The following is a 130,934-nucleotide window of genomic DNA, read 5'->3' on the forward strand; positions in this document are numbered from 1 at the left end:
GGCTGTGAGAGGGCTGTGGACCAAACGACACAAAATTATCCACAAAGAAAACAGAGCGATGCACTCCATTGAAGTGAGTGAGTGAGTGAAGTGACATTCAGCCAAGTATGGTGACCCATACTCAGAATTTGTGCTCTGCATTTAACCCATCCGAAGTGCACACACACAGAGCAGTGAACACACACACACACACTGTGAACATACACCCGGAGCAGTGGGCAGCCATTTATGCTGCGGCGCCCGGGGAGCAGTTGGGGGTTCGATGCCTTGCTCAAGGGCACCTAAGTCATGGTATTGAAGGTGGAGAGAGAACTGTACATGCACTCCCCCCAACCACAATTCCGTCTGGCCCGAGACTAGAACCCACAACCCTTCGATTGGGAGTCCAACCCTCTAACCATTAGGCCACGACTTCCCCAGATTATGTTCAGAGAGCGCCGCTCTTCCTGTTTATCCCGAAACCGTTGCACCATAATGACGTAAGCGTGCTCCGGCACGAATGCTGAAACCCTATATGTGAGTGCAGGCCAGAGGGGGAGTGGAGAGGGGGGACAATCGTACTCGGGCCCGGTTCATGGCAACCGTGCCTAGTGTGAGTACACCCTTAGTTGAGGACACGACTTCTGGTAACATTGTTGACTTGACTGCACAGACACTATTGTAAGATAGATGAACTGAGCTGGACGATGTAACTTCAACTGATAAGCTGACTGATTCCAACTTTATAATAACTTTAATTAGTAAATCAGTAACCAAAGTCATATGATGCTTAATGGATCATTAGTTTATAAATATTCAAAGAGTTAGAAATGTGAGATAATGTGCTTGTTAATGTTTGCTAATAAACTTATTAAACATTAGATAATGTTCCAACAAAACTTTAAGTTAAAATGCTTACAAATGTCATTAAATCTTCAATTCCATTTGATCAAACACTTAGTGAAAATCTACAAAGATTTTAAGAGATTTTATAAAATGATTAAAAGTTTGTGTTAATGCACAACACTTCTGCTGTTATTGAGATGTAAGGTTAGAGACAGTTTTGTGGGTATGGGTAGGTTTAAGGGTTGGTTAAAGGGTCAACTGTGTACAGGGGTAAATTTGATTATAAGGATACATGGTTCAATCTGTTTATTATGTTTTGATCGATTAACAAGTATTTTCTTATCTTTTTTTTAAGATTTGCTTTCTCTTGTTTATTTATGATTCAAGGAATATGCTGTTTCATGATACTGAAGAGTAGAATACTAATAAACTTTTTTTTGCACCTGAATTACAATCTGTCAATTCTTTAGCAAGCATTTACCTAAATATTGTAATATAGTAAAAAAAATTAACATTTTATTTGAATATATTTCAAAATGTAATTTATTCCTGTGATGTCAAAGCTGAAGTTTCAAAATAATTACTTCAGTGTCACATGACCCTTCAGAAATATGAAAACAGTTTGCTGCCTAATATTTGGGAAACTACGATACATTTTTCATTATTCTTTTTATACATTTATTTAAAAACAAAATATTTTGTAACATTACACGTTTTAATGTCACCTTTGATAAATTCCTTACTGAAGTTGAGTGATCAACAAGGTATATCTTCAATTACCAGTCGAAGACGGAGCAACTTTCTGCTCTTATGTTTACACCGTGCACTGTCGAGGTCTTCATCATATTTGTCATGGGACCGGTCTTTGAAACAATTATTTTACCGCAAATACTGCATCTTGCACTGTTGGCATCAAGCCTGGAGAAATGTACCCACACCTTTGATCGACTTTTCCACATCTTTAAGGTATTATGTGTGTGTGCTCGCGTCTCATTTGAACATGCGCGTGGAGAGTTTGTGCGTGCGCGTCAACAGAACTAGATATTTCTTCACAGCACAGTTGAAAAGATTTTATGAATGATATAAATTAACAAATTGGGACAGTCAGAAATAATTCTGGAAAAATGCAACCAGGAGAAGAAAAGACTGCAGTATCACAAACTGAGAGTGGAAAGAAGTAATGGTGACCTTAGGTCAGTGGTGGACGAAGTACACAAATCAAGTACTTGAGTAAAAGTACAGATACATATGGTAAAATATTACTCCAGTAAAAGTAAAAGTACTCCTTTTTCAATTTTACTCAAGTGAAAGTACAAAAGTACTCGAGTTTTTATGTACTTAAGTAAAAAAGTACTGCAAGATAGATGTTTGCAATTTTATATAGGCTACTTAATTTAATTTTATATTAGCACATATTCTTTTTATAATCCTACTGCTCAAAATACCTTGGATTTTTTCAAAATAACCACTATATGGAGTCAAGATATATTTTTGTTGTTGATATGGACTACGCTGATGAGAGTAATGTTCACTGTGAAGCTTACACTGTGATGTACCTGAGAGAAAAGAGATGACCATCTGATTTTCACCAGTAAGAACAAAGTATTTTAAAGTTTGTTGTTTTACAGAATATCAAAATTACAGTAAAGACCAAAAGTTTGGACACACCTTCTCATACAAAGAGTTTTCTTTATTTTCATGACTATGAAAATTGTAGAGTCTCACTCAAGGCATCAAGGGCTATTTGACCAAGAAGGAGAGTGATGATGACCTGGCCTCCACAGTCACCGGACCTGAACCCAATCGAGATGGTTTAGGGGTGAGTTGGACCGCAGACTGAAGGCAAAAGAACCAACAAGTGCTAAGCATCTCTCGGGGAACTCCTTCAAGACTGTTGGAAGACCATTTCAGGTGACTACCTCTTGAAGCTCATCAAGAGAAGGCCAAGAGTGTGCAAAGCAGTAATCAAAGCAAAAGGTGGCTACTTTGAAGAACCTGCAATATGACATATTTTCAGTTGTTTCACACTTTTTTGAAATGTATATAATTCCATATATAATTCCACATGTGTTAATTCATAGTTTTGATGCCTTCAGCATGAATCTACTATTTTCATAGTCATGAAAATAAAGAAAACTCTTTAAATGAGAAGGTGTGTCCAAACTTTTGGTCTGTACTGTATATATGACATGATAATAAGGCCTGAAGTTAGGAAGAACATTTTACGAAAAAAAAAAAAAAAAAAAAAAAAAATGTAAATAAAGATAATTATTTTTTCCTTCTCAAATCTTGTCTGTGGCTTAAAAACACCCAAAAACACCTATATATATATATATATATATATATATATATATATATATATATATATATATATATATATATATATATATAGGTGGCTGAATAAAAATATTTGGACATTATTTATAAAAATTACATCAACTTAGCACCAACAAGCTTGTTAGCTAGACAGTTAGCATCAGCTAACAATATTTACTTATTTTCAGTACGATGAACATTCATGTCTGTCTACTCGTCTAGTTAATCCAAACAATATACATATGTATAACGTTACTGTCGATAAACAATATAAAAACAGACGTAAGGACATTTTAATAAAACTGTTAACATTACGGCAGCGGTGAATTTGAACGTGCACGAGTTATTGTATTTAATCTGTGTTATTTTATGGGTTTTTTGTTGTTGTTGTTTTTTTACCTAGAATTGATGTGTCTGCATCTTCTGCACTCGAGCATTTCAGTGGGCTTAAATAGATCACTCTTTACAACGGATTTAGTTTCCAAACAACTGACAGTTTTGACCTAAATATGATTTTCAGTTACAATAATTAATCCAAAATTTCGACATTAATAACTTACTTTTAGCAACGTCAGACGCACGCACGCTCACAAGATCTCCCGGTTCTTACTTCTGGTGACTCGCACTAAACGGTTCATTTGAATCAGTGAGTGGTCGACTCCAGAACAGCTGCAATCGAATCATTCTAATTCGTAAACGAATCGTTTGGTGTGATTCGCGATCCGATTTAAAAGTTTATTTTGAAAAGATTCAGTTCGTTCATGATGAATCAGACACCGCTTCTGCGTGTCGGAGCACGTGATATTATAGGGAGTAACGATATGTTTTATGAAATGTAGTGAAGTAAAAAGTACGATTTTATGCTTTGGAATGTAGTGAAGTAAAAGTAAAAGTTGCTCAAAATAAAACTACTCCAGTAAAGTACAGATACTTGAAAAATGTACTTAAGTACAGTAACGAAGTAAAGCTACTCCGTTACTGTCCACCACTGCCTTAGGTACAATCTATTCTAGGGCACAACAAGACCTTAACTATACTGGGAGCAAAATCCACACCAATAAGACATGCAAATCTCCAGTCGGCTTTAGGGATGTTAAAACATCAACAAAACCACCTTAAGAGTCAAAATTCGATCAGAATTAGACTCTAAAGTCTCAAAGTCTTTTAAGCTTAAAGCCACAGGTCATGCTAAACCTTCTAAGACTATAATTCCCCAGAAGGAACATGAGCAGGATGTTATCTCTACCATCTCGTCCAACATGTGAAACGAGACACAAGTGCATGTCTGTCTAATGTGTTCAGCAACAATAGCTGCTACATACACTTTAAATGTGACTGCACCTTAATAATCTGAGACGAGAGATCAGATTGTATCAGAGAGTCCTGTTTAAAAGCCACCCCCAAAGTTTCCACATCTTTGGCTGGGGATGCCACACACTGCCCCGAGCCTCAGTTGGCAGATTGGTTCTGACCTGAATTTCCCAAGGAATCTCCCGAAGGAGAGATATAAGATCCAAGAGCCATATGGCCAGAATGGTGCCACCAGCAGAAGAGTAACTCTGTCTTTCCACACTCTTGTAAAATCCTCAAGAAGCAGTCTTATTAGCAAGAAGGGTTGCTATTGTGTCCTCAGTCACGTATTTGACAGAGTGTACGAACTTAGAGGCAGTGGTGGTGACAGGGATGACCAAAGGGAACACTTGGTTTTTTTCTCTTTTCCCTTTGCAACCAAACATTCCCTGGAGGTTATTCTTAGACCTTGTCAATTAGGTGATTGAGAAAAATGTCTCAGTACTGAGACACCAATACCTCAGACTGTGCTAGAACCAGCTGGTCATAAAATTAATTGAAGGCACATATGCTCTGGAGTCACGACAGAAACAGAGCACTGTATACGCAGTTCATGAAATAACGATGTGTCAAGGCCAGGCCAAAGGAGAACCTGAAATTAGCAGGCTTCCCTCAAAACAAAACTGAGGAACTTTCTGTGAATTTAGCAAACTTTGAGAAAGAGGCATATCCTCTTAGCCATCTATTCAACAAAGAATGAACATACTGCCATAAAATCAGAGTCTCCCAAAAGTTGAATATTGTGGCGATCGACGAATGAGATGGACAACATATATATATATATATATATATATATATATATATATATATATATATATATATATATATATATATATATATATATATATATATTTATTTAAAAGCAACTTTGGCTATGCAACTTTATTTTTAAAAAAGCCAAGTACAATTAAATATGCAGGGCACACTTACTTTTTAGTACTTTTCATATATGTACATAAATGCAAAACATGGCTTTGTTTGAACCATTTTCATTGGCAAAATACATTAAAAAAAATACAATATTGTTTCTACAGTGTAAGTCATTTTATATACAGGTGCATCTCAATAAATTAGAATGTTGTGGAAAAGTTCATTTATTTCAGTAATTCAACTCAAATTGTGAAACTTGTGTATTAAATAAATTAAATGCACACAGACTGAAGTAGTTTAAGTCTTTGGTTTCTTTTAATTGTGGTGATTTTGGCTCACATTTAACAAAAACCCACCAATTCACTTTCTCAAAAAATTAGAATTCTTTTATAAGATAAATAAATAAAAAATAATAGTTTTTAGTGATTTGTTGGCCTTCTGGAAAGTATGTTCATTTACTGTACGTATACTCAATACTTGTTAGGGGCTCCTTTTGGTTTAATTACTGCCTCAGTTCAGCGTGTCATGGAGGTGATCAGTTTGTGGCACTGCTGAGGTGGTCTGGAAGCCCAGGTTTCTTGGACAGTGGTCTTCAGCTCATCTGTATTGTTTCCACAGATTCTCTCTGGGGTTCAGGTTTTGCTGAGTTTGCTGGCCAGTAAATCACACCAACACCATGGTCATTTAACCAACTTTTGGTGTTTTTGGCAGTGTGGAACAGGTGCCAAATCCTGCTGGAAAATGAAATCATCATCTTGTAAGACCTTGACTCTAAATCCGTGAAACAAACTGAACCGTGGAAAAGTTGAACCGTGCCACCCCTATTACAAAGTAACCTAATTTGACAAATGCCAAGATCGATATTAAATCTTGAGAGTATTAGGGTTAGGGTCAGGGTTAAGGTTAGGGTTGATCAGAGGTGGGTCTGTCAAGCTGGAAGCCAGTGACTAATGCCTAGGGACAGCCCTGGCAGCCTCAGGTACTTAACGGCCCGTAACACTGGAGTGGCATCCATGACGGATGAAGCATATGGACTGGTGTCCATGATGAGAAGAGACTCAGGACACGTCGGCTGCTGTGGGAGTGCCATGTTGCTCCTCTGTGGCTCACACAACAAATAGAGACGCTCAGCTGTAATACAAGGTTGATGTAAAATTTCAACTTCCAACAGGGATCATGCAATGGAATCAGTGAGCTGAGCAGCTCAGATAGCCCAAATAGTCTTCGATGTGGTGACCTATTTTTCTGAGATATATTATTTTTTTACTGTTGCTGGTTAGTCGTTCTGTAACTGTGGTTTGAATGACTAAGTCAAGTCAAGTCAAGTCACCTTTATTTATATAGCACTTTAAACAAAATACATTGCGTCAAAGCAACTGAATAACATTCATTAGGAAAACAGTGTGTCAATAATGCTAAATGATAGTTAAAGGCAGTTCATCATTGAATTCAGTGATGTCATCTCTGTTCAGTTTAATTAGTGTTTGTGCCTTTTTTTGCAATCAAGTCAACGATATCGCTGTAGATGAAGTGACCCCAACTAAGCAAGCCAGAGGCGACAGCGGCAAGGAACCGAAACTCCATCGGTGACAGAATGGAGAAAAAAACCTTGGGAGAAACCAGGCTCAGTTGGGGTCAGTTCTCCTCTGACCAGACGAAACCAGTAGTTCAATTCCAGGCTGCAGCAAAGTCAGATTGTGCAGAAGAATCATCTGTTTCCTGTGGTCTTGTCCTGGTGCTCCTCTGAGACAAGGTCTTTACAGGGGATCTGTATCTGGGGCTCTAGTTGTCCTGGTCTCCGCTGTCTTTCAGGGCAGTAGAGGTCCTTTCTAGGTGCTGATCCACCATCTGGTCTGGATACGTACTGGATCCGGGCGACTGCAGTGACCCTCTGATCTGGACACAGACTGGATCTGGTGGCTACGGTGACCTCGGAACAAGAGAGAAACAGACAAATATTAGCGTAGATGCCATTCTTCTAATGATGTAGCAAGTACATCGGGTGTTATGGGAAGTGTTCCCGGTTCCGGTTTACCTAATTAATGCAGCCTAAAAATTTTACGGATTTGGATATTAAAAGCATATTGTTGTGTTATGTGTAAGCCAGGTTAAAGAGATGGGTCTTTAATCTAGATTTAAACTGCAAGAGTGTGTCTGTGTCAGCTTTATAAGTAATAAGCAATATTTTAAAATCTATACGATGTTTGATAGGGAGCCAGTGCAGTGTGGACAGGACCGGGCTAATATGGTCATACTTCCTGGTTCTAGTAAGAACTCTTGCTGCTGCATTTTGGACTAGCTGTAGTTTGTTTACTAAGCGTGCAGAACAACCACCCAATAAAGCATTACAATAGTCTAACCTTGAGGTCATAAATGCATGGATTAACATTTCTGCATTTGACATTGAGGCCGTAATTTAGATATATTTTTGAGATGGAAAAATGCTGTTTAACAAATGCTAGAAACGTGGCTTTCTAAGGAAAGATTGTGATCAAGTAGCACACCTAGGTTCCTAACTGATGACGAAGAATTGACAGAGCAACCATCAAGTCTTAGACAGTGTTCTAGGTTATTACAAGCAGAGTTTTTAGGTCCTATAATTAACACCTCTGTTTTTTCTGAATTTAGCAGTAAGAAATTACTCGTCATCCAGTTTTTTATATCGACTATGCATTCCATTAGTTTTTCAAATTGGTGTGTTTCACCAGGCTGCGAGGAAATATAGAGCTGCGTATCATCAGCATAACAGTGAAAGCTAACACCATGTTTCCTGATGAGATCTCCCAAGGGTAACATATAAAGCATGAAGAGTAGCGGCCCTTGTACTGAGCCTTGAGGTACTCCATACTGCACTTGTGATCGATATGATACATATCTAAGAGAGCATACATGACTAAGGCCAGATGAGGTGGATCTAAGTGCAAGTGTAGGTTTATTATGGTACTGGAGTCAGACTATCTCTGCTTCCATTCAACATGACACACATTCCCAGGGTGACACAAACAATTAAATGTTCCAGTACTTTTATACTCTATATCAGCACTCTTGGAACACTGCTCAACCAATCCAGTTTAAGGACAAACATCACTTTTCTGAGTCATTTTTTCAATTGCAATTTGTAAACTAATGCAGTAACATTTCTGCAGTTTTAAATGTGACTTAAATGTCTAAATACTTGTTGAAACCACTCAAACAAAACAAAATATGTTAGTTTAAAAAACAATTAAAAATCCAAATCTTTATCTCTGTCGTCTCAAATGTTTATCCTAGATACTGTACAAATAAGTTCATGTGAACATGAAATAGAGACTTCTTGTTAAGAAAAATACTCTAACATTCTCAATACATTAAACACTCTAACACTCACACACCTCAATTCTGGGTCGGTTAGCCCAGCTGCAGACACACAAGTCCCATTTTCTTACTTTAATATGAACTAATGATGACTTAAAGCATGTAGTAATCAAGAACTAACAGAGGTGTCAAGTAACGAAGTACAAATACTTCGTTACTGTACTTAAGTAGAAATTTGGGGTATCTATACTTTACTTGAGTAATTATTTTTCAGCCGACTTTTTACTTATACCCCTTACATTTTCACGCAAGTATCTGTACTTTCTACTCCTTACATTAAAAAAATAGCTTCGTTACTGCTATTTCATACCGGATTGTTATCGTTCAGAGAGAGAGAAAGAAAAAAACCCTATCCAGATAAATCGCGCCATCAGGATGGAGTGAATTTGATTGTGGTTGGATGAGAAGTATACACATATACCATTCCGACACCCTATTGGTCCATACGCGATCCATCACACCTGCACATGACACAAGTCACATCACACTGCATAGACAGTTTTGGGTTCGTTTATCAAAAAATATATTTCTCAAAAGTAGGTTGGAACCAGTAGTATCCGATCGCCTCAGAGTCAGTCCGCTTAAATTTCAAATGAAACCGGCGTCAGTCCGGTCTCCTCCCGTCTTTCAGCGCGCTCTTCAATCCGCCGACCACGGTGGAGCAGCGCGAGCTCAAACAGAGACAGAGGACACAAGGTGTGTGTTTACCGATAGATTGTTAGAATATCTGTATCTGTGAAGTTCTTTGTCATAAATACAGTTTACAAAAGGTCACGATCAGTCGGTTTCTCATCTAGTGTAAAGTTTTCGCTTGTCACCGCTAATCACGAAACAGCTGTTTCCTTACACTTATTTAAATATACTTCATTTAATCATTCGTACATACACTGCTGTGCAAAAGTCTTAGGCAGTATTTTCACTTAAAAGAATGGTGTTCGGCCAGTTATTTATATATTTTGCTGTAGAGTGTCACTGTCAGTATAAAATATCAGTTTACAATTCCAAACATTCATTTTGCCATCGTCAAACTGCTTGTGCATTCAAAATCGCACTAGATTATTATTAAAATTAATGGCAAACTACTGTCCTACTGACACATTGCAGCAAAAGATATAAATAACTGGCTTAAAATCCTTTTTTGGGGTGAAAACACTATTCTTTCTTTTCCATAAGACTTTTGCACAGTACTGTTTTTTAAAAACGAGATTGTTGCTACTTTATAAAGAATGAGCATACAGTCATTCACAGAACTGATTTAAGACAGTGACAGACAGCACTCATCTTAACTAAATATCAGAGTGAGTGACAGAGATACAGTAGAAACATTATGTGTACTTTTGTATTAAATAATGACCCAGATTGTGAAATACATTTATTAGCCTTAGATTAAGGGAAGCACAACTTGGGAAATGAGAGCATCCAAGGTGAAAGCTATGGATTTATTTTAAATATTTGTAATGTTCTTTAATGTTATCCATAGTTTTTTTTGTAGTTCTTTTTTTTTTTTTAAGTATCGGTTCAGGCACGTTGAGGCGCCAGTACCATTTTAAAAGTATCGAAAAGGCACTGGACCCTACTTAAAAGTTATTATTTATTTCTCACTACTGGCTCATTTGCCAAATGGGTGCTTTCTCTTCGTCCTCCACAAATTAAGCTACTGTAGGTAGTTGGGTAGTGAGACGTTTTAATAAATTATCGTTTGCGATTAATGACGCAAATGACAATGTTGTGATATCTAGGCTATAGAGCATCACAGTCCCACCCACAGCTGGTGCCGGAACTAAAAATTCAATGCAATTTCTGCATTGACATTTGGGGTATAAGCCATTAAAACGTAACCATACATGGTAGACTTAAAACCAGCTACGGCTGTACTAAGCAACAGTATATGCTCATATAAATGTAAAAAGATCATGGGGGCACTAACCTTGTTTTGATCTAAATGCCTTTTATTCGCTATGTCTTGGCTAAGTACTTCATTACCCACAATCCTGAACAATCCCACAATCCCACAGTGATGCATCTGATTGGTGGAGCTCGTATAACCGTCTGGTTAAACCCCTCGAAGGTCCGTGAAGACTGAAGAGCATTAATAAAAAAATAAAATAAAATAAAAACCTGTATTGCGTTTTTGCACGGTAGACTTATCAGTTCAATCATGATCTCCTTGGCTGCCATTGAGAGTTTTGCAGGGAGGTTGGTAACTTTAGTTAGCATTATCATCCACTTTAGCTAGGCTACTGTAGCCTCCATATGAAATGAGTCATATCAAGCATTTTATAATGCCACTGTCAAAACAATATTTAGCCTAGACATACCTTTTTGTGCATTTACTGAACATTTGTGTAATGGCAACGACATGTGTTGACAACTGAGCAGTGATTGCAGTCAGATACAAAGCACTGCACCATTGCTGACGTTATCGTTAACCACTTTCACACACGCACACAATATAAAATACACGATGATAAAATAAAAATCAATACACAATACATATATAAAACACTATTTATTTATACTGCTATTACTGCACATTCTCTATATAAAATAAAATTCACTGGAGGAAAAAGTTTGCGCGAGCGGCCGTCATCAGATTTGGATGTCGCTCAAAAGGCTCGTTGCCTCGTTCGCAGTTGTGGCTTCAGTCGAATTCAGGGGGCGCGGTGAATACGGATTTTTCCGAAAGTGAATGGGAGAAATGAATGGGAAATTTACTTCCGGCACCAGAGCTCTCTCGGGCTGTGGGTGGGACTGTGAAGCTCTATATCAACTTTGTAACTCGTTACCCTCCGAACACTGGACATAGCAGACGTATGTACCGAATACAAGAAGCTATCAATCAAGAAGGTATCAGGATTATGAGTTATTTTTCATTTTTAGTTTTTGAATAATCACTTAGATTAATCATTCATTTTGACAGCACTATAATGTTTATTGTAAATAGTCAACCACACAAGAGTAATTGTTTCTTAGCCTGCACCAATGTTCTTGTCCATTGCCCTCACAGAGTCCTGCAGCTAAGCTTGGATGTACATTTACATTCCATTCAAGGTTATTGATGACATGCCTCTGAAGTTTGACTTTTTGCACCATAACAATACTTATTGGCAACTAGTCATCATATCTCTAGCTCTTTAATGTATTTGCATTGTACTAAAATGAGTTCATTTTCAATGGGCATATATGTGGCTGAAACAGGAAGCCTAGTGCCTCCCAAATTTTTCAAAATGAACATTTTAATATAACATTATAGTCATTATGGCCTTTAGAAAAAAAATTTTTTGGGGAGGTGGGGTAGTGCACAATAGGCCCTTGTGGCACGGCCCAAGCTTTTGTTCTTGATGGCATTTTTTCCCCTTACATTACTTTTACTTTTATACTTTAAGTAGTTTTTTAAACCAGTACTTTTGCACTTTTACTTGAGTAAAAAGCTTGAGTTGATACTTCAACTTCTACAAAAGTCTTTTTAAACCCTAGTATCTATACTTCTACTTGAGTAATGAATGCCAATACTTTTGACACCACTGAGAACTAACCTTGACTATGACATGCGTCATATGAAGTAACCTGTGAATAACCACCAAAAGTTCTACTACTGCAAATTTCTGTCCAGGTTTGGTCAAAATGAAGGCCATGAATGAATGGAGAAGTAGGCACTTTCACCTGAGACCACCACTGACTTTCTGTTCTTTCATTGTGAACACACAGTTAGGACACGCAGGATGCTAATTAAAGAACAGTGTAGGTGTTTACAATATTTGAAGAGAAACATCTCCCATGTTTCCACACCACATTCTCAAGTTTACAGTCCATTTGATGTGTCTAAGGACATTCAGGAGAAAAATCTAAGACACTGTTAATACAAAAATGAAAGGTATATGAGTATCATCACTAGTCTCCTGAGCTTAAGAAAAGCAGTGTGAGTGTGAGTGTGTTTAAAACATGGTCAGTGATCTTCTTTGTTGATAATTTAATACCTGAAAATGGAAATCTTCTGAGTATCAAATAATATAATGCTGTGGTTGGAAGCAAAACATCAATTAGGGAATATTCTGTATCTGACTGAACAAAAAAGCAGCACTGATGCTGAGAAAAAAAATCTTGCTGCACATACTTTACTGGCTAAAAACGAGCAGAATGAGGCTCTGTCTCCAAAGCATGAATTAGTTTTGCATTTAAAACTGGTGCCCTGGTGTGTTACTCACGAAGATGAGATTTAATCCAGGGTTAGACCAGGAATCCAGCCCACACTCATAAAATTATGCCGTTATCATTTTCAGATGAATTTGTCACGGCTGTGAAATACACACTCTGACTAAGCAGGTGATTGTGTCGTTTCACTCTGGTTTCTGCTGACGCAGGAGAAGAGCTGCACTTTAATCAAACAGCTCTTTTTACCCAGCTCCCATTTATTAATGTCCAACTGTCTCTCTGCTTAACTTTTTTGTTGTTGTTGTGCAGTCTGTTCCTAGAGACTGCCTTTCAAAGAGAGCCCAGGTGAATCCTTTTGACATTTAAAGGCATGATTGATCACGATTTCACTTTTTTAACTTTAGTTAGTTTGTAACGTTGCTGTTAGATCATAAACAATGTCTGCAAAGTTACGAAACTCAAAATTCAATGCAGAGAGAGAGATTTTCTTTCAAAGAAATCGCAGTAAAACTGTCTACGGAGCCTATTTTTTTCAATACATTATAAGAGTATACTTAAGGCATTTTAATGAATGAATATATAATATATATATTATAAAATACATTATGCATTCATTATAATGCCTTAAGTATACTCTTATAATGTATTATAAATGCAGGCTTTATAGAAAGTGTTTCTCAAGGGGTTTTCTTTTTTTTTTTTTGTATCCTGCTGACTCAATCAATAATGAAACAAAGGTATGATAAAATCCCTGCTGTGTTTGGCTTTTATTGCATCTCATTTGCATAAAACTGAGAATGTCTCTGATTTTTCTCACAGCTTGTTCTGCTCCCACAATCCCCTGCACATCGTTTGTTTTCATACAGACTGAAATGGAAATGCTCACTCACTGCTACTGGACACATAAGATTTGATCTTGATCTCTCCTCAGTGTCTAATGTAAGTCCGGACCGGAAACAGATGTATATCAGATGTATAGCTGCATCTTTCAGCTCTGACGATGTACATTTTAAGTAATGATAATGTGGCTGGATTTATCTGTAGCTCAAGCGTTTCTCAGTGAACTCGGGATTATGAATCCCATGAGCTGGAAATAGAGAGGACAACATTAGGAAAGACTCCAATAGCATAAACAGTAAGTACACATACTTATAAACACACTAAATACACATACGTAGACCCGTCAAGTGAACATGCATGCCAAAATCAGTTTTGCAGAGAGAAGGCCTGAGAGAGAAGTAAAACCCATCTATGAAAGTGTGCCAGTGAAGCAGTGTGTGTCAGTGAGTGGAGAGATCCACAGCATTAACATTTCCATTTTCATCATTAAAACCCGAGAACTAATCCAGTCCTGCTCCTAATTCTCCTCGTTCTCACTCTCTGTCACTCAATCACTGTCTCTGCTGTGAGCATCTTTCAGGTCTTTTTCCTCCCGATTCCTCTCACTCAGTATCAGTCACACACTCTCAAGACAATGTTACTGTTGCTCTTGGATCTGAACAATCCTGTAACCCTTATTGTGTAACCCATCCTCACTGTTTGTACTACAGACATGAATGACACCTCAGATCATCACGGAGCTACAGAAATGCAGCGCTTACCCCAGAAACACCGGGAAAGCAGCTGCTACTCTCTGCTTCTGAACAGGATTCATATCGCAGCACAATACTTAAATACTTACGACTTAATAGACTATTTACATCCAAACTTTATATTTTAATCTGGACTGAAACATATAACTGTATTATTTAGTGGACCCAAGCAAACATGAACTTACAGTTGTAATTATTTTTTAACCGAGTATAATAACTTGTGTAACAAATGTAGCTATTGATCACTGTTAATGTTAATGCATTAACTGAGGATAACTAATGAGTCCTTGTTGTAAACTGTTAGCTTTTGTTCTTTATAATTATTTTGCATTTGAATTGGTTTGAAACATTTGTTTGCTCTATACATTTTTTATTGTATTTTAATGTCCAGTTCTTTTTGTTATATAAAAAAGATATAAAAACTGTTGACAACTCAATTATTTTTTGATACAGCCATATGCCTAATTACCTTTATTCAGAGATCCTTCATTTGATATTCTGTTATTTCTGTGTTTTAGTAGCTACTGTATTTCTTTCATCGCCTTGGTTTCTGAATGAATCCTGATTTGTTTCTATAGTAACTGATTATGTTCACCTGTTCCTTGTTTAGTCTGTGTAGTTTCAGATCTTATTTGTCGGTTCTTCTCTGTACATTAATTGGTCTTCCTATGTTTCTAAAGACCTTGTTTTGGATTATTACAGGTTCATTTACTTATTTATTTTTTTACAAGCAAGCTGTACATTTTAATTAAATAATTACAATCTTATTACATTTCAGCTTGTTTCTTAATTGCATTAGTACAAAACACAGAATACTTTTTACAAGGCAAAATATGTTTTTTATTTATATAGACATTTCATTCACAGCATCTGCCTTCCATAATATATGTTTAATATGTTTGTCTATTTTTTTCTGCAATTATTTAATCCAAAAGAGAGAGATTTGAAATTTGTGAACAGAGAGCAAGATACAAGAAAGAGTACTAGAGAGATGAAACAATCAATAAATCCATCAAACTGATCAGACACGCATCTGAAGAAGGGAACATTTGACAGACTTTCATGATCTAAATATAAACAGATGCTCCATAAAAGAATGCATTAAGAGTCATGCAAGTATTGCTTATCACTTGTATCAGTTGATCACTAGATCTTTGTAAAGAAATAAATAGTCATCTCATCTGTAATTTACTGTTGGTAACACAATTGCTTTTGCAAGTAATGTAGCTTGCTGTCAGCCATAGGATGAGAAACAGAGTACTCTAGCAACTTGATGGATTAGTATAAAATGAAAAGCAAATGAAGACATATTACCCAAATAAATGTCTGTAAACATAATTGTGCTTGAAGCGTTAAGATCTTTGCTCAGTAGTGCACATATGGGAATAGATTAGCTGGTAAAGACAGCTCTTTGACTCCTGAAATACTGTCAGTGTGCTGTGCTGGAGAGGCAGACGCAGCAGGAGTAGACACTACCGTCTGATGGAGCCTTTTAGACCGCAATTAGACCATTAATCCTTGCACTAATGGATGTTTAAACCCAGCCAATTCACACCCGTTTGTCCTCCGCTACCTGCTGACAGCATCAATAATGAATCAAAGGGACTTCCACACACCCAGATCCACTCCAGATCGGGTTAAACTGCTAATCAGACTGAATCAAATCCTGATCAAATGTGAATCATCAAACACTGCTATCTAGTATTCACAAAACTCTGTAAGGTTGGGATGATGAAAGCTTTTGTGAAAACTACACATCACACTTCTGCAGTTCTGTCGACTCAAACTCAGGCGTTACGAGTGCTGAGGTTTTCCTTATCTTTTTTCACCCCTGCATTTTTTTCTCTAGTCATTGTTTTAATAAATCCCCTGCATAGAAAGCCAACCTTTATTAAAACCCCAACCGGCCAGCGTTTGAATTAATTTCCAGGAGTATGTCTAGCACTCATGTGACTAACTGAGAAACGGCTTATTCAGTGAACGAAATCACTCAATTCATTAAAACGAAGAACTAAATGTTTAATTCACAAATGACTGGCATTGCAGGTTTAGTCTCTAGAAATACAGGACAAACATAATAACTGCTAAAATATCTGTACAGTTTTATTTGCCCAGATCACACTCAGCTCTGGATTCAGAGAGCATCTCATCTGCTGTCGGGTGGAGGAAGCTTTGTGCCACGTCAGAGTGTTTTTAGGGACTCTGTGCATTGCTCGTACATCATTTTCAGCTCATGAACAACACTTGAGTCTGCAGGGACACTCCTGGACACCAGACGCACTGCAGCGATGGATACACACATCCCTTACTGTTACTACTCACCAACATGTTTACATGACATTATAATATTCAAGTCTTCTGAAATTAATTATAGATGAAAATTAATATTTCTGTTTCCATATTCTGCAGTCATAGAACCAATAGTGTCTGAAATTATGCACCTAAGCAGATTTGTTCTGACTGGTGTGGAAATGTGATCAGGCAAAAGCCACAAGCTCAATGAAGAAAACATTACGACAACACTCATGCAATACATGCATGTTGGTGTTTCTGCAAAAAAATGTTTTGGTCCTTTGGACTTTTAGAACATAAGCTCTATAAAAAGTAATCGTTCACTCTCTCTTTCTGACGGCACCCATTCACTGCTAAGCAAGCGATGCAATGCTACATTTCTCCAAACCTGATGAAGAATCAAACTCACCTACATCTTCAGCGGCTCGAGGGTGGGCACATTCTCTGCATTTATGTGTCATTTTAATTTTTATTTTTGGTTGAACTATTCCAACTAAAATAAACATGAAATCAGTTACCTGCAAAAACAAATCAATACCTGGGAAATAACAATGCCTGTGGTTGAAGAAACACACTGCTATACTGTACCAGTTTCATTTGATTAAATCCCATCGACAGTCCTTAACTAGACAAAATACATTACATTTTTATTTTTATATTTTTGGTTTACTGGAAAATTTGCCTCGGCAAGCTCCACAGATTAAAGTACGCCACACTTAATGTATGTGCCATCAATAATTCAGACAAACCTATCTTTCCCTGGCATGCGTAGCGTCTATCAATAGAGTTTCTGGAGAGCTGAGTATTGTGCAGACACTGGTCAACTCCTATAACTCGCTTAATTATAATCGCACACAGATTCATGTGACCAGGTTCAGTCAGTCAGGACTGCACCAGATTAAAAATGAATCCTCATGTTGTTCACGCCTTATCTGCATTCATGTTGTTGAACAGTGCAGCATTAGCATGCAGCGATAGAGAGAGAGAGAGAGAGAGAGACTGCACAGCAGCATATTCTGTTGAAACTGAAGGGACAAAGAGTCTGGAAAACAAAAGGCTGACACCTCGGACTTGTTCATTTTATTCTAGCTAGATATAAAAGTGTGGTAACACTTCAGTATAGAGACCAACTCCCACTGTTAACTAGTTAATTACCATAACAACTTTTTTGGCTTTTTGGCCTTATTGGCTGTTTATTAGTACGTATAAAGCACATATTCTGCATGACCATACTCTACATCCCTAATTCATCCCAATGCCTAAACTTAACATCCACTTTACTAACTATTAATTAGCAGCAAATTAGGAGATTACTGATGCAAAAGTCATAGTTAATTATTTGTTAATAGCAAGAATTTGATTTTAAAATAAAGTGTGATCAAAAGTGCTTCTTCAGCGATGTGTTAAGTGATCAGAGACACAGCTAAAGGGAAGTTATTCCATAACCATGGTCTGGCTAAAGACACAATGTTACTGTAGTCCAGTCTAGATGATATAACAACAGATGATCATCTCCAGATCTCTCATTGGTGTTATCTTAGCTATTAATCCCATATAGTTTTCACCACAGTATTAACTTGTTTTGCCAGATTCAGCTCTTGAAGTACTTAAAATGTACATCAGTGCACTTTGTTCTTGGGTGTAAGTTCTGGCTATTCCTCAACCAGTAACAAAAGAGAACAAGCTATTATTATAGACAGAGACAGATTCAGTGCACCCTTTTATTCCTCCTAAAACTCCTACACAAACAGAAAATGTGATTACTGAACCCGTGTCTCTTTTCTCTTGTACCTTGTGTTGTATTCTAACCTGATTTGTGACTACACACATTATCAATTTTCCATCTTGACTTATCAAATCTGGAGCTTTTTCTGGCCGAGAATCAATCACACGACAGAAACCGTCTGTCAGAACAAGCAATACACGGCTTTATGGTCAGGAAATACCCTGAATACAGTAAAGAAGAACACACTTCACAGCTGTCAGTGTGACCGTCCTCTTCCTCGTCCTTCATCTTCAGGATTGATCTGAGGAAGCAGCGGCTGGTGAACTTATTGTTTCAGCACAGTGTGTCAGTCGCTAAAGTCCAGTGATCACGACGCTGCAGTGTGTGTGAGATCTGATGAATACCATCAGAATTAAATATATTTATTTATTATTCAGAATGCACATTTTTGAAGGGAAGTATATTTATAGGCACATTTCAGCTGGTTGAAGATAATTCATGCTAATGCTAATGCTAATGAAGAGAATATTATTGTTTAAAAAAAAAATAGTATAAGATTATTATGAGATCTCTCCCTTTAAGGATGTTTAGACGTTTGCTACACATCAACACACACATTGTTTCTGCAGGAAAACTGTCGCTGAGCTCTGTTTTTAGGATCATAAACACAGATCAGAGTCACATCTCTGCTGTGGGCACCTCAGAACACCAATAACACATAACACATGACTGTGATTGAGAGCTGAGCTGATGCTTTTATCTGTCTGAAAGCATCTCTGTCGGTCAGGGATTATTCAGGCCAGTCCCAAAGCAAAGCTGAACGGAGTGGGTCATGCTGTGGACGCTGTTTCTGCTCAGCCTAACTCTGCCTCTTACAAACCATGTTCAAAATAACAAACTACTGCACTGCTTTTACCATCTCAAGCCTCAGCACAGTTTCCACCAGTAATGGGCACTTCATGGATGCACGTCATTGCTTATGTTGCACAAGTTCCCACTATGTTGCATTTTGTGAGTCATCAGAGATGCTGGATTATCTTTGCGATCTTGTAGTGACTGCCCCCTCTTAAACACACACACACACACACTGACACACACACACACACACACACACACACACAGACACTGTAGGAATATAATAGGAGGCAGACAGCACACAGGACAAGCAGCAGCTGGGAAATGAGTGAATATAGCTAAAATATTTGTGTCTCAGAAATCCAGTGGAAGCAGGACTGAATCTAGTGCTCTCCACACCTGAGAGGACTGCGACAGGAATGGAATCTGCTTTGGAAATAAATGTTTCTCTGAAACCTTTGAGTCTGGTTCAGTCTCTCGTCCAGTGCTAACAGATGACAACACAAACAGACATTGTGCAGTGGTTCAGTGGTTAAAGCAGTATTGCTCAGTCATCACTCTCACTTGACAAAAGTATGTATTCTCTTTTAGTATCTAATCTCTGTGCCACATTATTGGCCACAGCTGTCAGTAGAGACTACAATGAGAAGAAAATTGATTGATTATTTCATTTGGAAACCAAGCTCCTAGAGTCTGGAGGAAGGCTGGGGAAGCTCATAGCCCAAGTCGCTTGAAGTCCAGTGTTAAGTTTCCTCAGTCTGTGATGATTTGGGGTCAATATCATCTGCTGGCGTCGGTCCATTGTGTTCTTTGAAAACCAAAGTCACTCCACCCGTTTACCAAGAAATTTTGGAGCACTTCATGCTTCCTTCTGCTGAGCAGCTTTTTGTAGATGCTGATTTCATTTTCCAGCAGGATTTGGCTCCTGCCCACACTGCCAAAAACACCAAAAGTTGGTTAAATGAGCATGGTGTTGGTCACCAGACCTGAACCCCAGAGACAATCTATGAGCTATTGTCAAGAGGAAGAAGAGAAACAAGAGACCAGACAATGCAGATGAGCTGAAGACCACTGTCAAAGAATCCAGACCACCTCAACAGTGCCACAAACTGATCACCTCCATGACACGCCGAACTGAGGCAGTAATTAAACCAAAAGGAGCCCCTAACAAGTATTGAGTATACATACAGTAGATGAACATACTTTCCAGAAGACCAACAAATCAGCAAAAAAAAAAAAAAAATTCTAGTGGTTTTATTTAACAAGTTCACATCTACGTATATTAATTCAGTAAGGTTATGTGTATTTGGCGTGCTGTCCGGGTGGAGGTCTCTGAGATCGGGATGAGGCCGAACCCAGAGTACTCCCCCCGGCTGTGGTAAGAGTAGATGGATCTATAGTGAGGAGAAATGGGGTGGAGGAGGGATGCTGGAAGCTGTCAATGAACAGAGATAGGTTCTGCTGTTATTTACACCTTGTCATGAGTTGATTACTGATTGGTCTCCACTTGTGTTAATCAGGTTAATGAACTGCGACTGCTCCTCCCGAACTTTGTTATAAAACAACATGAAGTATTCTAATTTGTTGAGATTGAATTGATTGGATTGGAGGGTTTTTGGTCGGGTTTTGTTAAATGTGAGCCAAAATCATCAAACAATTAAAAGAACCAAAGACTTAAACTACTTCAGTCTGTGTGCAACTAGGATGTTCTAATTTACTGAGAAGCACATGTACTATATATAAATATATAACAATAAAAGCAGAAAATAAACAACAAACTAAACAACTATTGAAAGCATTTAAGCTTTTATCACTTTCTTTCTGGTGATAGTTGTTCAGTAACAAGCTATGGTTTTAGGCCAAATACAGTACGTGTGACTTGTTGCTACTCAGATATGTTTTTTGCAGCCGAGGTGTTCCTCAGGAGTCCTGCTCCTGTGAGCTGATTGTCCTTGAGTTTGTGTGTGTGTGTGTGTGTGTGTGCTGAGAGACAGCGTCTGAAGAACACTTTGTCCACCCACTCGTCAGCCTTATATCTGTTTCTCGCTAGACAGATAAATGTGTCTGGGGGAAAAATGAGTTTGTGCATCAGAAAACAATTTCTTCCACTTTTCGAAGAGAGTTCTGGCTTTGCTTTGGTGTTTTAAGCTTGTGGTTTCCATCCTAGTTGTCCCCAACCGTTCCTACAGTCGCTCTGGAGGGGAAGGAGCTGGATGTGGCTTTGAACAGAAGGTCAAGCTCTGGAGGGGGTACTAATTAAATCCCCCTCAAACACAGTTCATTAACCCTCTGAGCACAGTACCTCCACAAACAAACACCTTCCCTACTCGCTCGCAGATATATGATCACTTCATGTTTGGAAAAATCTCTTATCCTCTTCCAGATTTGATCAAAAATGCAGCAAAATGGTAATATTGTAAAAATATTATTACACTTTAAAATAACTGTTTTCTATGTTAGTTTAGTTTAGTCAGAAATGTTTCTCGAGCAGTAAATCATCATATTATCATGATTTCTGGTTATTAAATGGTTATTTTAAATTGTAATAATATTTCACAAAATTATAATTTTTACTGTATTTTTGAACAAATAAATGCAGTCTTGGTGACCAAAAGAGACTTAGTTATCTCAAACCTTTCAGTATCATTAGTGTAATTATAATTATGGATATAGATATGGAAATATACCACTGTACCCAGAACCGCTGCACTTATTGTCATCTTCTTTATGCTCTCCTGCCGTGTTGTGTTTAATGTAGATTATGGTTTTCTATTAGTCTCTGCTGTGTCATATTTAGCTCCTAGTTTTCTTTTGTATTTAAAGCCCAGTGTTTCTTCGTTTCCTGGTCCTGTCTTGTTTCATTAGTTTGCTTCTATGTTTTGTTTGCTTTTCCCTAGTTTCTAGTTTTCATCATGTTTTTTTTTCTTTCTTTTTCTTTGTTTCTGTATGTTCTTAATAAAATAAACCTCTGCTTGCATAAAGCTCCTCGTTCCCCGTCTCCAGAAAAACATCATACTTTCTAACACTCTTTCCTAATGCAGGGGTAACAGTAAGATGACAAGAAAGTGCGTCTGAAACCTTGCTGAAGAAGACAGTAAGATCGGTTCAGATCCTTCAGATGAATTTACATATGTCTGAACAGTGAATTTCTTTGAATGATCGCATGCACCTCACTGCAGATTTTAGGATAGGACAAAGGCAAAGCAGTCCTGCCTCTCTGGATCATGTAACATTATATATCCATAAAACAGAGATTTCTGAAATGAAAATGAACGCTGTAATCACATTTACCATGAAAACCATCGCCGCAGGCAGGTAGCTATGGAGTATTAATTGCTTTCTGCGTGGCCACTTTTGCTCAGGCGTCTATTCCTGTGTCTGCGTGGGCAGATCACTTACACAATCTATTTCAGCGGCAGAGCCTTCTGTATAATTACTGACACCTCGCCGAGAGACGGAGAGCTGGATTCATAAAACACAGTAATACTTCCAGAGCAACACTTATCGAGAAATTAATCTAATTCAGTCACCGCATCAAGAGATTAAAACAAAGCAGATAACTTCCAGTGCATGCTGTAAAAAGACCTTTCCTACTGATCACTGCCTCATTTTTCAATTGGCCAAACTGAATAAGTGTGAATTTAATTTTATAAATTCAATTAGACCAATCGAAAAATTAAGATGAAACCAGCCACTAGAAATGTTTGAGTTGGAGAGTTTTTTTTTATTTTTTTTATTTACAGTGCGTGTCTTAATACACTGTATAAAAAAGGAGAGTTCATTTCAAAGCTGAGGAACTGCTAAAGAGACACTAGAGAAATGCATTCTCAAAAAATGTGAGAAGAGAAATAATATCTCAGAGCTTTTGCATGCAAAGACAAAGTTTCTTGGGGAAATGCAATAGTTTCGCAAGAAAATGCTAATGTTTTGCAAGCAAACAAAGTTTATCAGGGGAACACAGTAATTAAATGCAAATGTTTTATGAGCAAATACCAAGTTTCTTGAGGGAAGGCAAAACTTTTGCAATAGAACACAAATATTTATTCATGGGAAATGAGTGAGAGCATAAGTGAATAAAGGAGAGAAAACGGCTTAGACTAAACTAGGATTAGGCCATAGTTCAATTAAGAGTCTTTTATAAACGTTCCTTAGAAATCTTGAGACAAAACAATGGCACTGATGTATTTTAAGATGCGTAAATGCAAGTTTCTTCTAGTTAAAACAGCTCATGCGTTTTAGTCATGCACTTAAGCCCTGTCTGTGAAATGTCATAAATGAAGAATACGTTAGGATCAGTGTCTGGGAAGGTTTACAGACCAGATACACACAGACCATTAAAAGCATCCGGTCAGACACAACACTGCACAAGACAGTGATACGGTCAGCATTTCCCACAAAGCAGGACACGAATAAACAATCATCACGGAGCTCAGCGTTTTCTTCTCACTGCTGTGGACTGAAAACATAGAGAAGTTCATGAGTGATTATCCCCAAACACTTAGATCTAGACACACTGAGCACAGATCAAGTCCAACAACAAAATGTATGACAAATATCTGCATTAAGTCTAAAAACCTTTGAATTAATGGAGGAATTAACTGTAGGCTCTGTAGGAGTACTGTACTGTAATCTGTTTTGCCACTTGGATTATTATTGAGTGCAATGGTTGGAGTGAATGCAAATCAAATTTAAAGGGACAGTTCACTCAAACATGAGCATTATGTCATCATGTTCTTCCAAACCTTTCATTCTTCGGCAGAACACAGTGAGATATTTTGAAGCATGTCAGTAACAGAAGCTTGCAATGACTGCACTCTCAACATGATGAGGAGTTTAGTGATGCTCAGGATATCTGTACTGAGATCCGGAGGACGGAGATGTGACAGACGGCTCAGGATCATCTTATTGTTTTAACAGCTTCATATTGCTAATAATCTCACAATTTTTTTAAAAATAAAGACAGAAAGAGCTGTCAGAAGATGGCCGAAAGATGGTCACACTTAAGTCATGGGACTGTGATCACGCAAAAGAAAACTTAAGATTTTAGTTTTAACAAATCTGAAATAAGATTGCCTTTACATGACAGAAATTGTACTAAAAACAGAGAAGTTTTTCCTTTGCATTCTTGAAAGGTTTTGTGTACATATGACAGTGTTGTCCAAATGATCTCTATTCGAACAGTTCTACGAAAACTATTGAAAACGCTGCATTATGCACAGATGGAAAGAAACACACATGCTTGTAAACGAAACACACACAGCATCAACATTTTCAGAGTTTTTGCAGTTTACACGGAGATGATAACGGTCTCCGAAACACCAGAATTTTTGTTTAAAACCATGTCGTGTAAACTCCTCCTAAATGTAAATGCTTTATGTCTAACTGGGTGATCCTCGAAGCCCAATAAATACACATCAGAAAAATAAAGTTACAGAGCTGTCACTGGGACATTATGGTACATACAGTATGTGTATCTTATTTACACTTACAGGTACATATTAGTAGTTTATAAGTACATATTGGTGCCTGAAGTGTACATATCTGTGCCTTTTGATAGGGTAACAATTTTTTCTGAGCGTGTTCAGTAACTCTTACAGATTCCCTTGAACTTGTTGAAATGAAAAGGCTCTAAGATTCAGAATCATCTGAATAAACCTGAGGACTGAGAGGTCGACTGCTGTCTGTAGCGGCGTCACACACAGGAGACGTACACTTGTGCAGACCTGATGATTACTCTGAGCTCAGCTATAATGAAGAACAGCTGCTCTCCGTCAGAACGACAGCTGTGCAATGATACAGACACACAATCAGATGCTGATGTGCAGACTTCCTGATTATATAGTAAGTGAAAACAGTATATGAAAAAACTATGATGTTGAAGACACAGCATTAAAAAGTGCAAGCAAATGATAAAATATGTTTATTTTTGTATCATTATTGTATTGATCACCCTTCTCCCGACCCAAACTCACAACATGTGCCGGTCACAATGATGTTTAGATTAAACAGAGCAGATAAAACACAAATATATAATAAATAAAAACAGTCAAATAAAAGATTTCAAAATATATGACATAAATTATTAATCAGCAGCAAAACACCATGTAAATCCACACATTACAACATAATAACAATAATGAATGAATTTTATGATCACTGACGTATTTTGAAAAATATAAAATTTTATATATTCTGCTTTCATGTAAATTTTAGATAACCCATTTTTATATATATATATATATATATTGTCTATACAGCGTGAGTGTTTTTTTCTTCAATAGTATTTCAGTTTTAGTCATTTAATACATCAAGTTAAACCAAATGAGAAATGTTGCCTTGGAAAGAATTTGAAATAAATATATTTTTTTAATCATCTGTTCTTTTTGTTTGTTTGTTTTTTGCATAAATCTCATTAATGTAGTCGGAAATATTTGACTTGCTAAAAGCTTCCGATTCTGTCTCTCTGTCTCTTCTCATTCTTTTGGATCTTAGTTCAGCCTGTAATACTTCTGATCATTCGTTGTTACTTGAATCTGTATTTGGTTTGTCAGAGACAGTTTTTGGCTGCTTCAGGTCCTATATCTTACTGACTGCAGTCGAGCTGTTTTTATGGGTGGCTATGGATCCAAGGTTGTTCCTGTTCATACAGGTATCCCACAGGGGTCAGTACTAGGTCCCTTACTTTTTTGTATGTATATTTACCCACTTGGTCAACATGTGGATGTTGTGCATCTCTGATCACGGAGATCAAGAATTGGATGTCTAGTTCTCTGTCTTTAGATCAGAAGTCGTACTCCTCGGCTCTCCTCATCAACTGCTTCTCTTACTTTGTTGTTTATGGTGTTCCCTTGGAGTTATCTTTGATGCAGACAAGCTTCAGCAGATATCCCACAGAAATGAACGAGCTGGAGGTTTTGGAGACACCAGATGTGGACTAGAATCAGTTTGTGATATTGTTAAGCATCTTTTATCTGCCATTTAAAATTAAATAAATTGTGAAATGGTGCAATAGCATGATTAAAAAGTAGAGACTGTGAATTATAATCGAGGCAAATGCTTCACCAGGTCAAATGAAAAGAGAAAATCCTGAGATTTAGAGTAAGTATATCTACTCCACACTACATTTCAAATGACAACAGACTTAATTGATTAGATTTTGTAAGGCACACGAGCTGTTTCTGCTGTGGAAGAGGCGATGTCTCCATCTGCAGGAGACTGGAGCTACTGGATCTTGTGTGGTTTTCCTTTAAAAGCACTCGGACTGGTCAACAAGTCCACTGCGTGTGCATTAGCAGCTAGCCGCCAAATCACTGGTGCTTCATATCAGATGAGGACATGGCTTAAATAAAAAAACATTCTGAAATAAATATACATAAATACATGACTTAAGTCTTATTTGCAGAAAAGCTTCAAATTCTCTGATCAACTGAAGAAATATCCAGTGGGGTAAGAAAAAAAAATCTTGTTTTCATTTAAAGATGCCCCCTATTTTAATTATTTATTAATTTTTCTTGGTCTTGATTTTTACATATATTTCCCTTAGTATTTGAGGGCTAGTGCATCTTTGAGCCTGCGTTCAATACAAGCTAAATTTACAATGAGATGAAACTTCAAGTTTTTACTCAAGGTGTATTGAAATAGGTGACTTTACTCTGTTCAGTTTGGACTCTGAAAATGGGATGGAGCTCTTGATTTTGCTCCGGATTGATGCAGTGGAGGACTGTAGGATTTTCTCCCTTGAGAGGGTTGGAGCTCCACAGTCTCCTGAGGGAAACCCTGACCTGCAAACATCTTTTGTAGTCAAGATAAAGGCACGTCTCACGCAGCAAGCAACACAATCACAATCAAACATTTATTAATCACTGAATCCACTCTAAGCATTCCAGTTTGTTTTTAACAACTCATGGTAACTGGAACATTGGAGCATTAATTATGACTGGAATGTTATAGTTTGCTGTGCTGCACTTTGACAGCTTTATTGGCTGTAGCAGGACTGTATCCGTTTCGACTTAGTGCTACAGATTGGGAGAGCTTGAGTTTATTGAGTCAGATTTGGCAGGGCAACTGCGTGTGTTTCTCTCTCTCTCTCTGTGTGTGTGTGTGTGTGTGTGTGTGTGTGTCATATCAGGACACAACTCTGTATAATGACATGGGTATGACACAGGTATTACAAGGAGAGGGTGACTTATCAGGACATAACCCATGTCCCCATTTTTCAAAACACTTATAAATCATACAGAATGAGTTTTTTTGAGAAAGTAAAAATGCACAAAGTTTCCTGTGAGGGTTAGGGTTAGGTGTAGGGTTGGTGAAGGGACATAGAATATACAGTTTGTACAGAATAAAAACCATTACACCTATGGGATGAACACACTTTACACAAAAACAAACATGTTTGTGTGTGTGTGTGTGTGTGTGTGTGTGTGTGTGTGTGTGCGTGTGTGTGTGTGTGTGTGTGTGTGTGTGTGTGTGTGCGTGTGAGTGAGTGTGTGTGTGTGTGTGTGTGTGTGTGTGTGTGTGTGTGTGTGTGTGTGTGTGTGTGTGTGTGTGTGTGTGTGAGTGAGTGAGTGTGCACGAGTCAAAGCCTAAATTAATTGACTGGTGAGACTCAAGCCTTCCGTGTGGATCATTATGGGAAATAATAACTGACAACAAACTGCAAAATCTTATTGAGGAAAATTATTTACATTGTTAGGGGAAATATTGTGGAATCACTCCCAGCTTTCACACATGAAATGGTGTGGATGGACGACAACTCGCCTTTGTTTTTATAGAGATATAGAGATTGTTTCTTGCAGCTTCACAGGATTAAACAGGAAAGTACCTGAATCAATAGATATGTTTTACAACCACCTAATCTTAGCAAATTTTAGAATATTGTATAAAAATGCTGAATGGAAATGCAAAGATGTGCATCAAAGACATCATGTGACTTCACCTCAACAGACCATGTGATTGGATAACTGGACTAACCAGAGCACCGTTCTCATCACACACCGACTCAAATGTTATTTTATTGATTTTGAAATGTCTGAGCCAAATTCTGTCATCAAAATAATTTGAGAACAGTCTCAAACGATTGCCTTCCCAAACATCAGGCATGTGAACACAAGATGTGGAGACTGCATTTGCTATTGCATTTCCTCTGCTACAAGTCATTCGTACAAGTCAAAGAGCCATGGGATGAAAACAGTGCTTCATTCTCAAAAGTTTTATGTGATATTGTTATTTTGTTCACAAGTTAAATTCACTACTTTCAGAAATGAGGTAAATCCAAACTCAGCTATAAATACAACCGTATCATAACTCAGTTGCAGTGTTGATTCAGCTCATTTTGATAACATGTTGCAAAACTCATGAATTATGAATGAGTTTGATTCAGCTGAAAAGCAGTTCCACAGAAGACAAGAGTTTCATCATCCAGCTCAATTCAGTTCAAGCTTTGTTTTCATCCAGTGGTGTCAGTGCAGACAAATAATATTGATGAATACTAAGTTTCTTTTAAAAAAATATGAAGACAAAGTGGTAGAAATCTGGAAATCAGTGGCCTTAAACACAAGATCATCCTTCTTTATAAACCTGTGTTTTGGTCCCAGGATGATGCATTCACAACTGGTTGTAGAGATCTGTGCCGAGGACTCGTCCATTCGTTGGGTAATGTGCGGATACTTCAAGAGAATCATCTCTCACTCCTGCAGTATCTGTCACATTATGTCATTTATAATTCACACAGTTCATCAAACTTTAACTTGAGCTTCTTTTCTGTCAATAATACTAGAAAAGGCAGTATCCAATTATGTTTATTTTTAGAGAGAAATGGTATCGGTGATGATTTCCAGTCAGGATTTAGACCGTATCATAGTACTGAGACTGCTCTCCTTAGAGTTACAAATGATCTGCTCTTATCATCTGATCGTGGGTGTATCTCTCTATTAGTTTTATTGGATCTTAGTGCTGCGTTTGACACAATTGACCACAACATTCTTTTGCATAGACTTGAACACTTTGTTGGCATCAGTGGAAGTGCATTAGCATGGTTTAAATCGTACTTATATGACCGCCATCAGTTCGTAGCAGTGAATGAAGATGTATCATATCGATCACAAGTGCAGTATGGAGTACCTCAAGGCTCAGTTCTAGGGCCGCTACTCTTCATGCTTTATATGTTACCCTTGGGAGATATCATCAGGAAACATGGTGTTAGCTTTCACTGTTATGCTGATGATACGCAGCTCTATATTTCCTGGCAGCCCGGTGAAACACACCAATTTGAAAAACTAATGGAATGCATAGTCAATATAAAAAATTGGATGACGAGTAATTTCTTACTGCTAAATTCTGAAAAAAACAGAGGTGTTAATCGTAGGGCCTAAAAACTCTGCTTGTAATAACCTAAAAACACTGTCTAAGACTTGATGGTTGCTCTGTCAATTCTTCGTCATCAGTTAGGAACCTAGGTGTGCTACTTGATCACAATCTTTCCTTAGAAAGCCACGTATTTATTGGTGCTATTTACTCAATGTTAAAATTTTTCAAGATTGTAGGTATCAAGGTACAGAAACAAAATAATCAAATATAAAATAGCACTGCATTGTCTTCAATGTAAAAATTTTATAGACAGTCAAACCAAAATGTATTCAGACACCTTCAACATTTCACACATTATCACAGTTTATTTGCTATAGTTTAAAAAACAGTAATAAAATATGACAAGAACTCAGAGTTAAACTGTGTCAGGACACATTCATCTTTATAATGTCAGATAACGTTGATAGAAAGGTATGTAATTGATTACCATCAACCAAAAATTCAGACGATGGTTATTATGAGAATATTTATACAACTATCAATACTTTGTTGACCAGTTACCAAGCACTGCTTAATTTTTTTCAGTATGTGGTGTAAAAAGCTAACATTAGCAATTAAAGAAAAAAACACTTAATCAAAACATGTACATTTTGTTTGAGAACTTTGAGACTCTCTGCACGCACCCTAAACACCAGAACACCGTTTGTATGTTTAAACTTAAATTTGGATTTTTTTCGTTCAAGTGCAGGAGGACACGAAGGTGAGCTCGGTTCGGAGGAGTCGCGGCTCTCTCTGTGCACCCCAAACACGGAGCGCAAGTACTCAGTGGAGTTTTTGTTTGAACGCTTTAAACTCTTTTGAATGTTTAAATTGGCAAGGCTTAAAAACACGTGCAAATGATAAGCTTTCGTAACGACGCACTGCAGTGGCCCGTCAACTGTCATGAGTGTCTTTTTAGGCTGGCAGACACACTCTTACAGTTTAAATCTAGATTAAAGACCCATCTCTTTAACCTGGCTTACACATAACATACTAATATGCTTTTAATATCCAAATCCGTTAAAGGATTTTTAGGCTGCATTAATTAGGTAAACCGGAACCTGGAACACTTCACATAACAACCTATGTACTTGCTACATCATTAGAAGAATGGCATCTACGCTAATATTAGTCTGTTTCTCTCTTGTTCCGAGGTCACCGTAGCCACCAGATCCAGTCTGTATCCAGATCAGAGGGTCACTGCAGTCACCCGGATCCAGTACGTATCCAGACCAGATGGTGGATCAGCACCTAGAAAGGACCTCTACATCCCTGAAAGACAGCGGAGACCAGGACAACTAGAGCCCAGATACAGATCCCCTGTAAAGACCTCATCAACTAGACGGCCATCGGCACAAGACCACAGGATCCAGCTGAGTCCTCGTCACCCGTGTTACAGGCTGGGATTAAACCACACCATGCTGGTTTCGTGTGGCCTGAGGAGAACTGGCCCCGACTGAGTCTGTTTATTTCTGCATTTCTGTCACCGATGGAGTTTTGGTTCCTTGCTGCTGTCGCAGTGGTCTTGTTTAGTTAGGGACACTTAACTGATTGCACAGACACTATTGGAAGAGAGCAGAACTGGATGATGACATCACTGAATCAATGAACTGACTTCAGCTGAAATAATGACTCTTGTCATTTTAAAATTGCTTTTCACACTTTAGAAGGCTTGAAAAAAAAGGTAGTATAAGTATTCTGTGATCACAATGATTAAAGCATGACGTTTTTTTTTTTTTTTATTGTTGAGCAATGCTTTATTATTTCTTTAACACACAGACAGACACACATTAGCTATGTATGCCTGGATTGCCTGTTAGCACAAAGCTGTTACTCTACATTGACTCATGACAAGACACTCACGACAAGATCAGTTTGATTCTTAATCATTTATAGATAATTTGACCTTTTTGTAGCATGACAGGGTTAGTTATGTGTGGCCTGTACCATGAAGCTGGTTTAGCTGGCTAGTCAGGTATATTTAAGATTAGTTTGCACCAGGTCTGGGTTTTAGTTACCATAACTTACACAACACAGCTATCCTTGCTCTGGGTAAGAGATCTCAAACTCCAACTGGACCAATCAGCTGTGAGCAAACGGTCTTTGGACAAAGTGTTCAAGTGAGGATGATGAAGACCACAAGTGTGTGTCAAACTTTTATTACCTGATGGGACACACTTATAGTACTGTAAAAATATAAGTGTTTACATAGCTTTATTTTAAGTACAATGCATTTTTAAATCAACTTTTAAATGTCTGTTCAGTAGTCCCTATAACATGACTATTTTAATTTGTGGTGCTTCTAATTAAGTGACAGTTCCAAATGTTGTACAAAATACATATACTAATCTATGCAGCAATAAAACCTGTAGCACTTTGTTCTACTGCCAAATTGTATGTAATATCTAATTATTATTAATATTTAACTCTTGATCTTGGCAAAAAGTCATAACATGATGCATGATGGGATACGCTAAGCCTTGAATACCGCTCTGGAGCAGATTTAGTGTACTGCGGTTTAGTGTTTTTAAGATCAGGACAGTCTCACTCACTTTCTTCCTGTCGTGCACGCTCTCAAGTGGCCAAGAACGCAAGTGTGGGTATTTGAACTAGACAATAGGAAGCTCACCTGGCGTGTGATTGGCTGTTCGTTACTGATGTCACAGTCTCTTTGAAAATAATGATTAAGATACGTGCTATCATGCATTCAAGCTTTAGAGGAAACATGCATGCAAACTGGTTTACATGACACATGGTTGGTTTATTCTGTCCAGCAGTGCTTCTCATTGAAACAGCTGGCACAGGAGAATATTCTGACTTCCATCTCTTTATTTATTTATTTTAAGTGAACAGAAAACTGTATGAATGAGTCTGCACTGCACAGTATTCAGTAGCAGTAAACCACTTCAGTGCCATCTAGTGGAAACTGTGACATTAAATATTTACTAAATGACAGAAAGGGCAACATTTTAAAACTCCACTGTGGGGTATAAACACAAACAGGTGATCATTACACATTTAAAATCACCTGAATGCATTTCCCCTAATAAAGGAGATTATAAAGGCCACGCAGGAGGATGTCTGTTTGCAGCTGAAGTGTGAAAACATCAGATGGAGTCGAGCAGGCATCTAGGTTGCCACCACAAAGCAATGCATCCAACTCACGCCTGCGGAGCTGCTTGCAGCCGCTCTCGATATCTATCAGCTCTGTGTTGTGGCTTGTGCACAGCAGCATCGGCGGAAACGTCTCAAGACAGAACATGTGCTGCACTTTAGCAAGTCAGCAGGAACACAAGCCAGTCAAACTCAAACAACAGCACGCAACTTGTGTGTAAAAGTTTATTCAGCATAATTTAAAATAATTTCACGGTTAGTTCATTTATACAATTCATTTTGGTTATAAAAAGGCAATTTTGACAAAAAAAATATATTGATTTCCCAGTGTATAAATCTAGTACCACACACCACAGACACACAGCCTCTGAAAGATGACACAGAAAGCGGTTCACGGTCACAATCGCTCGTCATTCTCCAGCGTCTGCACAGGATTCATCCCCTCTCTGAGACACTGTCCTGCTTTAACCACAGAAACAAGCAGTGCCAATGTTATCAGCTGTGACTCTAATGATAACACACACACGGCCGGTTACACACCTTCTAATGGGTTTTTCCAAAGGCACTCTTTGGCCAAGTTTGGCAGACAAGTAAGAAAAAGCTAAAAAGTTTCAGTTATTAAAACCTTGGCTGTGCAGTCACAGTTTATCGACCACAACACACTGCCATTCAACGGTGTCAGTTTTGCATAAGGTTTAACCACGACTTCCAGTTCTGAAAGCCCATCACACATCAGCAGAGTAACACATCACATAATGCCTAGATTCACTGCATCCAGAGACGTCTGTGACCACATCAACACTGGAAATCAGCTCGCTTATTAAAGACTGATGACGAGATACTGAAATACTGTGTGTTAGTCCAACATCACGCCTCTTTTCAACACGCAAAACCCAAAATAAAGCTTGTCAGTTAATAAGAACAACATCATAAACCCAAGGAGACGTGTAATGATCCGGTTTGAGCAGTTAGCATGTCTTTGGGCTGGAAACACACATCAGCGTTTTGGTGTTTGTGAGCGTTACACACCGAGGCACTGAAGAGGAACATCCCTACTACACCAGCACCAACACTTGTTCAGCAGCGGGACGCAGCTCTTTAGAAACACACTTAAGGCACGACTCCAGGATGATGAGGGGTTAACTTAACTCCCAAATCACAAGTAAGAAAATATATTTTGCATTAAAAATATCTGGTTGGGAGCATTAAGACGTTTTGCATTTGTAAAATATAATTTGGAAATGTACAGCTTTACAGTATTTGTCGAACTATAAATATGAAAAAAAAATTAAAAAATCAGTCGTTGTGTCCGAGGGATGAGATTTTCTCTCTTGCACTGTGGGATTTGACTCGAAACCTTATTGCTTATCGATTGCATTTGTTTATGGAATGTATAATTCTTTTGATTTTGGAGTAAAATAATGAAATTCACACTTAAATCAATGCAACCCAAACGATCTCTTTCAGCTGTCCAAATACTGCTGAACAGCGATGGATAAAACACTATGCAATGGTTTTGAAGGAGCATCAAAGATTTTGAGGGACGTTTATAACCATGAATCTGATTCAGTCTTCATTATCTTATTGCACTTTATCTAAACGCACAGGACGCCGCGAGTCAAGACGAGCTCCTGACGGACACAGACGAAATGGATCTGGCAACACAATCAACAACAAAGACAGGCAAGCAACTTCAACAGACTGATGCAGAGAGAGAATGAGACGCACAGAAGGCAGCGAAACAGCTCGTTCATCAGTTCATCTCCGTCACGCACCACTATAAGAGCACACACTTCTTGGTGTTCTTCTTGGTAGCGGGGTAGAGCACGGCGCGCACGGCCTCCACGAACACCTCCCTCACGCCCTCCTGCAGCAGCGCAGAGCACTCCAGGTACTTGACCGCTCCGATCTGCTTGGACAGAGCGCCGCCCTGCTGGTGCGAGGTGGGAGCCAGGCCCTGCTCCTTCAGCTTCTTCAGCGTCTCCGCGTCCGAGCGCAGGTCTCTCTTGGTGCCCACCAGCAGGATGGGAGCGCCGGGGCAGTGGTGGGTCACCTCCGGGTGCCACTTGTGCCGCACGTTGGCGAAGGACGAGGGGCTGCCGATGGAGAAGCAGATGATGAAGATGTTGGTCTGTGGGTAGGAGAGCGTGCGCAGACGGTCGTACTCCTCCTGCCCCGCCGTGTCCCACAGGTTGAGGCTCACCGTACGGCCGTCCACGCTCATCTGAGCGCTGTAGTTGTCGAACACGGTGGGGATGTACTCCTCGGGGAAGGCGTTGGTGGTGTAGGAGATGAGGAGGCACGTCTTCCCCACCGCCCCGTCGCCCACCACAACACACTTAATGGTCTGCATCCTGGTTCCTCACGGCAGCGGCACCTGCGGGCAAGAGCACGCTCAGAGACTGGAAAGCTTATAACAGGAACATTTTGTCAGATTATAAGCTCCATAAAGGCACAGTTTCTACCAAAACCATGATAAACTAATGACATTTGGTGTCAGTACTGATGCATCTCCACCTTGTTCAGGTCAAAAATGTCCAGCCTTTTTAAACCTCTTCAAATCTCTTTCTGCTGTATTATCGTGAAATATGAGGCTCTATATTTTTGTCAACATGTTTCTTTCAATCAGAACAGGTTTTGTAGTTTTTATATATTTAGTTTTGGACCTAATTGAAAGAACACTATCTGACAACAAGATTAAACCCAATAGTTGATCATTATATCACATGACAATATGTTTATAAGCTATTTTTGTAATCATTCTAATATGATAATTTATTATCAGAAGAGACGTCATTAAAACAAATCTTAGTCCTTGAAGTTATTTCATCAGACTGCTCTGACTCTCAGGTGAGTTAAAGCGGAAGCTGCTAATGCTAGTCGCTAGATTAACTATCAAACACTTCACAACAATAACAGTATTGTGACTGGGATATAGCTGCTATTAGCAGTGCCTGTCCAAACACCCGTCCACACATCACACGACGATGAAGCACAACTTACCCGCTAAAATATTCAAACTATTATTATAATGGGTAGTGTATAGTGCGCTTTAATCACGGTTCTTATCGATATCACGTGTAATACTGTTTTTAGTTTCACTACTGTAGTGTGTAAGGATGCTTTGCTAATTTAGGTAAAACAGTCTTCTCATATAATAATATTAATAACGTTACTAGTGATCGCAGGCTTCGCGCTTCAGTCAGACGCGCCCTGTGACGAGCATTTCCTGTATTTCTGTCACACCCGTAACATGCGTTTAACACCGCGAACGGACATCAGAACACACACGAGTCGTCGTGTAAGACATAACGCGATGATAAACTCATGAAAAGAGGTTTTAGAAGAGCTCACCGCCTCTGAAGTCCTTGCGACTCTCTGACCAGCGCTCAAAACCGCGTTTGCGCTCGCGCAGACTCTGATCCGCCGGAAGTCGCAGCAGCCCCGCTTCAGAATAAAAGCCTTGTTTGTGAACATTTCAGTGGCTCCGCGTTTGCGATATACCGAATAACACTCATTTACATTATTTATTAAAAGGATTAACCAAACTAAAAATCTAAGTAATAATGAATATCACTGTAAACAGACGTTCCCCTCTTTATTTTCATGTTTAGATGCGAGATATAAACTCGCTAGTCTGAGGAGTTTGATAATACATACATTTTGTGTAAAGATATAAACTGGCGGAAACAACCGTTGCATGAAAGTTGAAAAAGTCTTAATTCTGAGATTATATCCCGCGTTTCTGCACTTTTCCCCCTCAGAACCGAGAAAAAAAAAACTTCATTAGTGAGATATAAACTCAGAATTATGAAATAAAAGTTTATTCCGTGTCAACAAATAAACTGCACTAAAGTCATTTCTACCAGAATCATACTAGCATCATAAAATTATGTTCAAAAATTATAAACAATAGTCAATTATAAACAACAGTCGTATTATAACAAAAGTAATATTTTTTTTCTTGAGTTACAAATTATACTGGAATGGAAATGTGTTTATATTAAAATATTAACTTGAACCTCAACGAGTCCTCAAAACAGAAAATAATATTCCTCAAAAGAGCTTCAGCTGAGAAAAAGGATTCATTTAACCCGTGCTTTAAATATCAAACACATCAAGTGATTAAAGAGAGCAAATCATTTTGATCATAACCCACTCCTGATTAACTAAAAACAGAGTTTACCTGGAAAATAACACACTTGAGTTCAAACACAATTTTATTATAAAAGACTGCATTGAATATTACTCTTTAAACCTATTAAATCATTCAATTCCAACATTTAACATCATCAGCAGACATCAGCCTTTGTACAGAGAGAAGAGAGAGAGAAAGAAGAGAGATGGGCAGTGTGTTATGAGACAGACAGAGCGTAATCCTTCACAATCACATCACGGACTGATATAAACCAAGCTGAACACTAGTGAAGGCAGACCGGACTGATTCACCTCACGCTGTACTTTAAATAAAGACACGAGCCGTGCTGCTGTAGTCTGCCAAATTATAATCAGAATTAATGATTCCACATCAGATACTCTCGTTTTCAACATCATCTCAGCTCAAACATGTACACACGCTTACAAACGAGCAACTGATGGACAGAACAGATGATGCCATTTAAATATGAAACATGGGTTTCTCGAAAACAAAGTCCGGCAGAGATAGACATCCTGAAGCCGTTCAGCCACACATTCAGCCTCATTCATCCCCTAAAACTCACACACACACACACAAAGACACTTTGTAAAGGTGGACACACACACACACACACACGGTGTCTGCAGGCAGGAATGCATGTCTGAATGGCTCGAGTCACGTCTGTGATCTTCAGGCTCTCCTCAAACCCCAAACACACACTTGCACAGTTCGCTTCGAGACCCACACAGATCATTTCCAGCAGACACAATGAATGAATTTGAACTTCTAGACATTAAAGGAGATGGATGAGAGGCCTTGACAATATTGTTTTGTAGAATTTACAGCCAACAACACAGTATGTGTGAGAATAAAGGTGTGTATGCTGCTCGGGGAAACGCGTTCATGCTCCCAAACATTCAGTCCACATCTAACTGGAGCGCGGGGATTTACTGCTGGCCCTCCTTCTTCTCTCCCGCTTCTCCTCCAGAGCCGGATCCGGAGCCCGAGCCTTCCCTCTCCGACGCCATCTGACACAAACACAAACACAAACAAGATTACTCCAGTCATCAGGACAGAGACATCACGTGGACAAAACATTGCAGGTATTTCCTCTGTTAGGAGTGATTCAGAAGCGATGCACTTATAGACTACAATCGACTATTACCTGCTGAGATCGTTTGCATTAACAAATGCACCCACTAATTTTAAATCTGAGGATCAGGGAACATTTGAGAAAAACCAAGTTTCACGACAAGAAAAAAAAAAAGCCATGCTTAGTCGATTGTAAACGTGGCTTTTGGAGTAGTATAATAGAATGAAGAGCACATGAACGGCCCGAGAGTATCAGCGGATCAAAACAAGCTCAAATGCTTCGGCAGCTCTTAATCTGAAAGCAATGATGAGAAGAGGGTTAATGAGTGAACGCACCTTCTTGTAGGCCATCTCGAAGAGTTTGAGCGAGGCCTGCTGCAGGTTTGTGGCTGCCTGCTTGATGTTTTCTCCCGTCTCTGCGTCCTTCCGTGAGAGCAGATCTCGTACTTTAGTGACCTCCTCCTTCAGTTTGACACACTGCAGAGAGAGATGACAGACATCACACTCAGCTCCTCTGAAACACCGGCGTCTGAGCTCTTCAGACTGATGACCAGACCTCATCGGCGGGCAGCTGGTCCTTAAACTCCTCCATCTTCGACTCGGTGTCGTGAACGATGCCCTCGGCCATGTTAACCGCTTCCACGCGATCCTTTAAACAAGATCGATCCGTTCAGACTCTGCAGCTGGTTATACGGTATGAGAAAAGAGCAGGTGTAATGTGTATTAAACGCTACCTTCCTCCTCCGGTCCTCCTCGGCGTACTTCTCAGCGTTCTTGATCATGTTTTCAATGTCGTCTTTGCTGAGTCCACCAGACGACTGGATGACAACTGAAACAAACATGCATTAAATAATATGAGATATGAATGTTTTTCATAAAGACAACTTCGATTCAACACTTTTGGGACTGTTAAAGTGGACCGCTCATACTAGAGAAGGGTCGAGCTGAATGCGAGGTTACAAGAGACAAGATCTTTCAAAGATATCGTATTTGCAGTCATTGCTGTGAGTTTTATCAGATGAACTGGACCTGCAGTCGCTACTGACCACAGCGGAGGACTAAACCATCTTCTTCTGAGAGCTAGTTAACATTACCTCTCAGAACACAGGACAAAGTCACTTCTGAAGTTTTAAAAACTGTTGGAACAACATGCATCATTGATTTTGACTGATTTTTGTCTCACTCTGCTGTTCTCGTCCGGTGCCCTTGTCTTTAGCGGAGACGTGCACGATCCCATTAGCGTCGATATCAAAGCAGACTTCAATCTGAGGAACACCACGAGGAGCCGGAGGGATGCCCACCTGTTCAGAGCACACAAACACAACATCTGAGCCATGACCGGAGATGAAGGAACATGGTTATGGTCTTCTCTAGCTTGCTTCCTAATCTAGATGTCTACTAAAGCTAGCACTGCGTATCATGAGTGTTGCTGGCTCTTTGACAGACTGCTTTGTCCCTCTTCTGTAAGTCTAGATAAAAGCGTCTGCTAAATGTAAAAGGTGTGCATACATCATAACAGCCTGGTATTGTATACACTGTTGTTCTTAAACTATTTAATACCATTATATTTTGTGTATAATTTCAGTCAGGTTTCAGGCCCCACCATAGCACAGAAACTGCACTTGTTAAAATTAGAAATGACCTGCTGCTTGCGTCAGATCAAGGCTGCATCTCATTTCTAGTCTTACTTGATCTTAGTGCTGCGTTCGACACCATAGATCATGACATACTCCTAGATAGATTACAAAACTATACAGGTATTCAAGAGCAGGCTCTAAGATGGTTTAGATCCTTCCTGTCCGATCGCTACCCTTTTGTTTACTTAAATGGGGAGTCATCTCATTTATCATCAGGAGTGCCACAAGGATCTGTCCTAGGTCCTCTGCTATTTTATATATATATCTCCCCATCTATCTCAAGGACATTATACTAGTCTATCTTTCTTGCTGGATTACCTAAATCCAAAATCAAATGTAAAGGTGCGTGCAAATGTTTTGTACCAGGGTGAATTGTCCCAGGGTCTTGTTGTCTGCAGCCATCTCTCGCTCCCCCTGACAAACCTTGATCTCGACCTGAGTCTGTCCATCAGCAGCGGTGGAGAACACCTGAGGAGCACATCAACCAAAGTTCACATTGATTCAGAGATTGAAGAGGACCGTGATACTGAAAGCCATGTCTGATAGTGAAGTTCAATTCAGCCGAAACACTGAGAGGGAAGACAAGGTTTGAGCAAGACGAGTGTTAGAGATCATCAGCCCACCTGGCTCTTCTTGGTGGGGATGGTAGTGTTTCGGTTGATGAGTTTGGTGAAGACTCCTCCCAGAGTCTCGATGCCGAGAGACAGAGGAGTGACGTCCAGCAGCAGCACGTCGGTCACGTCTCCGGCCAGAACGCCTCCCTGGATGGCCGCTCCGATGGCCACGGCTTCGTCGGGGTTCACAGACTTACTGGGAGCACGGCCGAACAGATCCTGCACCGTCTGCTGGACCTGAGGACACACACACACACACACGTGAGGATGCTTTACCCAAGGCCCTCCTCACACAGTGCGTGTTCTGACCGTCCTCACCTTGGGCATGCGGCTCATTCCTCCCACCAGCAGCACTTCTCCGATGTCACTCTTGGACACCTCTGCGTCCTGCATGGCTTTCTGACAGGGAGCCACGGTCCTGCGGATCAGATCCGCCACGATGCCCTCGAACTGAGAGCGAGTCAGCTTCATGTTCAGGTGTTTGGGGCCAGAGGCATCCATTGTCAGGTACGGCAGGTTGATGTCCGTCTGTGTGCAGAGATATTACCATACGGTTTCTTAAACTCAGTCATATACACTAATCCATCCCTCCCATTTCAGTCAGGTTTCAGGCCCCACCATAGCACAGAAACTGCACTTGTTAAAATTAGAAATGACCTACTTCTTGCGTCAGATCAAGGCTGCATCTCATTTCTAGATTACAAAACTATACAGGTATTCAAGGGCAGGCTCTAAGATGGTTTAGATCCTACCTGTCCGATCGCTACCATTTTGTTTATTTAAATGGGGTGTCATCTCATTTATCACCAGTAAAATATGGAGTGCCACAAGGATCTGTCTTAGGTCTTCTGCTATTTTCAATATAATGTGTAAATTTTTATTTTATACTGCTATATAAAATCAAAAAGAGCCTGGACATTATACTGGTCTATCATTAACCACCTCTTGCTTGCTGGAAAATCAAAATGCATAATCTGTCGCCTACAAATAAATATTTACGTAAATATTTAAGTAAATATGGCAACTTTCAATCAGGTTACTCACTAACATTTCATATGTTTGACATTTTTTCCATAAACCAATAAAATAAGTTTTAGTTTTTATAAAATAAGGTTTTTTGTCCATTCAACATTTTTCAGAATATATCTTATGTTCCACACAAGACACTCATACAGGTCTGTAACGGCATAAAGGGCAAATCTCGATTTTGTTCGTCATGCAACGACTTGAGTTGGAATTTAATGTTAAAATACAGATGGCTATGAATGTGAATCATAACAAAGGGATATGATTTTTACATATACATAAATAGCCTTAAAACCGCAAAATGCCATGTCTTGAAATAGGTTTCACACATTGGCTAGAAGCCTCATCTAGTGGTCATGTGTGGGAAAGCACCTAAGCCACAGTGAGTTACTCTCCAGTTACCTGTAATCATTTATTTTTTTATACACCATGCATGTTTGTGAAAATGCAGTACTGCTAAGTGTGCCTAACACAATGCAAAGGTTGCGATGTAATCACATTAATTATGTGAGAAGTGCTCCTGATCTCTGATAGCTCATGCTAATCTCTGTAAAGCCCGGGAGGTAGGGTCACTTACACCAGATCTCTTCATCCCTGTCCCACTCACTGACCTGCAGAGACGAAGACAGCTCACACTTGGCCTTCTCCGCCGCCTCTCTCACCCGCTGCAGAGCCATGGTGTCTTTGGTCAGATCCACGCCCGACTGCAACGACACACAGACCACATCAGACCAGATGCTGCTAATCAATCTCGTCTAATGACATGAGCCTACAGCAGCTAACGTTGGAACCTAGATTTTTATTTATTTATATATATATTCAATTGATATGCAAATGTTCTCAGGTGCATCACTGCAAATTTGATCTCATGCTGTACTTTATTATTTTACAGTGTGGTCCATTTTGATGAATAATTAACTTGAGCTGAAAGATGGGGTTTCATGAGGCTTTACAATTAAACATCAAATGACGGTTATCAGCTGATCTTAGTGTTCAGATATATCAGCGATGGCTTCTGAACACTGATAACACACACACACACACACACACCTCTCTCTTGAACTCCTTCACTATATGTCTGAGGAGATGCTGGTCGAAGTCTTCTCCGCCCAGGAACGTGTCTCCATTAGTGGACTTCACCTCGAACACACCCTTCTGGATCTCCAGGACAGAGATATCAAACGTCCCCCCGCCGAGATCATACACCGCGATTCTGGGAAGACCACAGGAACACTCTTCACACTCAACTCAAAGCACACAGGTTCACGTCAAATAACGTTCAACAAGACATGGGACTCGATTCAATATGGATTGTTTTGGATCTACACCAGTTACAGGACATGGACATTTCCTACTAAAAACTAAAACAAGTCACAAAGCTTTCTGTGATTTATTGGATGGAAGGCACTATAATGTCCCTTAATTATCGGACAGGCGAGACTAATCAATTCTTGAGATTTATGAATCGATATGGTTTCACACAAATGAGAATCAATCAGAGAAATTGATATATTTATGCGGAGTATTTAATACTCACATCTTGTCCTGGGTCTTGTCCAGTCCGTAGGCCAAAGCAGCAGCCGTGGGCTCGTTAATGACACGCAGCACATTCAGACCTGCGATCTGTCCGGCGTCCTTGGTGGCCTGTCAACACAGCAGATATTAAAGACAGTCGAAGCTGGTTCACCGTGAGTGAATGAGGCACAGATAGTGAATCTGGTGGAGGGAGAGAGCTTGATCACACCTGTCTCTGAGAGTCGTTGAAGTAAGCAGGGACAGTAATAACAGCGTTCTTCACCGTGTGACCCAGGTAGTTCTCTGCAGAAACAAGCAGCAGTGGTTTGATGGAGCGTACGATTGTGGACTATTGCTTCTGTCTCGGTTACACACTCACACGTGACATTAACCAGTCACGAAAACATATCGTTTGCACGTTTCCTTTTTTAGTTATTTTAAACCACTGTAATGCAATCAGCAAGAAAACACGTGTAAGAGTATATTGGACTCTTAAAGTGACAGTAGTCTAATATTCCTGCTGTCTTTTATTCACGTTTTGTACATTCTTTTGTAACGTTAATAAGAATATGCAGTGTTTTTATTCACTTGATTACTTTATACAATGCATGTAGCATTTCTTACTTGTTCTACTGTATATTTTGTCTTATTTAAATCACTGACTGTTTACTTGTGTTCCTGTGGCTCAGTGGTAGAGCATTGCGTTAGGAGCACAAGGTTGTGGGTTCGATTCCCAGGGAACACATGTTAGGTAAAAACTTTTAGGCTGAATGCACTGAAAGTCGCTTTGGATAAAAGCGTCTGCTAAATGCATTAAATGTACTCTTCTGGCAGAGGACTGACCTGCGGTCTCCTTCATCTTCATGAGGATGAAGGCTCCGGCCTGACTGGGCGAGTACAGTTTACCGTGGGCCTCCAGCCAGGCGTCTCCGTTAGACGCTCGCACGATCTTATACGGCACGTTCTTCCTGTCGATCACAGCAACGCTCATCACTTACGTAAACTTACTTTACACTTAAATATATACAGGGGCTGGAATTGTGCAATCAGAGGTCTTACAGATCTTTCTGGACTTCAGCGTCGTCGTAGCGGCGTCCGATCAGGCGTTTGGTGGCGTAGAGCGTGTTGTTGGGGTTGGTGACGGCCTGGCGTTTGGCTGGCATCCCCACGAGTCTCTCTCCGTCCGCTGTGAAGGCCACCACTGACGGCGTGGTCCTCGCTCCCTCGGCGTTCTCCAGCACCTGACACCAGCACACAACTCTTCAGCACAATCTCAAATAGGGTTGCAAGGGGGTGGAACATTTCTGCTAAATTTCCAGAAACTTTTTCAAAAAAAAAAAAAAAAAAAAAATCATGGAACGTTTCAAAATTTCTCTGGAAATTTTTGCAACCCTGATCCGTACACACCCAATAATTGTGTTTCTAGGGGTGCACAATACTGGTTAAGATCGATTAGTGTCATTTAATTTTTTTTTTACATTTCTTCAGAATTTAAACGTTTTCAAAAAAGCACAAAAAAAAAAAAATTCAGTAGAAATAACCAAAGAATTAAAATACAATGATAAGTTTCCATAAATGCTCCTGCTATTTTAGTTTATCAGTGTGAAGCTGCTTTAAGACGATCTGTACTGTATAAATCACTTCAGTAATAAAGCTGACTTGACTGAATCTTCCCAGAGGCTGAAGGTTCATTCAGGTTTGATCACGCTCTCACAACCAATGATGCGGTGCACCGATCATTCATTTTAAATGTAAAAGTGTTGCAATTTTCAAAACCACAGGCAGGTCCAGTATTGACTGTTTTTACACAATTCTCAATATTTCATATTAAGGTGAACATCTGATTCTAAAAACTTCCTGATCTTCAGCCCCTGACTGTGAGGACGCTCCAGCTCACCTTGGCTTGTTTGCCCTCCATCACAGCCACGCAGGAGTTGGTGGTCCCCAGATCAATGCCGACGACAGCGCCTCTGATCGCCTCCGACCTGAAACACCATCAGCAGATCTCACACTCGCTCACGGACCTCCACCATCACCAGAGGAGCTCCACACAAACACTGATATACTCCACACAAACACTGATATACTCACGCATACTGACGTCTGGCCGCAGTCTGGAGACTCCATCCGCTCCAACAAGCCTGAGAAACACACAAAACACACATCGATCAGAGATAATGAATGATGAGGGCTCAGTGTGCCAGGAGTCCCCTCAGAACCCTACAGAGTCGAGTCTGAACATGTGCTTTAATGATGCCATGTTGATGCAAAGAGAATCACGTGGATAAAGGTAACATCACTACAAACACACCAGGACAAAATGAGTGGGAAAATACCAAGTTTGTATTTTTTTGTATATTTATCATGGCTAAGTAGTTTAAGAGTAAAGCACACAGATGAAGGGAATGTCCTCGATGCTTCAGGACACACGATGAAGGTCAAACACGCTCTTCCTAAACCTCACACACACACACACACACACACACACACGTGAATGAGCTGCTCCGCTCTTCACACGTTACACAAGCTCTAGATGATATAACATCTGTTCTTTATAATAAACCCTAACTTCTCTTAACGTTACATGACTTCTGTCACGGAGCAGATTAATCACGTGAGCCTTTACAAACACACGGGGCACATCATCCTTTACAGCTTCTCTTTTTTATTTATGTAGACAGATTAACGTTATATATATGATGTGAACTGCTCGTCAACTCACTGCACATCATTACATCCGAGTGTCTGACACACACAACACATCCCATACGCGCTGAAAGAGCCCTCGCACGATATAGAGGGTGCCAGCTCTGTTTAAGGGCCCTCAGTAGTCTCTCACCTTCTGGACGAGCTCGGACACACCGCTGCCGGTCTTCTGAGAGCGAGACACGCTCCTCGCTGCTGTTCTCGCCGCGGACAACATCTTCGACGGATGAACGCTGAGTAACAGATGTGTTCTGAACAGCTGGAGGTCGAGTAAGTGAGCTGTGGGTCAATCTCAGCAGTGCTAGCACTGAAGTCTCACTGACGCGCTTCTAGAATTATCCAACACCACATGGAGTTCAGAAGGACCTCATAGCAGCTCGCACAGCGCCTGAGCAGAATACGACATTCCGCTTTCGTTTAAAATAGCACTGTTGTTTAATGCAGTTATTCACTTTGGGTTATATGCTTCTATTGTCTAAAATGATATTTCTCTGAGGTAAATATATGAGTAAAATATTATTTAGTGATACAAATCTGTAAGGCATATATGTAGACATCATAAGAGTGTAATCCTGAAGGTCATACCAAAATGTTTCGTAGTCATTACATCATACATTCATCATGACTTTTATGCAATATTATATTATTATTATTATTACATTCTCCCAGGCTTCTCAATTAATCTGACAAACATTATTTTAGGGTATTGTGATTTAAGATCCTACTAAAGAAACTATATTTTTATTATTCATTATTTTAATAATATATATATTATTATATATTTATATTTACATTCCTCAGCTAATAAAGCATGTTAAACTCAATATCATATATTCTAAAATACTCTATAATATATTGAAACTTTCTTCTTCAAAACTCTCATCACGTGACACTGGGTTCAGACATCAAGCGGAGCTGAAGCACATCTGTCACAATCTTCAGGTGACTATCAGACTTCAGTTAAAGATGTAACGATGAATGAAAGGCAGATTCACTCTCAGACAGTAGGTGTCGCTCCTAGTACTCCGCTGTACCAACCTTTAAACCTGCCACCAAACCTGTATCTAACTATCTATCTATCTATATGGCTGTCTGTCTGTGTGTGTGTGTGTGTGTGTGTGTGTGTGTGTGTGTGTGTGTGTGTGTGTGCTTTATATACTGTGTACATATGCTTTATATAACTGTCTACTGTATACCTAAGATTTGTAATGTAATGTTTGTGTATTAAAGCTGATTTGTGAGACTTCAAGCACAGATTTCACTAATTCACTGCTACTGCAAGCTGTTATTAGTGTATTAAGACAAAATCTTCCTATCAACAAATGTATTTAAAGGAATGAACATAAAGCAGTCATGCCCTTCTGTTGTCCTTGTCTTCTCCTGCTGGGCTCATCAACACTCTTCAGAGAGACTGACACATCTCAGTAAGAGACAGACAGCACAAACATATCCTGTGCTTTTAAAGAAATATTTCACCCAACAAATAACAACTCTGTCAATATTTACTTACTTTAAACCTGTATGACTTTATTTATTCTGTGGATTACAAACTGTGCAGGTTACTTTTCTCATACGGTTACAATAAACACGTTTTAAAGCCTTCATTGCAAGGCATTTCAAGTAGTTCGACAGCCTGTCTCTCGCATATATGCGAAATATGAAAACCTAGGCAAAAAACATACCTTTAAGGTACTAAAATGCACCATTTAGGGGTAAATAAAGCACAAATGTGTACATTTTGACAGCTTTTGTACCTGCTAACCAGTTTTTTTTCTGAGAGTGCACTTAATCAGCTCATCTGTGTCTTCATCTGACTGTGAATGTATGAAATACAGTAGATCATTTTTTTTAAAGCATTCACACACACACATCCAGATCATCGACTCAGAAAGAGTGAGAGTGAGAGCTGGACACAACTACTGTCCACGGTCTCTGTGTGGTCCAGATCACACGTGTGTTAGATATCATGTCTTCTGAACCCATACGATAACTTTGAACAAAACTGAAGTTGTTTCTTTTACATTCAAAATAGCAAAAAAATATATATAAATAATGTTTGGCATCATTGCCATTTATGCACTATATCTTTAACCAGGAAACAGAATATGCAAGACAAATTTCAAGACATTTTATTTTAGTTTGAACTTTTCATTTAAAAACAATACTAATAATAAGACCATCTTGCTACTTTCATTATAAACCAATAAACTAAAACTGCTTCTTACTGTATTTTCGTCCCTGTCAGAGGCAAGCTCAGCTTCTGTTCCCGGTGAGTACACATCTATCTGTGACTGGAAAGTGATTGGACTGATTCTTGTTTTGACGGATAAACAAACACATTTGTCAAAATTAGGCTTTTAACCCTTTGTTGTTTGATTGTAGAGGAACTGTGCACCCTCGTGACCCCAGAGGTGTATCCAGAAGATTCGGGGATATTCAAACGCACAGCGTCAGATCAGTTTGCTAGAAGTACATACAGGTACCTTTCTTGACTGATTTATGCTTAAACAGCAGTAATTAATCTAAATCAATTTATGTATATCTTTAATTGTTAATTTTACTTTAATAACTTCGGTAACACTTTAGATTAATGGTCCATTAGTTAATGTTAGTTAACTACTTTAGTTAACAATCCTTCTACAGCATTTATTAATCTTAGTTCATGTTAATTCCAACATTTACTAATGCATCATTCAAATCAGAAGTTGTGCTTGTTAACATTAGTTAATGCACTGTGAATTACCATGAACTAACAATGAATAACTCTATTTTCATTAACTAACATTAACGAAGATGAATAAATACAGTAATAAATGTATTGTTCATTGTTTGTTCATGTTAATTAATGAATTAACTCACATTAACTAATGGACCATTATTCTAAAGTGTTACCATAACTTCATAACATAAGGAATAAAACGCACAAAAATAAAATCATGAAGTTGAATCGACTTCACACAACATGGTGATGATTAATGTTCATTAAACACCACGTTTCACAATAATCCCCAAAAATCTGAATTATCTGAACACCTGTAATTTATAAAATTATGCTTTTCCCTAGCATTTGTGTGTTTGAACATTAAATATTTCTCCTCTAATAAAAGCCCATGCTACGTGTACTGTGTTAAGCTAACTGAGACTTGATCACCCAGCCCAACACCAGAGCCCAAGAACAGCCTCGGTCTCCCTCACCTCAGCCGCTGAATCATGTCCCAGATATCCCCAAAACAACTGCTCCACCTCCACAGCCCCCACCTGTGTCTCACATGAGCTACACACCCAACACGTCAATGTGTCATCGCTGACATATATCTTGAACAATGACTTGTATAGTTATATATTTAGTTAAAAATAACTAAAATGCCAATGTCTCCAGACCTTGAAATGGAATAGTTCACCAAAAAAATTACATTTGTTGAAAATGTCATCATTCTCATACAATTTTCATAGTCATGAAAATAAAGAAAACTCTTTGAATGAGAAGGTGTGTCCAAACTTTGGTCTGTCCTGTATATATATATATAAGCAACAGGTCAAGAATGGTCAGGTAACATGGTTTCTTAAGATCTGAGCTTTTAAAAAACACATTCCCGTGCATTTCAGTTGCACAAAATGTTCATGGTAATAATACTTTAGTTTCTTCCATGAACTTTTTTTAAAAACTGAGTGAACACATTATTGTCTGGGACAGTTTACAGTAAATGTTTTCTTTTCTATGTCTTTCCCAGGACGGTTCAGGAAAGCAGTGTTTGGAGATTGATCCAGTGATAAACTCTGATGCAACCCCAGGTTAGACGTGGACAGCAAGTGCTCACTGAGTTTACTTTAGGTTTGAAAGTTTGTGAAACTTTTTTTTTTTTTTTTTTACTTTTGCATTATAAAATTAACTCTTTCATTTATAAATAGTGATATAGTGGAAGTGTAGGAACGTGCAGTCAATTATCATTTCTTTATTTTATCTTTATTCTTTTTATATATATATATGCTACACAATTATTGAATTATTTTCTGTTAACCTGAATTTGCCTCCCAGCCGTGAATAATAATGCGTGTTTTCTTGTAGCTGGACTGAATAAGTCTCATGTAAAGCTGCATATTTATGACGCACAGTACAAGAGAATCAAATGTATCTAATAATTTTAGTTTGTTCAGTGTTGTATAAACTAGACTAATGTTTAGATTGCTGATGTTGTTGATGCCATGTGTCCCCTGTGGAAGCTTAATACGTGTGTACTGAGACACTCGGAAACTAAATAATGATCTTATATGTACTGAAAATGACATTTTGCAAATAGTTTATTACAGAAACATTCTATAAACAACTTATGAAAAGCCAAGACGAAAATATTCTGTGTATCACAACCATGTGGAGATCAGGCATACAACACAACGCCATCCTTCATCACATGATTCCTGAAGCTTTTCAGTACAGAGCTGCAGAAAATACAGTCCTGACAATAAACACACACGTGGCAGACTACACACACACTCGTCACAATACAGACAGAAGTACTCCAGATATGGCAGGGAATGATCATGGCACGAGCTGATCTTCAGATCTCCACGTCACTCTCTTTATCGTTATCATGGTCACCATCGTAAAACTCGTTCGCAGCTTCAGGCCTGTGATGAAACCGAAGCAGCAGGTCAGTAATCACTGGAGCAGATCACATCTGTGAGGATCTCTGGACACTACTCACCTGGAGAAGTTATCTTCTGATCCTCGCTCGTCAGGGTCGGCCTCGTCTGGACGCTCGTAGCTCAGTAAATCTGAGGGGACGTCATGGATCTGGACGCTTGGTGCGTGATTCAGCATCTTCAGGTTCTCAAACACTGTTTGACGGATCTGCTCCAGATACTAGAAAACACACGTCATGTGCTGAGGACACCGGTCACAAACACTGTGAGACACTAGACTTACTTTATCTTTCACGTATGTAAAATCAGAAGTGTTTTACGCTTTTTAAAACTATAACTTTAACTTTTTAACCCCATAACTGTCACCGTCCCACCTGTGGGACGCTTGGCACTCTTTTTTGTCGTTGTCTTTTTCTCTATCAAATCTTTTAGTAATTATCATAAATCATATATCATTTGAAAGCTTAGAAGCCCAAGATTCATCCTGTGAAAACCATTTTGAAATCGGACATTGCTTTACCATGGAAATGGTACTTTAAAATCTAATGACGGTCACCTCCCACTTAGTGGGCAGGGCCAAGTGTCATAAAACATAATGCATTACGGTCTTCTAGAACCAAAACTTTTTATAATCTTGGCAACAAACATATCACTGGAAAGGTCTGAGGCTCAGGATTTCATATTTGGTGGTTATTTTGAGATAGAAAAATAAAATTCACAGAGAAATCTCGAGAAAAATTAATTAAGCAAAATTCAAAATAGTTTTGATGACGCCCAGTGGCTGTGTGTGGTATGACGCCCTAAATAAAATCTCACAGGAACCCTTAATTTCTTTCATATCAACTTCAAATTTATAACATAACTTATGTAGACACAAGGCTTTAATTTTATACCAATTTTAGAGTCAGACCTATTATGTAAAATATTTATAATAAATAAAATATAATAAAATTAATTGAGCATATTATTTACAGTACATTTAAACTTCTATAACTTTTTGATACTTCACTTTTTCGAAAAAAATTCCACTTTTGTCAAAATCTGTATTATTCCAAAGTGTTCATAAATTACACAATTTTAGTTTGGATAGTGCACTTTAATGACCATTTAAAAAATGGGGGGGTGACAGTTAAGGGGTTTTAAGAACTCTGTCCTAAAATATTCATAAGCCTCTTTGATGTGAAACACCTACAGATCAGAAGAAAACTATTTCTAATATAGAAATGCTTTGATATTGCACTTGTCTAATTTAATACAAAGATGAAGTTTCATTGATAAAAATATGAGAAGGTCTTGGTATTTGATTTGTTTCTTTTTGCTGACGCGAAGTGATTTGAGAAGTTGCATTATCAAAATGATTTTTCATTATGCAGCACAACTTGGTTTGACTTTTTTCAAGATCCTCAACTTAGGATTTAAAGAGGTTCTGAATGTGTTAATGCAGGCACAAAAGAAAAAGAAAAAACAGTGTATATGAGGGAAATAATGCATACTTGTCTAGAGTTCTGGTTTTCTATCCTTGTGCTGACATCTGGGTGAAGTGTGAAGTCTGGAGCAAAATATTCAAAGTATTCTGTGCAGAGGAGAGATGAAGTGCGTTAGAGGATTGACACGAGCGCTAGATCACATGATCAGAGAGGTGTCTTACCACTGTACGGCAGCTCGTCACTAATGGACTCCTCAACCAGCAAAGAGGTTTCATACGTCCTAAAATCACATCGGACACCATCAGAGAGAGTCAGAGACAGGATGAATGCTCAAACATTAGAAGCACTTACAGCCCAAACAGCTTAGAAACCCAAAGTCTCAACACATGCAACACATCGACAGAGCTCAGATCACGAGGAGGAAGTGAGAGAAACCCCAGCGTTTGAGCAGAACAGCTGGAACGGTCCTTCATTATCGAACTACTTCCTGTTCTGATGACCTGTGGTGAACGTACCAACATCGAGCAACGTTCCTCACGGTGTATCCTCCTCCTCCCAGGACGAGCAGCGGGATCTTGAAGCTCTTCACGAACTCCACACAATCTCTACAAGTGTTGAAACAAGGTGATCAAGCATTTCTCAGTACAGCGTGCAGCTGAAGAGAAGAGGACGCTGTTAGATTAAGACTCTTTTCTCTACCCATGACCGCGTATGCTGAGATTGAAGCATCCCAATCGATCACAGCCCAGAGAATCAGCTCCACACTGCAGAGAGAGCAGACACGAGCGTCAGACACGAGCGTCAGAGACATCCTCCAGACAGACAGAGACGGAGAGAGGAGAGAGATCTCACCTGCAGGACGATGCACGTGGGCTGATAGAAGTCCACCACCTGCTTGATGACCGGCTGAAACAGGTGTCTGTAGCCTGAGGACATCCAACAAACAATCATTCAGCGTCTCACGCTCACTGACCTCAACACTGATTCAAGACTTACTCACTATTACCGACGACTTTTCCCCTCAATAAACTCCTAATTTGACTCTTGTTAACAGTTAGTAAAGCAGCTGTTAAGTTTAAGTATTTGAGTAGGATTACGGATGTAGAATAAGGCAATTAGTACTAATAAAAGGCTAATATTCTAGTAGTATGGATGCTAATAAGCAACTTGTTCTTGAACTGATGTCTCTGTCTCAACTATTACGATTACAGGAAGATCTGGAAGTGTCGTTATAAGACGCTGGTATATGAGCATTAGACGGTAGCTTGACTCACTCTGGTCGTCGATCCCGTCTCGCAGCGGGACGTTCAGACAGTAATAGCGTCCGCTCTCAGCTCCCACCTCATACATGTCTCCTTCACACCAACACAACACCTTCATTATCATCATTCAACAACCGCCTGTACGTCTGTGAACGTCTAGCTCCTTCTTTAAAATGATTGCATTATTAGAGTGTACTAGTGCTAGTGTTTGGTTTCTCATCATACCAGTTCCTGGGAAGAAGTAGTTCCCGTATTTGTGGAAGGATACGGTCATGACTCTGTCTGTGAGATAAAAGGCCTCCTGAACACCGTCTCCGTGATGAATATCGATGTCGATGTAGAGCACGCGCGGATGATACCTGTTTTATACACACACACACACACACACACACACACACACACACACACACACACACAGTCCAGATCAACAGTGCAGTCTACAGGTATTCGGTGTGATGTCACTTCCTCTCCATGATCGCTCACTTACTTCAAAAGTTCAAGAATACTGATGACAATGTCGTTCACGTAGCAAAAGCCAGACGCCTGGAAACAGAAAACAAAGGGTAATATAGAGGCTTTACAGGAAGATGATCTGCTTGTTGAAGTTAAAGGTATTTGTTGTTGTTTTTTCCATCTTTGAATTGATCCGTGATAATAAATGCTCACCTCAAACTTTTTAGCGTGATGTAAACCTCCAGCCCAGTTTATGGCAATGTCACATATCTGTGTAATGAACAACTGAATTATCAAAAACATTAAAAACAACGCAGGAATTCATTCAGAATTCAAGATATACACCCATTTCATTTTTAGTTATAAATCAAAAAAGATTTCAATTAGATTTTCGATTTGAAGATTTCAAACTACATTTTGAGATTTTTTTCTTTGTATTTTGTCAATTAAGTAAAAGTTAAAGATAATTAACTAGTCTGATTCTTGATTTCATTGCATTTTCTGATGTGGGGTCGTATCAAATGCGTTATTTCCAGGAAGCAGAAAATAGGTTTGAGGTTTATTCGTTCTGATTTTGCACAATGCATGTGTGACCTCTGACCTTGTGATTTAACTGAGTGGCTCCTTGCAGAGAGGCACCAGTGTACCTCGAACAAAACTCAAACAGACCCGGAAACACAGGACTGACAACAAAGAGAAGATCCATTATTAGAAAACCATGATTCAATGAAACATTTCAAAGCATAAATGCATGACATTTGCTACTTCAATTCATTAGCATTCATAAACACTTCCCTCAAAATCTCATGCCCATGTTTTAATGCAGATCTTGAGAACAAGAATGATTGTGATAGTTAAGAGAAACTGACCAGTCGTCTCCGACGTTGAAGGCGTTGAGGCTCTTGGTGAAGCCCTGCATGTTGTTAGGACTGACCTTCTGCAGGAAGTCGATGTAATCCTCCGAGTGGAAGCGGCACATGTCGTGCTGAGACGCCTTGTACGGCTTGAACACCTGCACACAGAGAGAGAGAGAGAGAGAGAGAGAGACAGAGAGAGAGAGAGAGAGACAGAGAGAGAGAGCTCATCAGGACCTGGGTCAGTGAAGGGACAGGACTACACAGACGGAGCATACCATCATCTTCTTGTAGAGCCCATAGTGCAGCACCAGACTGTGTGTGAGAGACAGACGGTGAGGCTTCATCGGGTGTCCAGCACCTGGAGATAACAACACATAACACTTATGATCCGTCCCCAATCATCACATGCTGCAGCTGTCTATTACTGTGGTCAAACTCTCTGATAACCATCATAAAGGTAACGTTATTAAAGCTTACATGGGGTGTCCCATCACACACACACACTAGACATAAGAGATTAAATCAGTGCTGCTCAACTTAACAGTAAAGAACGAGACTTGTATTGACTAAAGCACTCCTCTGATATACCTACACTATTAATAACCTCCTGAATTTGACTTTTACTCCACTAACAACTAAAATCACTCACATAACATTTGGGGTTTTGTTTTTAAACTAGCATTTCCAGAAATATCTGACGTATTTATAGTGAATTCGACCGAGTGTCTCAGCAGCTGCTCGTGTACATCAGTCGTGTATAACGTTAGCTACTTTTTTATTATACTAACTGGTATGCACAATAGACTCATTCCGCTTCTCAGAGTTTAGTTTCCTGCTGTATGGAGCAGTGGTGTGGTCAGTAAAGCCTCTGCTCGAGTCTGGAGATGTAAACATGTAAACAGAGCTGATCTGGAGAGATTAGCCGCAGATGCTAACGGTCTCACCGTAGTGAAAGTTCCCCACGTCCGGATCGTAGAAATACGCCGTTCGGTTCGTCATTTCGTCGCAGTCTGAATAAAAAGTGTTGTTTGTGACACAGTAATGAGAGTAAAGCGTTTATTTATGTTTACTCTCTGCACCTCTGCACTGTTGCCATCTTCATTACAGAACCGGAAGAAACACTTGCTCTTCTTCGTCTCTGCTTCTACTGCTGTGGAGAGCTTCCGGTGCATAGCGCCACCTAAGCACTACTACAGCTCATACAGGTTGTTAGGAGCATAAAAAAAGATATTTAAAAACGTTTAATAGTATTATTATTATTATTAAAAAACACATTAACTGCCAAAATGAGTTCAATAAATGAAGCTTTATGTCCAAAGAGTTTTGAAATGTTTTTAAAATGTCAATGGTTTGCTATCTGGTGTAATTTAGTATCAAGCAATTAAATATTTTAATGAATTACATCGTGCCAATTAATTAAAGATAATTTAAAGTAGGGATGCACGATATTGGATTTTGGCCGATATTCGATATGCCGATATTTTCTAAATAATTTTGGCCGATGCCGATACCGATATCGATATATATACAAATATATACTGATATATTTACAAATATATACTGATATATTTAAACTTTAATTTTACTGAAGAGAAATCCATGTATCTCTTCTGTACTGATTCTACCATAAATTTATTATTTTACAAATGTAGACAGGCATTCACATCTGAAAAACAGGTCAATTATTTCACTTGGAGAATATCGGTTTGGCTCATCGGCAGAAATATTCATATCGGCCGATACCGATAATGGTCATTTTAAGCTTTTATCGGCCGATACCGATGTTGTGCCGATATTATCGTGCATCCCTAATTTAAAGACATTATTGTGTTAAATTAGAAAAGCGCTGAATAGATATTATAAATCGTAGTTTTTAAAATAAATATTTGATTCATTCAACATACAAAAAAACAGAAAAACATCATCAACAACAACAACAATTAAATATATTGAAACATGAAATCATTTTGAAAAGAAAGAAACGATACTCCAATATTTAAACTAAAAGCGCCAGTAGCGGTAAATTGTCGTCTTAATGAGTGAATCATTCAGTCATTCAACAAAAAGGTTAGACCTGAGTTCAACTACCAGAGTCTCTTGTCCTCAGGCCGCTAACAGCAGTTCCTGATACTCTCACTGTTCGTCAGGGACTGTGCCCTCTACTAGAGAGCGCTGTTGGACCACTAATGCACATCCAACCCTCTCACTGCAGTCCCCATGCTCTAACACTGACTGTCTCACTGAAAAAGGCACCTCGAGTAACATTGGATTGAGCTATGACTTCAAGCGCCCCCTCAAACGCTCTGCACAACCCAGCCCTTAGAGTTCAAGGGATGGCGCAAGAGGTTGACAAAGACGGCCCGTTTATGACATCCTACACAGCTTCCACGTTCTCGAAAGTAGCGGGGCCTGATGTTCATCTTGTTGGATTAAAACCTGCCGTGGATATGCTTCAGGATTATACACAATGAAACGCAGTGACTTTGACACATGAGCTTCCCTTGCTTACGGACGTCGCAAGCTTTCCATGCTCGGACATTCCAACGCATGTGGAGGCGCTGCAGCTACAGGAAGAGGTTTTGAAACCATTACCGTTTTGCCTAGCATTTCGCAGTGTGTGGTACACACAATTCATCATGGATAGACCATTCAGTTTAGAAAATACCCGCCTCCTTGCCATGGAATTAATCTCACGTTTGTGAATTGAAAGGAAATCACAATATTGCTTCAATAAAGCTGATAAAGGAGCTATAGAAGGTTTTTACAGCCGCTATATTTTTGTACCAAAAAAAAGTGGCGGTTTACGACCAATATTGGATTTACGCCGATGTTACCTGTAAATCCAACCAAACAATTGGTTTGTCACGTTTAATCTAAAGGATACATATTTTCATATTCAGATCAACAAGAGACACAGGAAGTTCCTCAAGTTCGCTTTAGAGGGCGAAGCGTATACATTCTGCGCTCTTCCTTTGGCAGGGCTTACTTCACATGTGCCCTTTTCAGTGGTGGACGAAAAGCCAAAGGATTTCACCCCAATGTTTCCCACATTGAACGATTTCGGTGACATGGAGGATATCAACCATATTCCTTCGGACTGTACTTTGGTTGGGGATTTGTTTTTGGTGCGACACTGTGACAATGGACACGTCATTGACGGGTTGGGGAGCTGTTTGTCAAGGACGTCCAGCTCAAGGAGTATGGATGGAGACACAACGTTGCTGGCATATGAATTGCTGGCAGTTCCTAGCTCTCCAATATATTTTTCGAAATGGCTAATTGGCCGTTATGTGTTAATCAGGTCAGACAACATAGCGGTTGTGTCATATCTGAATCATCGATGAGAATTACTCTCTCACCCGCCGTGCAGGCTATCAAGGAATATTCTTCTTTGGACAAAGAACAGATTTCTGTCAATCCGGGAAGTTCATGTCCCAGGGCACTTCAAAATGTTGAGCCGTATATGGCGAGTGTTTGGAGAAGCGGAAGTGGACTTATTTGTGTCGAGCATGAGTACGCATTGCCCACTATGGTTCTCCCTATGCCCTCCATCACCCCTGGGCTTGGACGTGCTACCACACCATTGGCCCAGGAACAGTTTATATGCTTTTCCTCCGATTCGACTAATTCCAGCGGTGCTATCCAGAATGGGGCTGGACAGAGTGGAGCAGCTGTTGTTGGTGGCTCCGTGGTGGCCCACACAGCTGTGGATCTGGTCAATCTGCTAGTGGGCTAACTGTGGGAGATTCCTCCTCAGACAGGACTTACTATTGCAAGCACGAGGAATGATTCGGCACCCAGGGCCAGACCTATGGAAGCTGTGGGCTTGGCGTCTGAGTGGGGTGAGGTAATATGTCCCGGTCTCTCAGTTGGAACTACCAAAAATATAATGAATTCTAGGGGAGCTTTTACGAAACGCTTATATGCCTTCAAATGTATTGCCTGGTGTGGAATTCTTAACATGGTTACAGTTTACTGCCCTGTGGCTTCAGTACTGGAGTTTCTTCAAGACCGTTTTTCAGATGGAGTAACACCAGCCACTCTTAAAGTGTATGTGCTTTTTTATATCTATATGTGGTTTCAGCTAAACACGTATATATAGATAGTACTTCAGTGGGCCGTCATCCTCTGGTCTCACGCTTGATGCAGGCTTTGCGACAGCTTTTGCTTTTCTGCCCTGCGTGAGTTCCATTGTGGAACTCCTTCCATTCCTCTTCTGGCTTTATCCTCCCTCAAGAGAGCTGGGGATTTACGTGGACTTTGCACCAGGATTTGTGAAAGTTTTGCTGCGACCAAGGCCTAATTATGTATTATGTCCCTTAAGGTTGCCTCGAACCCTTTTCGCTTCCAGCAAGGAGTCTTGGAGGCTTTCGTCCCTGCAGAGGCGATCCAAGTCTTGTCCTGTTAGAGCGCTGGAGATTTATGTTGATCGTACAGCTCTATGGGGTGAGTCCGACCAGATGTTCATCTGTTTTGGACTTAACCGCAGCATCGAATTGACCTATGAAAGGGATTATCTCGGTTACGTTTGTAACCACAGTTCAGACAGGAACCACTTTGGCAAGTTTACTTAAGTTTATTGAACACAATTTATCTTTGGCGGTATGGTCCCTTATGGGGGTTCTTGCTCCCAGAATAATTGAACATACAAGAGTTTTAACATTAACCCCCCGGAACCATGAGTTTAGAAATACATGACAATTAAGACTATTAGTATTGTCTTTAAAGCACACATAGATAACCATGTAGATGTGGCAGTGGTACGTCTATCCTGTAGCCTGGTTATGAAGATGGTTGACTCTCAGCAGTGAGGTCCATACCAGCTAAGATTTTGGAAGCCTTAGTGATCTGAAACAAAGAAGACGACAGCCAGAAGTTGCTCAGTAATGTGCTCATACTTATAATGGGGAGGGAGGGAGGGTTGAGAGTCGTTGAGCATACTTACCGAGCAGTGGTCCCATGTATATATGTCCCGTGTCTAATAAGAGAGTGGTAGTGATTGGAGCGATTTGACAGCTGACCGCATCAGCTGTTCACAGCCTTGCCTCCGTGGCCTGACTGAACTAACGCTGTGCTCGATTTCCCTGAATAGGGAACGAGATGCTGCGGTCTCGGCCGTTCAGTACCTTAATAGACTTTCCTCAGTTCATGAAAATTTGAGCGAAATAGCTCTAAGCACGAAGGTATACTATGTGTACACGTGTGTAGGGTTGTGCAAATCGCTATTTGGCCAATGAAATTGGAGGGATGGTACAGGGCTTCAGACATTTGGCTTCAGACAAATCTGCTCTCATGCTCGTGTTGTGTGATAGCCACCCCCCACCCCACCCCCCTGTATCGTATTGCCCCGACTAACCAAACTTTACATACAGAAAACAAGTCCTACAGTTTAGTAAAACAACAGTATACAGAAACGTTATTGGTATTAGATGATTTGTTAAATGCATTCAATTGATTGCACTTTAAATAAAACTGATTTGTTTGTAGTTTTGGTTGCATTTACACCGTTCTGACCAGCAGCATGTGGCGTTCTGAGCTCTTTTGGGAAGCAATTGGTTCAGTTGATTCAACATTTTGAAAGGCTGCTTCTCCTTTCTCTTCCTGCAGCCGGATCCTAGATGTGCTGACGTATATACCTGCTTAAATATAATCCTAATCCGTGCATTTCATGCTTCAAGTTGTCATAAAAACGAGTAGACCCAATCTTGTGTTAACTTAGTGTTATTTATTTGATAGTACTGGACCCGTCCAAGGCAGTCTGATATGACATATGCTGTAGAAAATGACCCGTGGGATCCAACAGTTGTTTTTTTTCGTTTCCACAGGCACTATGTGGCATGTGTGAGGAACAGAAGAGGTGGAAGCTGCCCTGCGTTTACAGTCTCATCTGATCTGTGTCCTCCTCCTCTGATGCAGAGGACTCTCTCTGGATGGTGGCCATCTCTATGCCAGACTCGCTGTGGTTCTCCAGGCCCAGGTCCCAGTCTTCATTCACTCTCTGAGGTAGACTGGCTAACAGCTCCTGGTAACAGACAAACACACCGATTACAATCTGATTTCTTCCACCGCTTGACTAAGAGTTTAATCCGGCTATGTTTCCTCACCCGCTGTTTCTTTCTGTCTTTGTTTTTCACAGCGATCAGCAGGCTTTTGGTGAAGCTCTTCAGCTTCGAGAACTTCTGTTTCTGACTCTGCAGCTCATTCTCAAGGAACTGCACTTCTTCATTCTGAGGGAACAAATCACCCATTTTTTTAACAATAAAAAAAAAACATATTATATTAAGTCAAATGATATGTGTAGTTCTGTATGAAGTATAGTTCAAGATTAAAGAGGCTGTGAGCACACAGTGTTATCTCTAATATGCAGAATAGATGATGATAAGATCGCTTTAAATAATCACCTTCACTGCTTCAAATCATTCAGAATTCAGATTTGTTTTCTGCGTAGGCAGTCAGCAGTGCAACCAATAAAATCCATGTAATCTGCAGTTTGAGCTTAGCTGGTTTGGAAACATGACAGCTGCTCCAATGAGACCCTAGCAGTCTCTGAATCTGATTAACTGTGATAATCTTGGCCTAGTCTGATGCTGTCCATACCAACAAAGTTTGAATCTTCACATGCAGAAAACCGCTGTCTGCATTGTGGTCGAATCCTATATTACCCCTAGAAAAGGATTCTCTGTCTCTGAGATAGCACACTTTTCTTGAGGTTCAGTCTCAAAACCAAGGACCCTCTGTGGGCAAGAATCACATCTAGATGTCAAGCGTCAAGCTCGTCTAACCAGGCTTGCATCAGCCAGATGACAATATAATTCAGTACACGGAGGCCCTGGACTCACAAAGAAGCCAGTGTGTAAAGGTGTGCGGTGATAAGGCAAGACCGAAAGGAAGAACTCAATATTGGTATGCATTAACCCTGAAAGCAAACATGAAATGCTTCCTGTGTGGGAAGAACATAATCTCAATGTGAAACTATGCGTCCTTTAGATTTTCCAAACCAATCCTAAAATTGGAATTGTGACATGATGGGTTTGAACCTTTTGCATCTTAAACCTGTATATCCTTAGAGCACATTCAGGGATGAAGATGAAGATGTAATACTGGAAGCAGTACAAGTACACCTTCAAAGTGTGGGTGACGAGGCAAACTGTAACCCTTTTTAATGGTGTTCAAGACCCACAGCAATGCACTTGGCTGTAGTTGCACACAGATGTACTAGAGTTAAAAAGGTGTTTATATAAGCTGTAATAGCAGCTAATAACTTCAGAATCGAAGAAATAGTTCCCCCAAATATTCTGTCATCATTTACTCACTCACCCTTGTGTCGTTTGGGACCAGTATGAAGCCTGTATTTTGGGGACAGCGAAGGATTCAGAGGTGAAATAATTCTTGTTCCTGTCCTTGCAGTTCCAATCCAAACCCAAATGACTTTCTTTCTTCTACGGAACACAAAATGTGATTATTGAATGAATATCCAGTTGGATGGATTCATTACAACGACAGCACATTGCAACTCACTTTAAAGCTCAATAAAGCACGAAACTGCACCTTTTACATTTCTGCAATGACAGAAGAAGCATGGAAACAGTGTACTGGAGTGTGAAGAAACAAGATGGTTGGGCTGTTCTTCACCAATGAGAACACCTTTCAAATGAGCAGTGAGCTGCATGGACTTTGTTAGGTGCTTTATTAGGCATTAAAGTGAGTCAATATACCACCATGTTTTGCAGAAGATAATAAGTCATTTAGGTTTGGACTGGAACCTCTTTTACCTCTGAATCCATCACTGCCCCAAAACAGTGAGTCAAACAGACAAACTGATTTTCACTTCCACAACAGGAAAAAAAAGTACCAATTTGAATTCATACACTTACATTTTTGCCATAGATCATTTCCACAATTCACTCAAGTCTGGTATATATAATACAGAGATAAAAATAAACCAAATTTCCAAATTTAGCAACACTTGATATACATGGACTTTCTTAAAACACACACCACACTGAATCAATTTAATAATGAGTTTCTGATGCAAGGGATGCTATAACACCGATCAAAGGAGTTTAAGTAACAACACAGCATCCAGAGGATAAGCTCCGTCAAATTTGTGCTGTACCCCAATTACAACTACAAAGTGCAAATAACAGAGTGTATAAATAAATATAGAATATGTGTATATACATGAAGCTTTATATAATGCAAGTTCTGAGGTAGGAGATGCAACTCAACTGTATTGGGCTCCAAAGCTGCAAAAGTACACAAACTAAAAAAAAGTGGTTTAACTCAAGGGAATCCCTGAGAGTAATCCCTGGCAGATGTGAACAATTCAACACATAAGCTCTGATTAACATGGAAAGCTGTTTGTTAAAGCTGGGTGAAACATCCCTTTAAGCTGTTGGGAGATGAAGACAGAGACCTGGTTATTAACAGATGAAAGCGTCTGTCCTGGTCTTCGGCTCTCTGCTTACCTTGAACTCCAACAGGTTTTGCATCTGTTCCATCTCTGAGGACAAAATGTCATCATCATCGTCCTCATCTTCTTCTTCGACGATTTCAATCTTCTAGAAGAAAGTTTCATGTTTGAGTTACAGGCAAATACTGGATCAGAGTTCACAGTAAACTCAATAAAGGTTCGTGAATCTGTGCTCATACCACATGTTTAGCAGGAGTGGCGCCATCTGATTCATCGTTCACATCATCATCTTCCTTCAGATATAAATCACTGGCTCCATCTTCAAAATAAGGCAATTACTACACATTAAAATGGCTTGAGCTGATAAATCAACAATGTAAATAAAGAAGTGAACAGTTTCATCATCAGCAGTATGTATATCCTCCCCACCGTCAGACAAACAGAGCGACACCACACCATTGTGTTCGCTGGCCTCTCCGAGCTCCGGAGTCAGACCGTCCTCTTCCAGGATGTGAGGGGAGTGAGGATCGCACTGATTCGGGAACACGACCGGCCCTCCTTTAGGCGGAGGGATCTCAATGCCCATCAAACGGTACTTACGTCTGCGGTTACCAATCCACGTCTGTCAAACAGAGTTTAGAAAGGATTTAAGACTTGATTGATGCCGTCAAAAAAAAAAATATATATATATTGTGTGATGATGATGAACCATTTTTAGTTTACAAAATTTGGTAACTCTTTAGTATAGGGACCAAATCTCACTATTAACTAGTTAGTTAATAACATGCCTATTATAAACCTATTGACTGTTTATTAGTGCTTATAAAGCACATATTCTACATCCCTCAATTTAACAACTACCTGCCTATTAATAACAAGCCAATTAGCAGTTTATTGAGGTAAAAGTAAAAAATAATGCCATTTACTATGGGTTGTTATTAGGGAGAACTGGAGCTTAAAATTAAGTGTGACTGAACATTTTCTTACATTTCAACTTTATAAAAAAAAAAAAAAAGTATATATATTTTAGAAATAAATAATAATGTTGAATTTAACCAGTTTTTACTCATTTTGAACTCAAAGTCACTTAAAAACTATGCTTAAAAAGAAAAGAAAAAACCCCATAAATGAATGGACATTAAGGTAATTGCATAGGATGGACAAATATTTGTGTTGAGATTATATGTTTTCTCTTAATCGAAATGTTTTACTAAAACAGCAATCAGACAGTCTGACTGAAAACCACCAGGACTCATCATTTCACATGTGTACTGCTTCTCGGTGTTATATTTTGTCAATAGTATAGTAATAAATATCTAGAAATTATTTTCTCAACAGTGTGACATTCTTTTCATCAAAAGTCTGAAATTGTATCCCTAAAGAAATTTTGTGAAGTAATGAGGAGTAGATCTGATAAAAACCGCTGGTATGACGCACATTCAGATGAATAATTATTTTCCTTTCTGTGATCCTGCATCTACTCGATAGACGAATGTCATAACGGTCAGAGAAACACAGAACTGCTTAGGGAATCAGGTTACTGTATTACAGGTTACTGTTTGTTCAGATATAAGATAAGGTGATTAAATCTGCCCGGACTGCAGACCTTGATGATCTCAGAGTCCACTCGGAGCTCGCTGGCGGCCGCTGAGATCTTCTCTCTGCACAGAGAGCCCAGGCTGGTCATGCCTTTATCCCAGTAGCGCTTCAGCGTGAACACGTCTCTGTCGCTGAACTGCGTCCTGTCCTGCAGCTTAACACACACTACACCTTTTATTAAAGCCATCATCAGAAGCTGACAGTACAGTGATCTCTGACGCGCCGGAGAAGAGCAGCAGCACATCTCAGACACTCACCGTTCTCTTCCGTGAGTTACCGTGAAGCCAGGGAGCCGACAGGTTGCTTGTTACCTGAAGAAACACAAGGGAAGAGATGCAGAGGAAACTGCATTCAAATATCACAACTCATAAAAATATCACTAATAACTGCTTTAAAGGGATAGTTCACCCAAAGGATGAAAATTCTGTCATCAAGTTATTCTGTATGATTGATTCTCTTTCGATTCTGAGTCTTACACACGCCAATTGAATCTTCAATAAAATAGTCAGCATTCGGATAAGCCTCTGAAAGCCAAACTGTGTGTAATGGTCAAATGTAAAGCTAACCTGGAGACAGGGGGCTCTGGAAGCTGTCTGCGAGAGCAGGTTTAACGGGACGCTGCCGGGGGACGATGTTCTGGTTTGACACCCCTTCTCTCCAGAGACAGCAGGCCGGCTCCTCTCGGTGAGTCCCGGGCTGTCAGTCAAGGAAGAGGAAGCAGCGCTGGAGCTCCGCCCACCGTCCACACTGCCTTTACTGCACTGCATCTGCGCCGCCATGTTGGCCAGCTCCTCTTCTCTGGCGTACTCATCCTCAGCGTCCCCCGTCTCCATCGCGATCGAGAAGACCTCGGCCGCCTCGCCCGGCCTCGTCTTCCTCCCCGCAGGGTCTGGAGGCCGCTGGGACGGCTCGCCCGGAGGGAAAACATGCTGACTCTGAGCCGGGGCTGGCTTCTGGGGGGACGTCTGAGGCCAGGACGGCTGCTGCTTGGCCCAACTGGGAGCGATTCCAGCCGAGTCTCTGGAGGAGAAGGGCTTGAGCGTCTGACTGCACTTGAGCGCACTGGAGCCGGGGATGATGGGAGCTTTCCGATGCATGCCGACTGCAATAGCGCCGCGATACACCACTGCGTCCGCAGAATCATGAGCGGCCGGCTCCGTCTCTGAGTGAGTGGGAAACGACTTCATCCCTGTCCTGCTGTGAGCAGAAGCATTGAAGCAGTTGGCGTAAATGCCAGTCAGAATCACGTCGCTGAGCGGGGAGGAAGAGGATGGAGAAGAGGAGGATGAGGAGGACGAGGCCTGCGGAGGGAGGAGGTGGGTCACCGGGGGGGCGTGCTGAATGCTCCTCATGGCTGCCATCTCAGCCGTCAGCAGCGAGCCGGCCACAGACGCACAAGAAACATGCTGATGGGACACAGCTGGAGCAGCACCGTTCTGATCGGCCTTAGACGCCAGCTTCCGACGCTTGTTCCCCACCCAGGTCTGAGACAGAAGCAGAGGGACGCACGCCATGAGAGGACGATCCATTCCACCACACAAGAGGACTTTTAAACAATGGCCTGTTTTTCTATACGACTAAGGAATCGTGAAAGTACAAACCATTGAAACACAGGGTTTGCATGACGAACAGATTGAATAGATTCGTTTCTCTTAGCACAAACTTGAAGATAATATAAATATAAGATTTTTTAACATCTCAAACTCAAGTCAGCGTGCCATGCCAGTGTGATTCTTTACTTAGCCTTTATATCTACACTGAGTAATCGTGTAGTAAGCGGGAGGACTTTAAAACATCCCTTACTAACAGGTTTGCTTCTTTGGATTTGTTTTTTGGACTAGACTAAAAGCAGCTTGCTAGGAACTGTTACAAGTGAGGTAATACAATATTAATAAGCTACTAAAAGTCAAATCAAAACTGTGTTATTAGCCATGTAATAAACAGCACAGCCAGTCTCCTGTCATCGCTAACAAATGGACAATATCCCTCACTTATCTTCAAAAAGTGTATTCTGTCAGAGTTTAGAAATAAACTAGTTTAAAGATGACCTTTATGATATTAACACAGACTATAAAGACTCGTTTTAAAGTCATAATTCACTGAAAATGTCCCCCAAATCCAAAGTGCTGCCACCGAGGGGCTTACAACGAAGAATTCAATACTAATGAAATATGAAGCGTACATTAAACAAGCTGTAAAATGGTTTAATTCTCATTCTTGAAACTGTTTTAGGGTTTTAACCAAAAGACCCCATTTCACATCTGGCTCATGATCGTTCCTCTTAATGCATCCCTGTTTTTTTGTCTACATGCCACCATCCTAAAAGAGACACACCATCAATAACACAGACACACCACAGAAGTTTAAAAGCTTAAGAAGTTTAAAGTTTCGGTCTGAAACAGTTTGAAGTAAAGCAGATAGATGGATGGATGGATGGGTAGCTCAAGGCATGTGAAATGAAATGCTTCATGAATGAAAGGAGCAGGCTTACTCTGACGACGCTGAAGTCGAGTTTGGTCTCCTGTGCACACTGCAGGATGAGCTGGAAGCAGCTCTTGCTCTGATTGGTCATGCCGTTCTCATAATAGCGCTCCAGGATCCTCTGCTGCTCGGCGGTGAACACAGACCGCAGGTTCATCTGATAGCACAGAAATGAAATAACAGCACTGCACAGTTAGAAACATCTCATTATCATCCGAGGCATGATGTTTTGTTAAAGAGCTTGCATGAATGATCTGGTAAACCACATCTACTATCACAGGCTGTAGTGATGGGTGATGAATGTTATGCTGACATGAGATTCTGCTTGCCCCACCAGCCTCATCTCACCATTAAATCATGACACATGTTGTGTGTCTATACTCTTGAAACAGTGGCTGGGTCTCCATCGAACTCTTCTGATGTGTTTTTGAATGTTTCACCCAGAGCTGAGTGTGTGTGATATCAGCCCTTGTTATGTGAGCTGCTGTACTCACTCCACACACTTTTAATAACTGCTTTCGAACATCAAATATACGAAGCATTCAGTCATTCAGCAATCATGTGACACACAAATAAGACACGCTTCACAGCTTACTTTATTCACATTTTGAAACACAGAGAGGACTCAATTGCATTCACTTATATCACGTCAGACACCACTGAACCCAGAACAGTCCTTCAGGTGCACAGCTGTGAAACTGTACTTCTTTATTAATAATAGAAACCCAATCTGAGTGCTATAGATCTAGCCCTGATCTAACCCTGTTAATGACTTAGAGCCGGTCTGATGATGCACACTCACCGTGTGAATGCTCCTCTTTTCCAGCCATTTTTCCATCCCTCTGATGGGTGCGCTGAGAGACCCCAGGAATCAGCTTCAGATACACTTAATCTCAGCATACAGCAGAAACACTCACTCACTCACACCAGCATCCAGCCATTGTGACACGTTCACCTGCTCTTACGCTTTTGTGTTTGGAGGATGTTAGAAACACACACTTTCTGCTCGCTCCAGGTCAGACTCCACAGAGCTGAAAAACACAGAATGGAAAGGTCGCTCTTTAAAACAATAATTAAATTACTAGCATTATTAGAAGTAGGGGAGTAACAATGCTTTAATGTCAAACTATGATTACAAACTGTATTTATTCTTATTATTTTAACAGGGCTCTGTTTAAATGTGTTAATTTGCTTAGGTCTTATTATTTTAGCTATATTAACATAAAATCAAAAGTCAAGTCCATTTTAATTATGGAACAGATTTTAAAACAGTGTGCTTTGCAGTTGTTATACAGTGGCACTAAAACACAAAGAACAAATGACTGTTAACAAGGTATGAGGAAAAGGAGATAGGGCCCAGTACAGGACCTTGAGGTGTCTCACTGATAATGTGTGTAGACGAATAGGAGCTGTTCACTATTCTAACAGCTCCGTTAAAATACAGAGCTGTTCGAATGTCAATACTGTTTTACTATGTCAATACACAGTAAAAACAGAGATAGAGAGAGAGAGAGAGAGAGAGAGAGAGAGAGAGATTCATAGGCTTGGACTTGGTGCAGGACAATGGTGATTCTAAGGCTGAAAATACTGAATTATTCTAGATGAATATGCTCGAACTCTGTCACTGACCATATATATTTAAATTAATGAAGGCCACTTTTTACTGGTAGCTTACCAGGAAACACAAATATTCCCCCACGCATTATTACACGTCAAATTCAACATTACATACAGTAGTTTAATGTAGTTCGACTACTGACACTAAAACTCTGTAAACTTGATTTTTTTTTCCTCTCACAGTAATTTTCATTTTGGGTGAATTGTTCACAAAAAAGATTTTGTCACTTATCCACAACACATATTTTTGTTTTTTTTTTTGTATTGTAATCTATTCAAACCTTTATCTATTACTAGACATGACTGAGCTCTGACTCAAAAAGCACTGAGAAAAATAAAAACGAATTATTTGTGTCTGATATATTAAAAGTTTTCCACAAAAAGGTTTAACATTTGCTTATTTAAAAAAAAATAATAATAATAATAAAGAAAAAAAAACATTAAATCACTGGTCATAATCCCTGCCATATTTACTACAGCTGATGTTGTTGTTATAATAAATGCTGGTATGGTCATTCACAGATGACAGAAACATGACAGATTCTGTGAGAAACCGAGCCTCTCATCACAACATGTAGTGAAAGTACATTTCGTCAGTCTGCTGTAATTCCATGAATAGAGTTTGTTGTTTGTTGTAGCGGTGCTGCTGATGCGGTTTAGCCGCGCTGCTAGTCTCCATCCCGCGCCATTACTGACACAAACACGGGCTCGACCATCAGCTGCTCGGACCCATCGGGGCACAGATGAATGTGCAGAAATACGTGCTCGTTCTCGATTATACACTCTGCGCTCGGGCATGAAATCATAATAATAGAGATATCTCGAGCAGCTAAACCCTCATCGAGGGATACAACGCTGTCCGTTGCGGTTACAAACTCAATAAAAGGCGTCACGAAGCTGAAGTGAAGCAGTAAACAAAAGGAGAGGATTCCTGAGGCGACGAGAAAGGCCCGCGAGCCAAAGCCACCGCGCGAAACTTTTATTATTATCATTATTATTAACGTTATTATTATGTTATAAGCGATGCTGGTCTAAATGTGTGGCATTAGCCGTTCGTATAATACTACTGAGGAGATGAAACGGGAGAGATACCTTTGGTAGAGTAGAGAAATCAACGAACCCCTCAAATTCAGCAGATTTCTTTACCAATCCCCTCACTAGACAATGAAATCAAAACGTCCGATCATCAATTCTAATCATGATCGTGACGTCAGGGCTGACACGGGCCAATGGAGGCGCAGAATCATCACCGTGACACACTCGGCCCCGCCCCCCGCCGCTGCTGCTGATGATGATCAGAGGAGACGAGGATAGTGTTATTAATCTTAGCTCTGATGTTGCAATTAATCCTTTTATGCTGTGCATTATGTTCTAACCATGGAATACATACATACATACATATATATATATATATATATATATATATATATATATATATATATATATATATATATATATATATATATATATATATATTTTTTTTTTTTTCTTCTTCAAATAAGATTTTATTACATGAAATAGCTACAATCATACAAATCAAAACAGATTAAAAAAATTATATATATATATATATATATATATGAAGTCTAACTCAGTCTGATCCTCGCTCTCATCACATGTAAGAGATAACTCTGCCCTCTTCCTATTGGCCCATCCGTAAAACGACTGTATTCATTTTCTGAAAAGAAGAAATAATTTTGTTATTTCTACATAAATACAATAAAAACTTCAAATAAATAAATAAATAAAATCATATTATTGATGCTACTATCTTTAAAAAAAAAAATTCCCATTGGGGAAACACATTACTGTAATTCCACAGTGGTACAGCATTGCCACATGAGAACATTGATTACTTTCTTAAGCTATTGTAAAACTATGTTAGACAAAGTTATATTGTACATAAAAATGTCAAATCTGCTTTACAAAAAATAAATAAATAAATCCCCCTTGGTAAAAAATGTTTAGAGTAATTTCTGGCGGGTGACAGTGCATGGGGATAAGGTATTTGGATGGAGATTCAAATGTCATGTGACTTAAAAACTACACATCATTGGCTTCCTTAAGACCTGCCCTTTTAATTCCTTTTTTCTTTTCTTTTTTTCAGAATAATAAGGGAATGATTAAAAATGTATTCTTTCCATATGGCAACTCCATGCCATAGAGAGTCAGAGACAGAATAATTACTTTATTAGGAATTAACTCACAGAATACAGCCCAATATCTTCTGAAACATTATCATTCTAAAATTGAGTGCATTGAGTGGAAATATGCATGGTTGCTGCCTAAAAAATATTGCATAACAAATAAGGTGATTTAAATCCATTTTTTGGATCCTCAGTCTTTGTGTTCATGTGCAGATCGTGACAGTCATCAGCAACAGTCTGACACTTTCAGCATCACAGAAACACTTTGAGACCTTCATGCATTTTAATAAACAGAGGTTAGTTTCACAAGTTTAGGGTATTAATTGTGAGGCAGTGTTCTAAGAGTGTATTCTACAGTTAATGGGTTACAAAGAAAGTGTTGTGTCTGAAAGATATTGTCACTATAGCCACCAGATGGCAGAAACAAGAGAAGGAGGAAAGAAGAGACAGAATACACACTCATACCTGTGACTAAACCTTTATTTTATTAGCTAGAAAAAAATCACAAACACCACACTGCCCTGTTCTTTAATAAAGTCTTACACTTGTGTGCTTTCTACAGAGACAGGGTACTTGATATAGGCTATATATATACATGCACATTTTACATTTGCATTGTTAAGTGCTTTTGGGGGTGTATACATACTTGAGTTCAAATATCCGTTGTTAATTTTGGTGTTTTTAATGCAAAACAGAGAGTTTAATTTTGTGTAATATTTTTATTTCAGGTAGGTTTGTTTACACAAAAAAAATAATTTATTAAAGTTGCTAAGTTATTAAAATTATGTACTTGACTTCCTGACTACCAGAAAAAAAGAAAAGGTTTATTTATTTTATTTATTTAATTTACCAAACCTTACGTAAAAATGATTCTCAACTACGTTATGAAAAGAGAATGATTCGATATAGCATTTTACTTTATGCAACGTGTGTAAAATGGCCATAAACGGCATTATATCTATGCCATGATTTAAAGTGTTCTTCTCCAATAAAACTAGGAAATGTTAAAGTTTTCTCTCAGAACAGCTCTGGTAATGTTCATGTTTATGTAGAGACAAACTTTTAGCATCATATAAAAGTGCCACTCATCCTGTGTTCCAACCCTAAAAAATAAAAAGTGTCACAAATGCTGCTTTTTGGGTAAGAGTGACTGCAGCTCAAACACAGTCAGTCCTTGACCAAATTATTCATTTTTTTAAATTTTGGTGTGAATGAGCACTAAAACACATTTGAGCTTGCATCTGAAATTGGACTAGGCAAGAGTTGAGTGCTTTGCATTGTACACATTTTATCGACATGAAATTTAGATTGACAAATATCTGTACTCCTATTTTCTGATTTCATCAATTATAAAAAATCTAATTCTTTACATCAGTGCTTTGCTGAATGAGAATCTATACACACTATAATCACACACACACACACACACACACACACACACACTCACTCACTCACTCACTCACTCACTCACTCACTCTCACTCATTCATTCATTCATTCATTCATTCATTCATTCATTCATTCATTCATTCATTCATTCACTCTCTCTCTCTCTCTCTCTCTCTCACACACACACACACACACAAACACACTCTCTCACTTACTCACTCACTCCATCCCTCACTCACTCTCACTCATTCATTCATTCATTCATTCACTCTCTCACTCTCTCACTCTCACCCACTCTCACACACACACACTCTCTCTCACTTACTCACTCACTCACTCACTCACTCCCTCACTCTCACTCATTCATTCATTCATTCATTAACACACTCTCTCTCTCTCTCTCTCTCTCTCACACACACACACACAAACACACTCTCACTTACTCACTCACTCCCTCACTCTCACTCATTCATTCATTCATTCATTCACTCTCTCACTCTCACCCACTCACACACACACACACACACACACACACACACACACACTCTCTCTCTCACTTACTCACTCACTCACTCACTCACTCTCACTCATTCATTCATTCATTCTCTCTCTCTCTCTCTCTCTCTCTCTCTCTCTCTCACACACACACACACACATGTTTGTTTTTGTGTAAAGTGTGTTCATCCCATAGGTGTAATGGTTTTTATTCTGTACAAACTGTATATTCTATGGCCCTTCACCAACCCTACACCTAACCCTAACCCTCACAGGAAGCATTTTTACTTTTTTCCAAAAAACTCATTCTGTATGATTTATAAGTGTTTTGAAAAATGGGGACATGGGTTATGTGCTCATAAGTCACTCTCTCCTTGTAATACCTGCGTCATACCCATGTCATTATACAGAGTTGTGTCCTGATATGACACACACACACACACACACACACACACACACACACACTATGTGATCTGTGGTTTCATACTCACACTGTTTAAACTGAGATCATTCTAAATATTTAGTGCTGTTGTCAGAAGTATCTCAGTTCTGTGGAGTTCATCAGAAACAGAACTGACATCTGTTTGCTGACCAGCATCAATTAAGCTTTGAATTTGTTATTAATGTGAATTTGCTGCAGAGACGTCACGTCACTGCCATGAAGTTGGTGCAGAAATATCCCTTGGCTCTTTTTGCAGGTGCTGTTGATGGGTAAAAGTGGATCAGGAATGACCAGCATGAGTTCGATCAAATTTGCCAGTTACATCGCCAGAGACACTCGCCGCCTCGGAGCCACAAGTATAACTTTGTCAAAAAACACAAATTGTGTCATCTTTTATACTACCACACTTCTTTCCAAACCTGCGAGACACCTCAGTGAAGCCAGGCTCCTGATCTTGTGTGTCTTGTTCATGTTTGAATGCAGAGGAGGGCAAGATTTCCCAAATATGTGCTGGTCCTATGCTGATTGTTTTGCTCAATGCAAATGAATCCTATTTTGTTGCACAGTTTTCTGCATTGGGAATTTAGTTTTTAATGTTTTAAATCATCATTTGGTGCAGTTCTCTTTTTTTTTATTATGTTTTATACTTCCGTAAGATATAAATAATTTTCCTCCTGTTACCATTGCCTAATGTCTCATTTTCAGATGTTAATATGTCAAAATCTGTTAATAATCGGTTGAAAGGTTAAATTCTTTTTTTCTCATCAGTTGATGTGGAGCACTGCCACGTGAGGTTTCTGGGTAATCTGGTGCTGAACCTGTGGGACTGCGGAGGGTGAGTGTCTCCTGGAGCAAGGTGTTTTTTTGGATGGCTTTTGGAGAGACACTTTTGTTTTCTCATCTTTACGTAAATGTGAATGGCACAGACAGGACACGTTCATGGAGAACTGCTTCACGAGTCAGAGAGACAACATCTTTCGTAATGTGGAGGTGCTGATCTACGTGTTTGATGTGAAGAGGCGCGAGCTGGAGAAGGATATGCATTACTCAGTCGTGTCTGGAAGCCATCCTGCAGAACTCTCCTGACGCCAAGATCTTCTGCTTGGTGCACAAGATGGACCTGGTGCAGGAAGACCAGAGAGACCTGGTGAGACACGCCAGGAATATCCATGTTTGATGTCGGGTTTTTGATTTTTTTCTTCAAAAAAATCTGCTTGAAAAAAAAAAACGAAAAAAAAAAACATGTCCAGATCACATTTAAACCTGAAAATCAATAGATTGATTGAGAGAAGGAAAAAAAAATTAGATGAACCTGTTTTTTGGATCATTAAATTCATTAAATTCACCCAAAAATGAAAGTTACCTCATGATTTACTCACCTTCAAGCCATCCTTATTCTGTATGACTTCCTTCTTTCAGCCGAATCCAATCAGAGTTATATTTAAAAATATCCTGACTCTTTTAAGTGTTATAATGGTTTCAAAAAGAAGTCCAATAAAGTGCATCCACCCATCATAAAAAGTACCTCACAAGGCTCCCGGGGTGAATAAAGGCCTCCTGTATCGAATCGATGTGTTTGTATAAGAAAAATATTGATATTTATAACTTTATAAACCGTAATCTCTAGCTTCTACTGTCACGCTGTCAGTCTCTGTTTCCCTGGGTGTCCACTAGTGGGCTCACTTCCCCTTAGGCACTTCACCATAGGCACCATAATTCCTCTAGTCTGGTCCTGTCTTCACAGTCATTGCACTCCAGTTAATTGCACCTGGTGCAGGAAATCTATTGTCATTAGTCTCCTTATTAATACCTGTCTTTCCCTGTTGTTTGTATGGAGTCCTTACCCTTTGTATGACCAGTCTTCTCGTCTCCCGAGATTTACCCTCACTTTCTCGTCCTCCGAGTTCCTGTTTCTTTCCTTCCTGTTCCCTCTTTTGTTTTGTTTGTTTTATTGGACTGTTTATGTGGATTACCCTTATTGATCGGTAAATCTTACCTGCATTTGGATCTCTCCCTGTGTCTCTCTGGTCGCGAAACGTAATAGAAGGACTCCATCAAAGAAAAGATCCAGCGGTATGTCTGCTCCAATTTCCTCGCCAGCCATCAAGCGGGAGAGGAATGGCTTTGAGGGCACTCGCCTGGTAGTGTTCTGTGGAACCAGGGGAGGTCACTCAGGAGTTAGTAATCGAGAGGAGGTCCGACAGCGATCTCCACTGTGGCCTCCCGTTGATCCGGGGTTCGGATGGGAGCCGCCGTTTCCCCATTATGGACAGAGATGGGAGAGGAGGCAGTGCCGCTGTGCAAGATGGCCGCCAACCCAGCGCCGCTGCGCAGCATGGCCGCCAACCCAGCACCACGAGGCAAGATGGAAGCCAGCCCCACACCACAGCACAAGATGGCCGCCAGCTCAGCGCCACAAGGCAAGATGACCGCCAGCCCAGCGCCACAGCACAAAATGGCCGCCAACCCAGCACCACGAGGCAAGATGGACATCAGCACAGCACCACAGTACAAAGTGGTCACCAGTCCAGCGCCACGGTGGAAGATGGCCGCCAGCTCAGCGCCAACGCTCAAGATGGCCGCAGAGACATTTTTGGATTATTTCTCCATGTTTTCAAAGATCCTAGAGATTCCCAAAACTGTTCACATCACGTCTGCTGAGCCAGTACCACAGTACAAGATGGCCACCATCCCAACGACACTGCACAAGATGGCCGCCAGCCCGGAGTCACTGCAGAGGATGGCAACTACAGTGGACCTTCCAGAGTTGAGTCAGGTGCCCGTTGACTTTCCAGAGTTGAGTCAGGTTCCGGTTGACCCTCCAGAGTCGAGTCAGGTGTTCATGGACCCTCCTGAGTCAGGGTTAGTCACCGTCGACCTTCCAGAGTCAGGGTTAGTTACTGTTGACCTTCTAGAGTCGAGTCAAATTCCAGTTGACTGTCCAGAGTCGAGTCAGGCTCCTGTTGACCATCCAGAGTCGAATCACTTTCCAGTTGATTCCCCAGAATCAAATCAGATTCCTGTTGACCTTCCAGAGTCAGATGCCCATTGACTTTCCAGAGTTGAGTCAGGTTTCCGGTTGACCCTCCAAAGTCGAGTCAGTTGCTCATGGACCCTCCAGAGTCAGGGTTACTCACCGTCGACCTTCTAGAGTCAGGATCAGTCACCGTCGACCTTCCAGAGTCAGGGTTAGTCACCGTTGACCTTCCAGAGTCAGGGCTAGTTCCTGTTGACCTTCCAGAGTTGAGTCACGTTCCAGTTGATTCCCCAGAATCAAGTCAGATTCCGGTTGACCTTCCAGAGTCGGGTCAGGTGCCCATTGACTTTCCAGAGTTGAGTCAGGTTCCGGTTGACCCTCCAGAGTTGAGTCAGGTGCTCGTGGACCCTCCAAAGTCGAGTCAGGTGCTCATGGACCCTTCAGAGTCAGGGTTAGTCGCCATCGACCTTCCAGAGTCAGGGTTAGTCACCGTTGACTCTCCAAAGTAAGGGCTAGTTCCTGTGGACCTTCCAGAGTCGAGTCAGGTGACCGTTGAATGTTCAGAGTTGAGTCAGGTTCCGGTTGAACCTCTAGAGTCTAGTTAGGTGCTCGTGGACCCTCCGTAGTCAGGGTTAGTCACCGTTGACCTTCCGGAGTCAGGGTTAGTCACCTTTGACCTTCCAGAGTCAGGACTAGTCACCATTGACTTTCCAGAAACAAGGCTAGTCACCGTTGACCTTTCAGAGTCAAGTCAAGTCACTGGTGATCTTCAAGGACAGAGTCAAGTCACTGATGATCTTCAAGGACTGAGTCAAGTCACTGGTGATTTTTAAGGACTGAGTCAAGTCACCGGTGATCTTCAAGGACTGAGTCAAGTCACCGGGATCTTCATGAACAAATGCAAGTCACCAATAATCTTCATGAGCTGAGTCAAGTCAACACCGATCTTCTGAAATCCAATAGAAACACCATAGGATTACCAGAGTTTCGTCCTCCCGTCGGTCTGACCACACGGTTGTGGTGGTCTTCTGCTCCACCCTGGGGGACCCCGGCATCGACCACACGGAGGTGGTGGTCTTCTGCTCTGCCCTGGGGGACCCCGGCATCGACCACACGGAGGTGGTGGTCTTCTGCTCTGCCCTGGGGGGCGTCCGTCCTGACCACACGGTGGTGGTGGTTTTCTGCTCCGCCCTGGGGGGCTTCCGCCTTGACCACATGGTGGTGGTGGTCTTCTGCTCTGTCCTGGGGGACTCCGGCCTCGACCACGAGGAAGTTGTGGTCTTCTGCTCCGCCCTGGTGGGCATCACGTGATGTCCTTCAAGGACGTATGTTTTTGTGTTTTTGTTTTCTTTTGTTTTTTCTGTCTGTTTCCTCCTTTGGACCTGGCCCTCCGTCCCTTCCCCTTATCCTCCGCCGGTCCACCACCCTCCTGGACTCCTTGTTTTGTGTTGCACTTCTCTTGTCTCTGTCTCCCCATTTTACCTGGTCCTCTTGTCTTTGTGTACCATGTTATCTGGCCCTCAAACACTTTGAGAAGCTGGAGCGTGGGGACGGGCCCAAGCACAGTCTGCACATGCGCATGCAGTGTGAGTGTCTGAAGCACACCTTTACCTGAGCTGCTGATCTCTGAATCAAATCCACAAGGCATAGAACAGTGTCTAAAAACTTTGAATTCTTGCTGTTGCAAGGTTAGAGTAAAAACGATGTAGTGAATATGTGAAGCTCGTCATGCAATGACTCACTAGAGAATCACAATAGAGATTTGTGTGTCATACGGTGACTTATTTGTTACTCATATTTAGGAACGCTAGATCATAAAGTCTGCATTCTTTCTGTGTGTGTCTATTATGTTAAGCATTATCAGCTTGCTGGAACTTGTTGAAAACCAGAGCAGGAATCTTTGATCTAGTAATTCTTGTATTATAATTATTCTCAATAAATACAGATTGTTGCATTGAAAGCAGTCTTCTGTTTCAAATACAGGGATGACATATCTTTAAAACCCTGAAATGTGTTTTAATACCATGCCATGTGATTTTATTTAAAGGACACACTAAATGATAAAATTCCATTATCCCTCATTTCTTTGATCAAACATTTCAACTTCTTTGACTTAGGATCAAACGAAAGCTTACAGGCCCTACATTTAGCTATAAAGTGTGTTATAGCGATATTATAAGTGGAAAAATTAGCAGCTTGGGTCAGAAAAGGCTAAATGTCTAATTCAGATTTTATTGGGTTAAAGTCAAAAGTTTTGATGTTAGAAGAACTGGACCATAATGCATTTTGATTGGCTTAGAGTGTAAAATCAATCTCTTTAATTCCTGTTATGAAAAACTTTATTTTATTAAACATTGGTACTTTGTAACGGGTTACATATGGGTAGTCATAATCAGTTATCATTTGGGCACATCTCCAGTGGTGCGACAAAAACCGAGCCCAAATGGCTTACATTTAGAATTATTACCAAAAAAGAAACCTTACAAGACGATGGTTTGGACTCTCTCTGCATGAACGCACTAACGCACATGTACAGTGTGTGAAGCCTTCAGAGAAGATTTAAAATAACTAACCTCTTTATTGAAATGGTGAAAAAAAATCATGATTGAAATACATGGACATATGGAGAAATTAAAATGATTCAATATTGTGTTATGGTATGTGCAATATAATGCATTTCTTTAATGACAACGTTGCAAAAAAAAAAAAAAAATGTTGCATCAAATATTCAACAGAGTCCTGCAAGTACAATATTATTTCCCAAACACACGAGAGCAGGACAGCGGGTCAGTGGTATGTGATTGTGTGGCTCCTGAAAGTGTGTTAGATAAAGCTGTGATTCAACATCTGCACATTGTGAGAACAAAAAGACATTTACAGTCAAAAAAAAAAAAAACCTTGTGGCCTGAAGTCTGTTTGTTTTGTCTTTTTAACAAACGTGTGTTTGCAGAGTTTTACAAGGCAGAAAAGATGAAGAAAATGCCTTTTAAAAACACTTTCACTAAATGTGACACATCTAATTAAAATAAAACTACAAATGAAGACAATTCAAACTGAAAGTCAAAATCAATTTCGAACCAACATTTTAACAAATTAACAACAAGCCAAAGCAAAACTAATAAGAAACTTAAAAGATACTAAAAGGGGTATTGTCAGGCCAGAAAATCGTTGCAAATTTGTAGCCCAATTTTAAAAATGCCTATTTTGTCAACGTAACATTAAAATCACACCACACACTTTACTGCAATAATAATAATATCAATAATAACAATATCAGATGCCCAAAATATCAGTTATATCATCAAGTATGGGCAACAGGATATGATGTCATACTCTAGGGCTGTTTTCATCCATCCACTTCTCTTATGCTGGAGGGTTTCTGTTTCAATAAATTATTTTAAATAACAATACATTAAAAAGGTTAAACATAACGTACTCCACCTTCATTCAACACAGCAAACCATGGCAGTTTTTATCTTTATATTGAGACAAAAGCTCAATTTGTATGGAAGCCCGTTTCTGCCACTGAAATAAAAAAGGCTATTGTGACTTTTTTTTCCACAGAATTGTGAGCTAAAAACATACACTTCTGACTTTTTCTTGCAATTCTGAGAAAAAAAGTCCGAATTGTGAGATAAAAAGTCGAAATTATTATTATTTTTTTATTCAGTGGTGGAAACAAGCTTTCATAAATGTGTGATGTATAGACCCTGTATTGGTCAAACATTTATTTATTTTAGGTCAGAGTTCACCAAACTTCAGGACAGAAGCGGGTGACTACCTCTTTACTCTTTCCAGTGTTTGTTTAGATATGATTATTCCTCCCATCTAAACCATTTTGGGACAAGATGGACACTTATGCCATATTAATTGTGTAATAGCTGATGGTTCTCCAGCATATTTCTCCCTATGGGGCCATTAAACTAAAGAAACAAGTAAATCAATGACAACTGATTAATATGATTACAGACATCCACCTTCCATTGAAGACTGATAGTTGGTAGAAGACTCCGTCTAGAAAGCAGAGCAGCGTTCGCTCTTATCTGCAGGCTTTCGCCCAACATTGAATCTCGGCTTGAACGAATGCTCTGTGATCAGCTGATTTATTTCGTTCTGTTTGTAAGTCGCCAGTTTTTGAGGGAGCCAGGGTGCTCTGGGTTCACCCGTAGCTCCTTGAAAATGTCTCATACACGCCCGACTTATTAAATACAAAACCTCTGCGATGTTCAACAAGACACAGACTCCAGACACGGCCAGCATGAAGACAGTGAAGACCGTCTTCTCTGTGGGACGCGACACGAAACAGTCCACTGTATTGGGACAGGGGTAAGAGTCACACTTCACAAGACGCACCATCTTGATGTCCGGATAGATCGAGTAAAAAATGTACAAGAAAACCACCTCGAAAATGATGCGGAAGACGATGCTGATCACGTAAGTCCACCACAGAGCACCGGTGATCTTGAACCTCTGGCTCTTGATGTTCTCCAGGTCCTTGGCGTTCCCTCGGCCGGAGATCTTGAGGATCTTCTTCTCGATGTGCCGGCGGTGAGCGATGTGCATGGCCACCAGCAGGGCCGGCGTGGACACCAGGATGAGCTGCAGAGCCCAGAGGCGGATGTGAGAGATGGGGAAGAACTGGTCGTAGCACACGCTGTTGCAGCCGGGCTGCTGGGTGTTACAGGTGAAGCCCGACTTCTCATCGCCCCACACGCTCTCGGCCGCCACCACCAGCACCATGATCCTGAAGATGAAGATGACCGACAGCCAGATGCGGCCGATGCCTGTCGAGTGTCTGTTCACACCGCTGATCACCGCGTAAAACGACGCCCAGTTCATGCTGGATTCGAGGACTAAAGAGAATAAGAAGCAAAGCACAAGGACTTTAATCAATGTGTTCTTGACCACTTCAACTCTGTATTAAGTCTTATTAACCAGTCAGGTTTGTATACACTTGGCAAAAATAAAGCTTCTTTGTATATATATATATCAGTTTTAGGGACATTCACACAGAGACCAGTCACTAATCAGGTGACTATACTGTAATTACACACACTACTGAGAAGCCATACAGCATTTGAGCACTTAATTTACAAAAATCATTTGTTTCAAGAAGTGTTTTATCAACATTTTAACAATATTTTAGTGTTTTATTTTGACTCATGTTAATTTAAAAATATTTTTTATCTGATGTAACGTTTAATGTCCTTCATGTTAATAACAAAAAATGTAATACATTTTCTTTGCATTTTATATCAATATTTTACAAGATTTTATTACATGAACTTTAATCACAGTTACTTCTGATGGAATTACATTAAATACTGGGTAACACTTTATTTTAAAGTGTCCCTGTTACATGTTACATGTACTTACCATTATAAGAAAAATTAATTATGCATAATTACATGCAAGTAACCCTAAACCAAACCCTGATCCTAACCCTAACCATATATTAAGTATATTTAGTTAATAAATATTACTCAGTACTTAAAAAGAACAAGGACACATTAAAATTAAGTGTAAACAAATACGTTATAATGTGTAGAACAATAACCATCTCCCTTTAAATGCTTTGGTCAGTCCAAGAATAATTTATGCAATTTTATATTATTTATTTGAAAGAAAATCAGTTTCATGTCCATCGGTATATTGTTCAAATACAGAATTTAGAAAGTAATTAGTAATAAGTAATGCAATACTTTCTACACAGTACTAATTAATTAGTACAGTAATCTAAATACACAAATGTAATTAGCTATAAATTAATTACTCTTTTAAAACTAAATTAGCATTAGTATATATATATATAGATGACTTTGATTTCTTTAATCCCATTTATCCATTTGTATTTTAAAATGTATTTCCTTTACTATTATGTAATTATATGTACTTATACAGAAAATGTCACAATAAAGGGTAAAACATTGAAACCTTTTGATTGGCAATGTGTGTAATTCGGATGTCGCACACAACATGGCTAAACACGTCAACCTTCAAACTTCAAATTACACATCATTCAAGATTAACGTAATCCCAACAAATAAAACATTACAACGCTAAATAACAGATCTTTTCTGACACTAAATTCTGAATCTGAAGAGTAATTTACCAGGTTCAGCCCGTGAGAAAGCAGCTTATGCTACCAGCTCCAAACATGAAGAACAACAGACAGGGGTCTTGGCATTTGGACACTTGGTTGACTGAAATCACAATGAGTTGTGGTTAATCTGGAGCTGGTTAAGAGCTTGGGCGATGGTCTAGCACCGCATGTCGTCACCTGACACAACACAACCTGGCCAATAGCAAGCTTTCGCTTGGCCCACACAACAACTCCACATATGCACGAATACTAACTGTGATCAGAGCTCAGAGCAATTCAGGACATCTGTATAAACTATATGACATATCTTAAGTCCAACTTGCAACAAGGATTTAAATTTTATGATGTGCTCCAAAAATAACTGAACGAATACTGAGCAGTCAAATGAATGTTTCCATGTTTGATAATGGTATATGAAAAGAGTGATTTACCTTCAGCTGAGATAATATAGAGACATTTCCAGGAAACAGCTAATGGCCTCGCTAAAGATCAGCATGCCCTTTGCAAATGCAAAGGATTTACGCGCTACTAGCCACAACCCTGCACCATGGCTGTCATATGCACTCGTATAACCCATTTATAAACAATGCTGCTCTTTATGGAGGCTAACAAGACTCTTCAGAATTCAGATCAAATGCCTTGATTTCCACCCACCCGGGGCAGAAGAAAGAATCTGTGTGGACACAATGAGCAGCAACATTATTCATTGTGCCTGGCAGGGAGAGGAAATGAGGGGCGTTTCTGAACCGCGCTCACTTTATCAAACACAGCACAATTTATCAAAGAAGGGCGAGCTGTCAAGAAATTACACTGTCAGGGTTTTGTGTATTTCCAGGTTCAAACTCTGGTGAAATCTTTCAGTTTATGTAAACACAAGATCTGAAGATGGGACACCAGTAAAACAATTCTTTGAGCCTTTCTGCATACTGTTGAATAGCTCTAACACTAGCAGGTGAATTCAGGAGAAAATAATCATTTCACAAGGTGGCGATTTCATATGAATTTGAACATTGCGAATCATATAAAAATGCATTTATTTATTCATTTTTTAGAGAAAGTTACGCATGAAGGTCCTCCCCTAAACTGGGTTGCAGGTCTTGCAGAGGCCTTAAAAAGTCTGTATTCAACCTTCTACAAATTAAAGCCTTAAAAACATCTTAAAACGTCTTTGCTGAGCAGAAAATATTTATATAATTTATATAATCATGGAATTAAATGTCATGATCCTGACTTTTTTCTTCTTCCTCTCTTTATCACACACACACACACACACACACACACACACACACACACACACACACACCGTACACACACACACACACACACTCACTCACTCTCCTATTAGGCAAAAACCTTTCCCTCTGTTCCCCCTGCTTCCTAGATTAGCTCTCCTACTTCTTTCCTCCTCCTTTCCCCCTTCTTTGCCAGATTATTCCACGATTCTCATGAACATCAGATGTCTTCAAAGGACTGGTTGAAAACGTATTCTGCTCCTCCATCCTGGATACTTTGGACCCTCTTCAGTTTGATAATCACCCCAACAGATCTACTGATGACGCCATGTCTCACATCCTACACTCTTCCCTCACACACATTGATTAGCAATAACAGGAACTATGTAAGGCTGCTATTTATTGACTATAGCTCAGCTTTCAATACTATAGTCCCCATCAAGCTGGCTTCTAGACTCATGTACCTCAGCCTGAATTCTTCACTCTGCAACTGGATTCTTGATTTCCTCTCCGGCAGACCTCAAGTGGTGAAAATAGGCCAGTACACCTACACCTCCAACTCCATCACCCTGAATGTAGGAGCCCCACAGGGCTGTGTCCTGAGTCCCCTGCTCTACTCTCTCTACACACATGACTGCGTGTCTTCCCACAGCTCCACATCTATTATCAAATTTTCAGATGATTCTGTTGTTCTTGGCCTTATTCACAACAATAATTAGACTGCATACTTGGAAGAGGTAGAGAAATTAATATCATGGTGCCAAGACAACCGTCTCTCTCTGAATGTGAGCAAAACTAAAGAGCTGATTGTGGACTTCAGGAAGAGACAACAGGAGCCCTATGCACCTCTTATGATCAGTGGGACCCCTGTGGAGAGGGTGAGCAGCTTCAAGTACCTTGGTGTATACATCTCAGAGGACCTGACTTGGACTACACACATTCAAACTCAGCCAGACAAAGACTACCATCTGCGACAGCTGAGAAAATTCAGGGTCTCCCCAGCAATCCTGAAAACTGTCTATTCAGAAGCCATAGAACGTGTATTGAATTGTGTATATATGTGTGGTATGGGAACAGCTCCAGTCAAGACTTCAAAGCCCTGCAGAGAGTTGTGCGCTAAGCTGAGCGCATCTTCAGGTCAGTTCTCTGCTCTCTATAGGACATCTACCTCAAACACTGCAAAAGCAGAGCTGTTAAAATCATCAAGGACTCTATCCACCCCAGTAACTAACTTTTCGCATTGCTGCCATCTGGTAAACGCTTCCGTAGTCTGATGGCAAAAACCGAGAGACACAGGAGGAGTTAGTTTCCCTACCCCAGGTCATCAGGCTCCTAAACTCAAAACCAGCCTCTTAACATCTTTATGTCTCCACTAATACTCACTTTATTAGTAAGACATTCATCATTCACTACCTAACATTGACATACTGACAGTGTCAACCTGTTTGCACATTTGCCTCTTGTACATCCCTGGGTATCTTAATATTTAAGAATACAGTGTACTTTCATGCACATTATTTTCCATTCTATATTTAATTCTACAGTATACATCTTTTTTATATTTTATTCTTATATTTTTGTTTACTTTTATTTCATTCTTTCATAGCTATATTTATGTTTATTTTCATCTATGTTGTATCCTTTAATAATTGCACTGTCCATGAAGCGGACTTGACTCACATTTCACTGCTGGATATATATGCTTTATATAATTGTGTATGTGACAAATAAAAATCTTGAATCTTGAACGTCTTTCCTAGTCGTGTCCTAGTCCTGTCTGGTTGGGTATCGCTGCTTAGCTGGTTTTCTTATCTGTATTTATCCTTTTGTAAGCCCTGTGCCCACCTCGCCGGTTTCTCGAGGCTGCAAGCACCAGTGTCCCTACGGTGTGTCTGAGAGTGAACTGAGAGTACCGAAGTTTGCCACTGCTTGTCCACGGATTCATCTATCTGCCCCCTCTGTGCCGCTGTGGAGCTGTCGACTGCACTGCTTATCACCCGGGCGGCCTGTGCTTTTGGTTTCACTTTTGAACAAGTGAATGTTTTAGTTCCAGCTTTTTCCCTACGTTAAGATTTTAATTTTTTTATTGAACTCTCAGACAAACTCCTATGTTTTCATGAAAAAAAAAATGCTTCCCAATTGCTCTCTGGTTCTCCTACCTCATAACAGAATAATCTGGCGATTTATGGACCCAGCCAGAGAGAATCCAATCCAATGGCCGTCGAGATCCAAGGGGTGATGCTGGGCAAGCACGAGAAGGAATTGTCGGCTGTGAGGCACACCTTGGAGATCCTGGCTGCACAAATGACGGATCTTGCCAAACAGCTCCATCAGTTTTGTCTCGACCAGCCAACCTCCTCCAGGACTATTGACTCTACAGAACCAAGGATAAATAATCTGCCCATTGTCACTCCTTTTTGACCCAATGCAAGGTTGTGTTCTCTCTCCAACCATCAACCTATTCTGGGGACTGGGTGATGATCGGCTATGTCATCTCTCTTCTTTATGGATGAGCTCGAGAGTGGGGTATGGCAGTCTGGGAGGCCGAGGCCGAGTGCACCGACCAGTTCTTCCTCTTCAAGGAGGATACATGTCTTTGACCATTCAGTCTATGGTGAGGAGGCTTCCCGCCTCGTCTTCTCTTCGCCAGGGTAAGGGCTCAGTAACAGACATTTCTATTGAATTCCGCACGTTGGCAACCACCTGTGGCTGGAATATGCCTGCGCTGCTCGCTCGCTTTTTGGAGGGGCCCATGGCGAAGTAAGGGATGAGATTCTGTCCAGGGAGGTTCCCACGCGTCTGGATTCTCTGGTTGAACTCGCCTTACTCATCGAGAAGCGGTTCAACTTCCGCCGATGCACTCGAGGTCTGGAACCCGCCGATCCCTTCCACGCTCTTCCTCCAACTCAGAGACTGAGGCCATGCAGCTGGGAGGCATCCGCATCTCTGTGAGGGAGAGAGCGCGGAGAATTGTCAATCTTCTCTGCTTATACTGCGCTTCACGTTCCCATTTTGTTTCCGCATGTCCATGAAAAGCCAGAGCTTGCCAGTAAGGGGAGGGCTACTACTCTGGTCTCTCCTCCTAACTCCTGTACCACCTTGTCGATTCATCTTTGCTGGCCGGGTTCCTCAATCTCCTGCATGATATTCTATCATGGAATGTGTCTTGTCATGTTGAGTGCTTAACCTCTGCTATTCCCCCCTGTGTCCTCTGTCTCTGTTTATCAGGAAGAGCCATGTGATTTGTCTGGGGTGCCGGAGGAGTATCACGATCTGTGGATGGTCTTTAGCCGATCTCGGGCCACTTCTCTCCCCCCTCACTGTCCCTATGACTGTAGCATCAACCTTCTTCCTGGTATTATGCCACCTCGTGGGAGATTGTATTCTCTGTCAGGTCCCGAATGCAACAGGTACCATTGTTCTTTCATACTCTCCCGCCAGCGTAGGGTTCTTCTTTTTGAATAAGAAAGAGGGTTCTTTGTGTCCCTGCATAGACTATCTGGGCCTTAATGACATAACTATTAAGAACCATTACCCATTATGTTAGCCATTACCCCTTATGTTATCAGCCTTTGAAGTCCTGCAGGGAGCAAAGGCTTTCACGAAGTTGGACCTTCGCAATGCCTACCATTTGATCGCATAAAGGAGGGTGATGAATGGAAGACCGCATTTAACACGCCCCTTGGGCACTTTGAATATCGTGTTCTTCCGTTCCGTTTTGTAAACGCCCCTGCTGTCTTTCAGGCTTTGGTCAATGATGTCCTCCTAGATATGCTCAATAGTTTTTTTTTGTTTACCTTGATGATATTCTTATTTTTTCCCCCTCCATCCAGGTGCACGTCCAGCATGTTCGTCGTATTCTTCAAAGGATTCTCAAGAATCAGCTGTTCGTTAAGGCTGAGAAATGCACTTTCCATGCACAGTCAGTCACTTTTCTGGGCTCTGTCATTTCAGTGGAGGGCATTAGCATGGACCCAGCAAAGGTAAAAGCGGTTATTAATTGGCCATTCCCTGACTCTCGTGTCACCCTGCAGTGTTTCTTGGGGTTTGCAAATTTTAACGACACTTTATTTTAGGGCTGTGCAAAAAATCGAATGCGATTTTCATGCACATCACATCAGTAAAGATGCTCCTGTGATTAGAAGTATATCTCCAGCACGTGCGTTCAGATCAGGGTTGCCAGGTTTTCACAACAAATCCTTCCCAGTTGCTTCTCAAAACTAGTTCAAAACTAGCTCAATCGCGTTTCCAGAAGGTTCCCCGATAAAAAATTGCTTCCCGGGGTTAAAATATATGATTTTTAGCAGGGTTGCCTTCAGATTAGCATTTTAGGGGCTAAATATCACGTTATTTGTATTGGGGTCGCTTTGACCCGCGGACATGAGAAACCACCACAGACTTGGCAACGACATCTAACACATTTACTACACCGAGCCGTAATTCACTGACAATCTACACAAAATCGATGTTAAAACTGCAGGCAATTCTTTGTCGATTTTGAAAACGATTTTCTGTTAGATGTCGGTAGGCTACGGCTCTCTGTAGTAACTGCCGCTCCACCTGAACAAGTATTGCCAAGTTTGCGATTGTTTTTCATGTCCGCGTGTATCTTAATTTTAATATATATTTGCACTGGAAAATGTATTGTTGCTATTATAATTAAATTTATGGTTGTTATTTAATTATCAACCAAGGAAACTATCAATGCCTGGGAACTAAGGCATAAAGAGCACAGGAAACCAAATCCAAAACACTATGCATGTTACAGCTGTCGGGTCTCTGGGCTAATCACGTGCCTTTTGGGTTTGAGTGTTTTTGTGTGTGTTGTGAGTTTGGATGGTTTGACAGCTCATCGCGTGTGACTGTTTGATTGATTCCCCGCCCTCTTTGTTTCTCCGCTTGTTACCTAGATTGTTTGCCACCTGGTCCCCATTACCTCTAATATCTTCCCTTTGTGGTTTCCCGTGTTTCTCTGTCAGACTGTTTTTACTTGTATCAATAGCTCAAATCTTCTAGCTGGTCAGTGTACTTACCTTGTTGTGTCGTATGGTCATAGGATTCCTTCAACAAAAACAAGGGACCCCTCACATCGTGCTCATAAATCAAGTGAAAGTGTGAAAAACCTCTGGAGGCTTGAGGAACTTCTCTGTATGCAAACAGTATGTTAGGTACCACTGGTCCCAATCAGATAGCCTGGTAATACCAGACTCTGCTACTTCACTTTGCTTCGTAGTCAGAGTCTGGAATGGCATAATAGAGAAGCGCTTGTCTGAAGTTTAAAATCATTGGTTACCCGTAAGCCAATCAGATACGTTTAGTTATGACGTATGTTATGTGCCTGTACAGCCGCATCGAAGCACAGACATCATGCATCGAACTCAAATCTATGATTGAACTTCCACTGTAAACCTGTTGTTCAACACTCTTCTTGTTCTGGCTTCAGTTTGAAAAAGAGTTGAATGTTCTCCATAACAGAGCGAATTGCATCTCGTGTCTCGTTTCCCATTTCCGCGGTCGTTTCGGTTTTCGATTTCTCTAACCTACAATGTAAAACTTGGCGCTTATTATCTACGTCACGGCTCTCAGCCCGCCCTCTGTTCGTTGATTGGCCCGGCTGTTTCCAGACCGGTGGCAAACAGAAAGCTCTTACGCTGTATCAGACTGAGTACAGAAGCGAAATGAAATTGAGCGGAAGTAGGAAGTCTGACGTAGTCAGGCTACCAATCAGACCCTGTATCACACACAAATTTACGGAGCATTTGAACAAGAGTTTGATCAAATCTTTTGACAAGACCATCTGTTTCTGGATATCGGCTTGCATAGTCACAAATTACCAACATAGATTTGTTACCAGCTTTGCTTTTCTCTATAGGGCCTACAATGTCCATGCCCAGCCATTGGAAAGGCACCTCAATTACTAGCAAAGACATCAAAGGGGTTTTTGGGGGACCCTGAGGGGCATTTCTTTGGTATTCTGGACACCTCTCACAGAATTCGGCTATATCTTTAATCATGCCTGGTTTGTTAATTTTTTGGTACATTTTACGGTGACACATTTTACCAGCCCAAGGGATAGAATGCCCCAATTTCATGACCACATTGTGAACATTCAATGAGGGAACCATTTGTAGGGCATTTCGGGTCTTAGAATACAACAGATCATTCTCCAAGCAAAAAGAAGAACCCTTAAAACACATCTCCTTGCCTTGCTCTGCACTTTAAATCATTCGAGCATAGATGGAAACAATTTCAGAATTGGTTTTTTGCAGTTCTGACACATCAGTAGGGATCTGCCACTCACAATTGAATTTTTCTAAACCTTCCCAATCTGTGACTTCCACCACAGTTCCCTGAAACTTGTCTAAAGCCACGTTTCCACCACAGGAACTAGGGACTTTGGGCTGGTACTCGGTGTGTTTCCAATGCAGGAACCAGGAACTAAATAAAGTTCTGGGTAAAAAAATGCTCCTCAGAAAGTCCCTGCTGGCAAGGTAAGTACTTTTTCAAAGGTCCGGAACTTTCAGGGGCGGGACTTGGGCGCTAAACATGCTGATTAGTTGAGTTCATGCAGCATTGTGATTTCAACCACCATTTATTCGGATCATTTTCAAAATATTACTGTTTTTTTTGTCATGAAATGTAATTTTAAAAGTATTTCAGGTGAGAATGTAGTTGTTTAAAACTCAAATCTGTGGTTTAATCATAAAGACAGCGCCTATTTAAAAATGTGTTTTTCCGATTTCATCATACAACTCAGTGATCATGTATCCCTCTAGAGCACTCTCACCTCGGCTAGACCTTCTGATATGTGCCGCTGGCTCTGATGTCTCTTTATTGGTTAAACATAAAATATCATTCGTTTTGGGTAAATGAAACAGGTAATCTTTGGTATGTAATCAATTTTCTATATGTTAAAATGAAAATAAAAAAGGCAAATAGATAAAATTTTTTGTTTCATTGTAATGACTTTATATATACACATTTCCCCAAACTAAGTACATTTCTGCTGCTATTAGTATGTTCAAATGAAAACGAAAGGAGACATTGGTATTTGATATCCTATTTTGTTTTTTTGCAGAATTACCGGATTTGTGTCGTCAAGGACATTACACTCCAGAGTTGAATGCGCGAAGTCTGAACTAAGCAAGTCCAAAATCAGCGTACTTTGTATTGAGAAAAGTGCGCAGACTAATGTCACCAGACTATTTACCTAATCTCCCCCGTACTTAATTAGACCACAGTGGAAACGCAGAAAGCTACAGGTCTGGGGGTAAAAAGTTCCTGTGAAACAAAGTTCCTGGTATAAATGTTCCAGGTAATTTCAGTGGAAACGCGGCATAACTTCTCTGCTTTAGAGTTCACAGGCTTTACTGGGTGTTTTAGAATCTCACAATCATAACAGGGAAGGCATTTCAAGGAGTTTCCCTCATTCACTCTGTGACTCTAAATTTTGCCCGGTTTAACAACAGATTGCAAGAACTGCCTGGAAACAATAGATCCATTAACACAGGGCAGTCATGACTGATCATCACAGGATATGGCAGTTTTGGACCTAGCCGCACTTTCAGAAGATAACTAACCCCTAAATACACTCCAGTGGTCAGACAAGACCGTGTTCTTCATTATGGATACATTTTACCATGACAGGGCAATCAATTTCCATAGAACAGATACAAGGCCTGCTTCTACTAAAGTTTGGGTGAATCCTGTATCTACTAGTCAAGTCAAGTCAAGTCACCTTTATTTATATAGCACTTTAAACAAAAAGGATTGCGTCAAAGCAACTGAGCAACATTAATTAGGAAAACAGTGTGTCAATAATGCAAAATGACAGTTAAAGGCAGTTCATCATTGAATTCACTGATGACATCATCTTAGTTCAGTTTAAATAGTATCTGTGCAATCAGGTCAACGATATCACTGTAAATGAAGTGACCCCAACTAAGCAAGTCAGAGGCGACAGCGGCAAGGAACCAAAACTCCATCGGTGACAGAATGGAGAAAAAACCTTGGGAGAAAACAGGCTCAGTTGGGAATCAGTTCTCCTATGACCAGATGAAACCAGTAGTTCAATTCCAGGCTGCAGCAAAGTGTGCAGAAAAATCATCTGTTTCCTGTGGTCTTGTCCTGGTGGTCCTCTGAGACAAGGTCTTTACAGGGGATCTGTATCTGGGGCTCTAGTTGTCCTGGTCTCTGCTGTCTTTCAGGGCAGTAGAGGTCCTTTCTAGGTGCTGATCCACCATCTGCTCTGGATACGTACTGGATCCGGGCGACTGCAGTGACCTCGGAATAAGAGAGAAACAGACTAATATTAGCGTAAATGCCATTCTTTTAATAATGTGGCAAGTACATGTTCCTGTAGCTCAAGGAGTAGAGCATTGCGTTAGCAAGCGCAAGGTTGGGGGTTTGAATCCCAGGGAACACATGTTAGGAGAAAATTGTTAGCCTGAATGCAATGTAATTCTCTTTGAATAAATGCATCTGCAAAATTGATAAATGTAAATGTACATCAGGTGTTATAGGAAGTGTTCCCAGTTCTGTTTTACCTAATGAATGCAGCCTAAAAAGCTATAACCTTTTTACCATTATGTTTTACAGGGGATTGGAGTAATGCTAAGTTCAGGATTCATAATTCAGGGAACATAACAGACATTGGTAAGCTTTTTATTTAGGCTTGGACACACAGGTTTTTATGGCCTATCTGGCCACAACTATGTAGCTACACTTGACATTTCTGTTTGTTTCACCAGTCTCTTAACCATAGTCTTCTAGCAGTGAGGATGTCTTGCGAGACGAAGACCTGGATGGAATACCTTATGGTATTCCACTGAGCATAACTCATTCACCTAGCTTCCACAAAGACAATGTTTCTTCAATATTGCCTTTCTTACTTGCGCATAGTCATCCACATCCATTGCCACATAGGCAGCACGGGCTTTGGCAATGAGCATAGGAACTAGTCGAATGGCCCAATCCTGTGGAGGTCATTTACACACTGTAGCGATTCGCTACAAAAGTAGTCAGATAATGCTCAAGGTCATCCATCACACTGAGCTGCTGCATCTTTGGCTTCTTTCACCAGTTCCCAGCAGATGAATGGTGTGTGTTGTTTGTCATATTTGTATGACACTTTATAGAAGTTACTAAACAAAACCTGCAAAGATATTTCCCCATGTGATATATTGAAGCATCATGTTAAGGTATGCAAGCTCCGCCTTACAACAAGTCGATTGGAAGATCGCGTTGTGGGATGGACCAGATCTGCTTGGATAAAACCCCAATGCCTGAATTAATTCAGTGCACATTCTTCTTCGCCATTGCTTGAACAGAGATGACATCGCTGAATTCACTGATGAACTCCCTTTAACTGTCATTTTTCATTATTGACACAAATGAATGTTGTTCAGTTGCTTTGACACAATCTTTTTTGTTTAAAGCGCTATATAAATAAAGGTGACTTGACTGTTGAAATGATCTTCGATCCTAGATCAGAAGGGGATCACTGTCATGTAACAATACATGGGAAATTAATTAAACAGGTTTCATCTCATAAATACTTGGGTGTTTATTTTGTTATGTTGGTCTACTCAATACTCAATCAATAGTCTGTGTTGTAGACTGCAGCAGAAGTTATATTTTTTGTGAAGTTTGAAAGTATTCGAGGTAAATCAGAGGATTTTATTTCTGTTCTATTAGTCTGTCTTTGAGAGTTAAGATATGGTCTCACAGCATGGTATGAAAATCTGACTGTTCAGTCAAAATCAAAACTTGTTTGACTTGGACATCCTGCTTTAAAAATTGTAGGTTGGGAAGCGAAACAACCAACTCAGGAGATGTACGAGGTATCTGTTTTAAGATAAGCTGGGAAAATTGTTGCAGATAATACACATATTTTATGTGAGAATTTTAATAGTACGTTTTTCTCAGCATTTGCAATATTTGTAATTTCTGCACAAAGGAGATGTCGATCAGCTGCTATCTCACCTTTGGAGAAGACTATAATTAAACAATTTAAAAATAATAAGATTACCCCAGAATGCAGAAATCTGATGCAATTGTACTTACATGAATGGGGTCTTTTATCACAGGGGCGGCTCCACGTTTTAATAGCAATGGATGTGCAATCCATGCATAATATACTCTATGCATAATGCATTTAAAATAGGGTTTATAAGCACAACACTGCTTTGTTTACAGCGGTTACACTGCTGTAGTGCCACCTAGTGTCAGAGAGTTAATCTACATCTCATTTAGTCTGCTGTTCTTTTTCTAAAGCTTTAGTCGATGCTGCGCTGCTCAGTGCATTGAGAAACATCCTATTCGTGACCAGCTGTGAATAATGTGTGTAACACGTCGATAGAATTGACCCGGTGGTGATATAGCCTCGGTTGATGACGTCATCGGAGACTATAAATAGATACGCCACAGGTGCATCAATAGGGCTGTGCAAAAAATCAAATGCGATTTTCATGCGCATCTCATCAGTAAAGATGCTCCTGTAATTAGAAGTATATCTCCAGCACATGCATTCAGATCAGGGTTGCCAGGTTTTCACAACAAATCCTGCCCAGTTGCTTTTTAAAACTAGTCCCAAACTAGCCGCGTTTCCGGGAGGTTCCCCGATAAAAATTGCTTCCCGGGGGTTAAAATATAATTTTTTTGGAAGGGTTGCTCTGCTAAAATTCACATTTTAGGGGCTAAATATCACATTATTGGTATTGGGGTTTCTTCAAACCGTGGATATGAAAAACAACCGCAGCCTTGGCAACACTGGTTCAGGTGGAGCGGCAGTTACTACACAGAGCTGTAGTCTACCGACAACTAACACAAAATCATTTTCAAAATCGACAAAGAATCGCCTGCTATTTTAACATCGATTTTGTGTAGATTGTCAGTGAATTACGGCTGTGTAGTAAATGCCAACCAGTGTTGCCAAGTCTGTGGTTGTTTTTCATGTCCGCGGGTCAAAGTGACCCAAATACAAATAACGTGATATTTAGCCCCTAAAATGCGAATTTTACAAAGGCAACCCTGCTAAAAAAAAGTATATTTTAACCCTGGGAAGCAATGTTTTATCGGGGAACCTTCTGGAAGTGCGATTGGGCTAGTTTTGGAATAGTTTTGAGAAGCAACTGGGCAGGATTTGTTGTGAAAACCTGGCAACCCTGATCTGAACGCACGTGCTGGGTATATACTTCTAATTACAGGAGCGTCTTTACTGATGAGATGTGCATGAAAATCGCATTCGATTATTTGCACAGCCCTATGCATCAACAGGCCTTTTGTCTTCAGATCATTTTGTGCATGTGTGCGTCAACGAAACGGTAAGTATGCGGTAAGTATTGTGTTTCTTCGTAGGGTGAGCCAATGAAACGGTAAGTATTGTGTTCCTCCATACTCTTGTATTATGTATAAGCTGATACACATGATTACGGTTTTGTTTTATAAGGGGAAGAGCACATGGTTCTGGCTTTAGAGACGGGCGAGTGCGAGCATTATAAACTGCTCTCAGTGAAGATGCTTCGTGCTCATCTGAGCTATTTTCAGACCACATCCACCTTTTCATCGAAGGGCTCTTGTGCAGATCTGCGTGACGAGCGAGCGATGGGCTTGTCACTTTTGCTTGTGGTATCACCGGATCCACGCATTCTCGCTCATGATCTTGAAGCACGCTCTGGTGTTTCTTCGGTTCACCAGGAGGATTTTATATCTCTTGTGTTTTTCGGCCATGAGCAGCCCGCCTATGAGCGTTACTCTTGCGAGAGGTTACTCACGTGGTGGACATGTTGCAGCTTGATTGGAAACGCAAACAATAGACCCCCAAACGTAGTAAGCTGGAGGAAAGGTTTCTTACCTCCATGATGAGCTGACGAAGTCACGGAGCAAACCGTATACTTACCGCATGTTTGGCCCTCGACGTGGACTTTTTCAACTATCGTGGATACAAAGTTACGGGGGTATTCGGAGATGCCTCGGGATGAATAGATGCTTGCGAGCTATCTCTCACCTGATCCTTGGTTAAGAAACCTACTCTCCCCAGTTTCAGGGAATCTCCGGCGAGTGATTCCCTTAGTTACCGCCTGGAAACTAGCGGTGCTGAGAGGCTCGCTACCTCTAAGAAGGTCTCTAGAGCAGCTAGTACAGTCATCCCCTGCTGGTCTGCCACTTCAGGGCTCTGAGCTTAGTGGCTCTGGGCACACGAGGAAGCGGTTGCTGAGCTTCAACGAGACGTGAATTTGTCTCATGGGCAGGGGCCATTGGCACCTTATTACACGGTGCCCGTCTCTCCTCTGTGCCTCCAGGAGACCATTCTGCCAACCCTGCCGGTGTTTCAGGGCGCAGCAATCTTCAGCGAGCGCTTCTCTCAGTTACTGCCTGGAAACTATCTGTGCTAAGAGGCTCATTACCTCTAAAGAGGTCACTAGAGCAACTAGTATGGTTGTCCCCTGCCGGTCCGCCGCTTCAGGGCACTGAACTAGCGGCTCTAGGCACACTGAGCTTTGTCAAGCCACAGATTTGTCTCCCTGTGTGACTAGGCAAATGGCCCGTGCCTTCGGCCATTCTATGTCAGCTTTAGTCAGCACGGGGAGGCATCTGTGGCTTAATTTAACTGCCATTGAAGAGGCATTCATCATTTCCTCTCCCGCCGCATTCAAGAGGAGACGCCATCGGCACCACATTATTCGGTGTCCGTCTCTTCTTAGTGCCTTCAGGAGATCGTTCTGCCAACCCTGTCGGTGTTTCAGGGCGCAGCAATCTGCAGCGATCGCTTCTCTCATTTAACGCCTGGAAACTAACAGTGCTAAGAGGCTCACTACCTCTACCGAGGTCTCTAGAGCAGCTAGTACGGTCTTCCCCTCCCGGTTCGTCGATTCAGGGCACCTAGCTAGTGGCTCTAGGTGCACAAGGTTAGCCCCTTCCCGTTACCCTCACAAATCCCCTCCATCCCCGCTACTTCTTGTACTTCGGGGGCGGAGGTTTTCCAACAAAATGTTAGATGTTCCCATGTTTCCTGCCATTGTTCAGGAAACGGAACATCTAACATCCCCTTAAAAGTAAGTGTTAAAATTGTTACCACTCTCAGAGAGCATTTCTGTGGGGGTATTGAGCACAGTACGGATAGGATACAGGATCCAATTTATTCGTCAGCCTCCACGTTTCAACGGCGTGGTCTCCACTTCCTTGAAACCGGAGCTGATGCCTCGAGGGCTACAGACTCTTTTGGGAAAAGAGGCCATAAAACATGTTCCTCGTCCAAGGAGAGAGTCGGGCAGATCCCAAAAAGGGGTGGGGGAGTGCGCCAAATCTTGATTCTTCGGGCAGATACCTCCCTGATGGGCTGGGGAGCGGTGTTGGATGGCCACCCAGCTCAAGGGGATGGCCGTATTCCTGGCTCTGAAATAGTTCCTCTATCACTTGAGGGGCTGTCATGTCCTAGTATGGGTGGATGACACCAGGTTACATTCCAGTGAGTTTGCACAGACACTACAGATGGGGGAATTTGAACTCAATCCAGAGGTAGTGAAACAGATTTGGAAAAAATTTTATAAACCAGAGGTGGACCTCTTCACCTCCCATCAGAAAAACAGCGCAATGTCCCCCCCCCCCAAGTCTGGATGCGATGACGCACACATGGCCTAAAATGTGCCTGTATGCGTTTTACTCCAGATTCTCTGCTCCTGGGAGTCCTAACCAGAGTTCGCCAACAAAAGTCTTGCCTCGTGCTGATAGCACCACGTTGGCGAAACAGAGTATGGTTCTCGGGGATAATATCTCTCCTCGATGGCTCTCCATGGTGATTCTGGAGAGGAGGGACCTTCTGTCTCAGGCAAGGGGCATGATATTCCATCCCAGGCCGGACCTGTGGAATCTTCATGTTTAGCCCCTGAAGGGTACCAACTGAGGAACACAGGGCTTTTGCCGGATGTTATTAATACCATTCTTAGTGCTAGGGCTTCCTCCACCAGACAGAGTTCTCGAGGGTTTGGTTGAAACCCCCTTTGAAACGTTAGAATCAGCGTCTGAAAAGACTTCTGACTCTAAAATGTTTTTTCTCTTGGCAATAAGGGTTGCCCCTTACAACAGGTTTGTGATGTGGCAGGTTGGTCCTCTCCGCACACATTCATAAGATTTTATAGTTTGGATGTCCATGCTACTCAGGCCTCTCGTGTCCTTGAGTCAACTTCACAAGCAAATGTCTGAGGCCTTCTTGTGGTTTTTATAGCACACCTGCACAACCTTAGAGGTCCAGACATTTTTTAAGCACGGCAGCGTGGGTATTCCCGTTCCCAATGCGCTAAGCAGCGCAGCATCGACTGAAGTTTTCGAAAGGGAACGTTCCCGGTTACTTAGCTGTAACCTTGTTCCCTGAGAAAGCGGAACGAGATGCTGCGCTGCATTGCCATGCTCGATTATGTCAAAGGACTGCTCTTCAGACAAAATATCCTGTTGATGCACCTGTGGCGTATCCATTTATAGCCCCATGTTGCGGGCGCGCACTCCGATGACGTCATCAACCGAGGCTATAATCACCAGCGGGTCAATTCTATCGACGTGTTTCACACATTATTCACAGCTGGTCACGAATAAGACGTTTCCAAAATGCGCTGAGCAGCGAAGCATCTCGTTCCGCTTTCTCAGGGAACAAGGTTACAGCTAAGTAACTGGGAACGTTTTTCCTAAAAAATCATTTCATTTGTGTCTTTGTTCTATATATTCATTTCCACTGTTGCTTGTAATTTGTTTATTTGTTCTTATTTGCAGACTGTTAACGTGTCTTTAATAATGTTTGAACTTTATATTTGTTAGTCTTATAGTTTTTCCTGTGGTTATCAAAATTGGAATAGAGAATAAGATTTTGGTGTTATATAAACTTATTTATTAGAATAAAAAGATAACATGGGTCAAAAATAGTGATAACAGCAACTAGTTTATTTTTTTTGTGTAAGTGCCAGTGAAAATATTGGCAACGCAAGTAAAAATTTTAACAACTGGCACGACTGGACCAGTAGAACATATCTCTGTATCTGGTAAGAATGTACACTGTTCACAAACTAACAGTAACAACACTACAATACAAATAAAATAAAAACCAAACAGAGACTATGAAATGCACATAGTAGATATTGTGAAGTATTCATAAGGTTGTACAGTAATGATTACTGTGAACATTATTTCCTGTTGTGACTGTAACAGGAGATCAGATATTTCTCCCACTGTAAGGACTGCTGTCTTCTTTGTTCTGGGATGCCACCTGAGAAATCACATCATACGTTACTATGAAGAATTACTGTCCATCGTGTTATTATCCACAGTACATGTCATATAACACTTAAAAAGGAGACACTCACTTCTCTTCAGGCCCCTGGGTTTGTTACATTCATGAATGGCAAATCTATTCTGAGCAAGTCTGACAGACAGAGAGTCTCCTCTCCTGAGAGAATCAAACACAAAGCACATATATTAGAAATTACTATTGATTATAAACTACTGAGAGGAGTTTGAATCTAGGTAAATGCACATCAGAGTCAAGTCTAAAGAGAAAAACCGAATTTGACCATGACTTGTAAGAGTCAAAATCATCATAACAATGCTTTAAAGTTATATTATAGAGACAAAACTGTCTTGAATGTCAGTAACAGTTGCCTGGATTAATAATAATAAACTGTTTTATAAAGTGCCTTTAAAAGCTATATACAATAAAAAGAAAGAAAGAAAAATCAAAAAGCAAATATCTGCAAAAGTCTGAACCTCCCTTAGTTCGAGAGGCAGAGAATTCCAAAGGACAGGAGCATAAGAAGTGAAAGCCCTAACACACCATAGATCTCAGACCTGTTTGAGGAACAACTAGCAAGTTTGACTGAGAGGAGCACAATCTACGATTCTGTAAGTTGATGTGGTGCCTGGCCATGCAATGCTTCAAAAGTAAGCATCATAATTTTTAAAATCAACTCTAAACGGGATTGGGAGTCAATGCAAGGATTCTAACACTGGAGTGATGTGACAATCCTAATCCCGTTAAAAATCCTGGTGGCTGAGTTTGCACATATTGTGCATAATTAAAGTGTAGATTTTGAAACTCTGGCTAAAAGGGCATTATAGTAGTCTTACCCCGAGACGACAAAATAAATAATCAGCATTTCTGTGACAGTAAAATTTAGCATTTAGCAATAGGACAATCTTGCTAAATTTTTGAGGTGGAGTACTCCATGCATCCATGGTTTAATTACAGTAATACAGTCAGAAAAATAAGCAACGTCAAGGTGCTCATGAGGTTTTGAATGTATATAAATCTGCGTATCATCGACATAAAAATGATAATGAAGGCTCAGGGATCTCAAAAGATGGCCTAAAAGTGACACATAAATGTTAAAAAGTAAAGGGCCTAAAACTGACCCCTGAGGAACACCAGTGGAATCGGAGCTAATCTCTGACCTATAACCACCCACAGAAACAAAACTGTGATCAACAGTATCAAAAGAGGCTCTTGGATGAAGAAGAATAGATGTTGCAACAGTGTCAGAAGCCATCAACAAATCATTTGTACACAATACTGTGAATTTGATGAAAACGCAGCTGAAGAGGTTCAAAAAGGTTATTAAATTGTCATGAAACCCGCCCAGATCCCCCCCCCCCCCATTTGTGCACTGGCTAGTTTTCACCACAGTTTTTAAAATGCTAAAAAAGTGGGCGTGGTGCGCTTCAAGCAGAGGAGAGGAAAGAGGGGAGACAGACAACAAACTGCTTCGCAGACAGTTTCATTTCGCTCCCATCAAGTTAAAAACACACATCAATGCAGAGTCATTTGCACTCTACATCAAAAACACAAACGTGCCGTAGCACATCTGAGAAAATTTAAAGCTTATTCTGTGGCGTTTATATAAGCTTTCTGATGGGTCGTGTCACAGAGCTGTAAAAACGATTATGCTCACCAAGGGAATTAATCTTGTTTGTGCCAGACTCTTATTACAAAGCAAAAACACTCTCCTTTGATCCATTAACGTTTCTCTCAGTTCATCCGCTGCCACCGGATGAAGCTCGTTGATGGGCGCGATCTGCACTCGCTCTGGTCGATGCATGTACAGCAACGTTTTTTTTTTTTTGGGTGATTAGGAGTTCCCCCTTCATCTACTTCATGAAGACCCACGATCTAAAAAAAAAACTCTCCGCAACTTGTACGAATCCGGAAGTAAGATTTTTGCCACAGAAATACTGTCATACATTCAAATCGTTTTTTTTTTTTACTTTGTCCATGCTTCGCACGAGAATCCAACTCTTTAACAGTGTAAACGCATGAAACGCATTTTACCCCACCACCCCCTTTAAAATTATCAAGTTTTCTCTAAGAGTTAAAATTATTTGATGCTAACATTGTCTATGATGTGCAACACAAAGACCTCTGCTAAAATAAAAAATAAAAAAGTAGTCTGAGGTTTCATGACCCATTAACTTTAAAATGATTACACATATGAGAGGCAAAAATGCGCTTATGTAATTTTGCCAAAAACTGAAAATTTGAGATAGGATGAAAGTTATTTGAAGTGGCCTGGTGCAGATTTCTTTTTTTTTTTTTAGGTACAGGGGGAACAGCAGCAGTCTTTAATGCTGTTGGAAAAACCCCAGTCTGTAAGGAAGTGTCAGCTACCAATTAAAAAAAAAATAATAATAATAATAATTATATATATATATATATATATATATATATATATATATATATATATATATATATATATATATATATATATATATATATATATATAAAGTGAGAAATACCTCATAGCACCAATCTTTCCCTTCTCCATGAAGAGCTCAACCAAAACTTCTCCTTCTTCTGGGTAGAGTCTGGCATAAAGAGTCTTGTTCTGCACTTTACTCTTGAACCAGCTGATTGCTTCAAAAGACCATGTTTCTCCATTCACTGGCCTCACCTATATAACACAAGTTAAAATACAACTTAATTCAATTTAATTAATCAATTAAAAATAAATAGATAAACCCTACAGTAATATTAATACAGTCACCCACATTCGCCAGTGAGACCTGCAGCGCTTGCACAGGTATGGATGTGGTTTCTCCAGACAATTCCTTAACCTCCCAAAGAGAGACCCAAACAACATCTCCATAATCAATCCTCCTGACCTCCACCTTAACGTCTCTGCAATCTCTGCTGCTGGGCCCTAAAATAATCATTATCAATATTTCATCACTGACATGAAAACAGTTACATAGAATTACTGCTAAAATGTCAAATGAAGAGTTCACCTAAAAATGAAAATTCATGTATTCACTCACACCTTGTCAAATAATTTTTCCAGATTAAATAAAATCCTTAAGTCTTAAAAGTTTGAAATGCCATGAGGGTGATGATAATGACACTGATTTCTAGGTGAACTGCTGATTTAAAATGGCTCTCTCTCACCTCGACTCATCTGACGGACTCTGATGATCTGGCCACGACACCACATCTCTTGCTTGAGAAACCAAACCATGACATAAACTCCAATGTCTGGGATGCGGTTCATCTCTGCAAAAGATCTACTGCTGTTCCTCCTGCGTAATCATAATGAAAACAGAAAGAGAGACATACATCCGCACTAGAACTGTACAGACACAGCAACAAACAATAAAGACATGCCATACTACTTCACCTAAGAAAATGAGTATTTGCTGGAAAAGTAACTCATTCTCAAGCCATCAAAGAGGCAGAGGAGTTTCTTTTTTTTTTAGTATAAAGTCACTTGCTCGCCATGAGAGAAATATTTTGGCCAAAAGTGACACTTTGAAGCTAAAAAACGTCTTAATGTTGGATGCGTTTCATCTTTTGTCTTCTCCAGATGTTAACTGATGGACTGGGGTGCTGTGGATTATTGTGATGTTTTATCAGCCGTTTAGACTCTCATTCTGACGGCACCCATTCACGAGACACTGATGCAATGCTACATTTCAACAAATCTGATGAAGAAACAAATACATTTTAATCTTGGATGGACTGAAGAGTGAGGACTTTTTCAGCAAAGTTTAACTTTCGAGGGAATTATTCCTTTCACTACTTACGGCATGATTTCAGACAGTTCACGGAGATTGGTGTCCTCGTGTTGAATGAAGAACTTGTTTGGATGAACAACATGGCTGATAACAACTGGCATCTCCTCAAACCTGCGACTCTGAAACTCTGGGATTCTGACATGTTCAGCGTGGTCATCTTCAGCGTGGTCAGTCAGTGTGTCCGGGCTTTGACCGTCCTTCAGACGCCACGATTCTTCTGCTGAGGGACACACGCTTCGCCTGGACAGATCAGGAGCTTTACAGTCAGCTTGGAGATTAAAATCTGTCATTTTATTTGGGAACGGCTCTGGCAAGGACCCACAGAAATCCCCAATGTCCCACAGTTCACCGCTTGTGGCGATCATCCAGTGGTAGGAAACCTCAGCGCTGCTTTCTTTCACTGCAAACACGTGTTCAGAAACTTTCCTCTTAGAGAAGATCTGATTCTCCACATCCTTCTTGACGACGGTCAAAGCGATGACCCTCTGATCCACACACGCTGTTGTCTGCTGCATCAGTCTAAATGAAGCCTCCGTCACGTGTGGCCTGTATTTGACTTCAGCAGCTGATAACAGTAGTTCAGACGCTAGATTTGATTTGCTGCTTGATTTCAGAAAGTCAATGAGCTGAGAGCATGACAACTTCTGACGGGGGATTTCGTCACTTCCCACACTTTGCTGAATTAGGTGTTCTGGATTAGGATGGATCTCGTTTGGGTCAAAGAGCTGATTTTGACGGCCTCTCGCGGGTGATCTCTGATTCATGTCGATCCTCTGGTCAGCAAACACTTCAGATCAAAAACATTCAACGTGTGTCATAAAAGTGCTGTTGCAGGTATTTTTTTTTACGCTCATTTCAGATAAAAGTACTTTATTTGATGGAGGTTTAATGCTTGTTATACCATTTGAACAATTATTTAAACATTAATAAAAAACACTGTAAACCACAGACGAGGACAAGAAATTTACCAAGGATATGAATTAATTAAATGCTCCAGATAATTGAATGTAATAACAAAAAATGCAGCAGAATTCACTCTAAAAGACAAATGCAGCTGATTCATTAAATCATCTGATTAATCTTTGTGTGTTGTGCAAGTTAGAAACAACCCTATATTTTAGTGTGTTTGCTCACCTGCAATATAGGACGTTTCCTTTCAGATGTCAAATAGACGGTTATGATTTAGAGATCTTAAAGATGTCTGTCAGAGGTTTATACTCAGCAAAAACTTTCCAGATGAAGTGATCTTTAACAGAGCTCCTGCAGATGTACATGTGCTATCTGGGAAGAGAATGTCTTCGAAGCTCTCAATGTCTCACAGGAAGATGATGTGAAGCAGTCGATTACAGTTACCTTTGCTTTGGAAAAATGACAGCTGTAGAATCTGTGCTGGACAGACGAAGTTCAGAAAAAGCCTTTTCATGCATAAAAAATAAAGAAGAAAGAAAGAAAAAAAAGTGCATTTCTGACGCTGCCATAAACCATTACATAAAAGCATATATATATACACAACAAACACATTAAATAGATTGCATTTATTAAATCAATAAAATATCCACACTTAGCGAGTTCGGTAAAACTGGCAAGATATTCACAGATTCGACTTTTCCGGATCAATAACTCGCGAGCAAAACGTTTTTGGTACACGAATTATGCCTCTCTTACTCGTAGTGATGTAGTAAACGAGCTACAAGCGAGTTTGCCTGAAAACAAGCTTTCCTCCGCTCTGTACAAAATACGTTGATCTCAATGCGCTGGCGTCTGAGAGACAAGTCCTAAGGGACCGTCGGCAAAGTGCGAAACGCGAAAAAGGTTACTAATAAAATACTCAATAACTTCACAGTAACACACTGTAGTGTCACCAAATTCAGTTCACACATCACTGCTCTCGTGCTGCTTATACTACAATGTTGGTTTTAAAAATAGTTGCTTTTGCAAAATTTTTATGATTTTTTTTATTATGAAAACATTAATAACGTTACTGTAACACACTGTACTTTCACCAAATTCAGTTCACACATCACTGCTCTCCTACTGGTTATACTACAACACTTATATTGAAAATAGTTGCTTTTGCACAATTTTTATGATTTTTTTGTTATGAAAAACAGTTAATAACTTTACTGTAACACACTGTACTTTCACCAAATTCAGTTCACACATCACTGCTCTTCTACTGGTTATACTACAACACTTATATTGAAAATAGTTGCTTTTGCACAATTTTTATTTTTTTGTTATGAAAAACAGTTAATAACTTTACTGTAACACACTGTACTTTCACCAAATTCAGTTCACACATCACTGCTCTCCTGCTGGTTATTCTACAACAATCATTTTGAAATTAAATGATGTTGCACATTTTGTATTATGAAAAATAGTTAATAACTTCACCGTTATAGAACATAATAGTTAATAACTTTAATTTAACACACTGTACTTTCACCAAATTCAGTTCAAACATCACTGCTCTCCTGCTGGTTTTAGTACAACTTTAATTTTGAAAGTAATTGCTTAGGCACATTTTTTATTATTTTTTATTATGAAAAATAGTTAATAACTGTACTGTTACAAACTGTACTTTCACCAAATTCAGTTCACACATCACTGCTCTCCTTCTGGTTATACAACAACTTTCATTTTGAAAGTAATTGCTTTGGCAAATGTTTAGAATTTTTATTATGGAAAATAGTTAATGAATTCACCATTATTGGACATAATAGTTAATAACTTTAATGTAACACACTGTACATTCATCAAATTCAGTTCACACATCACTGCTCTCCTGCTGGTTTTACTACAACTTTCATTTTGAAAGTAATTGCTTTGGCAAATGTTTAGAATTTTTATTATGAAAAATAGTTAATGAATTCACCATTATTGGACATAATAGTTAATAACTTTAATGTAACACACTGTACATTAATCAAATTCAGTTCACACATCACTGCTCTCCTGCTGGTTTTACTACAACTTTGATTTTCAAAGTAATTGCGTTGGCTCATTTGTTATGATTTTTTATTAAGAAAAATAGGTAATAAATCACAATTATTGAACATAATAGTTAATATCTTTAATATTACACACGGTACTTCCACCAAATGCAGTTCACAAATCACTGCTTTCCTGCTGGTTATACTACAACTTTCATTTTGAATGTAATTGCTTTTGCAAATTTTTTTATGATTTTTTTTATTATTAAAAATAGTTAAAAACTTCACCATTATTGAACATAATAGTTAATAACTTTACTGTAAAAGAGTGTACTTCCACCAAATTCAGTTCACACATCACTGCTCTACTGCTGGTTATACTACAACTTTGATTTTAAAAGTAATTGCTTTGGCTCATTTGTTATGATTTGTTTATTAAGAAAAATTGCTAATAACTTTACTGTAACACACTGTACTTTCACCAAATTCAGTTCACACATCACTGCTCTCCTGCTGGTTATACTACAACTTTCCTTTTGAAAGTAATTGCTTTGGCACAGTTTTTATATTTTTTTGTTTTCAAAAATAGTTAATAACTTCACCATTATTGAACATAACAGTTAATAACTTTACTGTAACACACTGTACTTTCACCAAATTCAGTTCATACATCACTGCTCTTCTGCTGGTTATACTACAACTTTGATTTTGAAAGTAATTGCTTTGGCACAATTTTTAGAATTTTTATTATGAAAAATAGTTAATGAATTCACCATTATTTGACATAATAGCTAATCACTTTAATGTAACAGACTGTACATTCATCAAATTCAGTTCACACATCACTGCTCTCCTGCTTGTTATTCTACAACACTCATTTTGAAATTAATTGATGTTGCACATTTTTTATTATGAAAAAGTTAATAACTTCACCGTTATAGAACATAATAGTTAATAAGTTTACTGTAACACACTGTACATTCATCAAATTCAGTTCACACATCTCTGCTCTTCTGCTGGTTATAGTACAACTTTCATTTTGTAAGTAATTGCTTTGGCACATTATATTTTTTATTTTTATTAATAAAAATAGTTAATAAATTAATCATTATTGGACATAATATTTAATAACTTTACTGTAACACACTGTACTTTCACCAAATTCAGTTCACACATCACTGCTCTCCTGCTGGTTATACTACAACTTTCATTTTGAAAGAAATTGCTTTGGCACATTTTTTTAGAATTTTTATTATGAAAAATAGTTAATGAATTCACTATTATTGGACATAATAGCTAATAACTTTACTGTAACACACTGTACATTCATCAAATTCAGTTCACACATCACTGCTCTCCTGCTGCTTATACTACAATGTTGGTTTTAAAAATAATTGCTTTTGCACAATTTTTATGATTTTTTTTATTATGAAAACGTTAATAACGTTACTGTAACACACTTTACTTTCACCAAATTCAGTTCACACATCACTGCTCTCCTACTGGTTATACTACAACACTTATATTGAAAATAGTTGCTTTTGCACAATTTTTATGATTTTTTTGTTATGAAAAACAGTTAATAACTTTACTGTAACACACTGTACTTTCACCAAATTCAGTTCACACATCACTGCTCTCCTGCTGGTTATTCTACAACAATCATTTTGAAATTAAATGATGTTGCACATTTTATATTTTGAAAAATAGTTAATAACTTCACCATTATTGAACATAACAGTTAATAACTTTACTGTAACACACTGTACTTTCACCAAATTCAGTTCACACATCACTGCTCTCCTGCTGGTTTTACTACAACTTTCATTTTGAAAGTAATTGCGTTGGCTCATTTGTTATGATTTTTTTATTAAGAAAAATAGGTAATAAATCACAATTATTGAACATAATAGTTAATAACTTTAATATAACACACGGTACTTCCACCAAATGCAGTTCACAAATCACTGCTCTACTGCTGGTTATACTACAACTTTCATTTTAAAAGTAATTGCTTTGTCTCATTTGTTATGATTTGTTTATTAAGAAAAAATGCTAATAACTTTACTGTAACACACTGTTTTTCAACCAAATTCAGTTCACACATCACTGCTCTCCTGCTGGTTTTACTACAACACTCATATTGAAAATAATTGCTTCGGCACATTTTTTATTATTTTTTATTATGAAAAATAGTTAATAACTGTACTGTTACAAACTGTACTTTCACCAAATTCAGTTCACACATCACTGCTCTCCTGCTGGTTATACTACAACTTTCATTTTGAAAGTAATTGCTTTGGCAAATGTTTAGAATTTTTATTATGAAAAATAGTTAATGAATTCACCATTATTGGACATAATAGTTAATAACTTTACTGTAACACACTGTACTTTCACCAAATTCAGTTCACACATCACTGCTCTCCTGCTGGTTATACTACAACTTTCCTTTTGAAAGTAATTGCTTTGGCACAGTTTTTATATTTTTTTTATTTTGAAAAATAGTTAATAACTTCACCATTATTGAACATAACAGTTAATAACTTTACTGTAACACACTGTACTTTCACCAAATTCAGTTCATACATCACTGCTCTCCTGCTGGTTATACTACAACTTTCATTTTGAAAGTAATTGCTTTGGCACATTTATTTGAATTTTTATTATGAAAAATAGTTAATGAATTCACCATTATTTGACATAATAGGTAATAACTTTAATGTAACACACTGTACATTCATCAAATTCAGTTCACACATCACTGCTCTCCTGCTTGTTATTCTACAACACTCATTTTGAAATTAATTGATGTTGCACATTTTTTATTACGAAAAAAGTTACTAACTTCACCGTTATAGAACATAATAGTTAATAAGTTTACTGTAACACACTGTAAATGCATCAAATTCAGTTCACACATCTCTGCTCTCCTGCTGGTTATACTACAACTTTCATTTTGTAAGTAATTGCTTTGGCACATTTTTGTTTATTTTTATTAATAAAAATAGTTAATAAATTAATCATTATTGGACATAATATTTAATAACTTTACTGTAACACACTGTACTTTCACCAAATTCAGTTCACACATCACTGCTCTCCTGCTGGTTATACTACAACTTTCATTTTGAAAGAAATTGCTTTGGCACATTTTTTAGAATTTTTATTATGAAAAATAGTTCATAACTTCACCATTATTGAACACAACAGTTAATAACTTTACTGTAACACACTGTACTTTCACCAAATTCAGTTCATACATCACTGCTCTTCTGCTGGATATACTACAACACTCATATTGAAATCAGGCACGTGCACAGGTAGGGCTCAACATGTGCAGAGCACATGCCCTTTTTGCCCTTACACTCCGAAGTGCCCTTTTTTTGGTGGTGTTTTTTTATTTATTTTTTTATTAAACAATGCTATTGGTCACCCTTTACGTCTGTCTGTCTGTTTTACAAATATTTAGCAAATGAAAGTTCTTAAAACGAGCTTGTGTAAATCTTATTCGATCCTCAAGCTGTCAGTAAGCTGATAACTCCGCCCCCTCTATATTCATTGAATCAACTGAAGCTCCACAGCAGCCGCACAGTAGACACCAGCTGAGCTGAACAAAGTTTGCGAAGGGTAAATAAATATCTTGTTGTTTGAATAAGTACTACTAAACACAATGGGTCTCATTCATGAAACACGAGCAGAACTAATTTTTGTGTAAATCGTGTGTAAAGTGGTTCTGTCGTAAAATTTCGGATTCATTAAAATGTTCGTATTTTCCAAATGTTAGTTGGTACGAAAGAAATCTACACCTGCTCCCAGCTACGCGTAAATAGTGCGTTTAACATCTGAACATTTTGCTCATTAATACGGCTGCATTTTAATTCACCTTAATCGGGTACATATTTACACAGCATTTTGAAAAAAAAATATTATATAAAGTAATTACATACGGTTTTTCTTTTTACTTTTATTATGAGAGTAGCCTAGTAGTATGTAGATATGCTCGATGATGATGGTGGTCCTCCTCCAGTTTGAATACGATTTTTTCGAAGTGAACTAATGAAGCTGTCAAGCTTCATGTCGAACCATTTTCTTTTCACTTCTGGGACTGTTCGATTAACAGAATAAACTCCATTAACAGCATCTGTAATATGCTGCCTAGCTTCCTTTTTTTAGGACCTGATAGTACGCCACTATGTACGCTTGAAAATAAAATGTGGCGTTTTGAATGAACTTCTGATAATAAAACTTCAATTTCTGCAGCTGAGAAATTGTTATTTTTCATTCGCTTTTGAGAAGATACGTTGAAATCCTTCATTTGGTGTCATAATATGATGCTCATATATAGTTGTCTGTCAGATTTAATGGGCGGGATTTATGGTAATTGAGAATGAGCGTGCACGCGCGTCCCATTTACGACTGATTGGAATTCATTAACACACACACACATTTCACTATCACATCTGACGTTTACGAAGTATTTGTGAATCAGGAGAAGGGTTTTCGGGAAGGTCTCTTTACGCGCAAATCACTCCCATATTTACTCATATATTTACGAATGTTTCATGAATGAGACCCTATGTCTATAAAGGCTCATATTTTATTTATTTGATGTCTGACTGACTCACTGACTGAGACATGTGGGACGTCACCTGAGAGAGAGGGCTAGCATTTGCCATCTAGTCATAGCCAATACATAGCCAACACTTAAATAGCCTGTGCATATAGTTGCATTTCATCTTTTATAAAATGCTATTTTGGCCAAATGCATTTTACCACAGGAAAAACTGAGCGCTCCGTATATATTGCTAAAAAAACTAGTTTGTAACATTAGATGAAAATGTAATGTGATGCCGGTGTAGCAGTCGATTCTGTTCCCCAATGTCTGTTTCCCCTCGGGTTGCCAGGTCCGTGTAATAAACCCAACCAAATAGTTAATCAAACATTTTCCCAAAGTAGCCTAAATTCCGCGGATTTGGCAACATTCCCGCATGAAAATACACCAAACACACCTGGATGTAAGGAAAGCAAAAAGGGACAAATTTCTTGCTACACTGCAGCATAGTAAAATTATTCTCACACTCCCGTTTATGTTCTTTTTTTATTATTATACATCTTGCAGTTGTTCCGTTATTTTTGTCTTATGTTTTTACATTTCAAGTTGAAAAACCTCTAGTCTTAAATTTATTTTCAAGTTTAAGATTTAGGATGGTATTTTGAACTATTTGACTTGCCGTACATCCAGTCACGCTTCTGGTGCACGCTAGTTCTGATCGTACGTACAGTAACTCGGCAACAACGCCAGAATTGTAGTATGTTTGCGTAAAGGGGAACAGACATTCCGAGGGGAACAGAATCGACTGCTACACCGGCAGTGGCAGGCGCCGTCGCCGTTTTAATGACGAAAAAAAAAAATAAAAAAACATTCACATTTGCACACATTCGCTGGTCAAAAACGATATATTGATAAGTAATACAACAACACAATTGTTTTTACCATCGGAAAATCGTGCGCCCCCGCGCTGTTTCGTTCTGGAACTTACACAAAGCGACGAGTGATCCTCGTCACCTAGATAACATATATTTCTAAGAAATTTATTCTTTGATTTATGATTGCTGATACACTTAATTTATTAACATTTAGGCTATTCATGTTATGGTATACTCTCCGCTCGTCCTCACATGTATAAAATGCAGTAAAACATGGTTTTACTACAGTAATGTAGTAGTAACTAAAAAAAATTACAGAAGATCACTGTGAAATCTTTATATTTTATCATGCAGAATGTAATTCATGATTCATTCCTAGGCTTCATTTATTTGATCCAAAATACAGCAAAATCAGTAACATTGTGTAATATTTTTACAATTTTAAATAACTGTTTTCTATTTGAATATATTTTAAAATGTAATTTATTTTTGTGATCAAAGCTGAATTTTCAGCATCATTACTTACATTACAGTGTCAGGTGATCCTTCAGAAATGCTTTTCACTGCAACTGTACTTTTCACACTATTTTTATGTATTTTTTCATTGCTGGCTTATTTTAGGGAAAGTGTAGTGAATAAGAGACATTCAAGAGACCAACATCCCTGGTCCACCACAGTATCATTTTTTTGTCAGATACATGGCTCACAGAAGGTTGCTGTTGTAATTAGGTTTAAAGAAGCCCTTAAAACCCTGTTTATCTATATTATCTAATATTATTATTATGGTTGTTATTAATCGTGAATAAATCTAAAGCTTTTGAGACTATTATTTTGTGTTATTGAATTTGTCATGAAGATGTGACCATTTCTTCCTTTTATGCAGGGTTACTAAATAATCTTGATATAAAAAAGGGAGGGGGGTGCCCTTTTTCAGTTTCAGCACATGCCCCTCAAAAGGTCTGTGCACGGCCCTGATTGAAATTAAATGATGTTGCACATTTTTTATTTTGAGAAAGTTAATAACTTCACAGTTATAGAACATAATAGTTAATAAGTTTACTGTAACACACTGTACATTCATCAAATTCAGTTCACACGTCACTGCTCTCCTGCTGGTTATACTACAACTTTCATTTTGTAAGTAATTGCTTTGGCACATTTTTTAGAATTTTTATTATGAAAAATAGTTAATGAATTCACCATTATTTGACATAATAGCTGATAACTTTAATGTAACACACTGTACATTCATCAAATTCAGTTCACACATCACTGCTCTCCTGCTTGTTATTCTACAACACTCATTTTGAAATGAATTGATGTTGCACATTTTTTATTATGAAAAAGTTAATAACTTCACCGTTATAGAACATAATAGTTAATAAGTTTACTGTAACACACTGTACATTCATCAAATTCAGTTCACACATCACTGCTCTCCTGCTGGTTATACTACAACTTTCATTTTGTAAGTAATTGCTTTGGCACATTTTTTTTAATTTTTATTAATAAAAATAGTTAATATATTCCTCATTATTGGACATAATATTTAATAAATTTACTGTAACACACTGTACATTCATCAAAATCAGATCACACATCACTGCTCTCCTGCTGGTTTTACTACAACACTCATATTGAAAATAATTGCTTTGGCACAGTCTTTATATATTTTTATTATGCAAAATAGGTAATAACTTTACTGTAACACACTGTATTTTCACCAAATTCAGTTCACACATAACGGCTCTCCTGCTGGTTATACTACAGCACTCATTTTGAAAATAATTACTTTTACACGTTTTATGAATTTTAAATAAGAAAAAAACAGTTAATAAATTTACTGTAACACACTGTACTTTCACCAAATTCAGTTCACACATCACTGCTCTCTTGCTGGTTATACTACAACTTTCATTTTGAAAGTAATTGCTTTGGCACATTCTTTATGATTTTTATTATGAAAAATAGTTAATAACGTCACTGTTATTGAACATAATAGTTAATAACTTTACTGTAACACACTGTATTTCAACCAAAATCAGTTCACACATCACTGCTCTCCTGCTGGTTATACTACAACTTTCATTTTGAAAGTAATTGCTTTGGCACATTTTTTATGATTTTTTATTATGAACAATAGTTAATAACTTTACTGTAACACACTGTACTTCCATCAAATTCAGTTCAAACATCACTGCTCTCCTGCTGGTTATACTACAACACTCATATTGAAAGTAATTGCTTTGGCACATTTATTTGAATTTTTATTATGAAAAAATAGTTAACAACATCATCATTATTGAACATAATAGTTAATAACTGTAATGTAACATACTGTACTTTCAACCAAATTCAGTTCACACATCACTGCTCTCCTGCTGGTTATACTACAACTTTCATTTTGTAAGAAATTGCTTTTGCAAATATTTTATGATTTTTTTATTATTAAAAATAGTTAATAACATCACCATTATTGAACATAATAGTTAATAACTTTACTGTAAAAGACTGTACTTCCACCAAATTCAGTTCACACATCACTGCTCTACTGCTGGTTATACTACAACTTTCATTTTAAAAGTAATTGCTTTGGCACAATTTTTATGATGTTTTATTTTGAACAATAGTTAATAACTTTACTGTAACACACTGTACTTCCACCAAATTCAGTTCACACATCACTGTTCTACTGCTGGTTATACTACAACTTTCATTTTAAAAGTAATTGCTTTGGCACAATTTTTATGATGTTTTATTTTAAACAATAGTTAATAACTTTACTGTAACACACTGTACTTCCACCAAATTCAGTTCACACATTACTGCTCTCTTGCTGGTTATACTACAACTTTCATTTTGAATGTAATTGCTTTGGCACATTTGTTATGATTTTTTATTATAAAAAATAGTTAAATTCACCATTATTGGACATAATAGTTAATAACTTTACTGTAATGCACTGTACTTTCACCAAATTCAGTTCACACATCACTGCTCTCCAGCTGGTTATACTACAACTTTCATTTTGAATGTAATTGCTTTGGCACATTTGTTATGATTTTTTATTAAGAAAAATTGCTATTAACTTTACTGTAACACACTGTTTTTCAACCAAACTCAGTTCACACATCACTGCTCTCTTGCTGGTTATACTACGACTTTCATTTTAAAAGTAATTGTTTTGGCACATTTATTATGATATTTTATTATGAAAAATAGTTACTAACATCACCTTTATTGAACAAAATAGTTAATAACTTAACTGTAACACACTGTACATTCAACAAATTCAGTTCACACATCACTGGTCTCCTGCTGGTTATTCTACAACCCTCATTTTTAAGGTAATTGCTTTTGCATATTTTTTAGAATTTTTATTATGAAAAATAGTTAATAACATCACCTTTACTGAACATAATAGTTCATAACTTTACTTTCACACACTTTACTTTCACCAAATTCAGTTCACACATCACTGCTCTACTGCTGGTTATACTACAACTTTCATTTTAAAAGTAATTGTTTTGGCACATTTTTTATGATTTGTTTATTACGAAATATAGTTAATAACATCACCTTTATTGAACATAATAGTTAATAACTTTAATGTAACGCACTGTACATTCAGCAAATTCAGTTCAAACATCACTGATCTCCTGCTGGTTATTTTACAACCTTAATTTTTAAGGTAATTGCTTTGGCATATTTTTTAGAATTTTTATTATGAAAAATAGTTAATAACATCACCTTTATTGAACATAATAGTTCATAACTTTACTTTCACACACTTTACTTTCACCAAATTCAGTTCACACATCACTGCTCTCCTGCTGGTTATACTACAACTTTAATTTTGAATGTAATTGCTTTGGCACATTTTTTATGATTTTTTATTAAGAAAAATAGTTAATAACTTTACTGTAACACACTGTACTGTCACCAAATTCAGTTAACACATAACTGCTCTCCTGCTGGTTATACTACTGCATTCATTTTGAAAATAATACCTTTTACACATTTTTTATAAATTTTAAATAAGTAAAACAGTTAATAACTTTATAATAACAGTTAATAACGTTCTTTCACCAAATTCTGTTCACACATCAGTGCTCACCTGCTGGTTATACTACAACCCTCATATTGAAATAAATAAAAAATTGCACATTTTTTATGATTTTTTTTATTATGAAAAACAGTTAATAACTTTACTGTAACAGACTGCACTTTCACCAAATTCAGTTCACACATCACTGCTCTCCTGCTGGTTATACTACAACTTTCATTTTGCAAGTAATTCCTTTGGCACATAATTTACCATTTTTTTATCATGAAAAATTGTTAATTACTTCACAGTTATTGGAAATTATAGTAATAACTTTACTGTAACACACTGTACTTCCACCAAATTCAGTTCACACATCACTGCTCTCCTGCTGGTTATACTTCAACATTTATTTTGAAAATAATTGCTTTTGCATATTTCTTTTTTATGATTGTTTATTATGGAAAATAGGTAATAACTTTGTAACTACATAACTTCACGATGTAATAAAATTACTTAATTTATGGACTTTGTTTCTGCACAATACAAACATGTATCTCAACTCCGATACCTAATGCAGTTTACTTTTTAGTTAACTGTAGAATTTAATAGCACATAATGAAAATAAGAATACTTCACACAAATGATGTTGTTACCCACCTAACATACTAGATACTCTCACAATGTCATTAAGTTTACAGTAACTTATTTTAATAAGAAAAAATATAATAAGAAATATCATAAAAAATGTGCCGGCACAAATATTTTCAATATAAGTGTTGTAGTAAAACCAGGAGGAGAGCAGTGATGTGTGAAATGATTTTAATGAAAGTACAGTCTCTTACAGTAAAGTTATTAACTATTATGTTCAATAACGGTGACGTTATTAACTATTTTTCATAAAAAAATCCAAAAAAATATGCAAAAGCAATTAATTTCAAAATGAGTGTTGTAAGGATAACCAGCAAGACAGCAGTGATGTGTGAACTGATTTTGGTGAAAGTACAGTGCATTACAGTAAAGTTATTAAATATTGTTCATAATAAAAAATCATAAAAAATGTGCCAAAGCAATAATTTTCAATATGAGTATTGTAGTAAAACCATAAGGAGAGCAGTGATGTGTGAACTGATTTTGATGAAAGTTCAGTGTGTTAAAGTAAAGTTATTAACTATTTTTCTTGATAAAAATTCATAACAAATGTGCCAAAGCAATTATTTTCAATATGAGTGTTGTAGTTTAACCAGCAGGAGAGCAGTGATGAGTGAACAGAATTTGGTGGAAGTACAGTGTGTTACAGTAAAGTTATTAACTATTATGTTCACTAAAGGGGACGTTATTAATTATTTTTCATAATAAAAAATAATAAAAAATGTGCCAACGCAATTACTTTCAAAACGAGTGTTGTAGTATAACCAGCAGGAGAGCAGTGATGTGTGAACAGAATTTGGTGAAAGTACAGTGTGTTACAGTAAATTTATTAACTGTTTTTTTCTTATTTAAAATTCATAAAACGTGTAAAAGCAATTATTTTCAAAATGAGTGCTGTAGTATAACCAGCAGGAGAGCCGTTATGTGTGAACTGAATTTGGTGAAAATACAGTGTGTTACAGTAAAGTTATTACCTATTTTGCATAATAAAAATATATAAAGACTGTGCCAAAGCAATTATTTTCAATATGAGTGTTGTAGTAAAACCAGCAGGAGAGCAGTGATGTGTGATCTGATTTTGATGAATGTACAGTGTGTTACAGTAATTTTATTAAATATTATGTCCAATAATGAGGAATATATTAACTATTTTTATTAATAAAAATAAAAAAAAATGTGCCAAAGCAATTACTTACAAAATGAAAGTTGTAGTATAACCAGCAGGAGAGCAGTGATGTGTGAACTGAATTTGATGAATGTACAGTGTGTTACATTAAAGTTATTAGCTATTATGTCAAATAATGGTGAATTCATTAACTATTTTTCAAAATAAAAAAAATATAAAAACTGTGCCAAAGCAATTACTTACAAAATGAAAGTTGTAGTATAACCAGCAGGAGAGCAGTGACGTGTGAACTGAATTTGATGAATGTACAGTGTGTTACAGTAAACTTATTAACTATTATGTTCTATAACTGTGAAGTTATTAACTTTCTCAAAATAAAAAATGTGCAACATCATTTAATTTCAATATGAGTGTTGTAGTATATCCAGCAGAAGAGCAGTGATGTATGAACTGAATTTGGTGAAAGTACAGTGTGTTACAGTAAAGTTATTAACTGTTGTGTTCAATAATTGTGAAGTTATGAACTATTTTTCATAATAAAAATTCTAAAAAATGTGCCAAAGCAATTTCTTTCAAAATGAAAGTTGTAGTATAACCAGCAGTATAGCAGTGATGTGTGAACTGAATTTGGTGAAAGTACAGTGTGTTACAGTAAAGTTATTAAATATTATGTCAAATAATGATTAATTTATTAACTATTTTTATTAATAAAATAAACAAAAATGTGCCAAAGCAATTACTTACAAAATGAAAGTTGTAGTATAACCAGCAGGAGAGCAGAGATGTGTGAACTGAATTTGATGCATTTACAGTGTGTTACAGTAAACTTATTAACTATTATGTTCTATAACGGTGAAGTTAGTAACTTTTTTCGTAATAAAAAATGTGCAACATCAATTAATTTCAAAATGAGTGTTGTAGAATAACAAGCAGGAGAGCAGTGATGTGTGAACTGAATTTGATGAATGTACAGTGTGTTACATTAAAGTTATTACCTATTATGTCAAATAATGGTGAATTCATTAACTATTTTTCATAATAAAAATTCAAATAAATGTGCCAAAGCAATTACTTTCAAAATGAAAGTTGTAGTATAACCAGCAGGAGAGCAGTGATGTATGAACTGAATTTGGTGAAAGTACAGTGTGTTACAGTAAAGTTATTAACTATTATGTTCTATAACGGTGAAGTTAGTAACTTTTTTCGTAATAAAAAATGTGCAACATCAATTAATTTCAAAATGAGTGTTGTAGAATAACAAGCAGGAGAGCAGTGATGTGTGAACTGAATTTGATGAATGTACAGTGTGTTACATTAAAGTTATTACCTATTATGTCAAATAATGGTGAATTCATTAACTATTTTTCAAAATAAAAAAAATATAAAAACTGTGCCAAAGCAATTACTTACAAAAGGAAAGTTGTAGTATAACCAGCAGGAGAGCAGTGATGTGTGAACTGAATTTGGTGAAAGTACAGTGTGTTACAGTAAAGTTATTAACTATTATGTCCAATAATGGTGAATTCATTAACTATTTTTCATAATTAAAATTCTAAACATTTGCCAAAGCAATTACTTTCAAAATGAAAGTTGTAGTATAACCAGCAGTAGAGCAGTGATGTGTGAACTGAATTTGGTGAAAGTACAGTTTGTAACAGTACAGTTATTAACTATTTTTCATAATAAAAAATAATAAAAAATGTGCCGAAGCAATTATTTTCAATATGAGTGTTGTAGTATAACCAGCAGTAGAGCAGTGATGTGTGAACTGAATTTGGTGGAAGTACACTCTTTTACAGTAAAGTTATTAACTATTATGTTCAATAATGGTGAAGTTTTTAACTATTTTTAATAATAAAAAAATCATAAAAAATTTGCAAAAGCAATTACATTCAAAATGAAAGTTGTAGTATAACCAGCAGGAAAGCAGTGATTTGTGAACTGCATTTGGTGGAAGTACCGTGTGTTATATTAAAGTTATTAACTATTGTGTTCAATAATTGTGATTTATTACCTATTTTTCTTAATAAAAAAATCATAACAAATGAGCCAATGCAATTACTTTCAAAATCAAAGTTGTAGTATATCCAGCAGGAGAGCAGTGATGTGTGAACTGAATTTGATGAATGTACAGTGTGTTACATTAAAGTTATTAACTATTATGTCCAATAATGGTGAATTCATTAACTATTTTCCATAATAAAAATTCTAAACATTTGCCAAAGCAATTACTTTCAAAATGAAAGTTGTTGTATAACCAGAAGGAGAGCAGTGATGTGTGAACTGAATTTGGTGAAAGTACAGTTTGTAACAGTACAGTTATTAACTATTTTTCATAATAAAAAATAATAAAAAATGTGCCGAAGCTATTATTTTCAATATGAGTGTTGTAGTAAAACCAGCAGGAGAGCAGTGATGTGTGAACTGAATTTGGTTGAAAAAACGTGTGTTACAGTAAAGTTATTAGCAATTTTTCTTAATAAAAAATCATAACAAATGAGCCAACGCAATTACTTTCAAAATCAAAGTTGTAGTATAACCAGCAGGAGAGCAGTGATGTGTGAACTGAATTTGATGAAAGTACAGTTTGTAACAGTAAAGTTATTAACTATTTTTCATAATAAAAAATGTGCCAAAGCAATTATTTTCAATATGAGTGTTGTAGTAAAACCAGCAGGAGAGCAGTGATATGTGATCTGATTTTGATGAATGTACATTGTGTTACATTAAAGTTATTAACTATTATGTTCAATAATGGTGAATTCATTAACTATTTTTCATAATAAAAATTCTAAAAAAATGTGCCAAAGCAACTACTTTCAAAATGAAAGTTGTAGTAAAACCAGCAGGAGAGCAGTGATGTGTGAACTGAATTTGGTGAAAGTACAGTGTGTTACAGTAAAGTTATTAACTGTTTTTCATAACAAAAAAATCATAAAAATTGTGCAAAAGCAACTATTTTCAATATAAGTGTTGTAGTATAACCAGTAGGAGAGCAGTGATGTGTGAACTGAATTTGGTGAAAGTAAAGTGTGTTACAGTAACGTTATTAACGTTTTCATAATAAAAAAAATCATAAAAATTGTGCAAAAGCAATTATTTTTAAAACCAACATTGTAGTATAAACAGCAGGAGAACAGTGATGTGTGAACTGAATTTGATGAATGTACAGTGTGTTACAGTAAAGTTATTAGCTATTATGTCCAATAATAGTGAATTCATTAACTATTTTTCATAATAAAAATTCTAAAAAAATGTGCCAAAGCAATTTCTTTCAAAATGAAAGTTGTAGTATAACCAGCAGGAGAGCAGTGATGTGTGAACTGAATTTGGTGAAAGTACAGTGTGTTACAGTAAAGTTATTAAATATTATGTCCAATAATGATTAATTTATTAACTATGTTTATTAATAAAAATAAAAAATAAAATGTGCCAAAGCAATTACTTACAAAATGAAAGTTGTACTATAACCAGCAGAAGAGCAGAGATGTGTGAACTGAATTTGATGAATGTACAGTGTGTTACAGTAAACTTATTAACTATTATGTTCTATAACGGTGAAGTTATTAACTTTTTCATAATAAAAAATGTGCAACATCAATTAATTTCAAAATGAGTGTTGTAGAATAACAAGCAGGAGAGCAGTGATGTGTGAACTGAATTTGATGAATGTACAGTCTGTTACATTAAAGTTATTAGCTATTATGTCAAATAATGGTGAATTCATTAACTATTTTTCATAATAAAAATTCTAAAAATTGTGCCAAAGCAATTACTTTCAAAATCAAAGTTGTAGTATAACCAGCAGAAGAGCAGTGATGTATGAACTGAATTTGGTGAAAGTACAGTGTGTTACAGTAAAGTTATTAACTGTTATGTTCAATAATGGTGAAGTTATTAACTATTTTTCAAAACAAAAAAATATAAAAACTGTGCCAAAGCAATTACTTTCAAAAGGAAAGTTGTAGTATAACCAGCAGGAGAGCAGTGATGTGTGAACTGAATTTGGTGAAAGTACAGTGTGTTACAGTAAAGTTATTAGCAATTTTTCTTAATAAACAAATCATAACAAATGAGCCAAAGCAATTACTTTTAAAATCAAAGTTGTAGTATAACCAGCAGTAGAGCAGTGATGTGTGAACTGAATTTGGTGGAAGTACACTCTTTTACAGTAAAGTTATTAACTATTATGTTCAATAATGGTGAAGTTTTTAACTATTTTTAATAATAAAAAAATCATAAAAAAATTTGCAAAAGCAATTACATTCAAAATGAAAGTTGTAGTATAACCAGCAGGAAATCAGTGATTTGTGAACTGCATTTGGTGGAAGTACCGTGTGTTATATTAAAGATATTAACTATTATGTTCAATAATTGTGATTTATTACCTATTTTTCTTAATAAAAAATCATAACAAATGAGCCAACGCAATTACTTTGAAAATCAAAGTTGTAGTAAAACCAGCAGGAGAGCAGTGATGTGTGAACTGAATTTGATGAATGTACAGTGTGTTACATTAAAGTTATTAACTATTATGTCCAATAATGGTGAATTCATTAACTATTTTTCATAATAAAAATTCTAAACATTTGCCAAAGCAATTACTTTCAAAATGAAAGTTGTAGTAAAACCAGCAGGAGAGCAGTGATGTGTGAACTGAATTTGGTGAAAGTACAGTTTGTAACAGTACAGTTATTAACTATTTTTCATAATAAAAAATAATAAAAAATGTGCCAAAGCAATTATTTTCAATATGAGTGTTGTAGTAAAACCAGCAGGAGAGCAGTGATGTGTGATCTGATTTTGATGAATGTACAGTGTGTTACATTAAAGTTATTAACTATTATGTCCAATAATGGTGAATTCATTAACTATTTTTCATAATAAAAATTCAAAACAAATGTGCCAAAGCAATTACTTTCAAAATTAAAGTTGTACTATAACCAGCAGGAGAGCAGTGATGTTTGAACTGAATTTGGTGAAAGTACAGTGTGTTAAATTAAAGTTATTAACTATTATGTTCTATAACGGTGAAGTTATTAACTATTTTTCATAATACAAAATGTGCAACATCATTTAATTCAAAATGATTGTTGTAGAATAACCAGCAGGAGAGCAGTGATGTGTGAACTGAATTTGGTGAAAGTACAGTGTGTTACAGTAAAGTTATTAACTGTTTTTCATAACAAAAAAATCATAAAAATTGTGCAAAAGCAACTATTTTCAATATAAGTGTTGTAGTATAACCAGTAGGAGAGCAGTGATGTGTGAACTGAATTTGGTGAAAGTACAGTGTGTTACAGTAACGTTATTAATGTTTTCATAATAAAAAAAATCATAAAAATTTTGCAAAAGCAACTATTTTTAAAACCAACATTGTAGTATAAGCAGCACGAGAGCAGTGATGTGTGAACTGAATTTGGTGACACTACAGTGTGTTACTGTGAAGTTATTGAGTATTTTATTAGTAACCTTTTTCGCGTTTCGCACTTTGCCGACGGTCCCTTAGGACTTGTCTCTCAGACGCCAGCGCATTGAGATCAACGTATTTTGTACAGAGCGGAGGAAAGCTTGTTTTCAGGCAAACTCGCTTGTAGCTCGTTTACTACATCACTACGAGTAAAAAGAGGCATAATTCGTGTACCAAAAACGTTTTGCTCGCGAGTTATTGATCCGGAAAAGTCGAATCTGTGAATATCTTGCCAGTTTTACCGAACTCAATTAGCGTATGTTCATTGAAAACGGCATCGTCCTATATTTATATGAGTTATTTTAACTGGCAAATGCTTCTTGTACATATTAAAATGTTAAAATGCTCAGTGCTTTACCTTCTCGGTGAGTGTCTTGTTTCTCTGGCTGAATTAGTTTTGTGGATCTTCACTGTTTAGAGTTGCTGTGAATAAGAAACGCGTTTTCTCGGGAGGATGTTCATCTTTTTGGATTAGTCGATGTATTTGACGAAACTCGCTAATGTTGAGATGATTAGAGCTACCTCGTGTGCACGAAGCAGTTCATTAAATCCAGAAAGATCTGATGAATCTCTGCTGTTGGTCTTAAGCAGCGCAGTTTAGTAGTGATGTGTCGTTCGTGTCGTGAACCGAGTCTTTAACCGGAGCCTTCGATTTTAACCTGTGATTTTTGCACAATTTAGCAATTTTGAATGGTTTGTGTTTGTTGGCAAGCACGTTTTTAATCAAAGCCTGATGTTTCTGAATGTCAACCTGCAACCTTTATTCATTTAATTAGTTTGATGTGGTTGGTACTTTTATGAAAAAAAAACTGAATAATAATAAAATAAAAATGCTTACCAACACACACACCATTCACAATTGCTAAACTGGGCTCAAATATAGAAGACTCCGAATGATTCTATGAAGATTCATTTGGGAGCCGAGCCAAAAGAGCCGAATCTTTGAGAGAGTCGGACTTCCCCTCACTACAGTTTAGCCAAAGTCGAAGCTCGCTCGCTCGCGCCACCCGCTGGAGCAGACATGCAACAGTTACAGCTAAATATCTGCACAAGAAAGGCAGGCGAGAATTTTGACATTTTCAGAAACATGTACAATTAAATAATATTTTAAATAAAGAATGATGGCATTTGCGAAATAATTAATTACTAAATGTTTGCAGTATTATTTAAATATATCATGATTTCTAATCGCATCCTCGTCAGCTAGAAGCATTATAGAAATTATGCAACTATGAAAAACTAACTTCCGCTAACATCCATCCTGCAGAGTTCCAGCCCCAATCAAAGCTAATCAAGGAGTTCAGTGTAATGCTGGGTACACACTAAAAGATTGTAAAATTTTTATAAGATTTTCAAAATGTGAGAGACAACAAACATGATGGACATAAATCCTAGATTTAAATTTAGAAATTTTATTTATGATCAAGCCTTACACGTTGAGTGACTGAGCTGCACTACACGTGGGTCTGAAATGCTGGTTATTATTAAAAGTTATAATAAAAACTGATTTAAGATCAGTTGCGCTTATATCAATTTTAATTAAAGCCCTGATCAAAACTACCAAGTTCATAAATGATGTCACTGATTTGGGGGAAAAACACACAAAATGACTTATTGTCAATATAAAAATTGATTGTGGCTGGATATTTTTTTGTAAACTTTTATCACGGTCTTGGGCATGTCAAAGATTAGTAACAACATTGGCTTCGATGCATTGTTTGTTTTTGCCCCATTGACTTCCATTATAACTACATTTTTTGATTGCAAAGCCATGACACCATATAATCATGCATTCTTGATTGTTTGTGGTTTTCCCTTTTGGGAAGAGTTGATCACTAGGTGGCACCATTTACCATTTAGATAGGCCTGTGCATAAAAAAAGCGTAGTTTCTGGCTTGTATATGGAGCATAACAGCAAATTATAGTGTGTGTGTGTGTGTGTGTGTGTGTGTGTGTGAGTGTGTGTGTGTGTGTGTGTGAGAGAGAGAGAGAGAGAAAGAGAGTGAGAGTGAGAGTTACGCACTTACCTTGATGTATTTCAGAAAATAAAATAAAAAATCCACTTGTTTTTGTTTGGTTTTGACTTGTTTTTAAAAATTAAAATCTAATGCTGCACAAAACTAACAATGCATAAAAGCCCATGTTGTAACTAATCTTTGACATGCCCAAGACAAAAAACAAAAACAAACAGACAAACAAACAACAAAAAAGTAATTTTGTTAATTTTTTCCCCCACATCAGTGACATCATTTATGAACTTGGTAATTAAAGATATACTCGTTTTGATCAGCATTGAGGTTGATTAATATATTTATGCAAAAAAAGTAAAAAAAAATATATATATATTTATCTGATAAATCTTTACAGCAGTTTAATTTAGTGGATGTTTTCATTCACAAACATAACTAAAAGGTAGTGATGTGTATTGTTTAGTTTTTTAAAAATTTCTAAGCATTTTCCCAAAATCAGAACAAGATTTGTCACCAAAAATTATTCCGTTTGAAAGCTGTGGCAAAAACAAGACTCAACTTTACCCCCTAGTGGACGAAAACGTCCCCAACACAGCATAAGGGTTAACACTATCCAACCCCATGTTATAATTAATAGGCTTTTAGAACAGTTTACATTGAGTAACAATATTGTGGGCAGGATTCTTGATTTCTTAACTAATAGGACACAGAGAGTAAGGGTAAATGGAACCTGTCTGACCAAGTTTGCTCCCCACAAGGGACATTTCGTACATAATGGTAATTCAAAGTGCTTTACTTAAATAATCGTGAAGTAAAATAATTACAAAAATAAAACAAGCAATTTAAAAACTTTGAGAATGATTAAAAAAAAAGTAAAATGATTTGACATAAAATACATTAAACTGGGCGAGGCTAGCCCCTAAAACTTGGAGTAAGAAATTGTGTTATTTAAAATTTTAGTTAGTATTTTACACGGTTAAATAATGTCCAAAACATACTCCGTAGTTTGTGGTTTAAAATGTATGTGTTAAGGATGAAAATGAAAACATCCCCTCATAGCAATGGTGTCATCCTCTTCCCTTCTTCTACTTCTCCTCTGTACCAGCACGACCGTCATCCAGCGCGAAACACACGCAGAGTGAGAACCCGTCACGTGTTGTGATCGGTTGAAAGCTGTGTCTGACACTTCTTCCCTTTTACCTAGAGTTGTTCCGATTCCGAAACCATATCGGTGAGTACTGGAGTCAGTATCCTGAATCACCATGGTAGTACACCTATAATAAGTGTTTATTTTCTGACTATTTTAGTCCAGCGGGTCGCCGCCGCTGTGGAGGAGCACAGGACCTGGGTGACTCCTCCATAGTCAAGACGCATGCAGTTCTGTTTATTAACTGCTAGAGCGTGAAAAAAAAAAAAAAAAAAAAAACAGAAGCGCAAGCAATAAACTGCATACCTGTGTAGTGCATACGTGTGTCTCTGTAGTTAAAGTTTATCTTTAATTTGTTACTCATTTTTACAATCAGGGGCCTGTACCATGATGGTAGCTGAACAAATTCAGAGTTACAGGATTAGTTTTGAGTTGACAAATCCAAACCTCTCCAATCCGGCTCTGTTAGTACCATGATGCTGATCATCAACTTTCTTTGTCAACTCAGGCTTTGATCCTGAGTTTGTGGAGCGCGTGCACATGAATGTGTGACATCACTGGTGAACAGCCAATCACAAGCCTTGCAACACAAAGCAAGTTTGATTTACTTCTCACGAGAGACCCAGTGAGATTCAAATATAAAGGTTAAATGTTTTGCCTAAGGTTAAAGCTGCGGTAGGGAACTTTTGACGCTCTAGCGGTTAATAAAGAGAACTGCTTGTGTCTTGCGGAAGAACATCGTAGCCGGAACTACTTCTCTCTGTTTATGTCTATGAAGAATCACAAAGGTACTGGGTTACTCCGCCGCGGTACCCCCGAAGCAATCTAAAATAGTCCGAATATAAACACTTATTATAGGTGTACCCAGAGCCATATAGAGTGAGAGTTGCGACAACTCCATTGACTCCAATGGAACGCTTTTTTTAACAGCAATGGCGGCTCGTGGAGCCTCTCAATAGTTCCCGGAAGTAGCGGCAAACCGATGCCGCGCCGTAGAAGATGCAGCAGAACAAACCGTTTGCGACGCACTTTTAACAGGTAAGACGTTTAAATAATAAGATTGAATATTATCAGTACATCTTAATAACAATAAATTGCAAATTAAAACCTTCTAGTAGATAATCACTCATTAAATGAGTAGATTTAAGGTTTGTTATCAGATAACTAACAGATTAGGCTAGGATTGGAGCTGAATAAAGTTAGTAACGAACACCCTAATAATTGTAAAATCTGTTCTCATAATTCAGTTTCATCCATCGTGTTTGCAATTAGAAAAAAAGAAGTATAAACATATTTTTTTGCAGGGTGGGGAAAGTTAGCTAACGTTACATAGCCTATAGCGTTAGTTCAATATAACGTGTGACAGCGGTGAGTGGAAGTGGTAAAAATGAGGTTATAAAGTTTGTTCCTTATTACACGTGTTCAATTACTTAATAATAAAATGCACCCTATTGATATACATTTAGAGTGAATTAAGTTTACAAAAACATGGGTGGAGTGTTTTTAGTCATTGTGATTCATTTACTATTACCTGTCTATATTATATAATAATACTGTATTATATACTTAAACTTGTTAGTGTATAAAAGTAACATACTGTAATATTATGTGGGTGCTGGTGGGTGGAGGATTAGTGGTGCCACTGAAGTGTTCTGTGATGGAGCATCAGTGAGGATGCAGGTCAGGAGAGCTGAGGGGACCTTTTTTTTTTGATAGCTGAATTTTCATTATTTTTCTTAGTGCTGCCTTTGCATTGCTTGATCTTTATTTTTTTTTCTTGTCTCTTAAATTTTTTTAATAGACCCAGGTAACTGGCTGATGGTTCACAGGAATGCTGACTGGCTGCTGGTTGACTGGGCAGTGTCACCTGTCCCTGTCTCTCCTCTCTAGCCATGTCCTTTTTCTTCACTCTCACTTTACCTTCTCTGAGTGTCCTCGTTCTTTTTTCCTCAACCTTTGAAACTGATAGAGGTAGAATACATGGTTTTGCTAATTTTAAATATTGAAAATATCACATCACTTTACTTCAACTAGTACGAGTTTGTACTTATTATATATGAATCACCTGAAATAACATAGCTGTAATCAGTAGCCATTTCTTGTATGTTCACAGGTCTAGGGGTGCATCCTGGAGTAGGGCCCTCTTCTTTTTGACCACAGGACGGTGTACAAAGATTGTGGGAATAGCATCTGGTCTCAGCCTACTCTTTTGAGTTTTTTGGTCATGACAAATTGCATTGCCTCAATTTGTCTGCATACTGACTTCAGTTTAGTTTCCACACACACCTTACACTTACAGTACATATCACATGGTGGTTAAATGCACAGTTATAGGTAACACTGATGACTCCCTGCAATGTCTCACCATGAGTCTCAGCTCCCTGAGTTTTGCAAGGCTTTGCTTGTTCCTTATTTCTAGTAAAACATTGTCAATGTAAAAAAGTGCAAATAAATGTAAGTATAATTACCTAACAATTTTTTGTTGTTGTAATTTTTATTTGTATTTAGATTGCTCCTGCTGACTTGAGCCAACCATTATTTTCTCCTCTCTATGTCAGCGGGGAAGCCATGCATTCGCACACCTTTCTCTGACTGAGTGGAGCATCCCCATGCAGCACAGCAAACCACGGTGGAGACTATGCAAGGACAACATTAAAGAAAGGACACATACAAAATGCTTGTCATGCTATTAAATTTATTAGAAATGTATTCATGAATTGCTGTAAATAGTTAATTGTATAATTACAATTTAAAATAACTGTTTTCTATTTTAAAATGGAATATACTCCTGTGATGCCAACCTGAATTTTCAGCATCATTACTTTTGAATGGCATCATTGAGTGCCTCTCCACAATCAAGACACCTACAGCAGTTGGATTGAGGGCAAAACTCAGTAAATTCTCCTCAGTGTATTTGCTGATGGTTTTCCACACTCTCCTGTCTGTAACAGCAGGTTTACACTGATACCTGCAGAAATGCTCGGTGTTAAAGATATAGCCTCCATAAATAGTACACTTGTGTTCTCGTTTATGCATCTCCTTCTGACAGAGACGATCTAGATTCAGTGGTAGCAGAGATCAATATATCAAAGAAAATTGAATGATCAGTATGTCCACCTTTTTTGTGTGGGTCCATGCACATGCTGAGTCAAGTCAAAAGTGTTTAGAACCATTATCCTTTATTTTGTAGTTTTATTTTCTGCATTATCTATGCCCAGTCTTATCACCAGGGTCGTCGCTAGTGGGGTGAAACGTGGTGATGATTATAGGGGCCAACGGGGCCCGGCGAGCTCCACCTTCTGGCTGAGGATAGACGAAAAAGATGACCAAGACAGTTGACCGGCCAGTGCTGCGTGTTGTCACGAAAGCTTATTATTTTTACGTGTTTTTAAGCCTTGCCACTTGCCAATTAAAACATTCAAAAGAGTTTAAGTCATTCAAACACAAGACACGGAAAAGCTCAACTGAGTAGCTGGTTACACATGCGTTGTGTTCGGTGCGCACGCAGAGAGAGAGCCGCGTCTCACAAAATATGTCAAAATACCCATCTTGGAAAGTATATTCGAAAAAAAAAACGTTGGTTATGTCTTAAGTGAAAGTAAACAGTTGAGACAAAAATCGGATGTGTATTATATTGGATGCGTTCATTGTCTCTTAAAGTGACTGCACCTAACTTAGCTGCTGTAATTCCAAGAAAATGAAATAAAGAAAATCACTCACTGCTTTTGACTGAATTACTTTGTAGTTTTAACAAGAATTAATGCACAGTCAAACCAACAATTATTGAGACACCAGATATAGTTTTTGATATATATTTTTTACTAGTAGGTGCAGTACACTATCATTTAAGTAAAGTGAGTAAAGCTAAATAAAGTGAACTGTGACTTATTAAACCCAAAAATTCTTCAGACACTTTGACCTGACCATGTTTTGCTTACATGTCTTTCCTGAATTGCTAATGCAACCTTTTCACACCACAGACTGAACAAAATTAAGCACTGCTTGGTAATTGGTCTACAAAAGTATTGATAGTTGTGTAAATATGGTCGTAATCCATTACATACATTTCTATCAAAGTCATCTGACATTATCAAGATGAATTTGTTCTGACACAGTTTAACAGATTTCTTCACTTATTTTATTACCCTTTTCTAAACTATAGCAAATAAACTGTGATAATGTATGAAATGTTAAAGGTGTCTGAATACATTTTGGTTTGATTGTATATTTAACTTTTACAGTGAAGACTATGCTGTGCTATTTTACATTTAATTATTTGGTTTCTGTACCTGGACACCAAAAAAAAAAAAAAAAAAAAAAAAAAGTACACATTGTGTTAATAGCACAAATAAACAAATAGAACAAACAAACAAATTAAACAATTTCAAACAGGGCCCACTGGTAAGACCTGCACCGGGTGCGCATATGTATTTTAGAATTTATTGTTTGATAACTTTAATTTCAATCGCTGTTTATATCTGTTTTAGTGCACAGGTGAATATGACATTTATTATAATGGGTTTATGTGAAGATTGCACACATACACACATACTCACACCGATCACGTACAGCATTATGACCACTGGTGCAGGGAATAACACTGATGATTTCTTCATCATGGGTCATGGCACCTGTTAGTGGGTGGGATATATTAGGAAACCAGTGCACATTTTGTCCTCAAAACTGATGTATTATAGCAGGAATAATGCGCAGGAGTAATGATGACAAGGACCAAATTGTGAGACAACGGGGTCAGAGCATCTCCAAAACTGCAGCTCTTGGTGGGAGTTCGCGGTCTGGGTGACAGATACCACAGGATACCTTCAGCGGTCTAGTGGAGCCCATGCCTCGACAGGTCAGGGCTGTTTTGGCAGCAAAACGTGGACCAACACAATATTAGGAAGGTGCTCATAATGTTATGCCTGATCGGTGTATGTGTCTATGTATATACGGTAGGCTTAAATTATCAGTGCAGAATTCTGTAGTTGAGGTGCGGATCTTAAACTAAGTGACCGCTACAGATTGTTCAGGTGGAACAATAAATCACTTGGTCCATATACACAATAAAGTTCTTTTCTGTTGTCTTTTGCTTCATACCTCAGCATGGGAGTGGTTCTATAAATGAACAATAATAACTATAATGAATATACAGTAGATACAATGAGACAGAAAAATTACTGAACAAAATAAAGTAATGAAATAGCATAAAAATAAGAACATATTTATACAAGTCCAGCAGCTGTACATTTACCTCAGGTTTATGCACATATGCACTTTAAATAAAATCACATAATCAGGGCTCTGAACTGGTTCAAGGAACAAAAAGAAAACCAGAAACGTACGAAACTTTGGCAGAACCAGAAACGAAACCAAATTTTATAGTTCTGAACAGAATCTAAAATTTTAGATGGCCATTAACCGGTTAATAATGTTATTTTATCGTTACATTTAATAATTGGAATTTGCAGTCAACCAATCATGAATTCCAGCAGTGTGGCTGAAGCCAACGAGTGAAATGTCTGCTCAGCTGTGAACTCATCATAGCTGAAAAAAAAAAACTCATCATAGTGTTATGGAAATTTTTAGTTTTGTTAATTTGGCATTGATTGCATTAATCTCACCCAAGTAACTTTTTTTTAACATACAATGAATAAGGTAGTATATAGTCCATAGGGACATTGAGTTATTTTATGTAACTTGTGCACGTAACTGCTTTAGGTTGAATAACAACATTTGAGGAGAAACTGTGTAGCAGAGACGGACAGTTTTTGAGAGTTACCAGGCATCTACGATGAGATGTGCATGAGATGTGCATGTGTTATGATGTGATGTGCACTAAGCAACATGATTGGCTCAGAGGTCCTATTCTGTCCTTCAATGTATCTTTTTACATTCTATAAAAAGTGGGCTGTAAGTCTTTGTGTTATCTCTTTCTCAGAAGCTGTGTGTAAATCAGATCATTCTCTGCAGAGAATTAAAGCAATACAAAGACAAAACTCTGTTTGGTTTTTCATTCTCAGTCTCTACAAATTGTTATTGAATTAGAATTTCCACAGCAATAGG

The 130,934-nt window shown here is 38.6% G+C and overlaps 7 protein-coding genes across 14 annotated transcripts; 1 reads left to right on the forward strand and 6 right to left on the reverse strand.

The window, feature by feature from the left end:
• Positions 1 to 33,004: 33,004 nt before the first annotated feature.
• On the reverse strand, positions 33,005 to 36,250 carry LOC113113419 (rho-related GTP-binding protein RhoG-like). The gene is made up of 2 exons (XM_026279593.1): positions 36,148 to 36,250; positions 33,005 to 35,170 (listed from the first exon to the last, which is right to left on the reverse strand). Exon 2 carries the CDS (start codon positions 35,144 to 35,146, stop codon positions 34,571 to 34,573), a length of 576 nt encoding a protein of 191 aa, XP_026135378.1. The 5' UTR covers positions 35,147 to 35,170; positions 36,148 to 36,250; the 3' UTR covers positions 33,005 to 34,570.
• Positions 36,251 to 36,995: 745 nt separating this feature from the next.
• LOC113113418 (stress-70 protein, mitochondrial) lies at positions 36,996 to 45,875 on the reverse strand. The gene is made up of 17 exons (XM_026279592.1): positions 45,655 to 45,875; positions 44,907 to 44,956; positions 44,713 to 44,800; positions 43,875 to 44,056; positions 43,659 to 43,783; positions 43,045 to 43,118; positions 42,838 to 42,944; positions 42,351 to 42,513; positions 41,912 to 42,004; positions 40,593 to 40,802; positions 40,284 to 40,511; positions 40,024 to 40,128; positions 39,207 to 39,324; positions 38,758 to 38,852; positions 38,580 to 38,672; positions 38,360 to 38,500; positions 36,996 to 37,959 (listed from the first exon to the last, which is right to left on the reverse strand). Exons 1-17 carry the CDS (start codon positions 45,736 to 45,738, stop codon positions 37,879 to 37,881), a joined length of 2,037 nt encoding a protein of 678 aa, XP_026135377.1. The 5' UTR covers positions 45,739 to 45,875; the 3' UTR covers positions 36,996 to 37,878.
• A 3,927-nt stretch (positions 45,876 to 49,802) lies between these two features.
• On the reverse strand, positions 49,803 to 55,301 carry LOC113113420 (histone deacetylase 3). The gene is made up of 15 exons (XM_026279594.1): positions 55,106 to 55,301; positions 54,437 to 54,519; positions 54,174 to 54,316; positions 53,906 to 53,987; positions 53,518 to 53,574; positions 53,339 to 53,394; positions 53,077 to 53,210; positions 52,864 to 52,944; positions 52,442 to 52,515; positions 52,289 to 52,353; positions 52,105 to 52,194; positions 51,811 to 51,869; positions 51,656 to 51,735; positions 50,225 to 50,382; positions 49,803 to 50,147 (listed from the first exon to the last, which is right to left on the reverse strand). The coding sequence occupies exons 1-15, from the start codon at positions 55,158 to 55,160 to the stop codon at positions 50,078 to 50,080; spliced, it is 1,287 nt and encodes a 428-aa protein (XP_026135379.1). The 5' UTR covers positions 55,161 to 55,301; the 3' UTR covers positions 49,803 to 50,077.
• Positions 55,302 to 59,866: 4,565 nt separating this feature from the next.
• Positions 59,867 to 69,496, reverse strand: hdx (highly divergent homeobox). Of its 5 annotated transcripts, none has more exons than XR_003293580.1 (12): positions 69,364 to 69,496; positions 67,457 to 67,685; positions 66,665 to 66,811; positions 64,740 to 65,657; positions 64,431 to 64,484; positions 64,181 to 64,327; positions 63,004 to 63,196; positions 62,814 to 62,893; positions 62,630 to 62,719; positions 61,479 to 61,600; positions 60,266 to 60,388; positions 60,042 to 60,183 (listed from the first exon to the last, which is right to left on the reverse strand). XR_003293580.1 is itself a non-coding variant. In XM_026279597.1 (11 exons), exons 2-11 carry the CDS (start codon positions 67,490 to 67,492, stop codon positions 60,037 to 60,039), a joined length of 1,932 nt encoding a protein of 643 aa, XP_026135382.1. In that variant the 5' UTR covers positions 67,493 to 67,685; positions 69,364 to 69,496; the 3' UTR covers positions 59,867 to 60,036. The 5 variants fall into 5 exon arrangements, 3 of the variants coding, with proteins under 3 accessions (XP_026135382.1, XP_026135381.1, XP_026135380.1); XR_003293579.1 differs by having other exon boundaries at positions 62,630 to 62,722; XM_026279597.1 differs by lacking the exon at positions 61,479 to 61,600 and having other exon boundaries at positions 59,867 to 60,183; positions 62,630 to 62,722; positions 64,181 to 64,321.
• On the forward strand, positions 67,973 to 73,829 carry LOC113114346 (ras-related GTP-binding protein A-like). Its single transcript, XM_026281258.1, has 4 exons — positions 67,973 to 67,987; positions 73,000 to 73,099; positions 73,512 to 73,578; positions 73,670 to 73,829. Exons 1-4 carry the CDS (start codon positions 67,973 to 67,975, stop codon positions 73,827 to 73,829), a joined length of 342 nt encoding a protein of 113 aa, XP_026137043.1.
• A 4,252-nt stretch (positions 73,830 to 78,081) lies between these two features.
• LOC113113423 (gap junction beta-1 protein-like) lies at positions 78,082 to 82,546 on the reverse strand. Of its 2 annotated transcripts, none has more exons than XM_026279599.1 (2): positions 82,255 to 82,546; positions 78,082 to 80,573 (listed from the first exon to the last, which is right to left on the reverse strand). In XM_026279599.1, the coding sequence occupies exon 2, from the start codon at positions 80,557 to 80,559 to the stop codon at positions 79,735 to 79,737; it is 825 nt and encodes a 274-aa protein (XP_026135384.1). In that variant the 5' UTR covers positions 80,560 to 80,573; positions 82,255 to 82,546; the 3' UTR covers positions 78,082 to 79,734. The 2 variants fall into 2 exon arrangements, with proteins under 2 accessions (XP_026135384.1, XP_026135385.1); XM_026279600.1 differs by lacking the exon at positions 82,255 to 82,546 and adding an exon at positions 81,833 to 81,918.
• A 15,419-nt stretch (positions 82,547 to 97,965) lies between these two features.
• LOC113113424 (uncharacterized) lies at positions 97,966 to 122,425 on the reverse strand. 3 transcript variants are annotated; one of them, XM_026279603.1, is made up of 8 exons: positions 122,113 to 122,425; positions 103,234 to 103,483; positions 102,109 to 102,886; positions 101,474 to 101,604; positions 101,080 to 101,231; positions 100,828 to 100,982; positions 98,406 to 98,488; positions 97,966 to 98,308 (listed from the first exon to the last, which is right to left on the reverse strand). In XM_026279603.1, exons 3-8 carry the CDS (start codon positions 102,861 to 102,863, stop codon positions 98,226 to 98,228), a joined length of 1,359 nt encoding a protein of 452 aa, XP_026135388.1. In that variant the 5' UTR covers positions 102,864 to 102,886; positions 103,234 to 103,483; positions 122,113 to 122,425; the 3' UTR covers positions 97,966 to 98,225. The 3 variants fall into 3 exon arrangements, with proteins under 3 accessions (XP_026135388.1, XP_026135387.1, XP_026135386.1); XM_026279602.1 differs by having other exon boundaries at positions 103,234 to 103,488; XM_026279601.1 differs by having other exon boundaries at positions 103,234 to 103,514.
• Positions 122,426 to 130,934: the final 8,509 nt, after the last annotated feature.

This window comes from Carassius auratus, chromosome 14, assembly GCF_003368295.1.
Source record: "Carassius auratus strain Wakin chromosome 14, ASM336829v1, whole genome shotgun sequence".
NCBI classification, from domain to species: Eukaryota; Metazoa; Chordata; class Actinopteri; order Cypriniformes; family Cyprinidae; genus Carassius; species Carassius auratus.

Excerpts from the sequence above, each read along its gene's own strand:
- LOC113113419 (XM_026279593.1), bottom strand. The coding sequence starts at position 35,146 with ATGCAGACCATTAAGTGTGTTGTGGTGGGCGACGGGGCGGTGGGGAAG.
- LOC113113418 (XM_026279592.1), bottom strand. The coding sequence starts at position 45,738 with ATGTTGTCCGCGGCGAGAACAGCAGCGAGGAGCGTGTCTCGCTCTCAG. Across the intron at positions 43,784-43,874 it reads GCTGAAGTCCAGAAAGATCT|GAAGAACGTGCCGTATAAGA; the intron begins GTAAGACCTCTG and ends TGTGATCGACAG. Across the intron at positions 42,945-43,044 it reads TCAACGACTCTCAGAGACAG|GCCACCAAGGACGCCGGACA; the intron begins GTGTGATCAAGC and ends CTGTGTTGACAG.
- LOC113113420 (XM_026279594.1), bottom strand. The coding sequence starts at position 55,160 with ATGACGAACCGAACGGCGTATTTCTACGATCCGGACGTGGGGAACTTT. Across the intron at positions 52,516-52,863 it reads AGACGGGATCGACGACCAGA|GCTACAGACACCTGTTTCAG; the intron begins GTGAGTCAAGCT and ends GGATGTCCTCAG. Across the intron at positions 51,736-51,810 it reads TGACGAGCTGCCGTACAGTG|AATACTTTGAATATTTTGCT; the intron begins GTAAGACACCTC and ends TCCTCTGCACAG.
- hdx (XM_026279595.1), bottom strand. The coding sequence starts at position 67,492 with ATGGAAAAATGGCTGGAAAAGAGGAGCATTCACACG. Across the intron at positions 64,485-64,739 it reads CCAGAGCCCCCTGTCTCCAG|GTAACAAGCAACCTGTCGGC; the intron begins GTTAGCTTTACA and ends GTGTTTCTTCAG. Across the intron at positions 60,184-60,265 it reads AAGACAGAAAGAAACAGCGG|GAGCTGTTAGCCAGTCTACC; the intron begins GTGAGGAAACAT and ends GTCTGTTACCAG.
- LOC113114346 (XM_026281258.1), top strand. Across the intron at positions 73,100-73,511 it reads TCGCCGCCTCGGAGCCACAA|TTGATGTGGAGCACTGCCAC; the intron begins GTATAACTTTGT and ends TTTTCTCATCAG. Across the intron at positions 73,579-73,669 it reads AACCTGTGGGACTGCGGAGG|ACAGGACACGTTCATGGAGA; the intron begins GTGAGTGTCTCC and ends TGAATGGCACAG.
- LOC113113423 (XM_026279599.1), bottom strand. The coding sequence starts at position 80,559 with ATGAACTGGGCGTCGTTTTACGCGGTGATCAGCGGTGTGAACAGACAC.
- LOC113113424 (XM_026279603.1), bottom strand. The coding sequence starts at position 102,863 with ATGAATCAGAGATCACCCGCGAGAGGCCGTCAAAATCAGCTCTTTGAC. Across the intron at positions 101,605-102,108 it reads GAACTGTCTGAAATCATGCC|GAGGAACAGCAGTAGATCTT; the intron begins GTAAGTAGTGAA and ends ATGATTACGCAG. Across the intron at positions 101,232-101,473 it reads AGTCCGTCAGATGAGTCGAG|GGCCCAGCAGCAGAGATTGC; the intron begins GTGAGAGAGAGC and ends TGATTATTTTAG.